Here is a 144,179-nt window from a genome sequence, read left to right on the forward strand (position 1 = left end):
ACTCAGTACTTAAATATATAATCACACTGTAACACAGACACCTTACAATAAAGTGTGACCTTTTAGTATAATTTATTATTTATTACTAATTTTGAATGATATTGTGATGATCTGTAACGTGATGCGGTGAAGACAGAGAGGAGGCTGGATCCAAACGCAGTGTACACGCTTTATTTAAACAAACTATAAACTTAAACAGAGACTCAGAACTTGGAACAGGAATCTTTACACAGGAACGACCAACACTCACGTTAATCCTGGAACAGAACATTCATTCAACAACTCACAAAGACAGGGCAAAAACACAGGGCTTTAAATAATCAGGGACAAACGAGCTAGACAGGATAACAAGGGGGCGTGGTTAACAAGAAACACCTGGGATAACTAATGGACAAGACAGGGAACCACTAAACATGACAAGACACAAACCCACATCGTGACAGATATTTTTTATATTTTCAGATTTCATCTCAATTTTAGTTTTAGTAATTATGTTTATGATCTTATGAAATGATGAGTAATTATGATGCTTTTCACATTTGTGTTAATTTTTTAAAAATATTTATTTGCTTTAATTTGTTTTTTATTAAAGTTTTAGTTATTATATATTTACTACTTAAATGTATTTATTTCAGTTAGCTGCCAAGGGAAAATTTCTCATTTTTATTTAAGATTTAAAGTCTAAGTTTGTCATCTAATATTTTTTTCCCCAGCTTTACGGTCTTTCTCAGTCGCTTTGGTACATTTCTCGAATCATCCTCGACATTTGCAAAACAGTAAGTGCGTTTCTCAAAACAATTCGTACAAATAGCAAAACACCATGGATTACTTGCAAAAGTCTCTTGCTCCAAATCCTTAGTTCATCTCTCAAAAGTAAATATCTGTGTCAATGAACATGTCAGTGCCATCAGAATGACAAGTCCTTGTGTCATTGTACGGATAAGACAGTCAAATTGCTTAGTCATGTTGTCAATATAACCGTGTACTCTGGAGGGATGTTCTGATGTAAACTATGGCTAAAGTTTTGATGACAATTATTGTAAATTGTAGGTTACACCTTAGGAGTTTGATTGCAAGAGACTGGACAAGATTCACATTTACGCTTTTACTGTTTGTACTGCAATTTGTTGACAGACCATGTCATTGCGATACAGAAAGGATAAGACAGCACTGCATAGCACAAAAAAAAAAAAAAAAAGTAGAAATGTGAACAGGACTAATGCCTAAATGTTGTGGGGGGTGAGACTATTCAACAGAGACCCATTATAATACATTTTGAGCAACATGACATAAGCAATTGATAATGTAGGAAACAGCAGATAATTGTACATAATCATTTGCACGGATGTACCAAAGCATTTGCAACTTGTTCAAAGAAATGAGAAACTGCTTTTTTGATGTGCACAAGTGACACAATGACTATGTTTACATGCAGCCAATAACCCGTTCAAAACCGGGATATTAGCAATAACCCGGTCGCGAACGGTCATGTAAACACCGGCAAAAACCCGAATATGCTCATATCCCGGATTTTAAAAACCGGGATATTATACCTGGGGACGGGTACCCCTTTTCTAACCCGAATTTTTGGTCATGTAAACGCGCATCGGCATATCCCCATAGTGATGTGTGTTCTGCGCATGTTCTATTCGCAAGGAATCTTGGTCTTTTGAGTAGAGAAACTTCTCGGCGCATACAAAAACCCGCGTGCAGTATACCGGAAGTAAACATGGCGAGACGCAGCACAGCATACTTTTGGAGCGAGGTCAGTAACGTTACCAGCACCAAAGCGCAAACAAAGGCGATCGTTATCTGCCCCGAACTATTCATTATCCGCGTGCTGCTGTTGTTGTTGTCTTTGGATACAGGAAGAAGAATCGGAAATGACGCATATTGCGTCTTAAGGTTGTCCGTACGTCCAGACGCTAACCGCGCGTCGCGTTTACATCGGGATATTGCAATTCCATACAGAAGTAACTCTCTCTGCTCACGCATGTAAACGGGTTATCCCTAATGTTTGAGAAACCCGAATAGTGACCTTAACCCGACCATAACCCGAAATTTGGCTGCATGTAAACGTAGTCTCTGATGTGAAGATTGAACAGGTAGTTTTGAGAATTTCAATTCTGATCTGAGAAATGTACCAAAGTGACTGAGAAAAAAATATTTTTTTTAGTTAACAATATCAGCACTGGTCTGAATATGCTAAAATGTTTTATTCAGAATCCACACTGTGACTCATTTAAGCGGGAGAAAAATAATTGAGTTGTGTGGGACTTTTCAGATCGTCGTGCCCAGAATAAATGTATCTAAATTTAGGTCCTCTATTGGAGGATATCATATTGTGTTTCATAAAATCCACTAGTTTTATGTAAAGATACCAAGTTTGATTAAAGACTTTGCAGTTTATATTTTCATGTTTCCTGTTAAATTGAAATTGAACAAAACAAATTCTAAGACCTGAAGCACTCTGTAACAAATGTGCACTCTTTAAAGGTAGATAGACACAGACAGCTGTCTCTTGAAGGAAATCTAGCCTTTGGAGTGTCTGAGTTCCGAGCCTCACACATATCTGACTCAGTGCTGACAGGGCCAGTGAAGGTGAAGACTCTTCTGGAGAGGTGTGAGTAATGAAGCAGCTCGAATGATGGAGACCAGAGCAGACAAAATCCACAGGAGAATCTTCCCATTTCACTCCAGATCTGCTTACAATAAGAACATTGTGGTCAGAGTTGAAAAAACAAACAAACAAAAAAACAGTATATGAATCAAATGTTAGTTTTGACCGTGGATATCAGTGAATGGTCAGGATTATTTAAGCGTACAATGTATTCGCTATATATTTTACAGTTTGGTGCAGAGAAAAAAACATAAGCATTTTAAATGCAATAATGTTGAGCCATAGTACATCAAATGAATCTATCTATCAAACCAGAATCTCAACCTCTGAATTCTGTATTCCCAGGATGAAAGACCATATGGAAATTACCTAAGAGCTGCATTGGCACAGCATCATTGGACATTGGATAAGATTGGTATACAGCCTTAAGCAGTCATATTCTTCATTGGTGTGAGATTGTATCCGTTTCCGAGTATCCGAGTAAGAGATCTTGAAATATTTAACATCCAGCAACCTTTGAGAATTTAGAATAAATAATAGATTTTTCATGGTTCTCAATCTTTAGGAAGGCGATGTTCAACCAGAATCGGATTTGTATGGGTGGAAGAAAGTGTCAAAAGCGGCCTTGTAATTTAATGGTGATTCGGTACAGACTCATAACTTGACATCCAACAAGAAAAAGCTCACGGTAAGACCTTAAGGGAGAGTCTATTGAGCTGCTAGATAAATGAGAACTGAATGCATTTATGCAGATGGTGGAAATAGTCCGTCAGTAGAAGGCAGGCACATGAATCACACCCCCCCCCCCCCCCATTATACACATTAATAAATAGTCCAATGCAACTTCTACTACTAAAGCATTAAAGTGGTTTTACACTGACTATTTTAAATATCAATTAAATTGCGTATAATGATTATATAATTGGACAGTCTATCAAACAATAACTTCAGCAATATATTCTCTAGAGACTCTTGTCACATTGGAAATCTAATTCGATCACAACCACTGGAGAAGATAGGAACTAGCATGCACGGTTGAAAAGTCCTCATATGGATATAGAGTGCATATTTCTAGCATTTTTGTGGCAGTGAGATCATGAATCTTTTTGCACTAATTAGACCACAAGCATATTTATTGCACACAATTGATGATGTACAAAGCATTCAGTATTGATCCATGTAATATGAAGTAGTGCAAATATAGAAAAAACTGTTACAGCTCATGAATAAGATCAATTCATTGCAAACTGCAAGCGTGGTCATGCATTTGTTTAAGCAAACCGCTTCATGAGCAATACGATCCATTATCTGACATATCACCATGCATGGTTTTCAGTTAATAAATAATTGATAAAGAGATATTGAAGTGCTGGCTTTGACTTCACTTCTAACCTTAATATTTCAATCTTTCGTATTTTGACCCTCGAGAATCTGAACTGAGAGGGTAAAACTTTAAATATTAATGTTATTGCCTCTTCATTCTGTCCCATGTGCAGCCTGTTTACTCTCTTATGCGATAACGTGCTTATCACTCTTTCCAGCGGGAGTCCTGACCGCAACATTAAGCCCCTGTTGCACAAACACACTTATCAAACAACTGTCCACACCAGTTTGAACCTCCATTGCAATGTCTGTCTGTCTGTCTCTATCTATCTATCTATCTATCTATCTATCTATCTATCTATCTATCTATCTATCTATCTATCTATCTATCTATCTATCTATCTATCTATCTATCTATCTATCTATCTATCTATCTATCTATCTATCTATCTATCTATCTATCTATCTAATCTATCTATCTAATCTATTTGACCGCTATATTTAGAGCAAGAATCTTTCAGATCACCTGTCATGATTTAGTTTCAGTCACTGGGTTAGATTAAGGTTGTTTAACTCATCTGCTGTTGATCTGGCCAGTGATGCAGTCAGGATAATGTGAGCAGATGAGAATAACCTCCAAATGAAGATGAAAAGGCAAACAAAAATGAGTTAATGAAGCGGTTTTTATTGAGTGTGGTTCTTGACTTTAAAAGCATCAGGTGCCAAACGAAAGCTTTTTATGTATCGTTTCATGGCATTTGAACATAATTAATTGATTTTCACACCACTTCCTGTTCATTCTTTCCATGTGAATCATTTAGTCCTCACAAAGGGAAATGGAGGAGCAGTTGTCTGAGTCAGTAGGCAGGTGTTGTCATCCCATTTAAAGCCTATGGGTGTCACCAACTGTCTAGTAAAGTAAGATGGATGAGCTCCAAAAGTGTTTACAACCACCAGCCCAAGAAAAATATAAATAAATAAATAAATAGTGCACATGACTAAATGGATAGGCTCACAGGATGGCAAACACTTTCGCACAACTTTATTCACAATTTTGAGTGGTCAGTGGCACTGATGGCCAACTTCTTTACTGTTAATTGTTAAGTCACATAGACTCTCCTTTCATGAAATTCAGGTTTGACATTCATAATCTAATGATGAGTTATTTGGCCACTACTAATACAGTTATTAGCATTAATAAATTATATTTTCACAAAAATGTCTTGATTTTTAACATTCTTGGTGCTATAATTACACAGACAACAGAGAAAGGGTGTGAAATATTCAGAACTGTATTTAAATTGTTAAAAAATATCGAGCGCATAGCCTCCGGAAGTTTTTCTCGTGCTTTATAGACCACCTGGAAAAATGTCAACTGTAAAGCAATGGAACACTAACTAGGCTGTTTGTTTGTTTGTTTGGTTGTTGATGTCAATCGGAATTCAGCCTGCTAGACAATCTAGCTTAAGCTGGTAGCTTTGTGTTGAAACATCTGGTTTCTTGCTGGTCTAAAATATTCTAAGTTAGACATTAACTGGTGCTGGTCAACCAACTAATGACCCACCAACTAAGTGGCTTGGTTATCTTAGACCAGCTAGAAACCAGCTAGCATCTTCCTAAACATCTACAGCAGGGAAAGCAGCTGCAGAGCTGTCCATGGTGCTGAAAGCGTACCGGCTCACAATTCACTGATGAAATCACTATGCCCTGATGGATATGCCACATACACTTTTCCACATCGTTCGCCTCTATTCCTCCAAAACAAATTTATACGTCATATGGGACTGACTTATGATGCATTTGGAGCTCAACCAGTGTTTGTTTTGGAAAATGAGGGACGCGTGGTAAAAGAGGGAGCGCGGTGTGTAAGTGTGTGCGCGTTAGAGGGATGACGATGACGGTGTTTGGGGAGCTGTGGGTGTCTTTAAGAGCTTCTTTCAGCTGCTCACTGGTGTCAGGATAGAGAGGCACGAGCCACTGAAATACACACGAGAACAGAGAGACGCGCAAATCGTATTGGAAATACGTTTATTTTCATACACATTTAGGATATACTGCCATCGGGAAACCTGGACAAGATGCAGTCGCCAAAGTCACAGGCTTTTGCTGTCAGTTTGACGCTGTTCTCCGTTCTCAGCTCGGCAATGTGCGCCAGTCACTGTAAGTACATGCAGTGCCGTTGAGCACTGTAGCCCATTAAAAGTTGCTTTGGTTTGTGATTTTTTTTTAATGCGTTTTTATTAGACCCAATGGTTTCATACTGATACTATACAATCGGAGATCCTTAAATGAATTCAATTATTGAAAGAATGCAGGGGATTTAAAGACTATTCCTGCAAACGTGAACTTTTACTGGATCTGGTGAACCTGTAACAATGTTGAATGACTGCATTCGCGTTTCACGATGCGACTTCTCATAAGCATCTGCCAAAAGATAGTGGAGCAGGTGTGAGACATTGTGCATTTCAAATGTTATCACGGAAAGCGAGGCGTAAAAAACAGTTATTTGCAGCTAATATCATTTCTCGATTAAGTTGGAGATGGGCAATGTTGTAACATTTTGTTTCAACGTCTGCAACTCATTGTTTATTTGTGTATTAACTTGTATATGATATTCCCATATGTGTCTGCTACCAAATAAAGTAGTTTTAAAAACCTACTACTTATTACTAAACTGTCTAAATTAATATAAAATACAGAGAACACTTAAAAACTGTATATGCCGGATGAGTTGTAACACTAATAAAGCACATTTTACATTTTATGCATTAATTGATTGAGGCAAGTTCCCCATTACCAGTAAACATTGTATATGAAGCATTTTAATTCACAGCAGCTAGGAAAAAAATAACAAATTTAAAAAGGAGGGAAAAAAGCTCTAAACACAACAGTTATGTTAATCAGAAATGTAGGAACATATACTGTACCATTTTGTTATCATTTTTGTGCTTCCAGTTGAAGTACATTGCAAAGTGTTACAACCTCTCCCATCTGCTCAAACATGATATTTCTAGTTATTCTAGTTATAACATGTATATCAGATTAAACAAGATAACCTTGTGATCCAAATGATTCCAGTCCTGTCATTTAACATCCATTATGCAATGAATGACATGATCCCAAAATTAAATTATATACCTAGCGTGAAATTATTCTTTCTTACTTCAAAATTGTTTTGAAGAGAGTGTCGGTCTTATGATGTGATTTCACTCCGTAGCTTATTTCTAATCAGTTAAATTTATGGTCTTACCTGTTTTTTGCTCTCCTCTATGCTATTTCAGTGTTGTAGCTGAGTTATGTGCGCCAAACAGGATGATTTCCAGTGTCATCCCAACACCCTTTATTATATTTTCATTACTGTGAATGATCACATGTGTGTGAAGCTCGATGTGTTTAAAGCGTTCTCACTGTGCCTTCTCAGCTATAAATGCATGAATCGGGAGAGCACATTGTTCTCCTCATAGATCCACCTTTTCCTGTATTATTAAGATGAGAAACACTATGCTACTGGAAGTATCTGTAGATTTCACTATAGGCAATGATATCTGTCATTTCTATGCATGCAGAGTCTGTTTGCATCGTTACATGATATGAAACAAAAACTTCCTTAGTCATTCATGGCTTTGCTCAGCATGAGATGTGCTCTGTGGATCTGGATCAGATGAAGTGAATCCTCACTGAGGACATGCAAAAGGATATTCTCATATTTACCACAGGGGTACCAGAATAAAGCTGGAGATCCATCATGCCCTTGTCATCTGTGTCAGGTAACAGAGATAATGGTTGGTGCTGTCTCTCTCAGGAGCCCCTGGCTCTGTTCTCAAAGAGGGATAACAAGGGGATGTCCTTTCAGATCTGGTGTCCCTGGAAGAACAACTACATCCCTTTTACTGTGACCACTGGGACAGTGGAGGGTCTCAACATGACACAAGATAAAAGCCTTGTTTCACCTGGCTAGGGCAAACTGAGACAAGACCTAGAGGCTCAGTGTTTTCTGACATTGTCTGTGGACATGATTGTATTAAAAATATCCAGCATTTTCTACCTCGAAAAATGAATAGAAGTAGACATAATGCAGAATAGTTGATCTAAGTCATTGAGAATTGTTGCAAAGCATGCTTCTGAGTGTGAGACTTCCAAACATGTTTAAATAGTATCTCTAGACCATACTGTGCTATATTCACTATTACTCCATTAAAAAATAATGGTGCCTTTTTTGTTTTGTTTTATAATAACCATTCTTGGTTCCACAAAGAAAGGTCCATCATTTTTTATTATTAGTATGGCAAACATTTTCTAATCTATGGTACGTGTTTCTGTTCCAAAGAACTTTTGTGCAATGTGATGGTTCTGTACACTCTTAAGATAACAGATCCATTTTGGGTTCCCCAAAGAACCTTCCAGTAAACATTTCTTTAAAAAAACTGCTTTTCTTTGTGTGAAGAACTTTTTAATTATCTAAGGAACTGTTTTCCACTATAAAGAACCTTTTGTGCAATGCAAAGATTCCATGGTTGTTGAAGGTTCCTTATGGACCATATAGATGCCGAACTTTTATTTTTAAGAGTAAAAGGTTCTTCATGGATCTATACACCCTCACAAAGAATTTATTTATTTTTAATGGAGCATTCTGGGTTAAATTGTATTAGACCCATACTATTTCTTTAAAGTTGCGATGAAATGGACGGAGTGACAGATGTTTTTTTGCATAATGTGATGCACATCAGAACGTCAATGAAACGCATTATCAAAATTGGAAGAAAAAAACGACAACAAAAAAAACAACAACTGGCGACCTGGTTGTATTCAGGTCTAATTGATGGAGGCAGATCTGAGAGCTTGCAGTCGATTTTATCCATGGTTGCCAGGTGTGTGCAACAAGAGTATCCCCAAAATAGCTCAATGCGATTTTCTCCATCGGGCGGACAAATTCTCCACTGAATTTGTACGTCTGGGGGGTGTTTTGGTGGTGTTGGAGCGCCGAAATAGTACTTACGGGGGGTGGAAATCAACCTGCAGATTTTTTTTGTACCCGTGGCAACAACTTAAAAGTAGCCCAATTCCACGGGAAAACCACGGACTTGGCAACACTGATTGTAAAAAAAAAAGGTTGGGATTTGAGAAGTTCGACATATGTCACCAGAGAGAAGTCGACCAGAAGAACAAGTTATGACATTTTGATCAAAAATCATGCATGAATAAATTGTTCACAATAAGATTAATGGCATACAGTACATTTAGAAAACAGTTGAATTTTCATGTAATTCCGACTTTAAGAGTGCTTGCTGTTGTTGTTAGAACAAGACTGTGAATAAATCATGCAGTGTTGTCAATCAACCCATCCATAACTGACAGAAGCTAAAAGTTGTCTAAATTCTCTCTTTGAAGTTTGTCTCCAAGTTTGAAGAGCAAAATGTGTGCATTGACCCAAACAGGACACAGGTATTTATTCAGCTTGAACGCATGTCAGAGTGCTGTTGTGGTACAGGCGGATTGATTTAACATTCTAAATACAACTCCCCTCTCAGTGGGGGAGAGCCGAGTCTTGTCGGGCATTAGCATGATAGAGTCATTTATTTCAACTTTCTTATGAGGTCAAACGCGGGAGGCTTTTTAAAGGGAGCTCTCCTGTGGAGCTGACCAGATTTCCTGTGGGCTTTGTAGGGGAGGGAATCTTTAGAGGAATCTTTAGAATCCATTTCCTGTATAATAGTTTGGCACTAGGGTTAGAGTAAACGAGAAAGGACCTGTTCAGATTTTCTTTTACATTTTGATGCACAACTAACTTGCTTCTGTTTTAACTTTTAATGTAAAAAGATAATAAATTGCACTGACTCATCTTGGAAAGTGATACAAGAGACAATGAAGAGAATGTCATTAAGATTATAGCACATAGATCACCTTGAAAGGGTAGAGGCGGCAAAGAGCATTGACAGTGTTGTCCATATTGTAAACTTGACTTCATTCTCCATGCTGATTTATGCTGTGTGAGCGTCAGAGCATGAAAATATTGATTCATCAAGGCTTTATTCAGCTTCAATCACTGCATCCCCTGCTTCACATCTGTAAAGGGAGATACACGTAACAGAATGAGACAGATTTTGCTGAATTTCTGATGCTGACATACTAGTTATGACATTTTTTTTTTGGTACTGCAGGTTAGTGGATAGTCAGCAGATATATTTTGCTCGCAATCTTATAAAGATACATTTTTAATTAACCCGTGCTTGTCCTGAAACGCTGACATTGAAACACATGTGCTCTGTCTGCAATTATTGTAGCTTAGTAGTTTCCCTATGCCTACATCATAGAGTGGATAAATGTAGACTGCCTTACTGTGGATCATGCATCTATAATCTATCTATGATCTGAGATAAAGCTATACCCAGTGGAGCTGTGACCTCTAGGAGGATTGTGGTCGACATATTTATCATTCAGCCAGTTAAATAAGAGTCGTTGTAAAGGCTGTCTGAATCACTCATTTGTTATGATTAGATGAACAACATTTTCTGGATCATGAACCTTTTCATTCATTGTGGCTTTTTGGTACAAGAATGAATTGCTCTTGCAGATATTACAGTTCATTTACAGTTACTAGCACACATATGGCTCTCCTTTTGTTCTCTGTGTGATAATCCATCACGCTATTCCTATAACTTTCTTCCCTCAGTGTAAATGCACAAAAAATATATATAACGGATAGTTTCCCAGGAGTTCGACTAGAGCCCTGTTCTCTTGTTCTTTTTAGAGTATGGCGCATGAGAGACAAAATGATTTATTTAAGAGTTTTCTCTCGAAATGTTGGCATGTGTAAAATGTCTTCTGTGAAAGTTAATCAATATATTTAAAGAAATGTAAATCCAAGCTATAAAAGAAAAAAAGGGTCAAATGTTATTTTGTATTTTTTATTCTTCTGTTTGATTCAGCAGATTTAATTACACTGAGTTAACTGGCGCAATGCAGTGCAAAATATTACTTAAATGTAAAGCTTGAAATAGCTACTTTAATACGAAAGAAACTCTATTAGAGCGATGCTTTGAAAACTGTCTGAATTGTCCGTTTGAGATGAGCACAAACAAGGAACTAGAACATGACTGTGGCCTCTCATTACTCGTTTGCTTTCATCTGATATCTTTTGATGATAGAATCTGGAAAATAATCAGTCCTAATTGAATGAGGCTTTTGCACTCAGGCTTTACGTGAGCTATTGGCAGGATAGCACTGTTGCTGGTCTAGTTTAATTTATTTGAAGATCATTTATGAGAAATGCACATTAAATGGTGGTTTGCAATGCTTTACATCTTGCATTATCTATTCTTTCATCCATTATTTGTCTGAGCTCCCAGTATTAATCTATCTCAAATCTTCATACAGTCAGCACTCCAGGAAATGTTCTTGAATTATATCAGCCATGATAACGCATGCAATCAACCTTCCTTCATGAGCATTCAGTATTCCTCTCCAATTAAAACATGATTCACATGCAGATAAGATATGTAGACATGAATATGTAACTTGTCAGAGTAACGTTAGATACTGTTTCATTTGCCTTTTGATTACAGTGCCTCGGTATGTTTGCAGTACTAAGATGTTCACAGGAATAATAGAACAGAAATGCAATATTACAACAATGGCTCCATCTGAATGTTAATCCTGAAGCTTTCCTCTGAACATTTTAAAATCCCCCCAAAATTTCTTGCTGTACCTTGAGATACCAGCTTTAAAAAGTGCTGTTTTTATCTTTAAACTTAAACGGGTTTCATTTTAGTCCATTTGAATGCACATGTGATACAGCTACATTTATGTATTTATCCAAAGCGGCTTACATTCAAGGTAGACTTTTTTCTCTCAGTTCATGCATTCTTTGGGAATCAAATCCAAGACCTGTTTTCTATTTTTTTTTTCTCTTTATTTTAAAATGCAATTTATTCCTGTGATGACAGCTGAATTTTCAGCATCATTACTTTAGTCTTCAGTGTCACATGATCCTTCAGAAATCATTCTAATATGCTAATTTGATGCTTAAGAGACATTTCTTACTACCAATGCTGAAACCAGCGATAATACAATATTTTTGGCATGATACATTGACAATACAATATTTTTTTGTAACATTATAGTGTATTTACTGTAACTTTTAATCAATTTAATGCATCCTTGTGGAATAGAAGCATTTTTTCTTTAAAACAATCTTACTGACCTCAAATGTTTAAACAGTATGTAATTATTTGTATATAACTATATTCACCTTTAAGTGATTGTACTGAAGTTTGGTATGAATAAGTGTGTTGTAACTCATTGTGGGCGTTTGAAGAGAGTCAGATATTGTTGTTTTAAACAACATGCTTATGGAATGTCAAAAGTATTTAGCATATGCCACTTCAGTGCTTCTCTCTCTCTCTCTCTCTCTCTCTCTCTCTCTCTCTCTCTCTCTCTCTCTCTCTCTCTCTCTCTCTCTCTCTCTCTCTCTCTCTCTCTCTCTCTCTCTCTCTCTCTCTCTCTCTCTCTCTCTCTCTCTCTCTCTCTCTCACTCACCAAACGCCCAGTGGAATGATTTTCAAAAGACTTGTTTCACTCCATTTGTAAAGCTGAAGAACCTGATGAGAGTTAAAAAAAAAAAAAAAAAATCACCAAGGGAAACACGACATCAAAGAACATTTTTTTTTTCAGTGTTAAGATTACCAAAACATGCTTTGAAACTTTTTTTTTATTTTTTAAAGAAGAGCGTATCGTGTCCCATTCCAAATTATGTAACCTCTCCCTTTTAAAACCTTATTTCGAATCCAAAGTATGTCACACTGAAGTATGTTAAATGTGGAAACATTGTCATGTTCTATAAAGGTTCACACCAAAACACAGAGATTGAAAGAAAGAACATTAGCAAAAGTAACCCCCCCCAATTATGAACTAAATGCTGGCCAATCTTGTGACATTTCCATGAGCCAGCTGGGGGGCAAAGCATGTGCTGATGGGATGGAAGCGGACACATGTGATATTCACCAGAAGCTCACAGGACAGTAACCTCAGGCATTCCCTCACTCTGTCCAGCATACAGGTTAACAATGACCTAGCACTGCATGACGTCAAGACTCCCGATTTCAGACTAGGAATCAATAGCAGAAGAGGATTCAAGTCACTTAGCCAATGTGTGGCACTGTCTAAATAACCATTAACTGAATTTGATATAGGTCTTTTAACTACTTTTCCCACATCCGTTCAATCTGGTATTGTGTGCCAAGGGGACATTTTTACTACCCATCATTCTTACAAGATATCATAGATATTGAATCATGATCTCTGGTCTGGTGGTTCATGTCTTTTATTCATACTCCTCTGTATCTTTATTTTCTTCCTTGTGCTAGGATGCTTGATGTTGCCTTCTAGCTGTTATTTTCATTCCTATCGGTTTTCTTGCTCAGTGTTGGCTGATCTTGCCATCAAAAGGTCTGTGCTTCATGATAGAAGACTGGATTGCATTCTGCCATGTACCCTTGAGCTACTTGATCTTCCTGTGTTGCAAGCCTCCTCAATTCATTCATTTCTCTTCAGAGCTTATAGAAGCATGTCAGTATACTTATTTAATCTCGTATACCAAAACCATCAGCTCTGTTTAAAAAAATCCATCTTTTCAACATCCAGTTCATCATGTTCTGCATTATAGCAAAGTTATAATTTCTAATCATCTTTTCTCTTTTAGATTTCAAACACAACACACCTACCTGAGGCATTTGATTTTATTCTGGCACAGACAGAGACGTGAGGCAGAAATGTTTTTGCTGGGAGACAGAAAGCAATTTGTTGGCATTAAGTCGGATCTCTTTGTAGAGCAATGTTTGTTTTGGTGAAGTGCAGAATGCCTAATTAGGGACCGAGTGATGCCAATCTCCCGTACAGCTCCATGCATGCAGAGGCCACAGAATAACAGCTGTTCAAAAGCTATTAGGAGGAAATGCTGACCAATAATGCTGAAAAATGATAGCTGGCAGAGTAGCCAAAACAAAACTCATCTCACAGGAGTGGAAAGTGGGAAAATGACAATAGACATTCATCATAATCTATTCACGTTACAAAAATATCATGCTTTAGCAATGTACTGCAGTATGTTCTGCGATAACAAAAAAAATATGGGCAGGTGAGAGTCTAATTGAAGACATTTCATTTAGTAATGAATTGTTCTGAGATTATCACATTAAGGCCAGGCATATTCAGTCGTCATGCCCATTCAAATCAAGGGAATAAAGATTTTGAATGCAACTTCCAAAAGACCAAAAATAAATATATATTTTTTTTACATTGATAATTAAGTTCCACGATTACTGACAAAATTCATAGTGGCCCAAAGTTGTCACCTTTTGGAGAATTTTGCTGTTTTGACACCAAAAATGACATTTATGTATCTTTCAGGATGAGTTTTGCATGCAGGTGGTTGGGAGAATCCATCCAAAATTTTTACAAAATATGAATTTGTCAGCACAACACAACCAAAGAGTTTTAGCATTTAATGAGATATGTATTTTATATCCATTTAATGTGTACTATATATCCATATCCAGGTGCAGCGCGTTAAGGACTAGAGAAAGACCTTTGACAATATGCATTTTCAAACGCAGATAAGGTGCAGTTTAGCCTTGCGGTGTCCAGTGCTAAGCTACACGTTGTTATACAGTATATATACACACTATGTGTTGGAGACTGAATTAACTATGGCTTTTGCCTCAATAAACACCTAATTTACTGCTTATTAATAGTTTGTAAGTTGAGTTTAGGTATTGGGTAGGATTAAGGGATATGGTCATGCAGAATAAGGCATTAATATGTGCTTTATAAGTACTAATAAACAGCCAATATGCAAGTAAAATGCAAGCTTATAAGCAACTAGTTAATAGTGAGAATTGGTCCCCAAACTAAAGTGTTACCTAAAAATGTACTTATATCAGGATTTGTACCCAACCCCCATGCACACTATAAAATTACACTACTAGATTCTGATGTATTTTAGGAAGATGTGTCAGAACTGTCACTGATGCCGCCTCAAAAAAAAAAAAAGATGAAAAAGTGCACTAAAGATGTTAAAAAAGCTTTTTTGCAATATATTGTATTGCACTTAGCGGTTCCTCTTGTGCAAAATACTGGGTCTTGTCTGGCTGCCTTTAATTATGAGCAATGGTGCACTCAGGGTGTAACATGCTGTTTTACATCCTTATCTTGAGTCTCATCAACAGCTTGGGTGATGCTAAAAATTAACTTGGCTAGGTTTCCATGCTGGGTGACCTTCTCTCGATCAATTTAGCAGTTGTCTTGGAAATAAGGTCCCTATCGTTTTCTGGCAAATATGCACAGAATTAGCATGAACCTCTTTTATTTTAAGTGAAGGCAGCAGTATGGTCACTATCAAGGTTTTTCACATAATAAGCAATGCATTTGTTTTGCAGCTGTGTATTAAAGGGTTGATTAAAGGAGATATAGAAAGAAAAATCGGAAGAGCGCAAATGGATAGTAGTTATCATTGACTTTGAAAGAAGGGTTAATGTTTCAATGGCCTGGCTACAATTTCAACTTAAAATCATTGGAGAGAATAACGTATCAAGGCATTGAGTAATGTTCCTATTAGGCTTCATGATGCATGTCTGTCACAAAAAAGTATTCCAGCTCAATCTGCATGGGAAGGTCAAGTTCTCATACGGTTTGTCTATGGAACAGTATTCTCTTGCTTACTGCTGGGCCAGCAAATCCCTGGGTCGGTGTGCATGCAGAGCTAGGACATAACTCATTTTTTCAAAGAGAGACCACACACACCACTAACGGCAATCCCCACACTACTGCTGAAAAGAAAAAGGGAAGAAAAAAACAGTTTTTAGACCTTTTTTTTTAGATGGGAGATGCTGTTCTGTTTCTGGCACAAGCTTGCACAAGCTGTTACTGGAATAAGACAATGTATGTTACTGGCACAGGCTGGTTACGCCGGCTATTGTTGCAGGTAGACCATTTCAACCTGTGTAGCCATGCCAAAACCAGCATGAATGTTGCCAAAACATGAGGCCATCTCAACGCCTTTTCACTCCCAGACAGAGAGAACCGAAAGACTGTTTTCATCCAATTAAAAACAGAACCTGACTGACCAATTGTCAGCGTTGGTTGCGGCAGAGATGAAACAGGATCTAAGTGCAGCTGTCTTTATTTAGAAACAAACTCAACTTCACAAAACAGAATCTCAGGAACAAGGACCAGGGACAGAACAACCAACATAAACCAACGTAGAACTGACAACTGAACTGAACCAAACACAGGTGACGGGAATACAGACACACACAGGGAAACATGAACTGAACACAGTGAAAACTAATCTAGAAACAGAACAGATCAAAAACAAACTGTACATTTGAACAAACAAACACAAACTGTGACACCAATGAGATATAAGCTTTTGGCCACATTTCCCAACCCACTGTGGCGCACAATTCACCTCACTGGTGACACTAAAGCTATTTTGCCGACACCAGCAATGCAGTCCCTTCCCTGGTCACTGCTAATAATAAATGCGCATATAAAATGTGCATAAAGATATTCCGGAAATGGTGCTTTTTTACTTGCATGATGCAATATACTGTATATATATATATATATATATATATATACACACACACACCTTTTGTTTAACCTGCGTTTCAATGCTGAGACTGTGGGAAAAAAACACTGAGCTCAGATAGTCTGTCAGTATAGCTTTTCCTTTCTCTAATCAGCTCTCCTGCCAGCAGTGTAAGTCTCAGTTGTACCCTAAACCTAAACAAGAATCAGTCTTTTTTTTTTTTTTTTACTGAATACTGTCTCACTTTATTTTTTTAAGCCTAACAAATTGGTATTTTAGCCTTACCATTGAGCGTTGACCTTTTGGCTACATTGAATGCTTACAAAGGTCAAAAGATTGTTACAGTTTGACGCAGTCAAGACACTTTATGACATGCTGGCGAACACAAGTGTCCTCGTTAATCTGCTGACAATTATGAAATATAATTAATGCAGCCAGCATCTGTTTGGGCTGCAGTCTGTGACAGTGGGAGTCAATGATGTTAAAGATGGATGGCTCGCTCTAGACGGATGCGGATAGAATCAGATTTAGTGGGCTTTCATTTCCCAGCAAGTGTAGGAGTGAGAAAGGATCTTATACTTATCATTGAGAGCAGGATTGATACTAAATACATATTATCACAAAGGGACTGTTTTTGACAATTCATCTTTTGCTAACACAAACACACTGATTGCAGAACAAAAACAAATGCCACTTGAGTTTAACGAAAATGGTCATCCTGTGGTGATTAGAAGAGAAATGATGAGAAATGAGAGCAGAGTTCAAGAGAGACACTGAATTACCAGCTAACATGTAAATGAAGACCAGATCTAAGCACAAGTACTAGCTGAAAGGGACTTATTTGAATTACAGAGAGTGTACAGTAATCACACATGAATTTACAATGTTTACAATGAATTTAGTGAAATTGGTGTAATATGGAAAATTCTTGGAGTGAAACATGTTCAGCACACAGATTTTTGCCCATTACACAGATTTCAGTCTGCACGTAAACACCTTTATTGTTGTGTAAACACCTTTATTGTCAGATGTTTTTTTTTTGTTTCGTTTTTTTTATGTGCGCATGTCTGTTTGCATTTAGAAGTCAAAACCTTAGAAAAAAGAAAAAAGCCATATTTCCAGCAACAACAAAAAACAAAGCTTCCAACAGGCTGCGGCGTAGTGCTACCCTCTCGGTCTTTCTATTGAACCAGTTCGTATGTGAGGTTTTTTCAAATGAACAGATACACAAAAATGATTCACTGTTGACTCACTATATATTTAAAGTTTGACTGTGTAAATTGGGGTATTATTGTTTTATTTAGAAATATGTCCCTTTTTGATATAAAAAAACACAGCAAAAATACAGCTTTGATTAATTTATAAATTACACTATTGTTCAAAATAATGCTTTATGCTTTATGTTAATGCTTTTATTCAGCAAATACACTTTAAACTGAACAAAAGTGACAGTAAAGACATTTACTGTAGAATTTTACAAAAACATCTTCAAATAAACAGTATTTGGTAGATTACTTACAAATTGTAGTCAGTTACTGATTCCAAATTGTATGACAAAAATTGTAGTTAGTAATGCAATCTAGATTACTAATTTTAGGTAGTGTATTCTGACTACTTTTTGATTCCCATAGCAAAGGTACGTCCAAAAGACGTCTTTTCGACGTCTTTGTCACATGTTGAAAAGATGTCCGTGAAGATGTCCACGTCTTTTTATGACGTCTTCTGAACCTCCGATATTAACATCCATGTGACCTTTGTACAATGTTTAAAACTAGTGTGGACTTTGTTGACATATTTTGGCTCTTCGGGGTTTTCAATATATGACAAAGATGTTGAAAATACGTCTTTTGTACTACGTACCTTTGCTCAGTGGGTTACTTTTTAGATTACTTTTGACAACTCGTTTATCACATAGATTTGAATAGGATTTTCTTGTACCATAGTGATATAAAAAACAAAACAAAGAGAAATATATATTCCACTCTTTGTTTTCAACAACAGGAAGTGCATTAAATATTATTAGGCCACATCAGCGTTTCCTATGGCGTTCGTGGGGGAACTGCAGGGGTTCGTGAGTTTAATGAGAAGCTAATAAATTAAATCATAAAATAAAATAATACTTTTAAAATAAAAACAATCAAAATAAAACATTTAATAAAAAAGATTAAAAAATTTTTTTTGTTTGTTTCTGATTCTGATTTCAAATGCTTAAAGTGTAGTGGTATAATATGAATTACATTTCTCACAGCTAATGAGAATGGTGTAGATAGAAATTAGAGGAATAGAGATCGTTGTCAGGAAGAATGAAAAGGTTAAATCATAAAGGGCTTGAATGGTGGCATTAGAGCGTGTGACAGTGTCATCGGCATAATCTCTGAGGATTTATGATGTATTACGGCTGATATGTAATATACACGGCGGGCGAATAAGACACTCAGATGTATGAAAACAGCTTGATCCTCTTCATTTGGCTGTTGAATCAGTATTACAGACATCTGTTCCACATACATGATATGAGTGCAGTCAAGCCAGGTCACACAGAGGGGTTTTGCAGCAATGAAATGATATTTTACCTCATCTGCACTCAATCCTTTTTTTTCTCCATCGAGCTGAAAACATTGTTCAGCTCCCTCTAGCCTGTCGTGGACACTATTTGAAACAGAATGGATTCGCTAAATGAACACAACTCTCGACCCACAGATGGCTGGAATGCAGTGATTATTGTAATCGCTTGGCGGCCAGTTTTCACTGTTTCACTGTTTTGCTTGCTCTACGGCAGATTAGAGTGTCTTGCTGGGCACTGGCGTGGAGACGTGGAACAATGGGGAGATAGTTGGAGTCCAGGCAGATCTGCTTCCCTGCCTTTAGTGCCTAATCCCGGATCATAGGCCTGTGAGTGCTGACACACTCAGATTGCTGCACTCATAATCTGCCACTCCACGCTGGAGGCACAGTAATCCTAAACGCTGCTCAACGAGCACACAGGGAGAGCCGGGCCGCCACAGGCTTTCTCGAAAAGGTTCTTGTCATCGCACTTGCAAGTTTGTGGATAATAGACGTGATGCCTTGTAACTTGTACGTTTTGATTCCTTTCATCAAAAGGTGCATATTCGTTCAATAATTTGCACTACATGCCATCTATCAATGGGGATCAACATGACTGTTTCTGACTTTTCAACGCATTCTCATCCCAAAGCGTAATATTTTGACTCTTTTGCCAAAGCGTCTATATCCAACGCATATGGCACCCTTTAGCGTCAATATAACACGCTTCGGTTTTGGGTAGGTTTAGGTCTGGGGTAGTGTTAGGGTTAGACCACTAGGAGGCGCCATATATCTGCGTCTCATATGACGCTAAAGGGTGCCATGTGCGTTGGATATAGACGCTTTGGCAAAAGAGTCAGTATATTACGCCTTGGGATGAGAACGGGCTCCACTTTTATGGACATTAGGCCTACGCTACTTGTCAGTTACTAGGCTATGTTTACATGCACAACTTTTGTTTCAGTTGGACTGAATTCATTACGTTTGATGAATCCAAACGTGGTGTTTACAAGAACGCTAAACAAGCTTTAGATTACAAAGAATAGATTTTTTGACATGCGCACACTGCACAAATAGGACTGAATTCATTCCGTTTGATGAATCCAAACGTGGTGTTTACAAGAACGCTAAACAAGCTTTAGATTACAAAGAATAGATTTTTTGACATGCGCACACTGCACAAATATACACTCACCGGCCACTTTATTAGGTACCCCATGCTAGTAACGGGTTGGACCCCCTTTTGCCTTCAGAACTGCCTCAATTCTTCGTGGCATAGATTCAACAAGGTGCTGGAAGCATTCCTCAGGGAGTTTGGTCCATATTGACATGATGGCATCACACAGTTGCCGCAGATTTGTCGGCTGCACATCCATGATGCGAATCTCCCGTTCCACCACATCCCAAAGATGCTCTATTGGGTTGAGATCTGGTGACTGTGGAGGCCATTTTAGTACAGTGAACTCATTGTCATGTTCAAGAAACCAATTTGAAATGATTAGAGCTTTGTGACATGGTGGAAGTAGCCATCAGAGGATGGGTACATGGTGGCCATAAAGGGATGGACATGGTCAGAAACAATGCTCAGGTAGGCCGTGGCATTTAAACGATGCCCAATTGGCACTAAGGGGCCTAAAGTGTGCCAGGAAAACATCACCCACACCATTACACCACCACCACCAGCCTGCACAGTGGTAACAAGGCATGATGGTTCCATGTTCTCATTCTGTTTACGCCAAATTCTGACTCTAACATCTGAATGTCTCAACAGAAATCGAGACTCATCAGACCAGGCAACATTTTTCCAGTCTTCAACTGTTCAATTTTGGTGAGCTCTTGCAAATTGTAGCCTCTTTTTCCTATTTGTAGTGGAGATGAGTGGTACCCGGTGGAGTCTTCTGCTGTTGTAGCCCATCCGCCTCAAGGTTGTGCGTGTTGTGGCTTCACAAATGCTTTGCTGCATACCTCGGTTGTAACGAGTGGTTATTTCAGTCACTGTTGCCCTTCTATCAGCTCGAACCAGTCTGGCCATTCTCCTCTGACCTCTGGCATCAACAAGGCATTTCCGCCCACAGAACTGCCGCTCACTGGATGTTTTTTCTTTTTCGGACCATTCTCTGTAAACCCTAGAGATGGTTGTGCGTGAAAATCCCAGTAGATTAGCAGTTTCTGAAATACTCAGACCAGCCCTTCTGGCACCAACAATCATGCCACGTTCAAAGTCACTCAAATCACCTTTCTTCCCCATACTGATGCTCGGTTTGAACTGCAGGAGATTGTCTTGACCATGTCTACATGCCTAAATGCACTGAGTTGCCGCCATGTGATTGGCTGCTTAGAAATTAAGTGTTAACGAGCAGTTGGACAGGTGTACCTAATAAAGTGGCCGGTGAGTGTAGTTTCCTGCTGTTTGCACATAATAACCATTCTCCTACATTCTTTATTTGTTTTATACAGCAGACTTAATATTTATCCATGACACTTTATTCAACAGGAAGAACAGCTCGTTCCACTCTTCATATGTCATTACACTATTTCAACGTCATTGCACATGTGCAGTCCTTTCAGTTTTGGTTTTCAATCCGATCAAGTGTTTACATGTTCTCTCAATCGGATTAGAATAGGAATAAACCACCCACTTCAATCCGATCGAAATTTCATTCGGATCGATTAAGGTGTTTACATGAAGGCTTATTTCAGTCCGATTGAGCCGTCAATCCGATTACTAATGGATTATTTGCTTGCATGTAAACGTAGCCACTGTCACGTCCGAATATTCGAGTACTTATGCACATCCCTAATATACACACTGTGGCTGCGTTCCAGTCCACTTTTAGACACGCACTTGCGAACTTCCCTAAGCACTTCCTGCCGCCATTTTGGAGTGCGTTCCACTTCGTGAAGTGGACGAGGGAAGTTTATATGGACAGACACTTGTTCCCTCGATTTTGACCGAGGGAGCGAGTCTACTTCATATGTACACTTCAGGCAGCTCCATGTACCACAATACAACACAATTGAGACGTCACCGCAGATCTGTCTAATCATCACCACCACCACAAACAACTCTGATATATTAATTATATATATTTTTAATTTAAAACAACCCAAACACACCTATATACATTTGGATGCGGCATTAAACAAATTCTTAAAGGACAAAAAAAAAATTAATAATAAATCAACTCCATGGCTGATTCCAAGTGATCAAGGGCTTAGGACGTTGCAGTTTCCGCCAGTAGTGGGCACTCGTGCAACGTAAGCAATGACGTACATCCGAGTGAACAAGACGGAGGGAAGTTAGCGAGTGAAGGGCATGACAATTTTGGACTGGAAGGCAGCCTGTGACTAACAAGAAACACCTGTGAAAGATCAAGACAATAAACCAATCACAAAAGACAACAGAGAAACACATGACCTGAACAACCAATCAGAACATGACAATGATCAGGGCCAGGGGAATCACATGGCATGATCAGGATCTAAGGGTGCTTACTTTCACACTGGCACTGGCAGTTTAGTTCAGGATGGAGCATTGTTCGCATGAAAAATTGGTAATATGAAAACTGTCATGACTCATGAGGACCGAAACCGAGACTCTTTGAAGGAGGTGGTTGCACTCAAACTGTGCCGCGATTAGCGTGAATGTGAAAGCAACACGGACTCGGGTGTTCTTTTGTTCAGGATGTAAGTAACCTGCACGTTTTAGCCGATTACTATGTATTAAATAACACACATGTAAGGGATGATAGTGTTGATGATTTACCTTGGACACGAGCGAGAGTGAGGCTTCAGTGTATCACGCACACGCATAGCGAACGTACAATCAGAGCGGCAAATGAATGGCAAACATATGTCTCCTCAAAAGATCTGTTTAAGCAGCAGAAGCCGCCTTCATGATGCCCAGTGATCACTACCATTGGTTTGTTGCTCACTGCTTATTGTTTTGCGAGCAAGTAAAGCATAAAGTTGGGAGAGAGTGATTTATTCTAATAAAAATAAGTTAATGTCGCCAAAATGTCAAAAAGACAGTCAAGCATATTTTCATTTTCCATATTCACGAAAAAAGCAGATGGTGTTTCTGATCAAAAGCGATCCTGAAGATGTAACTACTTAAAATCCGGATAGTGGGAGACACGAGCAAGGGGGCAGTCAGGATCAGAAATTGATGGAATGGAAGAAGCTATAACGTCAAAGGTGAGAGAGATTATCACTGATCAACTAGTATTTGGTCTCAACGTAGATACTGTATGTAGGAAGGGCTGTGCAGAAAACCTATGAATGATGCTCTTATAGTTGTGCCATCACCATTTAGTGACGTCAATGTATGTTCTGGGAAAATTGAAGTTGTATAGTCAGTGTCAGTCACAGCGCCTTTAAAAAAAGATCCTGCAATTATTAATTTACAAATTAAGCACTTATTATAGTGTATATTAATTACAAATTGCTGATCTTAAGAGTGCTTTTTGACTCACTTATGACACTTTTCCACTGCATGGTACGGTATAGCTACTGCATGGTAGGCTACTCTCTTAAATTGTACCACCTCAGTTGAGGTTCCAAGCGTGCTGTACCGAAACACTGCAGATCACTGATTGGTCAGAGGGAATCATCATTACCAGTGTCATTGGATTTGCGATATGCAACAGCCACCGCAGTATCATTTGTTCACAACTTTTTTTAAACGACTTGCTTTAAACGACCATCACACACAACTTAAAAAAATAAATGGCCAAAGCGAGCCGAGCGATGCTGTGCCGCGCCGCGCCGTGCCGTACCACGCAGTGGAAAAGCAATCCGAGCCATACCATGCAGTGTAAAAGCGCCATTAAGTATTAATGCCCCTTTTTACAAGATGTAATGTAAGTCTCTTATGTCCCCAGAATGTGTCTGTGAAGTTTCAGCTCAAAATACCCCACAGATATTGATTATAGCATGTCCAATTTGCCACTATTTGGGTGTTAGCAAAAACACACCGTTTTCGTGTGTGTACCTTTAAATGAAAATGAGCTGCTGCTCCCCGCCCCCTTTCCAGGAATAGTCGGAGCCTTTACAGCTTGTGCTTTGGGTACTCTGAAAACTGGAGAATCTCACACAGCCAAAATTCTAGAAATTGTCAGTAGAGGTGTTAGCCTTATATGTTCAAAGTCTTCAAACCAGAGTTGGACACTAGAGACTCAAGAATAAGTAACTTTTAGAATGCAACAGGCAGGGTGTTTCTGAATGTGTTTCAGGTATCATTTTGTTTAATTACGGTTATAAGTTACATAATCATCTTTAGCCACATTAGCATAGCTGCCAACTTTTGAGATTAGCTTGGCGTGAGACTTTTCCAACCGGGGGGGTTCCCTCTCTGCCGTGCGCGCTCTAGATTCCGGGAGATTTTAATTTGCGGTATAACTAGTCGATCACGAGTGGCTCAACAGGTAGATAATATAGACCAATTTTCAGTTGGTAAACATGGTGACGTTTTTATGTGGGCGGAGCTTAGGTGGTGGCAGAACGATCCCTCTGGCTGCTTCACTAACGTAAAGTCTGCAAGTTTTGTTAGCTTGTTTTCAACAATGACTGGAGAAAATCCGATTTTATCTTAATGTGCAAGGTCACTCACTGTCCAGGACCACGATTGTTATTTGCAAAAGTTAATTTTAACAGACGGAACCAGATTGGCCGACCCGTACACTCATTGAGGATCTGACAGGATTAACGTTAACGCTACCTCCGGTAGAGTGGCCTGACTTCTACACCTACCTGATAGAGAAACCAAGGGCATATACATCTTTAGATGCCTATAACTATGTGCTGAATGGTCATGTACAAGACTTGTGTGGTAACTTACGATCCGCAGTTCTGCCTAGCCAGCGCCATGAAGATGACAATGTAAAGAGTGACATTACGGTGCAATTTTAATGAGGTGAATATTTTCTAGAAATAAAAAATTGCAGATAAAGCATATTAATTTTTCATTGATTCTTGCACCCAACAACACAACCAGATGACATTTAATAATAAGAAGAATAATTTAAGATCCTTATTTTGTAGCCGAATCTGTGCTGGTTTGTATTTGCCGCCTCCAGTTTTCCCTTTGTTCTGCCACCAGCTAGCGCCGTGACGTCGGCTGGAAATTGGTCTATAGATAAACTCATCTTCCAGGCATTTGACCGACCAGGTTGACACTTCAGCGTGAGAAATCGGGGGTGTGGTGTGTGAGCGTGTGAAACCAATCAAATGCGTGTCTCACGGCCAATGCGTGAGAGTTGGCAGCTCTGCATTAGCCTTACGGCATGCTAACAAGCACATTCAGAAACATGATTTGGAAACATTCACACAAAAAATTAAGTGCACTACTTGTTCTGGAGATGAAGTTTGTATCGAACAGTTGGTATCGACCCATCTTTTATTAGAATCAACTTGCGCGCAGTTTTTTTTTATTAGAATCAACTTGTGCAAATCCAGCATTGAACTAACCCTCGTTTGCAAAGCAGTCCGGTGTAAAATGATTTCTACAAACACATAAGAGTTTACCTAACTTCTCCGACACATTTCCTTCAGAAATGCAATTCATCCACTATATCTTCAGTGGCTCGGATGCCAGGGAGTTTATGGAGACTCTTATGTTGATTGGTACGTCCAAAGTAGAACATTTTGTAATGTTTATGCAGCATCTTAGAAACAGGGGAGTCAATTGGTCATGGCAGGGTATGGCGACTGCCATACCTTGGCTGCCTGGTTAGGTCAATGCAAGTAATATTATTGCAGGATTAACGGAGTTATATTACTTTGTGTAAAATTTAATTTGTATTGTTTAATAAAACAGAAAAGTAAGTAAATTAGAGCGATCTGGTTGTTATATTCGTGTCATGTGAGTTTGTCAATGTGTCTATTTATGAGATTTTGCAGCATTGAGCATTGTAGCCAATCACAGGGATTTCTGTTGAAAATAATGAACAAGTTGTTTAAGTTACTGGTAGTTTGAATCCGCTCAGTATAGCTCAAAATGCTGAATTTATGTTTAGCGCAAGTTTACTAAGATCTGCAAGTGCCCAAATCCTCTTGTTATAACAAACAATGCGGAGACATTGAGAAATAAAATATTTGTTGTGCAGTTTTGACAGATTCATTGATTAAAACGGGAGTTTTCGCACTCAATGAGTTTGTGGTGAACTGACGGACAACTTCATTGATTGTAAAGGAAGCGCTCTTTACTCGCTGTCTAAATTCATTCGCAATTTTAAGAAACGTTTTTGTTTTTCATTAGACTTTGTGACTTTTCCTACGTACTTCTGTACGAAAAATTACATATAGATTTCTAGTTGTTATAATAGTGATTGCTGGTGGTCACTATGCTGCTGGCCATAGTGGTAATTTAAAGGGATACTCCACCCAAAAATGAAAATTCTGCTAGTGTTGCGGAGCGGGCGTGTTACGGATACGTGGTGTAAATTTTTTAGCAATCAAAAAGCATGTCCAATTAATTGAAATGTATTATGAATCATTAAACTTATACAACATTTAAAAAATATATATGAAATTTTTTTTCCTAATTTCACCCTAATTCTGTGTTGTGTTTTTTCTGGTAATAAAATGAAGACATAAAACACAATCATTTATCATTTATCATCAATTTAAATCATATGAAATTAAATAAACTTTTTGTCAAATAACGTGCTGCACAATGAGCTTTACTGTTAAAATTAAAACATGGATTATTCCTTAAACTGAATTTTGATGATAATTTATTTGGATCAGTGTTAGTATTATTACATTGGGACATATCTAAATTCTAATGTACAACAGTAATATATTTCTGTCAAGTTAAACCAAACTTTTATTTTGACGGGTTGCCGTGAAGACCTTTTGAGTTTCTGTGTTTATGTCATGATGATAGTTTTTCTCAAATGAAGCGGTGAAATGATCACGAAGTGACTTTCGGAGTGGATCTAGAGCCTGGAGAGGAAGTTCATGCATTTGTGTCTTCATATAGGGACGTCCCGCGTGACGTCACGCCATTTGGAGCAGCCATCTTGACGGAATAGAAAGTGCTAAACCGCTGGTGATAATACAGCTCGTCGCGAAATATTCATATCATGCCCGAGCGATGCTGTGCATTTGGATGCGATCAGATACGTGATCATACAAAAGGAATATCTTTATACCGTATCCCAAAAGAAACAAAACGGAGAAAAGTGGTTGGCGGCAATAAACAGGCAAAACGCATACATGCATTCCTAGATCAGTTAATTCGTTAGGCGGCGGCCTATTATCACATTACATTCTTTCGTTTTCAAATACCAAAAGCTGATCTTGTATTTTATTTGACACTTCTTATAAATCGTTAGAAACACAGGTTGAGACAAGTATAAAAAAGAATATATAGGCTATTATTTCGTTTTTCTTGGATCAAACTAGATTAAACAAATTCATTAAAGATACACTTAATTAGGGTGATCAACAGTCCTGTTTTACCAGGACATGGCCTGTTTTCACGTCCTGTCCTGGCCGTCCTGGCTGTTTTTTATAAAGTGATGAAAATGTCCTGCTTTTCAAAAAATTGCTTGGAAAGATCAGCTCTACAGCAAAATATAGATGGGCAAACAAGGACGAGGAAGAAAAACAGGATAAAGAGGAAGAAAACTAAAGATATAAATACATTTTGTTAGTTCGTTTTTGTAAGTTTGTGAGAGCTATTTTTGTTCAATTTGGAGGTATTTCTTTTAGTTATTTATCATTTATATATTTATTTTTCTAATACGGAAGAGACATTATTTCTATCATTATTTCATTGATTATTTTTTAAACCTGTCATAATAAAGCATGTTGAGTAACCTCTGAGAAGCCTATCTGAATTTGTGTCTTGTAATATAACAATTTTCTATCCATACAGAGGAGGCTACTTTAAATGTATTAATTAATAAGGCATCTTTGAGTAAATATCGAGTATCATTTGAGTAGCCTATCTGTTTGCCGGGAGTGTCCTGTTTTTTGGTAATCAAAATATGCACTTAATCTTGTTGGTGATTTTGTTTTGTGTTTTCCCCTGTAAACTCAGTTTAAAAATTATTACAGGTACTATAATTTGATGAAAAAAATACATTATATCAATACTGTAGCACAAAGTATTTCAATATTTAGGCTAATTATACTAATAATTATATTATTAGTATAATAATATACTAATAATTATATTATTAGTATAATATACTAATAATATATATTACCCACGGTAATGGATCTATGAGTAGCCGACGGATGTATTCCGTCAAAATGGCTGACAAGCGGCTAGGGGTCACGTGACTGGGAGATCCCTATAGGCAAAAATACAGCGCAAGCGTCACACGTGCTTCCGTGTGTGTGTGTGTTTGTGTGGTAAAATGAAACTGCGCGTCGGCGGCACCATTCATTCACACAGAACATGCAGGATTCGTATTTAAATAGTCTTTGTGTTTTAATATCCACACACACTAGTCTACATCGCGATTTGATTTCAAGTGTACTGAACTGCTATCTATTTATTCCTCAAATTTACAAATTCTGTGAAATTCCGCGTTATACAGTAAATTCCGTTTTTATGACTGGATTTCGTCAGCATGTTTGGGGGGGCGGGGTGTCGTTTTGGGGGGGCGGGCCGCCCCCCCAAAACAATGGTAGGGGAAACACTGACATCTTTTTAGAATAAATAATACTTTTAGAATTTTAAAATAAAAAAATATTTCATCGCGACACTTTTTAGTTTTTACAAATGAGGACAATCTTTGAAGGATGAAGAAACAATTTTTTTGGTCATCACATTAAAAATAAAATTTAAATTGAATAATATTCAGACTTTTGAGCTTTGAAATGCTGGAAAAAGTTGTGTGAAGTACTTGAAAGTGGGACTGTCACGTCGAGGGATTAAGATTGGATGACGTCATCAGAGTCTGCCATACCTTGGCTTTTGGTGAATTGACGCCATCACTGCTTAGGAATACATGCAGAACGAGAGATTGTAAGGTCTTAAATAATAGCTTCTCATTTCCTAACGATTAACGTTTCATGACAGCTTTCAGGAAAGAGATCTTGTTTTCTGCTGTTGTTGGTCTCACTAAGAATCTGCAAAGGTCAAGAGAGCTTGAACATAAGAATATGATACAGAGGAAAGATTCAGACACTGCGGTGACTTCACATATGTATGAAGGTCAAAAGTGGTTAGCGCTTAGCAGGAGGTTAATGGCTAAACATATGTCGTCTAAATTTAAAAGGAGGGGTTATCTGGAGTGTGCAGCATTTGTCTGTGATGCTTTTTGTGATTGAAGTACTTATTCATACTGTATAGTATCTGACCCTGCGAACTTACAACGACTGATGACTATCATTTCATTATGTTTATAGCTATCAATTTATTTAAGTGCCCTTCCAAGCCTTTGACTCTCACATGTAACTCTGGACGACAAACATAAAGTACAGCAGAATGTTTTTAAATGGAAATGTCTTTGTGGAATGCAACACCAGTAGGGAGCTGACCGAGAAATCCCATGTGTAATTATTGATATTTAATTACTTTTTAATATATCTTTCTTCCTGCCTCAAGGCCTTTGCTTGCTGGAGCTGTAATGAATGAAAACCACAGTGAAAGAAGCTGAGCATCTTTAGCAGACACCCAGGAGAAGGTTCGAGATGGGTTTGTCAATATGCTAATTAAATTTATTTTGATTTTCAGTCATTGATTAAAAACATGCAGTTGTCTTTACAGTTCAAAATGGCATTTGTGGTGTTTAAAGGTGCTATATGTAACTTTTCTTCTAAAATGAATCCTTTTTTTATTGCCTGTGTGTGAAGGGGTTGTAATCACACATTACAATGATCCACTTGTCGGGTTTTGCTATTACCTCTGAAGGCCAGTATTCCTATTTCTATGTGAAGTCTCCGGGTCGGATTTTCTGCGAAATCCATCGGATGTGACGTGCATGCGCGCTCCCGAGCCTCTTTCCTTTTTATATACTGTCCAGTTTCCGCTAGAAAAAATGGTGCCGGTCAAAGTGACCGGCAGAGTTTTCATTTTACGGACATTTTGATGACATGCCGGTCATATATCGCCTCTTAATTAGTGAAGTTGAGGAAAACTGGAGGCAGGCTATGTAACTTAAAAACTGACATAATCAGGCCGTATTGAATGCAACATGTTTATTAGCCTAACTTTCAAATAGACGGAAAAAAAATATGAACGTCCGATTTAACTATACTGTTTTTACTATGGTTTCACATTCATAGTTTAACAAACCAATCCCCCTTCCCCACATAAAATATCTGAATAGTAGCCTATTGTTTTTACTCAAGCAAACTTAATTATACACTCTCAGTAGGTCTCATTTAGCTGGTAATATTTAAATTGGCCACCGTGAAATGACTCCTTGTCAAATGAACTGGAACAAACAAATGACTAGGCCTATAACATTGTCTCGCGTCATTTTAGGCTACTTTTTACACTGTTTTGCAGTGCTGAATTGTGCAGCTGCCGACTTAAAATCAAAACTTCCCAGTGTCTCCACACCTTGCAATGCGAATAAGCCGCGTAAGGGCCTGTTCACATATCGCGTCTTTTGCGCGCTCAAGTTCGTTATTTCAAATGTAGGCGCGCGGTATGCGCGCTCATAATGGAAGCGAACCGCTAGTTTTTTCCAAGCGCGTCCGCGCCGCATCGAGATAAAAACATCTCGGTGTGGATTGAGGTAGGGCTGCTATTTTTATTTAACGAAAAATCTTAGTCTAGCGGAAAAAAATTGCCAGTTTTTTGAAAGCTTCGTTCAGTGTTTCTTTTTGTCATCTTAATTTGTTAATTATTTAAGTTAAAAAAATATATTTAGTTTTGGCCAATTTTATGTTTTTTATTTGTTTTATTTTATTCTGTTTTTCTCTGTTGTCACTGTCCGAAATGTTGCAGGTGCGTGAAAATTTGATCTGAATCCAGGTTCTGTTGTTGATCTGTTCTGTATGCTGCTGTTTGCACTTTGCACGTTAAAATAAACCCTTTGATAAATAAAAACAAATGTTTGTATTTTTAACGGGTCACAGATACGCGTCAATTTTATTTTTATGCCAATTCAATATTATAATCTCATCAGTTAACGGTTAATAATCGATTAACGAGCGGTGGTTGTCGGTCGGGAAAATTAACCGAAATGAGCATCACTACTGGATACATTTCGTTGATATCACATATGAGGACTTTGCAGGCTGTGGAGAAATGCAATCCTCCATAGCCACGGAGCGCTGTCATGACAGCGAGGGCATCACGTCGCAGGCTTACGGCATCGATAAGAGGAGCGGTGTCCGCAGACTCAATGCTTGTAAAATGGCAAATAGCCTAATCCTTCTGATCGGTCGGTGTATTTTTGCTTTATACATTTTAGGCTTATTCTCAGATTCAGATTGTGTTAGGGGGGCGGGATTATTCAGTAGCACCTCAATGCAGTACATGAGATCCACGGGGAGGAGTAGGATCAAGATCCAAGGGTTGGAGATGGGTAGGATTAGGGGTGGGTTTAGGGATTAGGGGTGGGTTTAGGGATCAGGGGGTGGAGATGGGTAGGTTTATGTAAAGTGGGAGGAGTTGGATCTGGATCCGACTCCTCCCCGTGGATTTCATGTTCTGCAGTGAGGACCATCTCGGATTATTAGGCCATTTTAATCTGACAATTTGACCAGAGAGATTTAATTTTGTCGGACATTTAATTTTTTCCCCCGCCAATGTCCGACCTGCCTCCAGCACAACACACACTCCAACACAAACTCCACAAAAATATAAAAAAACAAAAAGTTTTATCTGCTGAAGCTCGTCAGGCCAAACGTCAATCGGATCGACTCGGGACGAAAACAAGGATCAACATCGGCAGAGCGTTTGAATTATGGAGAGACCTCCGCTTTGTTTTAGATACACGAATAGTTAGTGAAATGCCTTATGCTAGATAACACCACATGTCGGCTAAATGCAGTCAATCTAACGTTATCATGGTACGAGCATGGAGCATTAGTTCAACGTCAAGCTGATAAAAGTAGCCTATTATTGTAACGTTGCAGTGGGAGTTTCCAGCATGTTGTGTGATGCTTTCTCCGTTGTGTTGAAAGTCTCAGTGTGGCCGGTAGTGAGTGCTCGCTCTTAAGTTCGAGCACGAGCGCTCTTGTTGCAATCTGAAACATCACCTCTAGAGGCCGCTAAAAACTACATATAGCACCTTAAAGGAGAACTCCGGTCAATTTTAACATTGAGGTCATTTTTTTGTACATTTGGAGTGCTGTCAGTACAGACAAAAACGACAAAAATCTGTGTTGCCTACACCGTGTTATCCTCTTTTTAAAATTCGCACCCTGTTGACTTAAATGGGGCAAGTTCTAAACCTGCTTTTAGCCTCTTAACATCCTTGATTTGTCATTACAAGTGCACAGCCATGTGAGTGGTGTTATTAAGAGTGACCACGGTCAATCTGACTGCAGTAGATGTGAAAGATATTAATAAAAATGATTTTAATTCAGCCAGCTCACATACCTATATTTACTTCCTGTTTTCGTTCGAAGTCTACAGTAGTCAATTGTCGAGTTTGCGCGCGCGATAAATTTGTAAGCTAGAAATGTTTTTTCTTTTTCTTTTCGTAGTATAGTATAAATAGGTGATTTATTGTCTTGTATATGAACTTTACACAATACATATAGCACATACTCTTTTCTATCAAACAGTAAAGTCAAGACCCCTACTGAGTTTTAACCCTAATTATGACACTTTCACTAAAGTACGGAGGTATATTTTGCTGTTACCATAGAGATAACCTTCAGCAGTTGCTTTCTTGACCCAGAAACCTGTTTTCTCTCCATCTCATTTTTAAGCTTCTGACCACTAAGCCATTTTTTTTTCATTACAACTATTATACAACATTTAAACATGCAAGACCATGTCAATGCCAAACCTTTATTTGTTTCATTTTATTCAAATAATTGCTGAACTTAATTTCATCTGAGATCTGTACATTGATTTCCATTTTTTTTTTTTCAGGTTGTGCCTCAAATCTACAAGTCTGAACTTATTAAGAAAAATGTTCACTCAGTTACACTGACTCTCAATATGTAGACTAGCCTACAACTAGGTGTGATAGCAAATCCATCTTTATATAGATCATGTGAAGTTCCACACTATCAGGATTATTTTACAGATTTATTAGTGAAGAGATCCATCTCACCTGTCTGATGAAAGATTATCTCAACAGTAAAGGATTCGTCTGGAGAAAATGTGTAGAAGGGTTTATTTTCACATTTGCTAATATTTGTCTGTTTTATTTGTTGTTATCCAGACAGCTGTGATGGATCTCTAGCATCTCTTCTGCCTGCAACCTCGTTTCAGAGCTCTTCTCATTTCTCAGACAGTCGGGCTGCGTACTTTGCCAAGCTAAACAAAAGAGATGGTAAGTTTAAGTTCTTGTTTGTTTGTTAATTCATATCTGTGTCAGTTAAGGAGACAACATAAATGACACCTAGAAAATATAATCCTTCTTAGAGTCACGATTTAGTTTTTTTTATGAACCCTTTAAACCTTTTCATTATACAAAAGTTTTCAAAAAGTCCCATTCAAAATGTGTCCCTGAAGACTGGATTAATAATCACAGAAATGAATCATTTTTTTATATTCAGTTATTTTATGTTGTAATACTATTTCACAATATGGTTGTTTTTACTTTATTTCTGATCAAATAAATACAATAAATCCTTGGTAATCTTAAGAGATTTCTTTCAAAAACATTAAAAAAAAAATATTACAGACCCCAAACTTTTAAACCCCTGTGTACATGTTCATGTATTTATGTATATTGTGTGAGAATATTCATCATATTTATACAATGTTTTATGCAATTAAAATATTTTATATTATATTTTTAAGATCATCATCATTAGTATAAACATTGTATCTAGACTTTTGTTTAAAACATGAATAAATTATAAGGCGAAGAAAATCCTTACAAGATGCAATGATGCAAAGCACTTATTAAATATTTACTGCATCCATGTGCAATTAATTCGTGCACAAAAAAGAAAGAAAAAAAGAAAACTACAACTTCAGAAAGTTGCAGGTTTGATACATTATTGAGCTTTTGCTTTCGCCCTACAGTATCTCTGCATGTCCTGAGCTATTTATAGATGTGACCAACCTCTACCACATGCATCTGTAACAAACTAAATGATTCCTCTCTAGGGGGTCTGTGTAAACGCTGCTTCTTTCAAGTCAGAGGTCCCCGGTTTAAAATTCTGCTCTGATCTGCTCCTGTGGTGTCCGCAGTGCTTGAGTAATGAACCTCTCTGCCCAAGTCAGACCGATTTCTCCATACAGTTCTGAGCTGGAGGATTGTAGAGGCAGAAATGCATCTTTATATGGAGCACATGTGCCGACAGCCTTCTCTGATCCGAAGTGAATGCTGTACATGTTAAGTGAGGTCAAGAGGTTGAGGCTCTTGGCTTGTTTTGGAGTGGAAGCCGTCTACTGATTGACACCAGCTCACCCCATGAATACAAAACCATCTGAAAAGCAGTTTTTATCATTTTTATGTAGTTTCTTAAATGAAAACCTTTACCAGTTTCCTTTCCTGTATGTCATTTGAGCAAAGGACACCATATGACACTCAAAGTTGAATAAGATTTTAATAGACATTGACAGAGGTCTTATGGGGTTCTCTAGGAGGAGGTGGTTGGAGCCCAGAGTCGACGGACAGGTCGCCCTGGCTGCAGGTTGACCTTCAGGACCGAATGGAGGTTACAGCAGTGGCCACACAAGGTCGTCATGGCAGCACGGACTGGGTCAGTGCCTACATGCTCCTGTACAGTGACACTGGACGTGTCTGGAAACAGTACATGTTGGAGGACAGTGTTGGGGTAAGTGTGTTTATTTTGGTATCAATTTACCGTATCACCCCGGAGGGCCTTATTTTGTGAAATTGACTGGCTGTCTGTGCATTAGGCTATCCCACTTATCACTTGGCCGCTTACGAAATAAATGAAGAAATGCAAATGAGATATTGATTTTGGTCTAAATTATCTATATTATGTGGAAAGAAATATTACCTCAGAGAAATATTGAACTAGCATAGGAAATCAGTTGTCTGGGGCAATGGAAGATTATACAGTTTTGTGGTCATTATACTAAATTATTACACCGCGCTCTGGAATACTAAGTTGGGATTGGTCAGTCACAGCATTCTGCAGTTGAATATTTTTTGGTAATGATCGCTGAATTGTATATTTTACCATTGTCCCTGACAAGCAATTTCCTACAATCTGGTAGTTCAGTGCTTTTCGTATCACTCCTCAGTCTCTTTCTTTGCACATAATCAAATAATTTCAACTCAACTCAATATTTCATGTCAGTTTATTTATTTATTTGGTTAGTAATAAGTGGCGTAATGTACATTCACCAAATCTTTAGTGCAAAATAAACCCCTTCAGGGTGATACAAGACTCTTTTGCTTTGTGTCTGGGTTCTGATCACCCTATCTCTTTTTGAGGCTGAATATTTACTGATTTAATTGATTATTCGTCACCTGTGCTGCTGCAGAGGGAAATGATTGTCTTGTTTTGAACATCTTCAGTGCAGCTTATTTTCATGAGCTGAATAGTTCTGATCCCATTAACTGAACTCTGAATTCAGTTACAAACATATGAATTGCTGCCAGCAATTTCTGAGATTCCTAAAATACAATGTACTAATGATGTTGAACCTGCCACAGCCTCTCAATCATCACAGGTGTTTAAAGGGTCACTCCACCCATTTCAACATTAATCTTTATTGAAAGTGGGTTATATATGTAGTCGAAATGTAAAAGAAATTTTAAATTTGGTGCCCTCTTGACCGAGAAAAGACAGAAAATAACTTTGGGGCGCATTTGTATGTAAGACAACAACTCCCACAATGCACCATGTTGCACAGCTCCGCAAGCCACTCCCACTAATCCAGAACAGCGCAAACATCAGAGAAATCGCTCTTCCGTCTACAAGAAGGCTAGCTGCCAAATGAGTTTAAAATTCATTTCACAAAAAATGTCTAGTTAGTTGTGGCGAGCAGGACGAGGGCGAGGGACGTGAGAGGACGACGCGAGTGATAATGAATGGCACCTGTGCAGCGGTCTCATATCTCTCACGGAGGAGCGGAAGCACAAAAGGAACAGGCCTGATTTTATGTTTTGTTTCTGTTGTGTGTGGCCAGCTGGCTTATACTTTTGTTTTGTATTTGTTTATTTTACTATTAAAACGTTTAAATGTTCGCCGGTTCCAGCCTCCTTCTTCCCACAACAACGAACCCCGTTACATTGGCAAACTCATTAGTGAATTACTCGTTTGTATTTCTTTCTATATGGTGAATTATTGCATGATACCTGCATGTTCAGTCAGGCGAAACTAGGATGGTTCACATCACAACACAAACGTCCGTGTGGTCGTCTGATTCAGAGATTTCGTCCAGGAGAAACTGCCTTGTTGAAATTCTCTGCAGCAGACGGACTCTATCTGTGTCCGTAGCGCACAGCGAGAGCACACGCACCAGCAGTCCGCCCAGCTCAAGCCAGCCCGGGCTCCTCGTCCGCGACAGGCAGCCGCCTCCTGTTCCACCATCAGCCTCAGCTGCTCTTCACTATATTGGGGCTCGTAAAGATAGCCACGAACAGCGGATTCGAGCAGCAGAATTTCAAAATCCTCTTCTTCCATATCATGTTTAGTTTCTTCCGTCATTGTCGTAACTTCCTATATCCACAGCGCTTGTTAGCTTAGCTTATAAACAAGATGGCTGATATTGCTTTCAGTATCTGCAAGTGAAGTCCCACCCACTGATCTGTGATAGCTCTGTTAGCGCATTAGGTCCAACCCCCTATGGGCGGGTTTGAAAGGGTGGGAATTTGTGCTTGTCTATACAGAAATCCCCCCTTTTTACACTTCCTCCTACAATGACGTCAAATGACGATTTTTGCGTCATTGTAGGAGGAAGTGAAAAAGGTAAATAGTAGATTTCTCTCGTCTCAGGGGAAAATGAAAGAATGTTGCACGACCATTCAATAGTATGACTGGTTGTCTAACAATGGACCTCTTAATGCAAATGGGTGGAGTGACCCTTTAAAGAGAGCTTGATACCACCAACGCATCTATTGTCTTTGTCCTCAGGCTTAGGCCAAGATAATGCCTGTAAATGATGAAAAATATTCAGAGTCTCATATTGCTGCTTTGTAATTCTATTCAAACGATGAGACTGCCGCTTTATTAAAGATATAATGACATTTTCAAAGTGCGTTTAATGAAAAGAGAAGATTACAGTCCAGTAAGATGTAATTAGCTTTTAATGTGGTGGAAATGTAGAATAAAGTGGATCAGAAGTCTAAAGGTAACATGCTCAGCAGTGTGAGGTGATGCAGTAATAAATTCTCTGCATTTTCCAGTTTTGATTTGCTTGGTTTAGCAGTACTACCTAGTCAGACTTGATGTTGGTTTTCTTTCTTTCTTTCTTTTTTTTTTCTAATCGGAAATGAATAATGTCAGGACTCTCTCTCAGCTTTATTAATAATCCACCAGCACTTTTATTTGATACACAATTGGCTCATTATAAAGCTCTGAATGTTTGACATGATATATAGTCAGAAATGGTCCATATTCTCAGTCACGTTGTGCTGTCATGGATAGTGGATTGATTTAATAATCTTTTGATATAAATGTTTATACAACTGGTACAGTTGATTGATTTAAATCACATTCTTCAAAAAATTGTCATTCAACAGGTTAAGAAGCATGATCATTTCCCTTTTACACATAAATACATGTCCAAGCATTATTATATTGTATTGTATTGTACTATACTTTATAATATAAATATAAAAAATAGAAATATATATTCCTACAAGTGAGGTATTGGGAATATACAGACATTTTCATCGATGGCAAACAATAGTAATCATGCAAGTTTAGACATCCATGTAGTAATAAATTGCAACACCTGCATTTATCGCAAACCAATGATTAGATTTAAATATTATGCATACAGTAAAATTTAAACATTTTCACACAAGCATGCATTAAATTAATCAAAAGTGACAAATGTCATAAAAGGTTTCTATTTTAAATAAATTTGTTCTTTTGAACTTTCTATTCATCAAAGAATATTGGAAAAATAAAAAAATGAACATTAATAGTAAGAAAAAGTGTTTCTTTAGCAGCAAATCAGCATATCTGAATGATTTCTGAGGGATCATGTGACACTGAAGACTACATGGAGTAATGATTCTGAAAATTCAGCTTTGCATTACTGGAATAAATTATAATAAATAAAATATATAAAAGTTAGGGATGATCCGATCACGCGATCGGAAATCGGGCCCGATCACGTGGGTTCAGACTCGATCGGAATCGGACGTTACCTCCCGATCAGGACTTGGATATATGTAAATTAAGTCTGTAACGGTACATGTATTCGTAATTATTGAACCGTTTCGGTACAACGCTTCCGGTTCGGTACGCATACAAACCGAACGATTCCTAGGACTATTTTTCCTGCAGACAAAAGCCGCGCTGGCGCGATCACCACAACGTTGCGCAACATCAAATGGCAAACGTAATGAAAGCGGAACGAAACTGCGCTTCTCATTATATTGTGCTGCTTAACGGACCATATCAGTTCGGACCAGCAACATCTGTGCAGCGCGAGATCAAGCGACACTCTGCTAAGAGATCCAGTGAAGAAAACATTTGAATTCGCCACTGAAGTAATAACATTGCTGCGAGATCTAGTGAGAAGCATTGAAATTTCTCCGTTATTAACCGTAGATCTCTATTAGATCAAACAGCGCTGACGTGGACACCAGGAGAAACATTGTGCCGTGAATAAACATGGATTTAATGTTGCACTTCAAAACTCAAATATTATATAAATATATATTTAAATGTTATTTTTAATGTGATTACCAAAACATTATTTGTTCATCCTTCAAAGATTACCCCCATTTATAAACCTGAAAGTTTCAAGATGTAGGAAAACTCAAACTTATTTAAAAATAGTTTTTCTTTTAATAAATAGGAAATTTCTCTGGCATTTCTTTCTTTTTGCTGTATCGTATCGAACTGCAAATTTTGTGAACTGTTACACCCCTAATGTGTGTATATATATATATTCTCATTATTTTTTTATACACTTTTAAAGTCCCTGTAAAGGCAATTTCAAAAAAAAATTCTAAACACTTTATAAATGTTAGAAATGTATTGCTAAAACATATTACAAAGACTGTGAACTGTGAAGTACTGAATTGTGGAGTTAGACCGTTAAACAGTTTTTCACCATTGCTATTTTCCGGATTTTATGGGCCGGGCTAAAACAGGGCTCGATGACGCACTGGAGCCCTTGAGCTCCTGGACACGCCCCTACTTGATGACACACTGGAGCCCCTGAGGCTGGCCGCTCCTAACAATATTATAGAGCAGATTCACATCAGTGTGCCGCTCAATCGCGAGTTACTGTCAGTACTATTATTAGTAACACAGTCTACAGATTGCTAGCTACTAGCTATGCCTTCGTCACGGAAATGCGTACTACCTGGATGCGATCACCGGATCACGTACAAAACAGATCGGTGTCCTTGTTTAAATTTCCGAAAAACGATTACATCAAGAAGAAGTGGATTAATTTTGTGAAGAGCCACCTTGATGGAGAGCTGTGGATCACCGCCAAAACCCGCCTCTGTAAGTGATCATTTTACACGGGATAGTTTTATAAACTTTCGTCGGAGATAACTGTCTGGGATTTACTGATAATCCGCTGTTACTGGTGAATGGGGCCGAACCGACTCCCGCCTGAGCCTTCATCCTCCCGTCGCGCCGACAACTGGTGCCATCATCGGCAGTGCGTGCCCACCGTGCGAGCATCCATTTCGGCTGTAGAGTTGAGTGTGGCGAGTCGACGGCAGCTTTCCCGCGAGTGGGCGTGGTTTCAGCGCAGCCAGTGGACACGCCCCCAGCGTTTGAGAGCAGAGATTACTGCTAATTTTTTCAAGATTTTGATAGCTTATTTTATGTACTTGCTGACTTTTTTTATCATTCAAATTTGGCTGGGTGACTAATAACAAATTTTTCTGTGGTGTGACAAACTCAAAACACATACTTAATTTTGACTTTACAGGGACTTTAAAACATTTTTAGTTTTTGTTTACATGCCTTCCGGGTATTTTAAGTTGAGGTGCTATTTGTTTTTATATTAGACTTTTTCTATATTTACTGTTGCACTAAAGTCGAAAAGTGAAGATTTTATGTTATTTATTACTTGATTGTTCAAGCTACCTCACAGAAGTGCTCTGTTTGTTAACAGAGTTGTTGAACGTTAAAATAAGGTGAATTAAATAAAAAAAATAAGGAACCTCCTGGATCTGTTTTTTCTCTCTTCTTTATTCTTTTTTTATGTATTATATAAGTATCGGATCGGGACTCGGTATCGGTAGATACTCAAAATCAAATGACTCGGACTCGAGGGCAAAAAAACCTGATCGGGACATCCCTAATAAAAGTAGCTATTTATTAATGCTATTTCGCAATATTATGTTTTTACTGTATTTTAATTGATCAAAGACATGCAGTATTGATGAGCATTAGACATTCTTTCAAAATAAAAAAAATAACAAACTTTTGAAAAGTAGTTTGCTTAATACTCCAGCTGCCTTGACTTATTTATTTTTTTTTCTATCACGACACCATAATATTCTCATACTTTAGGCATTATTGTGAAAACCCATTATTCAAAGATGGTACATTAGGCTGATATTTTTCCCAGCAGCAAAATTTAAAGACAGTGAACAAATGTTTCCTGTCATCAGATCCTCAGCGTTCCTGTATTAGCATTCCTAAATGCATTGATAAAAGCATCTTTGAAATGCAATGTAAGCCTCTTTTGATAAGATGTTGTTATGTAAACGTAAAACTGCATGTCTGAATTTTCTTTCTTTCTTTCTTTCTTTCTTTCTTTCTTTCTTTCTTTCTTTCTTTCTTTCTTTCTTTCTTTCTTTCTTTCTTTCTTTCTTTCTTTCTTTCTTTCTTTCTTTCTTTCTTTCTTTCTTTCTTTCTTTCTTTCTCGACTTCTTTCTTTCTTTCTCGACTTCTTTCTTTCTTTCTCGACTTCTTTCTTTCTTTCTCGACTTCTTTCTCGACTTCTTTCTCGACTTCTTTCTCGACTTCTTTCTCGACTTCTTTCTCGACTTCTTTCTCGACTTCTTTCTCGACTTCTTTCTCTCTCGACTTCTTTCTCGACTTCTTTCTCTCTCGACTTCTTTCTCGACTTCTTTCTTTCTTTCTTTCTCTCTCGACTTCTTTCTTTCTTTCTTTCTCTCTCGACTTCTTTCTTTCTTTCTTTCTCTCTCGACTTCTTTCTTTCTTTCTTTCTCTCTCGACTTCTTTCTTTCTTTCTTTCTCTCTCGACTTCTTTCTTTCTTTCTTTCTCTCTCGACTTCTTTCTTTCTTTCTTTCTTTCTCTCTCGACTTCTTTCTTTCTTTCTTTCTTTCTCTCTCGACTTCTTTCTTTCTTTCTTTCTTTCTCTCTCGACTTCTTTCTTTCTTTCTTTCTTTCTCTCTCGACTTCTTTCTTTCTTTCTTTCTTTCTCTCTCGACTTCTTTCTTTCTTTCTTTCTTTCTCTCTCGACTTCTTTCTTTCTTTCTTTCTTTCTCTCTCGACTTTTTTCTTTCTTTCTTTCTCTCTCGACTTCTTTCTTTCTTTCTTTCTTTCTCTCTCGACTAAACTTTTCTTGTTTGAGCGAGCTGTGACAAGCCAACAGGAAAGAATTAGTCAGCACCTTTCACAAGGGTTTCACGTTCACAATGTTTTGGTCAAAAGGTTTTAAAAAAAGAAAGTGTCTGATAAATGAAAAGAATGACTTGTCAAGAGAATAGGAAGAAAAACACTCTTAATTTGCTGTCAAACTAGTTCTTTGTCTTAATGAGTGCTATAACTGTATCAGAAGTGGTGAGGAAAGCTGCCAAAGGTTTTGGACTGAGAGGGCGGCACAACCGCAGAGCTTGTTTGCCTCCGCTGTATGTCAGAAAAGGTCTTGCTGTAGGAAGGTGCGAATGGGCTCCCCAAAGTGACGGATAATTGCTCTCTCCAGTCTGCACTGCTGCTGCTGAGTGTGGTGATGCGTAATAGTGTTTGCTGTGAGACCGAGGAGGATAGAGGGAAAGAAACAAGTACGTCTTGTAAAAGTATGAATTTCTCGTATCTTTAATCAATAACCATGCAGTCACTAATGGAGAATGTTCTAGCCGATCTCACAAGAAAACATCACTATTTTACGAGGTGTCGAATTGTACGAAAACATATGATTTTTTTTTTTTTAAAGTGAAGGGCCACCCCTAAACATAACGTCACTGGGCCGTAAGCAGATAGTTCCAAAACGTACGAATAATTATATGAATTCATACGAATTAGCCACCAGTTTGCCATTGCCAAGAAGTAAAATAGTTATGAATTGCCATAAGAGTGTGTGGAGAATTTTTATCCAGGTGCTGATATTTGGTTAAACATTTGAGATTCAAACAAGAGCTTATGTCATATTAAGTCTTAATATTGTGGCCCTGGTGTGCTGAAGACAGACTAGCACTGGCCTTCAAAGCAGAAATAGCTGTCGACATGTATCTTTTTGGAGTTTCCCTGACACATTTCATTCTTTGTCTTCATCTTCTCTCATCTTGTATTGCCATCATTTCCTTGCGGGGAAACAGGATTCGCCTACGTTGACGGAAAATTGCTGACTGCATAAGCTTTGTGGAGGCCTCACCATGGTCATTTCTTTCGTCTTATAGCCTGTGGGGCTTCGAGCTACTGAGCTGTGTTCATGCCGTTCTTTGTCATTTTCTTTCCGCAGACAGTCTGTGTGTGAGAGAAGTGTCTCTGTAATGTGAGAAGGTTACCCGGAGAATTTCTAGGACTAAATCTTACAGGAAGGATCTACTCTTTAGAATGACAGGAATCAAAATGGAAAACGTTAACAATATGACCGATGTTAAAACTGGCTGATATATTTGCTTCCAAGCAGCACTGTAATGACAAAGACCTTTTCTTTTTTTTTCTTTTCTTTTATATCCCCTTCCCCCTTTCTCCCCCATAGCATGTAAGCAGATGCTTATGTAAAAAAAAAATCGATCAACATTAAACCGCATATAAATCAAAACTGCCTAATGTTACATAATAAAAAATCTCGCATCTTTTGTTTGTTCTGACCCCTTGACGTCACAAGTGTCACTGGTATTGTCCAAAATTGATTATTCCACGTACCTTGCTGATCGTGTTAAGTTGCACCAGAACAATTACACAACATTTAATGTTACTAATGAAATGTTGACCCCAAGCTTTGGGGGTGTTGATGGACTCGATCTACTGCTCCATTCAAGTTTTGATCATCATTCTGAATCCGATCCAGATTTAGATGTATGTCTTTGACAAAAACGCAACTTCCTCAGCTTTTTGCTCAAAATGTTGCTTTTTTTTTTATGAAACTTACCTATATTCAAGTGTTGATAAAAAAGAATGGATATAGGCTTTTTGTTTTTTTGTTTAAAAGCAGAGGCTTTGTTCTCTTTTGATATATTGCATGTTCAGATATTCATACAACTAAATATTTGGGGGGCCATGACAATTTTGTGAAAATTGATCAAAAATGCTGGTGGTGGCTGGCAAAAAAAAAAAAAAACAATGCTGGGGAAAGTCATTTAAAAAAATCCTTTTTTTCCTCCTCTGTCCTTTTTGTCTTTCAGAAGAGATTACAAGCTTGCATTCTCACCATGAATGTATAAGCCAAGGCCTGCTTCACACCACACACGTTTTTTTAATTTTGCGGCCATATTAACAGGTTACAGTATTCACACTGCGAGCATGACTGGTGCAGTACCACTTAGCAGGAATGTAGCTGAAGTAGGTGTGAGCTGATTGTTAGTGCTGTGCCTATTTTGCCACACATAAAGTAGCTTTCTGAACTTTCTGAAATATGGTAAAAAAAAGTACAATATGGTTCTCCTCCTCATGTAAATTAAATTTTATGACAATGAAGTTTGTAATAATCGTAATAGAAAACTTCTAGTTACAATCTTTTAATTTATGTCCATTAATGAACTATATGTAATGAAACAGGCCTAACAGTCCTTAATCAGAAAGGACACAAAACCGTATTCAAACTGGTGAACCTTTAAGTTTTTGTTTTATCCGGAGTGGATGTAGCCTGCTCAAGGGGGCAGATTTTGTGAAATCCTGGCAGTTCTTTCAATCAGATCATTGGATCAATACCATAAAGGTTTTGCCTTACGTCAGCAAAACTGTTGTTGTGCTTGAATAATGTCTTGGTTGCGTATGCAACCCACTGTTCCCTGAAGGAGGGAACGGAGGACGTAGTCGACGTCGACTGAATGGGGATCACGCCAGGGAGTCAATCCTCTTCAAGTACTATTGAACGAACCAATGGAATTGGCGTGCGTGATTTGCATCACACACTCCGCCCCCGCGGCGCGGGTATAAATACGGAAGTGGATTCACGCACTAGTTGCTTTTTCGCTGAGGAGCCGAGCGTAACTCGGAGTCAGCTGTGGTCCAGCGGTAGTGGCAAGGGGACTACGTCCTCCGTTCCCTCCTTCAGGGAACGATGGGTTGCATACCCAACCAGGACATTCTCTTTCAGTCGAGAACGTCAGACGTAGTCGACGTCGACTAAATGGGGATCAACCATTGAGCACGCCACTAAAGCTGCCACCTTCCAGTGCCTAGACAAAAGCCTCCTGATCCCCCCGCAATTTTAGGCGGAGAAGGGACAGGGCTTAGGCCAGGGAAGTCACTGCTTTTCCTACAGGCCCACTGGGAAAGCGTTCCCTGTACAGGACGCTGCGGAAGCCATATCTTGCCCGAAGGGAGGTAACGTAGAGAATACACATGAACTGGGAGGATGACCGGGCAGTACAACATATGGAATGTCACTGGGGTGGCTCCAGCCTATAACAGGGGGAGACTCAGCCTGACAGTGACTCTGCCGACGGAAGACACGGGCTCGCCGCAGGGAGCCGTACTGTGGAAGAATACACATATGGGATCACTGTAGGGATCACAACATATGGGCCCAGCCTAACACAGGTTCCACACTGCTTACGAGTGGTAGGCCTAACACGGGACATTCTGCCACGTCCGATGTAGGAATGGTGCGGAGGAACTCAACAGGGTTCGGTTAAAGGGAACTCAACTGGAGCAGAAATGGCGCACATATCCAGTCCATAGGAGGGAAATGGCGCAGCAAGCCGACACTTCGAACCGGGCTCACGGTGAAACTGGCTTCATGGGAAGGGAGCCCACGGGAAGCAGCGGTTCGACTATAGGTGTCACCCAGCCCCCAACTCTACAAAATCCACCTAAGTGGATATGTGCACCTCGGGATTTTCACCGAGATGAAGGCAGCCACCATTCAGTGGGCCAACCTCGCTTGGAAACAGCCTTCCCTCTCTGCTGATTTCCTTAACAGACAAGAGCTAGTCTGAGGTCCTAAGGCTTGCGTTCTGTACACGTATAACCGCAATGAAGCGGACGGACAAAGGCAGGGCTGGGTCTGCCTCCTCTGGGGCAGCGTTTGCAGGCTCACCACCTGGTCCCAGTTTAAGGGAGAGGTAGGAACCTTCGGCACATATCGCGGGTGCCATCATGCCCCGTCCCTGAAATGTATTCAGGGGAAGTCAGGAAGGCTGTCGAGGAGAACTAGGTCTGGTTGGGCCAATAAGGGGCAACTATCAAGACCTGCTCCACTCCTGACTTAGCACAGTAGGTGCAAGCGACATGCGCGCACAAGACAGGAGCACTGCTCAACACTACATGTGAAGATCACTGAGCTTCAGGAGCATCTCTCCTCAACACCTGAGTGTGACGAAAATCACTGAACTTGAGCAGGCACACAGCGTCAATGAATCGCATAGCCGCTTTTTTAGAAGGCTCACTGGGGAACGCATTTCTGCGGAGCCCCGGGACCAGCTGGGAGCCAGTGTCTGTCCAAGGGTTGTCCCCTCAGACAAATAACACAACTGGCAGAGGGACGAATCCATAAGGGCAAACAGATGTAATTGTGCAGCCCCAAAATGGTCCCTGCCCTGCTGGACCGCCAGGGGATGGAGTCTCCACTCTCCCTGGCCACAGCTGTCATGAGGCTGGTTGGTGACACAAATGAGCAGGCCGGAAGAAATAGTGGAATGAAGCGACCTCAGAAGATTCTGACTCCAAGGAGGAGGTGACGGGTGAGTTGTGACATGCGAGGGAAGCTTGGCGCAATGGTCGTGATTGTTGTCTTTTCAGACCAGTACCAGCTTGCTGAGCAGCGGTGGCTCAAAGCGAGGTGAACTGCAACAACTTAAGGCACGAATGCCCATGCAGTCGGAGGTCGCCCAGGCCTCCGTTAAAGCAAGCCCTTTGTACATGGCCCCTCAGTCGGTGAGGGTTTGGCAGCAGGCTGGGGTGAACTGTTGTCACAGGGCGTGCTGCTCAGCCACGGTCACCTCGGGACTCGATCATGAAGCTAGAGCTGAAGTGGTCTTCATATGGAGGAAGCCAAGCAGCTGCGTCTGCCATATGCCCTAGGAGCCTCTGAAAGTTCTTTCAGTGGGACCCTTTCTCATTTCTACATAGCACCAGGCGAACACACTCTCTTCTTGAAGAGACCAGTTGGACCGAGTCCTTCTCCAAACTGAAAAAGAGATACTCAGCCCGTGAGTGAGATTGCTCTCTCCCAGTTGACCTGAGGACCCAACTGGCTATGGAGCACTAGAAGGGTAGGACTCTGTACTGATACTTCAAACCCTCACACGCAACACACAGGATGGCCTGTGGTGCGGAAGGTAGAGATCTGAAGTACTTGTCATTCAGGTCAGATGCTGCATACCAACTTGGGCTAAGATGGTCACGACCCACCACATACTAGGTACCATGAAGAAGTAGGTCTGGACAACTGGCCTTCATATCGGCTAGAGGGAGCGGCTATATCAAGTCCTTCGCCAGTAGGACTTAGATATGCACGCACAAGACAGGAGCACTGCTCAACACTAGGTGTGATGAATATCACTCAGTTTTCAGGAGCACGTCGGCTCAACACGTAGTGTGTTGACTATCACTGATTTGAGCGGAGCCGAACGATAGCCGAGTCTGATGGTCACAGTCTGGTCTGAACCGGTTGGAAGCTCTTTCTGCTTCTACGAACCAGGCACAGGCCCAGAAAACCACAGACGTACCGAGGTGGGGCAGCAAAGTGGAGAACAGTGGTGTTGGTGTGCAGTAGGGGTGGGCGATATGAGCAAAAATTCATATCACAATATTTTTCACTGTCCTGACGATATCGATATTATATTGTGATATGAGAAAAACAATTGGTTATCACATTTTACTACACCTTAGTTAAATTACAGGCAAAATATGTATTTAACCCTATAACTAGAAAAAGGTGAGGGATTTAATTGGACATAGACCTGACAAATCTTTTTTTATTGTAAAATTGTTTTTCTCAAAAAGTGCAAACGTGCAACATGAAAAAAAAAACGTGCCTGAATTCACTTATGTCTTTACACTTTTTATTTTGGTAGTTCGTAAGACGAGTAACACTGGAGTTTGGTTTATTGAATAAGTTATAATCAATAAATATGAAATGGTGTGATTTCAGAGAGGTTTGACACTTAGGCCTATTGAAGACAACATTACGGAGCCCCTAAAGGGACGTGGTGGGAAAAATTTTAGGATGGGAGATTTTTTTTTTTTCAAATCTTTTGCGTTCCCTCGCAAAACTTTTGCGTTCCCTCGCAAAGATATTTGCGTTCCCACGCAAAACCTGTTGGCAGCTCGGACAGACACTACCTGTTTAATGTCCCGCTGGCAGTGTTTCAGAGCTCCATACGTTAATGGAGCGTTTCATAGTGTTTGAACTTGGACTCAAATATAAAGAAATGCGGTCAGTGCTTAACTCTAGGAGTTCAGTGAAGTTGGCAATATTCACATAGGCTATTCGAACTTCCCGGATCAATATGCTTGAGCTAAACGTTGTTAAAACACAAACGACACCTATTTACAATCACAGTAACCTAGACAACGAGCTACAACCCAATTCTCCTCAAAACGAGCTTTATTATATAGGCTAAATGGATCTCTATGAGCAGGCGGCTGAGAGACAAGTCCGAAGGGACCATCTGCAAAGTGCAATATAACCCAAAAAACGACTACAGCATCAACTCAGTCAAAAATATAAAAAATAGTCATTAACTTCAATGTTACAAACCACCCAATTCAGTTTACACATCAATGGTAAACCCACTGGTCATACTGCACTGCTTCTGCACATTTTATATTATAAAAAAAAAAAAAAAACAGTAACTTCACTGTAACACACCAAATTTAGTTCACACATCACTGCTATAATGTTGGTTATACAACACTTAGTTTGGGAAGTAATTGCATATAAAAAAATAAGTAGGCCTATTCTTTACACAAATTATATTGGTACTGTACGCAGCTAACATAATAGTTACAACCATAGCTTTTGCATTATATTTGCTTACTTTATTTGATGGCATTACACTGTATAACCGTGTGAATTTACTGAATATTTTTTCTAAAAAGGGTAAAGTTATTGGAACTGAATTTGGTGACAGTAGCCTACAGTGTATCACAGTGAAGCCATTGAATATGTTAAATAATATAAAATGTGCAGAAGGGTTTTGGGATTTGCACTTTGCAGACGGTCCCTTATTCGGATTGTCTCTCAATCGGCCGGTTAAAGACAAATTTATATTATAAAGCTTGTTTTGAGGAGAATTGGGTTGTAGCTCATTGTGGTTTACTGTGATTGTAAATAGGTGTCGTCTGTGTTTTAACAACGTTTAGCTCAAGAATATTGATCCGGGAAGTTCGAATAGCCATATGTGTAGACGGGCTGTATTGCCAACTTCACTGAACACCTTGAGTTAAGCACTGACCGCATTTCTTTATATTTGAGTCCAAGTTCAAACACTATGAAACGCTCCATTAACGTATGGAGCTCTGAAACACTGCCAGCGGGACATTAAACAGGAAGTGTCTGTCCGAGCTGCCAACAGGTTTTGCGTGGGAACGCAAATAACTTTGCGAGGGAACGCAAACATTTTTGCGTGGGAACGCAAATATCTTTGCGAGGGAACGCAAAAGTTTTGCTAGGGAACGCAAAGTTTCTCGGGGAAACGCAAAAGTTTTGCGAGGGAACGCAAAAGATTTGAAAAAAAAAAAAATTCTCCCATCCTAATTTTTTTTACACCACCACGTCCCTTTAGGGGATCCGTAAACTTCCATGCCTCTTATAGCGTTGAGTAATTATATATGACTATGTACCAGTAATGCTCGGACACACTCGCTGTCGCTCGCGGAGTTCGCTTCGCTTTTGTCCGGTCCGGTGTGTGTGTGTGTATTTTTGAACTAGGTATGATCCATTGCACTAAACATAAAACACAGCCCATTCTTTCTTTCAGCCGCTTATTTGTAAGGAAATATTTGCTATTTTTTATCTTGAAAATATTAGTTCCCTTTCGAGGGAACTCGCGATGCGTCATCGACGCTTTGGGAATGCCCCCAGCGTGAATGCGTCTGAGCATCAATGTCAACTAGTCCAATGGAAAGAATGAGCGTCACGGGCGGGTGACGTCATGACCAGGAAGGGATAAAAGCACATCCGGTGCAAACCGGCATTAGCTTCTGTGTCTCAGCAAGCGATCTGTGTTACTCTGTCTCTGTTTATTTATTGTTGTCTGTTGCATTTATATTGGAAGAGTTATGGCGAAACAAATGTACAAGCAGTGTGCTTCTCCCTGCCCGCGTTATTTAACGGGTGGGGACACACACGAGCTTTGTGTTATTTGTTTGGGAGTGGAGCATGCGGTCTCAGCCTTCGAGGTGGCTGAGTGCCAGCATTGTGAGATGCTTCCGCTTCGCATGCTCCGCTCTCGCCTGTCACTCTTTGACGAGAGTGGTCAGGTTCGCGATCCTCAGGGTGCAGGACCCGCTGTTGCCGAGGCAGCACGGAGAATGCATTCCTGGGGATCGCAAAAGGATCTTTCGGAGGGGTTGGAGACGGGTCCGAGGGCCTTTTCTCCTTCCTTACCCGGAGGATCCAGTGCTCTCCCCCCGGTGTCGGAAGCCCGCTCTGCGGCTTCTTCCGCCCGGGGAGAGAGCCCTCCATTACTTCATTGTTCTTCCTCTGAGGAGGTTGATATGATGAGTATGGAGAGTTTAAGCACACACACTGGGGAAAGAGATTCGCCACCTGTTTCCCCAGCATATGAGGAGCTGGTGGATGTGATGTCTAGGGCTGTAGAGAAATTAAATATTGAATGGCCAGCTGAGAAAAGGGGCGCTCGTCCCAAAAGTAAATTAGATGAGCGCGCGCTTTCTTCAGCTACATCATCTCCACCACGAGGCCTTCCCTTTTTTCCTGATTTACATGAGTTATCTAGATCATGGGATAAACCGTACTCATCACGACTTTTCAGCCCTCAAGTTCATTTATATTCAGGTATAAGAGGGCTGAAAGAGTACGGTTATGAGGCGATGCCCCAGGCTGAACAGACGCTCGCGAGCTATTTATCACCTGGCCCAGCATCGTTTCTGAAGGCCTCAGCTTTGCCTACTAGACCACTTAAAGCAACATCGGGTTTAGTGAGCAAAGCCTCTACGGCAGCAGGTCAGGCTGGAGCATGTCTGCACACTATGGCGGTGCTCCAGGCTTACCAGGCTGATTTGCTGGGGGATCTGGATAAAAGTGAGGGAGTTGGTCCTGACGAAGTTCGAGAACTTCGTCGGGCCACCGATCTGTCTCTCAGAGCTACAAAGGAGACCGCTAGAGCAATTGGGCGGTCTATGGCAGCCCTTGTAGCTACTGAGACACCTTTGGTTAAATCTGGCCGAAGTAAGAGAAAAATATCTTTTTTATTGGATGCTCCGCTTGAGCCTTCTGGTCTCTTCGGCGACGAAGTTAATGCGGTCGTCGAGAGATTTCAAGAGTCAAAGCAGCAAGCAGAGGCATTTAAGAAGTTTCTCCCTTGCCGTGTCCAGCCCCCTGGGGCTGCTGGGAGTGAGCAGCCCCAGCCGTCGAGCTCCTCATATCGTGCGCAACAAAAAGAGTGTTTCGCACCTCCACATAAACACTGGAAACAGGCGCAACACTCTCAGTCGAAGTCTTCTAAGTCAAAGCCGGATCTGAGGACCGTTCTTCAGGCGAAGAAGACTTCGGCTCATAAAAAGAGGTCCTGACGTCAATGGCGTCAGACCTGTGAGGACGGCCCCGACCGAAGTGGAGCGGTGTACACCTCAGAATACGGTGCCCGTTCCACTTCGGGATCCTCACGGGACCGTTCTGCCAACCCCGTCACCCTTGGTGCTTCGAGGCGCAGCGGTCTCCAGCGAGTCGCTGATGCTATGCTGCGGCACTGCATCGGTTTCGCGCCCTCTGAGGGGGGTTTTAGAGTAGCCAGTTCAGGTAGTTCCTGCCATTATGTTTCAGGCTCCAGAACTGGCTGTCTCGTTAACACCAGAGACCAGCCTCGAGAGGCTGGTTCCCTTAGTAGATTTTCTGGCAGCGTGGAAGCTACTGCCAAATATTTCTCGTTTGGGTCCTGCAGATTGTAGAGAAAGGATACAGAATCCAGTTCGGTTCTCGTCCTCCTCGCTACAACGGGGTGTTGCTCACAGTAGTGCATCCCGAGCAGGCTCTGGTAATGGAGCAAAAGGTAAAGGTCCTGTTAGCAAAGGAAGCTATAGAACAGGTGTACTCACCCGACAGAGAGTCGGGTTTTTACAGCCGTTATTTCATTGTTCCGAAAAAGGATGGAGGGTTGCGTCCCATTTTAGATCTTCGTCTGTTGAATCGTTCAGTACAGAAACTCAAGTTCAAGATGCTGACACTCAAAGAGATCGTGACTCAAATCAGATCCGAGGACTGGTTTGTCACGATAGATCTGAAGGACGCTTACTTCTATGTCTCCATCCTCCCTCAGCACAGGAAGTTCCTAAGGTTTTCTTTCGGGGGCAAAGAATACCAGTATCGGGTACTTCCTTTCGGTCTAGCTCTATCACCCCGCACGTTCACGAAATGCGTAGATGCAGCTTTAGCCCCGCTCAGGCTTCAGGGCATACGTATTCTGAACTACATCGACGACTGGCTGATTCTAGCGGAATCAGAGCAGTTGGCGGTTCGGCACCGAGGTGTCGTTCTCGCTCATATGCAGATGTTGGGGTTGAGGCTCAATGCCAAGAAGAGTGTTCTTTCTCCAGTACTGAGAACCACTTTCCTTGGTGTGGTATGGGATTCAGTGACGATGCGGGCCACTCTATCGCCCGTTCGTGTAGCTGTTATCCTGGCAGCCACAGAAGAGCTGAGGCTAGGCCAGTCACGCACTGTAAAACAGTTCGAGAGACTGTTGGGTCTCTTGGCAGCAGCGTCCAACGTGATACCTTTTGGCCTGCTGTACATGAGACCTTTGCAGTGGTGGCTCAGGACCAGAGGGTTCTCCCCGAGGGGAAACCCACTTCGTATGATCAAGATCACGCGGCGGTGCTTTCGTGCCTTGGTTATATGGAGGAAACACTGGTTCTTAACCCAGGGTCCGGTGTTGGGAGCTCTTTGCCATCGAGTTGCGATCTCGACAGATGCTTCCCTCACCGGCTGGGGAGCGGTAATGGAAGGCCGCTCGGTTCAGGGTCGGTGGAGGGGTCATCATCTTTCTTGGCACATAAATTGCCTGGAGATGATGGCTGTCTTCAATGCGTTGAAGCAATTCCTCCCAGACCTGAGGGGCCATCATGTGCTTGTCCGTACAGACAACACATCGGTGGTCTCTTATCTGAACCGTCAGGGGGGTCTGCGGTCGCGTCCGCTTTGCAAGCTGGCGCACCAGATCCTCCTGTGGTCTCTGGGGAAGGTACTCTCCCTGAGGGCAGTGTATATTCCTGGGGACCAGAATATTGGGGCAGACATCCTGTCGAGGCAGGAGCTGAGGCCAGGGGACTGGAGAGTCCACCCTGAGGCGGTGGAGAAAATTTGGGAGTTTTACGGCCAAGCAGAGGTGGATCTGTTTGCGTCTCAGCATACGACGCACTGTCCACTTTGGTTCTCCCTTACTCACCCAGCCCCCCTGGGGCTGAATGCTATGGAGCAGACGTGGCCGAGGCTACGTCTGTACGCATTTCCCCCTGTTGCTCTGCTCCCAGGAGTTCTGGAGCGAGTCCGCCAGTACGGAATAAGCCTACTGCTAGTAGCACCACGCTGGCTGAGTCGGATCTGGTTTGCGGACCTGATCCATCTCTTAGACGGTCCTCCCTTGGAGATCCCGATCAGGAGAGACCTTCTGTCTCAGGCCGGGGGCACAATATTTCACCCCCGACCAGAGATTTGGAACCTGTGGGTTTGGCCTCTGAGGGGGCCCAACTCATAGAGAGTGGTCTCTCAACTGAGGTTGTTGAGACCATTCTAAGCTCCAGAGCTCCAGCTACTAGGAAACTACACTCACCGGCCACTTTATTAGGTACACCTGTCCAACTGCTCGTTAACACTTAATTTCTAAGCAGCCAATCACATGGCGGCAACTCAGTGCATTTAGGCATGTAGACATGGTCAAGACAATCTCCTGCAGTTCAAACCGAGCATCAGTATGGGGAAGAAAGGTGATTTGAGTGACTTTGAACGTGGCATGATTGTTGGTGCCAGAAGGGCTGGTCTGAGTATTTCAGAAACTGCTAATCTACTGGGATTTTCACGCACAACCATCTCTAGGGTTTACAGAGAATGGTCCGAAAAAGAAAAAACATCCAGTGAGCGGCAGTTCTGTGGGCGGAAATGCCTTGTTGATGCCAGAGGTCAGAGGAGAATGGCCAGACTGGTTCGAGCTGATAGAAGGGCAACAGTGACTGAAATAACCACTCGTTACAACCGAGGTATGCAGCAAAGCATTTGTGAAGCCACAACACGCACAACCTTGAGGCGGATGGGCTACAACAGCAGAAGACTCCACCGGGTACCACTCATCTCCACTACAAATAGGAAAAAGAGGCTACAATTTGCAAGAGCTCACCAAAATTGAACAGTTGAAGACTGGAAAAATGTTGCCTGGTCTGATGAGTCTCGATTTCTGTTGAGACATTCAGATGTTAGAGTCAGAATTTGGCGTAAACAGAATGAGAACATGGAACCATCATGCCTTGTTACCACTGTGCAGGCTGGTGGTGGTGGTGTAATGGTGTGGGGGATGTTTTCCTGGCACACTTTAGGCCCCTTAGTGCCAATTGGGCATCGTTTAAATGCCACGGCCTACCTGAGCATTGTTTCTGACCATGTCCATCCCTTTATGGCCACCATGTACCCATCCTCTGATGGCTACTTCCACCATGTCACAAAGCTCTAATCATTTCAAATTGGTTTCTTGAACATGACAATGAGTTCACTGTACTAAAATGGCCTCCACAGTCACCAGATCTCAACCTAATAGAGCATCTTTGGGATGTGGTGGAACGGGAGATTCGCATCATGGATGTGCAGCCGACAAATCTGCGGCAACTGTGTGATGCCATCATGTCAATATGGACCAAACTCCCTGAGGAATGCTTCCAGCACCTTGTTGAATCTATGCCACGAAGAATTGAGGCAGTTCTGAAGGCAAAAGGGGGTCCAACCCGTTCCTAGCATGGGGTACCTAATAAAGTGGCCGGTGAGTGTATATGCGCTGAAATGGAAAGTTTTTTTCTGTATGGTGTCACCGACATCAGTGGGATCCGGTTAACTGTTCTGTGAACACAGTACTCGAGTTCTTGCAGGAGCGCTTTACGTCAGGTTTAAGTCCTTCCACACTTAAGGTTTACGTGGCGGCCATTGCGGCTTACCACGCCCTGGTGGGGGGTACATCGTTGGGTCGAGACCCCCTGATTACACGTTTCCTTCGTGGCACATTGAGGCTGAGGCCTGCAACTCGCACTAGGGTGCCAGCTTGGGATTTGGCAATAGTACTAGAAGGCCTGTCTAGGGCTCCATTCGAGCCCTTAGATTCGGTTTCAGAGAAATTTCTTACCCTTATCTTTCTGCTAGCTATTTCGTCCCTTAAGAGAGTTGGAGACCTTCAGGCCCTTTCGGTTTCCCCCACTTGCCTTGAGTTTGCACCGGGGATGGTCAAGGCATTCTTATATCCGAAACAGGGATACGTCCCTAAGGTGCCGACCTTGATTCCGAGGCCTATTGTGCTGCAGGCTTTCTGTCCTCCTCCTTTTACATCTGCGGACCAGGAAAGGCTGAACCTCTTGTGTCCAGTGCGAGCACTGGATACTTATGTTCATCGGACATCGTCAATGAGGAAGTCCGACCAGTTATTTATTTGCTTTGGATCACCTAAGAAGGGTCTTCCTGCTTCTAAACAGACGGTTAGTAAGTGGATAGTTGAGGCTATTTCACTTGCATACGAGTACTCTGACCAGCCGTGTCCTTTGGTGGTCAGAGCTCACTCTACGAGGTGTATGGTGGCCTCTAAAGCCTTACGTCTTGAAGAGAAACTCCAAATAATATGTGATGCGGCAGGCTGGTCCTCACCGCTCGCATTCGTCAGGTTTTACAGTTTGGACCTGGATGCTGCCCCAGGTTCTCAGGTGCTTAGTGCTTAGTTCCAACAGACTGACACTCAGGTACTTGGAATTCTGGCGTTTTGGGTATTCTCGTTCCCAAAGCGTCGATGACGCATCGCGAGTTCCCTCGAAAGGGAACGTCTCAGGTTACAACTGTAACCATAGTTCCCTGAGAAAGGGAACGAGACGATGCGTCACCCTGCCATACTTCCTGCATCCCTGTGATCGGCTTGCTTCGACATTTTTGAAGCTAATGCCGGTTTGCACCGGATGTGCTTTTATCCCTTCCTGGTCATGACGTCACCCGCCCGTGACGCTCATTCTTTCCATTGGACTAGTTGACATTGATGCTCAGACGCATTCACACTGGGGGCGTTCCCAAAGCGTCGATGATGCATCGTCTCGTTCCCTTTCTCAGGGAACTATGGTTACAGTCGTAACCTGAGACGTTCTGTCAATATAGTGCATTTAAGTTATTTTTTTAAATGCATATTTAATCATGCCCCTTATCCATGTGTAAAAAGGGAAATTAATTAAATTTAAAAAAAAATAATTAGGGAAATTAAACACATTTGACTTTGTCACTTTTTGTAATGTGTTCAATGCATTTATATGCAACAAGAAAATAATGTCTTGTATCTTCATTTAAGACTTTTATCTGCAAAAGATTAATACTGTATGCTAATACTGTAATAGTGATTATTTGTTTAATTAATCTGCATATTGTGTAATTTTTAATTTATTGACAGCCCTAAAAACCGCATAGTTTTTGCATGTCCGTTCATCTTCATTTGGTTCCCATGTGCTAACTAACTCATTTCTTTATTATCTCTTTCTCTCCCTCCATTTCACATCCATACCTCCCAGGTCTCACATTACACGGCGGCTTGAGTAGCCCCATAAGCAATCGATAGGAAGGCCCATGGTTTCGTCAGATTAGCTTGCTTAAAGCATGAGCCTGCTTGCCCATTTGGGTCCCATAAAGTGTAATTGATGTAAAAGTCTGCAACTCATTTAGCCGTAACGGGCCAGAATCAGAATCGCAGTAGAAGTGTTCTAAAAATCACCTCAGGTGTGAGTTTCTCACTTGGCTAGCAACACACCTACAGCTCTCAGACAATGATGAAATCGTCACTTGCCAGGCCTTCGGATCCCTTTAGATATTTTGTCTGTTTTCTGCTCTGCTGAACGACTGTAAATAAAACATTTATGATGTTTTTGCAGGCACAGGAAATGCACATTGGTGACAGTGAGAGAGGAAAGCAGGAAAAGAAGAGACTCTTTGTCTATTGTCTGGGGACATTTTTGCTGTCTTAGCTCTCGTTTAAACACAGCCACAGAGGCACTGAGGTGCTGTCTATTTCTGACACTCTCGGGCCCTTGCTTCTCCGGGGACTGAGTGTAATTCTGGTTTAGACGGGGTCAGTGGAAGCCCGATCAACACTTGGGCAGCTCAGAAACCGCTTCTTGTTGATGAAAAGTGAAATTAAATCTTTTAGCATTAATTTGATAGTGTTATTTAAGGATTATTTTATACTATTATAGTTTATTTATATTTTGAAGTAGCTATTTTCTGTTTTCATTTTAATTTTACCTTAATTTTTTAGTTATTTTCGTGCTTTTTCTATTCTAGTTTTTATTTACATTGAGTCATATTATTGATTCAACTTATAACTATTAGATGAAAACTGAAATCAGTTTATTTAATTTCAGCTTTATTTTTATTTCAGTTATGTTTTAGTTAATGATAATAACCCTGGTTTGCTATTGAAATCTGTCCTTCATTAGAGACCTACACTGTACAGTAGCAAGCACCAACAAGCAGTTTCCTGCCAGATAGCAAATATAAAACCCACCTCAATTGAGCTCATCTTGTGCTGGCTTTTCTTTCTGATGTGGATTCACCACTGGGTTTAAGGAAACGATGACTGGTGAATCACATGAGAATGTAACCGTTGCAGACGTAACAGGGCTGATGAAACGGTCCGTGGAGAGTCCGTGATAACGCCAGCAGTGCATGGGGGGTTAATGAATGAGGAGGATGTCTAGCAGGAGTCGATACAGGAATAGAGTTAATGAAGTGTAGAGAGGAGCTGTTTACGTGGGCAGCCTGTAACCTGGGCATCTCCCCGGATCCGATGGGAGCTCCGCTGTGCCCTTGGGCTGAGGTGAGCTGATAGGTAATTGGATGAATGTATTGTTGTTTTCTTTTTTCTCTCAGAGGGGGAAAGAGAGAGAGGAAGAAGCAGGCAGGGACAGGATGTTGTCGTCATTGAGTGCTCAAATGAGTGTCGATGAGGAGCTGATGATGTAATGACAAAAGTTGATGTTGATGCGTTTAATAATGGAAAACAATATGTAAACTGCTTTACAAAGGAAAAAGAAATTATATCTTGAAGTCTTGAACTGTTTGATTTGAATCAGAGTATCTTTGTATAGTCAATGAAAAAAAAAAAAAAACAGAAGGCTTTTCAGAAAATGTGCCCTCTTTAATAAAAATAACTTCCCCTGCCTCTTGGCGTGAGGGTGGGACAACCTGTCACTCAAATGAGATCAGTTATAGCAAACCACAACCATCCAGTCAATTCCCAATGAACAAAATCAAGCATTTCTTCTTCCGAGTCTGTCTCCAAGCAAAACAAAACGGCACCTTTAAAGTCACTAACGTGAGATTGCTGTTTTTGCTGGCATCATAACAGCATTTGTGGGCTGCAAGTGTCTCACCAGGGGAGGTGAAGATATTGTTGATGTTATTTATCTCAAAGAGACATGGAAAAGTCTATCTTTGAAAAAAGCTGACGTCTTCTCTTGGTGATTCATCCGTAAATGTGATGTTTTGGTCATCGGTTCTTATGTTCCATAAAAGTCTCAACTGTGAAGTGAGTCAGACACAAATTACTGTCAAATTATGTGTGCTAGCAGATGAAAACTAGGTGACATAAAAAATACTGCTCTTTGGATTGAATTGGATTTTTGCATTCATAAATGGCATCAACCTGCATGTTATAAATTATTATAAGGCACTTTCCATAAATATGGTATAAAATAAGACATGGAAATGTGATGTTTCTTTTGTTTGTTTTTACTTAATTGTATATAGCTTAAACCCTTGATTTGTGTGATTTTTATTTTAAAATAAATGGACAATTTAACAATGGGTAGCATAGCATTATAAACTTTAATAATTTAATTTTGCATCACCGTTCGGTGCATACAGTCAGACGACGAATTCAGTCAGCCACAGGCAATCCACACTCCAATCCAAAAGGGGGCGCGCGCAGTAATGCAACACTGTTTGAAGTACAGACGATTTATGCATATATATATGCCTACATCTTATCTCTCAAACAGTGTTTTACATGTGGAAAGACATCAATAAAACATCTTGAGAATAATATCTCATGTAGCATTACATTTACCTCAGGCAAGTCAATTAGTGTCCACAGCTTGAACTCTGGAGGGGATCCTTTCACTATTAGCTTATATATTCATTATATTTACTTTAATGTCTTAATTATTTTAAATAAATTTGTCATGAAAACAAGTTGTGACAGTAACTGTAAATGATTATATTTCAAAAATGAATTTAGAAAAGTGAAGTTTCTGTGCAATTTTATGTGCAAGTTGTTGGTTTTTTTTTAGTGTTGATTGTTAAATCTATCTACAATTAAATAAATTATAAATTAATTATAATTGAATTTATTTAAAGAGAGATACACAATTTGTTCAATAAACCACTGTTTAATAAAAAAAGAAAAAAGAAGCAATTTGGGTTTAGTTTACTCCCCTCTGCTGTATCGAACCTGTACCAAACCGTCACTTCAATACTGAGGTTCGTACCGAACCTTCATGTTTGTGTACCGTTACACCCCATATATATATATATATATATATATATATATGTATGTATGTGTGGGTAATACTTCTCACAACAAAAATCATGAGATTTAGATTTAATGCTTCAAAAACTACTGGAACTCCAAAGTGTACCATATTCATAGAAAGTGAAAACCTTCTCCTTTTTTTCTATTTCCAGAGGATTGTGGGGAACGTGAATCCAGACAGTGTGGTCCACCATAAACTCAGCCAGTCTATCAGAACCCGGTTCCTCCGCTTCGTTCCTCTGGACTGGAGCCCCAGTGGTCGGGTGGGCATCAGAGTGGCTGTGTACGGCTGTGCTTACCGTGAGTGAGAATATTTAATGTTGAAAATATATATTACAAATGACCAGCAGGCGTTTTACTTTCTGAGACACAGCAGTTACATCTATTGCATTCGATTTTAAGGGTACGCAGTATTTCTGTGCTTAGCATTAAAGTTGGAGTTTAGATGTAGGTTTCCATATTATTCAGTTAATATTTCACATTATTTCTTAAGAGTTGAAAATGAAAGAGTAGAAAAGTGTTGCAGAATTAGTTTAAAGAAGCATCCTAGATCCGATAGCAGTTCACACTGCACATTTCCGCAGTCTTGGTAGCAGGGGTAATAAAATAGTTGTGGCACAGTATATAAGGTGATAACATTACCCATAATTCTTGCTGCAGATCTTCATATGACTTCTGTCCTTTTCCAGTCACACAGTATTTTTTACAGGTGTTAAGGTGACACAGATAATTCATTGCATGACAGCAGCAGTTTCACTTTTCTCCTTTAAATGAAGGTCGTTTGATGACTTTCTTTGATAATACTTTTCCAAAATACTTTTCCAAAACCGAACAAAGATGTCTACATATCAGACACTTTTCCAGTCAGGCTGTGTTAGGTAGATAAATAAAAGAAATGTGCCTTTTAATGATACCGAGATCCACAAAATGGATCAATTGTTGAATTAGACATTTATAAAAAGGTTCCTCATTATTCTGTGGCATGATCCGTGTATTAAACTCGGATGAATGTGTGCTTTGCAGATAAATGTTCAGCTGTCTCGGCTAATCAATCACAGACACTTAAAGATTTCACATGTGAATCCCATGACAAATCTGAACATAGAGTTTCGATATAATGAATCTATGAGCACTAGTCTGACTATGTACACTGGATTTTGATTGTTGAATATAACCTTGAAAGAAGAGCATAAATGTTCTTTTAATTATACATGATTTGACGGCTAGTGCTCACTGGAAGTGCGGTGATTGCACCTAACAGCTCAGATTAACTTGAGCCACATATCACATAATGCTAATCAGCCGACTGCTGTGACAGTTGTGAACTCAAGCTGAACCTGAGAATGGTGCTATAGTAGATAAGTGTCATTATCACGACTGCAAGATTGCTATGCCCAGATCACGTACCTCATAGCTCACAGTATCCTTATTTCACCAAATGGAGCGGTTGCTTATTATCAAAAATAGGTCATTATATTCAGTGCTGGAAAATATACAGGCTTTCTGCTTTGCTGCACTAATCCGAAAAAGGAGGGAATCATTTTCTATCTATTTTTTTAAACTCGCTCCTTTGTTCGTTTTTCCATAGGCTGCAGGGTTTTGCTTCATGATTGGCATTATACAGTAATGAACTGGAACAGATATAAAGATTTCTGCAGAGCAACTTTGCAAACAAGCATGAAAAAAAGAACATTTTTGTGTTTTGATCCTGAGAATATTTAGACTGTGTTTTGGTGCATCAAAAAGTAAACAAAAAAAAATCAGAAAATTCAAAAGTCATGTTTATAAAAGACAACAAAGAAATAAATGTTTAAACTTCTGTCTTGGAACAATGAGTCACACTGGATGCATTGCTCAAAGGGGTAATAGAGAATTGAGTCATAACAGATGCTTTCCATCAGGTCATATGCCTTTTTGACTATCTCAAGACAAACTTCATTAACTTTCTAAGCAAAGTATGTCATCTGAAAATTGAGAAACATTTCTGTTTACCAGTATGTAATATAGAATATGCAGCATTTGATCTCTTGACCTGTTACGGCATTCAGACACTAGATTTAAACATTAGTGAAACGCTTGATTCGCTGAGTTGATCGTTTGTGCTGTGAGCTGTTTAGCCCCATTAACTTGCTCGATTAAAACTTCAATGGGGAACAGTGCTCCTGTAAGAACTCTACTAATATCTGCAGAAATGTTAGTCATTTTCTTATAGCCGCCCATTTTCTAAGTAGCTCAATTAGAACTTCAGTTCTTGGCTGAAATACACTACATGACTTTTGCCCAGATTTTTGCCCCAATTCAAAGTCAGAGCCAGTCTGCAGAATTTAGGCAGTCGGAGTGGACCGATTTCACAGAAAATTTTGTTGTGTATGATGGGCACAGATTTTATTTTTTAGCTTCAGAATGATTTTATCTGAGGATATATATAATGTTTTTTTAAATATTTTGATCTGATTTTAGAACTAGGATGCACTGATATGTCGGCCACCATATCGGTATCGGCCGATATGTTCATTTTTAATGTTATTGCTATCGGCCCCATACGAAAATTTGGCCGATATATTAAAGCCGATACATTATTATAATGTTATAATGGATTATTTCCTTCAGCTGAGACACTTCAGATGCGCACTGTTCGCCATGATGGTTTTGAATTGCTTGAAATATGATCGGAATCACTTCAGAAAAGGAAAATACAGTTAAGTGCAACATATGCAGCGCAAGGCTGTCATATGAGCTACATAAAATTATAATGACAACATTAAAATTGTGTGCTTGGGACATGGCTTTTGGTTTTGTAATCAGGCTCTCAAAAATTATATAAAAATTTGGATTTAGATTTATCAGCCAATATATCGGGCTTTCAAATATAAGGAGTTATTGTATTGGCACAATTATCATATCGGTGCATACCTTATTTGTCATGTGTCTCCTAGCAACGAGGCACATGTTTCTGCATGAATTTATTGTGTTTGGAACAAGAAGTCTGGGACTGTGTGATCCTTATCCATTTAGTGTATGATGCCCAGTTTTTAAAATTAAAGATAAAAGTGTCTGCTAAATGATTAAATGTAAAATGTAAATTTACAAAGTCGGCCGAGTTATTCAGAAGTTCTGTAGTGTATTCCAGCCTTGGGTTACACAATTTAATTATTGCTTTTATTTTTTATTGTAAATTTGGATTTGAAGTTTGCAAAAATTGTTTAACTGACGCGTTTCTAGCAGCAAATTCAAGGCACATGCAAATCTCTCTTGAATACCAGAAACCTAAAAATAGAGAGTCCTCATCTTTTGTTGTTTCAGGTGGTGTCATCCCTATCACAGCGTTATTAGTTTAGCCAATATCATCTTCTAGTTTCATCATGATTTTTTTAATGTGTAATTTAATATTTAATGTGAAATTAAATGTTAATTTGTTTTTCTGTGTACTGTCATTTTATGTTATTTACATTTTAAAGGGTCATGAAACCCCCCTCTTTCAGCTCAAGTCTAGCTCACAATCTTGTTGAAAAATGCAACTTAAATGGGCGTGGATGGCTGTGAGAAAAAGGGAGGGGAATGGGTGTGGTATGGCACTGCAGGGGAGAGGGGAGGGCGGGATACTGTCATCGGCCAGTGGCCCATGCATATCAACTGTCACTAAAAATCAGTGGTAAAACGTGAGGAAATGCTAGATTTTTTATAGCTGGCAAAGTTAAAGTCTAATGAAATACACTGACATCTTATTTTTGTCCTTTCAAAAGTAACTGAATGCCCTGCTACATAGAATTACGATTACTGTAGGCTAATGTAGGCCAATTTAAAACATATTAATGTACATGTACAATTATAATGTCATTATAAAATATATATTTGTTTATATACACACTATAAATGCATATATTTGAAAATAATTCATTTTAAATTATTATAAAGATATACTGCTCTTGCCTGGGTGAATTGTACTCGCTGAGTTTTAAGTTTAGAGACGTGCTCCAGAAAAAAAGTTTACGGAGACGGAGAGGCAGAAAGCACATCCTGTTTATTTTCTTTATTTTATAAAAGCACACAGTTTTGTTTCGTAGACATTTAACAGTTTATTTTTTGTTTCGTAGACATTTAACAGTTTATTTTTTCATATTTCTTAAGTCTGTATGACCATAAATAACGGAGTATTTTATGTCTATTTTGCTGCTATGTGAAAAAAATCCAGCAATTTAACAAAACTAAGGCAAGTAAAACGGTCAGGGTTACATTTTAGACACACACACACACCTCTGAAGGGATAGAAAAGTCCTCGGGACTTGCTTGGTACCGCATCACTCGCAAGACGCAACTTGGATTGGTGAACAAGGCCGAAGTCTACCATTCTCTAGTTCTCGACGCTCTCTCGCTACAAAAATGCTTGCTACACACACACATAGTTTAGATGTGTCCGTGGTTGATGGCCAACCAACCACCCGCAGCCAGAGTCTAGCCCTGGCAGCATCGCGGGGAAAGATATGCAACGCACTGGAACTTTTCCTCATCTACTGCGCGATATCACAGTTTGACATGTCTGTCATTGGAAAGATCCACGTGGTGTCATGAATAATTAAGAGACAGTGTCTTCTCATAGGATAAGAAAACTCAGTCTCATGAATAATTATGAGACACAGATGAGTCATCAAAGCACTCACAGTGCAAGTCTGCCACGTCACAGCCTGTGACGTGGACACGATGAAGATTTTAAACCCGGAAGACCAAAATAGCGGAAAAAAACTAAAATTTAATTATTTCCCCCCTACTATTAAATCTAACAGATGCTAACATTGTCTTCAATGGTGTTTAACACACATACCTCTGTTAAAACCTCAGAAAATTGGGTTTAGGGTTAGACCCTTTAAGTGCAATGAGATTGTCTACAGTAAGTGTTTCATACAAAATCTCATGTGTCCATAGGGTCGTATGTGGCTGATTTTGATGGCAGAAGCTCTTTGCTCTACCGATTCAACCAGAAGTCTATGAGCACGGTGAAAGATGTTATATCGCTGCGATTTAAGAGTCGACAGGCAGAAGGTGTTTTACTACATGGAGAAGGCCAGCGAGGGGATTATATCACTCTGGAGCTTCATCGTGGCAGGCTGGCCTTGCATCTAAACCTGGGTGAGTTACAGTACTGGGGGAAGCTAGGGTTGAAGTATTATTCATATATTTAACCATATTTACTTTGGAGTGGAGACTATTGTAGTGTTTGTACTGTATTGTAGTTACAAAACAAAAATAATTATGATGGAATTCATGAGAATGTGTTAATAAAGAATATATTAATACATACACTACCTTTCAAAAGGTAGGGATCAGCAAGATATATATATTTTTTTTTAAAGAAATGCATTAAAACATTACGGTACACAAAGTGAAAATAATAATGTTATAAAAGATTTCTATTTCAAATAAATTGTTCTTTTGAACTTTCTAGTCATCATTGAAAAATGTGTCATGGTTTCCACAAAAATATTAAGCAGCACAACTGTTTTCAACATGGCTAATAATAGGAAATGTTACTTAAGCACCAAATCATAATATAAGAGTGATTTCTGAAGGATAATTTAAGACTATGGAGTAATTGAAGGAATAATTCAGGAGTAATGATGCTGAAAATTATTTTGCCATCATAGGAATAAATTACTTCAATAAATTATTTTAAATTCATTATGTTTCACAATATTGCAGTTTTTTCTTTTACCAACCCCAGAGTTGTGAACGGTATGCTAATGACTGGAAGTTATTCATGGCTATTAACATATATGGAAAACCTTCTCATTGGCAGATGACAGCCGGGTGAGATCCAGCAGTGCTCGTATGGTGGTCACCTTAGGAAGTCTCCTGGACGATCTGCACTGGCACTCTGTTCTGATCGAACGCTTTAACAAACAGGTCAACTTCACTTTGGATAGACACACTCAGCACTTTAGGACCAAGGGTGATGGAGACTCTCTAGAGGTCGACTATGAGGTAGGTCTCTGGGACCCCCTATTTTCCTCTTTTTGAAAATGACAAGCCTTTTGAGGTGGTAAATTCTACACCTGTGCAACTTGTCTGGTGTGGTCAAAGTTGTATGCAAGTCTAAAAAGGGGTGCAAGACATTTTGTCAGCTCTTTTTAATGGCCTGTTATACTAAATTCATTTGACCTAGATGTATGTTGATTTTTATATAGCTATAATGAGAGATAAAAGGGTCTCATTTGAAAAAAATAAATAAAATAATATATTTATAAAATACAATATAGTAAAATATAATATTTTCAGTCTTGCACGATCCTTCAGAAATGATTCTGATGTGCTGATTTAGTGCTCACACTAACGCCCGTTTCACACATACTCCGTGTGCAGTGCGTATGCGGTGCATGTTGCGGTGCGTATACGGTACAGGAGCAGCACGCGCTATAGTGCTTTCACATATGCTGCGTTTGCAGTGCGCAACTGATCTGTGGCTGTACCACAAACACATTTGTATTTCAAATCCAGAAGTTATCGACAACTTTTATTTAAGAAAAGTTTTGTCACCAGTGCGATTCTCTTCGTACACATATACACTCTTTAACACTAGAAGTGGCAGAATTCCATAACTACTAGAACTGCCACAAGCGGTCATTTTGACCGTTAGATTGCAATCTCTATATCTTTAATGATAAATAGCTACCCAATTGAGAGATTAATTCATTTATTGTATTAGGATATCTTTTAAAAACAAAACAACACCAAACTGTACATTTAAACAAGTTTAATTATACATTTATAAATAACAATATCATTAGGCTAGCCCGTAATTATCGCATATTCACAACAGATAGGCTATATTCCATATCCATTCAACATAACTCAGAACAAGATAATAACAACTAAAAGTATCTTATTTAGATATTCTTTTGACTGTGAGAGAGACAATGTCACGGTTTATGAATTCGCTGTCTCCTTTCTCGTCTTGTGTGTGTGTGTGCGTGGTCGCTGATCATTGCAGCTGATCAGCACGTCCGCTCTGATCAACGCGCCAGCTGCAACTGATCAGCATTCGACCCTTTTTAGTGTTACTGTTGTCGCCTAGTCTTTGTCAGATCGTTGTGGATTTTTCCTGCGTGTTTGTTCCCTGCCTGTATCCGTTTTCCGTGTGTTATCCCGTGTTCAGCACTCCATGGTTCTACACGCAGCGTCCCTGTGCTGCCAAGGGCTTCATACCGGACATTTACACACCAACTCTCCCAGCATCTGACCAGCTCTCAATAAACATATCTTCTTGAATCTTCTGATTATTTCCTAATAGACAAGGTCAACTGCGAGAAATGTAACAAAAGAATACCGCGAAATTCAGTGCGGTCAATATGACCGTCTATGGCCGAAATAGGTAAATATGTTCATTTGTTTTTTTGCCTTATGTGTAATTTATATTAAAAACATTTTAAATGAAAATACAGACACTTTTAGGAAAAGTCAGGTACCAGCAGGATTTTATTTATTTTTTCAACAAAGTTATTGCAGATATAAAATTCAAAACGGTCAAAATGACCGCCGTGGCCGTTCTAGTTCTAACCCACTTACAGCCACTGAGTTAGAAGCACTGAAATGAAAATTAAGTAATTGAATCATCTGTGGAACGGGCAGGACTCGAAAAACTCCAGCCAATCATTTCCAAGACCACCTAGAATCATTGGACAGTCAGTGCCTCAATCAAACGGTCGTACCATACCCCCCTCCCCCCATACCCCTCGCGCGCGTGTCCCCTTCGTGCGCAAACTCAAAGCTCGTGACCCAGTCACAGTAAGTGCAAGTCGCCCCGGTACAGAGAGAGAGAGAGAGTGCAATCTCCCGCATCTGAGTTTTGCAGATGCATGATTGCGCGTCCATGTTCTTCGAATGGGTGGAGTCAGGGCCAGCGTTGGAGGAAAGAAGGTAGGACCTTTTGAGTTGTGTATTTTCTAAATCTGCCGGCCGTTTTGCAAATCCCATACCCTACCTTTAATAGACGTTTAAACACAATTTAAACAACGTATTAGGTTATTCAATGCATTATTTCTATAAAATATATATTAAGTTGCTCAAGCAGGTAACATTTTATTTAACCATGTACTTATATTAAAATCACAAACATTTTAAATTAAAACTTAAAATTGACAAAAACAGCAGACTCATACCTTTTCTTTTGCATAATTTAAATCTTTATACAATAAATCTTGCATGTCACAAATAACTTGTTTTACCACCTCCACGAATGAGACGAGTGTCGTTCATTATGTCGCCGTGAAGTAAATTGTAGTTTTCCTTGCTTTACCCCGGTCTTAAAGTAAAAAGATGACTGTGAAAAATAGTAGTATTTAATTAAACGCATTTATGGTGAGATTACTACTACATTTTATTTAATTAAATGCATTTATGATTAAATTACTACATTTTCATGTCAATTTGTGTTCTTTTTGACCACGAACTATGCGTTGTCACTTTAATTCAGCGCGTGCAGCACAGCAAAAATAGACTAGGTGCGTAAACGATCTCTGCACTGCTGTATACGCACCGCACCTGGAACGGATCGCCGGACCGCACCCGCGTGCAGTGTGAAAGCTCTAACCTGTTAACATGGGTACGGGAAAAAATACGCACCGCATACGCACTGCAAACGGAGTATGTGTGAAACGGGCGTAACAATAATATTTCTTATCTTATTTCTCAATCTTACTGACCCCAAACATTTGAACAGTAGTGTATATAAAACGCACTGATATAATTTTGAAATTAAATAATTCCCATTGTCTAAGTATAATTATATAATTTACTGAACCAATAATTGAATACATTATTGAATTACTTTAAGTGTTTTAAAGAGGGCAATAAAAATAATATCCAACCAAGAGATGCATATCAGGTGTTTGAGGTAAATATAACTACAGTACCACAGCAAAAAAATATATATAACTACAGTACTACAGAAAAAAAAAATAGTTTTTGTATTTGTATTGTCTTCATCACACAGGTCTGGCTTTCGGGAGGCCTAGGAAAATGATTTTTTTAGTAGCCATGTGGTGCTAGGTTACCACAAGAAAATGCATTATTGATCATTGAAGGAAAAATGTAGTTCATAAATCTACTGTGATGGAGTATCTGCCTCCCCTCGTATCTCTCTTTCCCCAGGCGTCCATCGGCTGTCCTAGAGCCAGACTTACAATAGTCAAAGGCTAACTGGAGTGCAGCTGATGAGGTGCACTGAAGTTAATAGCACTATAAATGCAGCAGTTCACCTCACCTATGAGAGATGGCACTGTCTTGTGTATGAGCAGTAAAGGTGTCCTCAAGATCCAGGAATGACATGACATACTGTAGCTTGACTGCCACTGAGACCGCCTGGTCACAGACTGACCTTTATTCCCCTCAGCAGCAAGGACACTGCTGTTGTCGTTTTATGCTTCCTAATTACTTGATCGTCTTGTTCATTTATATATTTATTTTTTAAATGGAAGCCCTCTGTTTTTAAATGGAAGCTAGTGCTCTCTGCAAAGGAACATCACAGGACTGGAAAAAATGTAAAAAAAAATGTAAAAAAAAAACTGATCTAAAGCATTCAAGATAGTTTGAAACTGTCCTGCAGCAGTGCTGGACAGCGGAGTAACTGATGGAAAAATTAATTCTGGACTGTATTCATAAATTGTATATAACCATGTCAGATTGTCCATATGTGAGATGGAGCCTAACAGAATGAAGCACAAGCGGAATAACAATGAAGCTTCACAGAATGCACAATGTACTGGCTAAGTCTGAAGAAATGGCTCTTTTGGAATAACCAAGTCAGGTCCTGACCTTAAACCCACTGAAATGTTGTGGCATGGCCTGAAACAAATTATGTAAGACAGTCCAAAATACCAAAGACGTCAGGCATTTTGTTTACCACAACAATGTGCCAGTATCATGACAATGATCAGAAGCAGTGTTTAATTTTATGGGCTGAGAGGGATGTATTTTGCATGTGTAAATTTTGTAAATAAATATAAATTTGATGTAGATATAATATTTAGAATATATTGCATATATATATATATATATATATATATATATATATATATATATATATATATATATATATATATATATATATACAGGTCCTTCTCAAAAAATTAGCATATTGTGATAAAGTTCATTATTTACCATAATGTAATGATAAAAATTAAACTTTCATATATTTTAGATTCATTGCACACCAACTGAAATATTTCAGGTCTTTTATTGTTTTAATACTGATGATTTTGGCATACAGCTCATGAAAACCCAAAATTCCTGTCTCAAAAAATTAGCATATCATGAAAAGGGTCTCTAAACGAGCTATTAACCTAATCATCTGAATCAACTAATTAACTCTAAACACCTGCAAAAGATTCCTGAGGCTTTTAAAAACTCCCAGCCTGTTTCATTACTCAAAACCGCAATCATGGGTAAGACTGCCGACCTGACTGCTGTCCAGAAGGCCATCATTGACACCCTCAAGCAAGAGGGTAAGACAGAAAGAAATTTCTGAACAAATAGGCTGTTCCCAGAGTGCTGTATCAAGGCACCTCAGTGGGAAGTCTGTGGGAAGGAAAAAGTGTGGCAAAAAACGCTGCACAACGAGAAGAGTTGACCGGACCCTGAGGAAGATTGTGGAGAAGGACCGATTCCAGACCTTGGGGGACCTGCGGAAGCAGTGGACTGAGTCTGGAGTAGAAACATCCAGAGCCACCGTGCACAGGCGTGTGCAGGAAATGGGCTACAGGTGCCGCATTCCCCAGGTCAAGCCACTTTTGAACCAGAAACAGTGGCAGAAGCGCCTGACCTGGGCTACAGAGAAGCAGCACTGGACTGTTGCTCAGTTTTGCATGTCATTCGGAAATCAAGGTGCCAGAGTCTGGAGGAAGACTGGGGAGAAGGAAATGCCAAAATGCCTGAAGTCCAGTGTCAAGTACCCACAGTCAGTGATGGTCTGGGGTGCCATGTCAGCTGCTGGTGTTGGTGCACTGTGTTTTATCAAGGGCAGGGTCAATGCAGCTAGCTATCAGGAGATTTTGGAGCACTTCATGCTTCCATCTGCTGAAAAGCTTTATGGAGATGAAGATTTCATTTTTCAGCACGACCTGGCACCTGCTCACAGTGCCAAAACCACTGGTAAATGGTTTACTGACCATGGTATTACTGTGCTCAATTGGCCTGCCAACTCTCCTGACCTGAACCCCATAGAGAATCTGTGGGATATTGTGAAGAGAAAGTTGAGAGACGCAAGACCCAACACTCTGGATGAGCTTAAGGCCGCTATCGAAGCATCCTGGGCCTCCATAACACCTCAGCAGTGCCACAGGCTGATTGCCTCCATGCCACGCCGCATTGAAGCAGTCATTTCTGCAAAAGGATTCCCGACCAATATTGACTATTGAGTGCATAACTGAACATAATTATTTGAAGGTTGACTTTTTTTTTTTGTATTAAAAACACTTATTTTATTGGTCAAATGAAATATGCTAATTTTTTGAGACAGGAATTTTGGGTTTTCATGAGCTGTATGCCAAAATCATCAGTATTAAAACAATAAAAGACCTGAAATATTTCAGTTGGTGTTCAATGTGAAAGTTTAATTTTTATCATTACATTATGGAAAATAATGATCTTTATCACAATATGCTAATTTTTTGAGAAGGACCTGTGTGTGTGTGTATATATATATATATATATATATAAATAGAAAACAAACATATTTAATGTTGTTCATGTTTTGTAATTAGATAGGTTTTATTCATTCTCTATAACAGCTAAGCTTTGGTGGGATCCCACTGCCAGGGAAACCTGGAACCTTTATTCGACGTAACTTTCATGGCTGCATGGAGAACCTCTACTACAATGGAGTAAATGTCATTGACCTGGCTAAACGAAGAAAGCCTCAGATATACAGTGTGGTAAGCAGCTGGTTTATTATGAGAAATGTGTTTTGACCTAGTGATGTTGTGATCCTCTCACTTTAATTTTGCTATACGAAATATAATCATGTCCAGACATATTACTTCTGCGTCTTCAATATCAGCAAGAATCATTAAATGTGTGCACAAACTGTGCCAAGTTTCACACTTTATCAGGGCTCACGTGTCCTGGAAAACCTGGAAATCCTGGAAAATTAATGCCCAATTATCAGTCATGGAAAATGAGAGAAAACAAAATGTCCTGTAAAATCTGGATGTCCTGGAAAAAATATTCTTTTTTTTTTAAGTGTTCTTGTTCATTGAAGAACAAACAGTTTACAACTGGTCCGAAGCAACGTTAGTAGCAGAAAGTGCTATGTTCAGGGACACTGAGTTTTGTGAGTTTTGACAAATGAGAGAAGTGTTTTGAATTACTCGCTGTTTTAAACTCGCTGTGACATAGTGGCTTTCGACACTTGCCTATGCTCGCATGTCCAGGGGGGGCCCAATTACAATGAGGAGAAATAAAATATATGTTAAATTATGATTATGATTATTATTGTTATATCACCCTAATGCTAAAACCTATAAGACATTTACTTTATAAATTTACAATTAAAAACATCATCTCTGTCAGGCAGAAACCTTGTATTTCCACATTTTTTTCTTTTTCATAAACCATTGCTATTGGTCATCTTTTACATCTGTCTGTGGGTTTTGCAAATATTTAACCAACAAAAAGTATTAAACAGAGCTTGTGTTGTGACTAAACCTCATCACTCCATTGGATCCTCAAACTGTCAGTAAAACCCTCATAACTCCACCCAGCCTCTATTGTGAATCAAGTGCTGCATGCATTTTGGACTGTTTTTGCTTGTTTGCAATGCAAGGGTAAAGGTATTTTGCACTGTCACAATAAGAGGTAAATCCGACCCTGAGTGCTCAAATGTTTGCAGCGAATGTTAAATGGTAAGCAGATACCTAACTTTGTTAATATTAATTATTGCAAACTAATAATTTTTATATGGTATATGCAAGGGGTCGGCAAACTACAGTTTACATGACAGCATTGTCTATGAACTTCCGTTTTTGCGGTAGTTCTGTATATTTCTATGACAGTGCTGTCGAAGAGTAATTAGCTGGTGAATTGGATTTACTTATTGTAGAGCATTGTAATGTTTGAAGCAGATACAATACAATACAATACAATACAAATTTATAAAGCACATTTAAAAACAACCAAGGCTGACCAAAGTGCTGTACAGAACAGAAAAAAAGAAAGAAAGAAAACAACCAATAAAGAAACACAAAAAGGAGTATTAAATGCCAAATAAAATAAGTATTTAATGAAGTTTTGAAAGAGGAAACAAAGGGAGCTAGTCTAATGTAGAGAGGTAGACTGTTTTGAGGTAGAAAGTTTTGGGCCTGCAGTCGCAAAAGCGCGATCGCCTCGTTTTAGTCTAGATCTAGGCACAATGAGTAGCAGTGATCAATAGATCTCAGAGTTCTAGAAGAAGTGTACGGACAGAGTAGATCGGTCAGGTACTGAGGGGCCAATTTGTTGAGGGCTTTATAAACAAATACAATTTTAAAATCAATTCTAAATTTGACAGGTAGCCAGTGCAGTGTGGATAAAATAGGGGTGATCGACTCATACTTGCGGGTCCCAGTGAGGGGTCTAGCAGCTGCGTTTTTCACTAACTGTAGACGGGAGAGGGAAGACTGAGAGACACCAATATAAAGTGAATTACAATAGTCTAGACGAGTTGTTACAAAAGCATGAATCACTGTTTGGAAGTTACGTTAAAAACGGTTTCACTTTGGAGAGTTGGCGAAAATGAAAAAAGCATGATTTTACAACAGGACTGATCTGTTTATCAAATTTTAGGTTGTGATCAAACAGAAAGCCCAGATTTCTAGTGCATTGAGTTACATATGGGGCAAGAGAACCACGGTCAACATCAAGCTCACAGTTTTCCTTGGGCCCAAATCAAATTATTTCAGTTTTTGTTTTCCTTTAAATTCTTCGACCTCGTCTAACATACCCAGTGGTATTAGACAAAGTCTCCACCACAATACTGTCGCCGCGATTGCGGAGAGGATCTGATAAAATGGCTCACTCACACACTAGCTCCGCTTTTGATCGCACTGATTCAATGCGCTCTAACTCAAACATTTTGTATAGAAACATGACGTTTTTTTGATTCGGGGATGAAGTATGACATGTCTGCCATCCAGTGGAGGGGAGGTCGAACGAAATTTGACACCCAATTTGACAAAATCGGCCGTTTTATTCAGTGCCGCATCTTGTCGAGTAAACTCGACCGTGGCGCCTAGAGGGTTAATGAATAATTGTCGGATCAAAAACAGCAATTAAAAGGTGCTGTGACTGACACTGACTATACAACTTCAGTTTTTCCAGAACATACAATGACGTCAGTAAACGGTGATGTCACAACTAAAAGAGCATCATTCATAGGTTCCTGCACGGCTCTAACTACATTTACCCAGAGCCGTTAAATATGTTTTTCAACGGCTCTGCATTAGCTTTACTGTGTGCAAAACAATTTGCTGTAAGCACCAACCAATGAGAGTGATTTTGAACTTAAGAAAGCTGATTGGTCAAAAATATATGCTGAGGGCCAATAGCAAAACATAGCCTCCAAATACATTTACATAAACCCGTGCTTACACTGTCTCGCTCTGTCTCTCGCACACACTGTCAAAATATAATGCATTTGTTAATGCCGGATTGTTTTAAAACAAATGCCGGAAAGCAATTTCTGATATTTTCCGGAACCGGATCCGGCGGGATCCGGCTCAAATTAAGCACTGACGTTACACAGCTTAAGGCTGTCAGGTTGGGAGAAGGTCTGCCGAGGCCTCAGTTCAGTGATCTGGTTTCTGTACAGGCCTGTGGCACAGGGATCAATGAGGTGTTCACCTCACACTGCAGTAACCTTTTCACGCCTACGTGAGCTTCTGTCCTGCGGATGTGCTCTCTGTGTTTCTGTTGCTCTCTGTGGATCTGCGCTGGTGACATTTATCCAGACCGCCTGCTGCCTTTGTGGGTTTAGCATGTCTGGCTCTCAGCCTCTCCAATTCTCATGTAACCCTTCAGCTTGTTTCCTCTTTTTCTTTTATTTTCCATCTCTTGTGCTACCGGCTTTCTTAATTGCATCTCATTTAATAGACTCTTCTTTCACTTGTTCTTTCCTTTAAGTTTTTCAACTGCAGTTCATATACAAAATGTTTTGAATACACCATCTCTATGACGAGCATGTTTTAATCTCTGTATTAAAATTCTTTGCAATATGTTTTTAAGTGCATAAATTCAAAAGTAACCAAATATTTTATTACTTTTTGCTTGATGTCAATGAAACTGTTCTTGAAACTTGAATATATATTTTTTTTTAAACCGTCCTGAATAAAAATCTACTTCTCATAGAAATGTAGAATTTGCAAAGGAGTTTTCCTTTTCTTTTTTTAAGGACAGTCTTATACGGTATCTCTTTCACTATCTTGTGATTGCATGATTTTGGCCTCAGCAGTGTCATCTGAGTAGATGCAATCAGCTACAGTATGCAATTGGGTCATTTGAATGCAGGCTGCATTACCATTTGGTCATTCCCTGCTTGCATGTAAACCGTTGCTTTGGCGTTCTCCCTTCTCTCACAGGGCAACGTGACCTTTTCCTGTTCGGAACCACAGCTGGTGGCCGCCACATTCCGGAGCTCCAGCAGCAGCTTTCTGTCGCTGCCAGCACCTGCACCATTCCTGGAGGGCCTTTCGGTGCGCCTGCAGTTTCGCACCTGGAACCCTGATGGCCTGCTGCTGTCCAGTCCACTGATCTCTGGTCAGGAGCCACGTTACCTGATTTTGCAGATCAGCAGTGGGCGCCTCCACCTCACACATCAGACGTCAACTCTGAAGATGTCAGAAGTGTCAGCTGGTGAGTAGACCCGTCTCGGCTCTTCTGTAGCTTGACTTTAAATCCCAGTTCTCTCAAAAATACAGTTCAGATACTTGCATTGAGGGAACTTTGTGGGCAAACCCTGCTGGAAAATCATCTTAAACCAGCCTAAATTTGTTTGCTGGACTCAGTTGGTGTCCCAGCCTGAGGTGAATGTCCCAAAAGCGTCATTAGTCAACTATTGTCCGTCATTGGCAGCACAGTTCAACGAATCAGTGTTTCCCGAAACCATAATTCAAATGACCTTTCTCAAACAGCATCACAAAGTTGTGTGATTGGAACTACAGCTCTCAACATGTGGTTAGAAGCATAGTTTCTTGTTAGTATGACCTGCTAGAACTTAAATAGATTAAAACAAATAAGAAAGCTAACATGCAGTACATTCCTGTAAATAAAACAACAAAAATAGCAGAGTAATCCGCAGATGCCATGTCCATTATTTTCAACAATAATAATCAGACATTACTTTGATCTCAAACCAAACCTAAGTAGAAGTTATTACTCCACCACTTGCATGACGTCATAAATGACAATTATATATTGTTGAACAAATGTGGTTAAAGCGACAGATGTGCGACAATGTTAATACTGTTTTGCGAAACAGTTGTGACTAGCTAGTTAATTTAAACTGCTAAACCAGCTAAAAACCAGCTTGGCCAGGCTGGGAGACCAGTTTAAAGGGGCACTTGGCAACTATTTCAACTTAATAAAACAGTTTAGAAATCATTTGAATGGTTCAATAACCTGTTCTGGAGAGAATGGTGACTTCCCCGCTCCCCCCAGCGTTCCCAGGTGGAAAACCAAACTTGCAACATCGGGACTAACGTCCCGGGAAATTGGAAATAGGAAGTCTCGTGAGAAGCGAGAACGAGCGAGAAACACGTACTGCTTTATGGCAATTCGACATAATTCTATTATACTGTGTATGATGTATTACCCACCTCGGTAGACATAGCTCCACACGATAGTTGACGGCTCCGATAATAACAAATGCACATGAGCGGCGGTAGAAAGCAGGAGGAAGGTGCCGCAAGTGAGTTTTTTATGACAGTGTTGTGAAAATATACGCTGCACAGCTGTAGGGGGAGCTTGTTGAGAAGACATGCTACAACAAAAGTGAAAATCAGCGAAGAAATGGCTAGAGTTGCCAAGTTCCCCTTTAAATCAGCTAAAACCAGCAAGGTGTTCCCCACCCCACCCCACCAGACTTTACTTCTGCTTTTAATCGTTTATGTATATACCAGAATTTAAAGAACATAGTATAACAAACCCAGTCAATTATGTTGCTAAATCATATAATTGATATAGCGTTTATTCTTTTTCACATTCTTTCTTCAGTTTAGCAATTTAACATGCACCAGGCAAATTGTAAAAGGTATAAAGCTTCAGCAAGTGACACGGAAATGCAGCTGTGATCAAATGGTTGTGCTGTCACTTTTATCTAGGCATGACACTCTAGCCACTGAAATTACTGCTTTGAAGGAGTCTAATTGGAAATGCTGCTCAGTTTCAGCAATTATGTGTACATAACGATCAAGAGTATAAATGTCTCTGCATTGCCAGGCTGGCTGAATTGAACAACAGAGGCATCCTATTACTTTCACAGCACAGAATGACACGCTTTTTCTATGGTCCTCTTCTCTCCAATGAGATGCTTGAGCAAAACAAAACCATTTGTATGAAAGGCAACACTTATAGCTTATCTCGTCACCCAAAAAAGGCAATAACGTCTTTTTTTTTTTTGTTCAGCATTCTGGACAAAAGATTAAAGGACACACACATGCTGGTCTAAACAAGATTAGTGTCTGAGACCGACAGTTGTGTGTTTTAGTCTAGTGAGAAATCCTGATGTTCAACAACAATCGACACGCAGCAGGGGGAAGGAGGGCGCTCTCCATCTGTTGTGCAGGGCCAGTCTGTTTTAAAGCTGCTGTTTTATCCTACCTGAAACCTGTTTTTTTTTTTTTTGGTCTAACTCGCGTCATAGGAGCATTGGCAGAAATAGAGAGTGTTGTAATTACCGGAATAGAAGAAGTGAAGCGCTTGAGCTCAAACGACAAACAGATGGCTGGCACGGGGGAGACTGTAGACACACAGTGGCCGCACACAGCTTGGGCGCCCTTCACATGTAATGGCCAGAATTAATTAAATCAAACCTCAAAGAGAATTTATCTTTTGGGGATGGGGGTCGAGGGGGCAGGCTTTTTATTTTGCCAGCAGATTAGGTTTCTTGGCACTTTGTATTGTGATATTGAGTTCTCTGTTTCATCATAGTTTAGTTTTGTGTGAGAGTTGATGGTTCATACTGATTGTTGCCTTGGATGACTTTATAGTATGTGTGTGGTTTGTTTAACATCATTGTAATGTGGTAAGTTGTTTCACTAAAAGGTGTTTCATGGTCATACACACTTGGTATGTTCCTTAAAACATGGCGATTTTGATTGACAGGTCAGAGGGTGAATGATGGGTTGTGGCATTCAGTGAGTCTCAACGCTAGAGGTCTGCAGATCATCATGACCCTGGACAGTGAGCCTGCATCCACCATCCAGCTGACCAACTACCTGGAACCAAAAGACAAACACTATTTTGGAGGTAAAAGAGTATGCAAATATTTCCAGAAAGGACCAAAAAAGATCATTTCAATTACACTTACAGATTCGACATTTGTCGAAATACTCACAAAAAAACTCATAAAAACTCACAAAGTTAAAACATTTCAAATGAAACCGAATCAGATGATAAGCCAGTGTAATTTTAATATTATTTATATAATATTGTATGTATTAATATTTTGAATTATCTTTTATTTGCATTTTAATTTGAGCTAATGTGCTGTTTTGTCTTTTTTATTAGATGTTTTTATATTTCTATTCAGCTTTAAATAATTTTTATTTCAGTTTTAGTAATTGTTGTTCAAGTTAAACTTATTTTATAAGTTATTTGCCAAGGCAGCATTTCTTATAATCTAATATTTGTATTTTATTTCAGCTTTATATTAATTACCAGAAACAATTATTTTTAAATAATTTTAGTTTTAGTTAAAAATAACACTAGCCAGAGATAAAGATTAATTATGCTAGATAAATGTAATTATGTATTAAATTAAATCTTTTTTATGTATTCAATATTTTATATATATATATATATATATATATATATATATATATATGTATATATATATATATATATATATATATATATATATATATATATACACTCACCGGCCACTTTATTAGGTACACCTGTCCAACTGCTCGTTAACACTTAATTTCTAAGCAGCCAATCACATGGCGGCAACTCAGTGCATTTAGGCATGTAGACATGGTCAAGACAATCTCCTGCAGTTCAAACCGAGCATCAGTATGGGGAAGAAAGGTGATTTGAGTGACTTTGAACGTGGCATGATTGTTGGTGCCAGAAGGGCTGGTCTGAGTATTTCAGAAACTGCTAATCTACTGGGATTTTCACGCACAACCATCTCTAGGGTTTACAGAGAATGGTCCGAAAAAGAAAAAACCTCCAGTGAGCGGCAGTTCTGTGGGCGGAAATGCCTTGTTGATGCCAGAGGTCAGAGGAGAATGGCCAGACTGGTTCGAGCTGATAGAAGGGCAACAGTGACTTAAATAACCACTCGTTACAACCGAGGTATGCAGCAAAGCATTTGTGAAGCCACAACACGCACAACCTTGAGGCGGATGGGCTACAACAGCAGAAGACTCCACCGGGTACCACTCATCTCCACTACAAATAGGAAAAAGAGGCTACAATTTGCAAGAGCTCACCAAAATTGAACAGTTGAAGACTGGAAAAATGTTGCCTGGTCTGATGAGTCTCGATTTCTGTTGAGACATTCAGATGTTAGAGTCAGAATTTGGCGTAAACAGAATGAGAACATGGAACCATCATGCCTTGTTACCACTGTGCAGGCTGGTGGTGGTGGTGTAATGGTGTGGGGGATGTTTTCCTGGCACACTTTAGGCCCCTTAGTGCCAATTGGGCATCGTTTAAATGCCACGGCCTACCTGAGCATTGTTTCTGACCATGTCCATCCCTTTATGGCCACCATGTACCCATCCTCTGATGGCTACTTCCACCATGTCACAAAGCTCTAATCATTTCAAATTGGTTTCTTGAACATGACAATGAGTTCACTGTACTAAAATGGCCTCCACAGTCACCAGATCTCAACCCAATAGAGCATCTTTGGGATGTGGTGGAACGGGAGATTCGCATCATGGATGTGCAGCCGACAAATCTGCGGCAACTGTGTGATGCCATCATGTCAATATGGACCAAACTCCCTGAGGAATGCTTCCAGCACCTTGTTGAATCTATGCCACGAAGAATTGAGGCAGTTCTGAAGGCAAAAGGGGGTCCAACCGGTTACTAGCATGGGGTACCTAATAAAGTGGCCGGTGAGTGTATATATATATATATATATATATATATATATATATATATATATATATATATATATATATATCTGCAAACAGCAATTAACTGGGTTCAAGCATTTAAGGCCTTCGTGCCAACTATGCTGTTGGGCTCTAGGCCGAACCGAAATGTAGGTCTGAAACCATAAAATATCCATGATGGAGAATACGCAAATGATATATCTATAGTTCTAGTCAATATTGTTCTCCATATCTACACAGTTTTGTGAAGTTTCTACTTTGTGCACACAATATATGGACATGTTACTCACAATGTAATACAGCCAATTTACCATAGGAAATATGTGGTTCAACTTTTTTTCGATAATTATTGATCTCTAGAGAGTTCAGAGAATTGCCCTTCCTATCGGGTGGAAAACCAGGTACTAGTTCTCAAGGGTCACTGTGATTTTGCCAAGTAAGACATGGTCCTGGATCAACATATTTTGTTGATCCTGGATCAACATTCCTGTCCCAAAATGTAGTCCTTACCCAATCTCTACCCCTAAACCTAACCCTACCCATAACTTTTCCCTAAAATCAGAGGGTAATGAAAGGTGAATAACACTGAGGTTTAAGTACTTCACCCTGGTTCTAAGCCTAAACTTGAAATAAACTGTAAACTTGTCCCTCAAATCTTATTGGTTGATTGGAAAGTTGATCCAAGATCAACAAAGATGTTGATCCAGGAACATGTGGTACTTGGTGAAATCACGTTCACCAGTTCGGTCGAGTAGGTTTTGGACAAAATTTGACATTTGATTCTAAGTCAAACGGTCTAGGAGTTATGAGCAATTTAGTACTTTTGGTTGCTGTAGCGCCACCTATGGGCCAATCGGGGTCATACTCTGATAGTTTCTCCCCAAATTGAGGCCTACCATCTGGTCTCTAGCACTTATGGTTTGGTCTGCACGAGGTATGATCAGAGTTTTACGAATCCTTACAATTACAATAGGGTTTCAGCACTTTGTGCTTGAACCCCTAATGATATAGCAATACTTATAATGGCCCTAATTTTGCCTTTCTGCATTTTGTTGGGATACATGAAACCATAGAATATAATGTGTAAAATTGTGAAGATATAAATGATATATTTCACACCTAGTCAGATATATTTTCATCTATTCTTTCAGGATGTCCTTTATCCCAAAACAAATCCAGCTGCTTGAATCCCACGTTGGCCTTTCAAGGCTGCGTCCGGCTCATCCTTGTCAACAACCAACCTGTCGATCTTCTGTCAGTCCAGCAAGGCCATCTAGGAAGCTACAGTCAGCTACAGTTTGACTTATGTGGCATTCGTGACAGGTGCAGTTTTCCTCGGAGTTGAACATATGCCTCATCCATATTTCTATTGCTGTTTTACATTTGTCTACCTAAAAAATATCCATTGGATATTTTATTTTATTAATGGCACCTTGGAAACTTGAACATATCAGAGCTGTTCTTTGTTAAGGCCTCAGGTTGTGCTGTCTGAGCTATTGGCAGAGCCCTAATTAGAACTTGAGGAAGTTAATTTGTAATCAAGGTTGTGGCCCACTAACAAGCTCAGTGCTGCGTTCTGCACTTCTCATTACTGCATACTGGAATCGGAGCCCTCGTCGACCCTGAGCCGCATGACCCCTGCTGTCCCCTGGTCTACAGGTCTCCTGTTTGGAGAATGGGGGATTTCTCTAGTCTCCTTGTTAAGTTTCTTTTGAGTAAACAAGATAAATGCCAACAATGGATTGTGGGATCTTTAGTTATAGATCTGTAGAAGATGAAGGGGATATACACTTATGTACAAATGTTTGGGGTCAATAAGATTTTGTAAAAAAAAAATATTTTTTTATAAAAAGGTCTCTTGTGCTCACCAAGGCTAAATCTATTTGAAATACAAAAATACAGTAAAACAGTAGTATTGTGAAATATTATTGCAATTTAAAATAACTGTTTTCTATTTTAATATATTTAAAAGGGTATTCATAATAAAATACAGGATTCAGTAATGAATAGAATGTTCAAAGAACAGTATTTATTTGAAATCTAAAACTTTTGCAACATCATAAATATATTTACTGTCACTTTTGATCAATTTAATCTGTCCTTGCTGAATAAAAGTATTACATTCATCAACAACAAAAAAATTACTGACCTCAAATTTCCAAACTGTAGTGTCAAATGTTACTTACAACACTCATAATGATCCTTAAAGATTCCGTAGAAAACCTAAAGTTGTAAATAAAATCAGTTCTTCCACTGGACACAAAATTAATTTATTAAGTATGATGAAATATATAAACTACATACATTTATACTGATGCCATTTAAAGCTCACGCGCTAATGACGTGTGATGTCTGCGCGAACGGTGTGTGAGGGTATTTAAAAACACGTTGGTAGGAAGGACATCTCATCCCAGCCCTCGGAACGAGGTCTTTGATTGGAACATGTTATGGTCCTACGCCTTCCACAGACATTGTAAATACATATAAATACATTTAGACCACTTAACTTAGTGATTGCTATCAGGATGTGAAGAGACTTTCAACCAGCATAACACCTATACCCTGCCTTTAACCAGATCACCGTACTAGCTTTAATTCAGTCTCTCAGTATGTTTTAATTTGGCGGCAGGGACATGTCCCTCTGGCTTGTCTGTACAGTGGGATTTTATTAATAGTGAACTTGTATGAACATGACAAGACCCCTCCATCAGTGGCAAGTCTAAATCATTCATGAGCAGCTGTCATAGTCTGAGGGGCTCCGCTGTGAGCTATGTGACAGTTTTTGTGAGCCTGCCAGAGGGCGAATGCTCCCGGCTGCTAGACTGAACCGTTCCTCCGTCTCTGTCTCTGTCCCTGTCGGTATGCAGCCTCAGACTGTCTCTGATAATCATGTGCCAAAATAGCTGACCCCATGCAACGCTTTGCCCTCTTTGGGGTTTTGGATATTGTCAAAGAGAGCTTCTCCATGGAGACAAATTTGTTTAGTTTTTTTCCCTTTTGTGAAGCACTTACATTTTTCGAACTTAATGAAGCCTCAGTGGAAGACATCCATTTCTTTATTTTAATGATGTAGTCCTATTTTGTCTAAAGGTGGTGACACATGGGAAGCTGATTCAGGGTGAGATATCTGCAAATGAGCAAACTAACTAAAAGTGGCAATGTTGTAACTTAATTCTGTTTTGATTATACAGTAAATCATAATAAAGTATAGTTAATATATAATACATATTTATAAAAGAAATTTCCCCCTACCTAATACCTTGGGGTATTGATTTTGCTAGTAACGTGAAGTTTAGTTCAGGGGTTTTCAAACTGAACTCACGAGTAATTTTAATTACTTTATTCTATTGACAGCATTTTCTAAAGTTAATCTTGACTGTTAATTTAATATATTTAATAACTAAATGTGTTAAATACTATAGAAATATCCGTCCATTGTCAAAACTGCTTGTCATGTAAGGTCCTGGGGATGCTGGAGCCTATTAAAGGATTTTTTTTTTTGTTGTTGTTGTTTTAACAATTATCACGAAATATATTTTTTTCACATAGTTTAAATAGTACTCTATACTAGTACTGATTTTAGTAAGTAATTTTATGCATGAAAGTACACTAAAAATCTTACCGACCACAAACTTTGAATGGTAAAGGTTTTTGAAATGTTCAGGGTGCATTTATTTGATCAAACATACAGTAAAAACATTAATATTGTGAAATATTACTATTTAAAATAAATGTTATTTAATCCTGTAATGGCAAAGCTGAATTTTCAGCAGCCATTTCTCCAGTTTTCATTTATTATCACAGTTCATAACGGTTGTGCTGCTTTCAAAAGAACAACATTTTCATTCGATTTTATTGTAACAATGTCAAAGTTTGTTCTGTCACTTTTGAGCAATTTAATGAATCCTTGATGAATAAAAGTATTAATTTAAAAATGAAATTACCCCAAACTTTTGAATGGTAGTGTGTATATAGCTGCCTTTATATTTGAAGAGAGGGACCGTCGCAAAGGTATGATCATATTTGGGGGTTCTTGGCATCAGTTTGGAAACCTTTAAAATTCCTAAACATTGCTGTGCATGTCTCATTGATAATAAGGTCATTAATTCTCATGTCACAATTATCTTTTAATTCCCATTTTGATGTATGTGTTAGTTCTTTGATTTATGTCTCTATATTACAGTTATTGCTTTATATTGCTAATAATATTAATGCTGTTCTAAATTTTTAATGTCACTGAAGTATTAAAGTGACCGTTATGTGACTTTAATGGGACTTCTATGACCAGTTAAAATCACCAGTGGAGAATGACTGTCCATCATTCATTGAAAACGCACATAGTGTCCTGTTTTTTCCACATCACAAACCTAACAACATATTTTCAGGTCATCGACTTTTACTTTAGACAATGTCCCCTTACTAGCAACCTCTATCGCTAAAATTTCACTGGGCGGTTTATTGCTCCAGAGCAGTTCTGCACGTTGGTTGGCATAATTTTATGGTCCAGCAAATCCCTTTTCAAAGCATGACTAGAAATAGCACTGAGGTAATGAAATCATCACCTGAAACAGTATCCAGCCTGCAGTTGACTCTCCCTTTAGTGGTTAATGGCTGTTTGAATGGCGGTATTGCACGTGGAGGCCTCGTAAAGTGGGCTCTTCAGGGACCAGACGTGCAAACTGAGCTCTGTGAAATAATATATGCAGGCCTAAAAGGCTGGTAATTGTGAAAGTTAAGCAGACAAATTAATGCGCTATTAATCAACACATCTCCTGAAAGCATATCAATTTTTTTGCATGTCTCTGTGTTAGTTTATCGAAAGCCATTGCATTAAAACAACAGCCAGGAAGAAATCAAGGGCTCATGTAGCACTGTTATTGAGGAAAACAGAAGGGATGAAATGAGCTGAAATTGACCTAATCAAATCCTAACATTTTTATTTTGTAAATTACTGTTCATCTACAGTATATTTTATATAGTCTATGCTGGGTTAAGATGACATTTATTGGTATCCAATATTACACTGAATGCTTCTATTGAGTAAGCTTTTAGCTTTTGTTTAGTTTTTTGCTCTCTCATTTGTAAAAGGTTTCCTTTGTTACAGATTATAAACCTCGATATTACACTGAATGCTTCTATTGAGTAAACTTTTAGCTTTTGTTTAGTTTTTTGCTCTCTCATTTGTAAAAGGTTTCCTTTTTTACAGATTATAAACCTCGGTGCTTTTCATTGAAAAGCAAATAAATTCTTGAAAAGGAATTTAATTTTCTCCAGTCAAGCGACAATCACATCAGCCCTGTCTCTGATACTCTCCTCACACAAATCAAAATATTAATGTTACCCTCTCTAAATTAGATCCAGCTGCACTTGATATTAAATATTCTGTCAAACGCCCAACTATTCTGTTGATTTAACAGACTGTTCGATTCCGTCTGAGCGGCGAGGCCACATTAAGGTCTTTTTTAATGCCGGCGACAACTTAATTGTATACTGACATATAATTGATTTTGACTTGAGATGGACATGTAGCAGGTTGTCTGTCGACTGAGGACTTTAATTCGAAATGAGTCTGTTAAAAATAAATGCTGACTGCTTATATTCTTTTTAAATTAAATCTGCATTGTAACCTTTGGTCACACTGGGTTTGTTCTAATTCTTTTCACAGTATATTTGTATTGAACTAAATGTTTGTGTATCTCTTTATACAGTATGTTTCTTCCATTTCCCTGCCAGGTGTCTGTATAATTTCTGTGAGCATGGCAGCCAGTGTTCCCAGACGTGGTCTTCTTTCACCTGTGACTGCACTGGTACAGGATACAGTGGAGCTACATGCCATAACTGTAGGTCTGCACAATGGATTCCTACATTTCAAACACCGATACTGTCTATTTATTATGTGAGATTTAATGTGCACACAACATTTCTTGGAAGTTTTTTTTTACAACACCTTTTTAAACTAAATAGTAACAATTAGTGGGTCACACATCAAAGTTTCCTTTGGGTATTTGAATTAGAGCTTATGCTTTGAAAACATGCACACGATACAGAAACTAACATGACATATATGGACATTATCAAATACATTGTATTTGAAGATCCCTGTTTTTCCTCTAAGTCTGTTTTTAACAGGAATCATCTTTTGATAACATCTGTTAAAAGTACATACATCTAGACAGCACCGTACAGAAGATTCAAACAATGGCCTTGATCTTGTTTATGAAATGTTTCAGGTGCTTTGATGAAATCTTTTATTCTCTGTTTGCGTTCCTAGCCGTCTATGAATCTTCATGTGAACACTACAGGCTTGCAGGAAGCACTTCTGGATATTTCTCTGTAGATCCTGATGGAAGCGGCCCTCTTAATCCCATTCAGGTCTACTGCAATATTACAGGTCAGTTATTCCTGTCCTCACCCCAGCTCAAATGTTATATTTGACAAACCTGTTATATATTTCCCACGTGTTTTACAAGCACTATATACATTAAAAAGAGGGTTTGAAATTAAAGTGCCCCATTAAGGATTTTTGAAAATGACCTTTCATGTAGTGTGTAACATAGCTCTAAGTGAATGAAAACATCCAGCAAAGTTTTAAATCTGAAAGTGCACCATATATAAAGTTATTGTCTTTCAAAAGTAAGAGTCGACTCTCAATGAAATGAATCGTTTTTCAAACGAGTCATAAGCCGTTTTGTTGTGACGTCAAGATGAAACATTAGCATATTGCCCGCCCACTTATTGTGCGTGCAGACACCAGGGAAAGCTTGAACCCTCAGACACTGCAGCTGATTCCTGTGGATACTGGATAGCATCATAGCATCACATGGATAGCATCATGTCGAGAAGACGCTATGCTCTACAAAGTCTTGGGTTCACTGCCCAAGGACGAGCATGTGAAGAATCAGTGGTTAAAATTCATCTTTACCACTAAAGACTTTAGCTGTGTTCCCTTTATTTTACTGACGACTGCTTCTCAAATCTCGGAGTTCAATGCAGGATTCCTAAAACGCTTGCTCTTGAAAGATGGTGTTCAAAATACTTAGTTTTGAGTTTGATATTGTGTAGGTCTCCTGCTAACTGGTTAACTCACATTATTACTGTCTTACTGAAATACTTCTGCTAATCAGTTGTGGGCCACCATTACCTAAAACTGTCTATAATGCAGATTGTCTGTCGTTCTCACTACTTTGAGGAAGATTAAGCATGGAGCAAGATTTGTTTTACCAACGTTTGTTACATCAGTCATTCACGCTAGAGCTCGGCTTATATGCACTGCTATTGATACAGTTTCCACATGTTCAGCGCAATAAATTAGAAACATACTCGGTGAATAAATAAGTAACTTACAAGTAAAATAATCGGTTTGTTGATGGACATGCACTTGTTAATGCTGATGGTGAGGAATTAGTTGCAAAATCTCATAATGTACCTCAAACTGAGTAGTGTATCACTGAGAAACGTCCTGCTCGAGTCGTCCTTGGGATGCAGGTTTGGGTTGAATAACTCTTCCAATCTTTCATCATTTGGGATTGACTCGGATTGATATGGTAAAATCGATGTCATTGTTCGTTACTGTGTTTAGTTTACGGTGTAGGAATCCTCAGGACAACTGACGTTATGGCAATGGGCTTTTTTGTTTTCGACCAATAGAAAACAAAAACCTGTTGTGGTAGACCAATCACAACAGACTGAGCTAATCAGACTGTCTGGCCAATCAGCAGGGCAGCATGCTGAAAGGAGGGATTTAGAGAGATTGATTCATCTGACGAGTCGTTTGAGAATCATTGAAAAATGTGGTGATGTGCAAATGTATAATATTATGAGAAAATGAAACAGTTTTTTGACCTTTGATGCATGTACACCTGTTGTAGGAGACTCCAAAACAACATTAGAAAACTTTAAAATAGCATAACAGGGGCACTTTAACACCTGCCAACCCACGAAATGCAGGTGAAAATTGGGTATACCCCAATTTGGTGGCTTATGATTCATAGATTATTCCCTCGAACCAGGAGTTTCCAACATTAGCATAACAAACTGTAAAGGGTCGCACTCTGGACAAGAAGCATCATGTCTTTAAAACATTGAATTACATTATCAACCGCTTGGGACAAATATTTGTGACTAGGCTGGAAGATTGTGCATTCTTTCAGTATTCTGGCTTGAATAATGCTTCATATGAAATATGATAATATACATTTTCTACAGTTGTTTTTTCAAACACTTAAATTCAAACTCATTGTTGAAGTGAGCTTTCTGTATATTCACTGCTTTAAACTGCTGCCTTGAACTTCAGAAGACAAGTAGCCTACTGAATGACTCGTCCTGTGTGCGTATTGAATGGTTGTCAAGGGAAGAGAGGCTTTAATACACCGTGAATTCAGTTCACTGACTTTTGTGAGGAAACAGCTGCTGATCACTTTATGAATTGACAGCCTGTCAAGGCTAATCTTCAGCGTGTTTGCTATTAAAGATTAATTCTGGAGTGATCTGTATTTGGAAATTACAATAAAAATGCGGTTTTATAAGAGTCACTGAGAATTTTGTTTTTATTTCTATTTTATATTATTTTTATGGGTTCTGCAAACAATGATTGAATGTTGTAAAACTGCAAGCCATTCAAGGATTCAGAATTCCTGTATTTAAATCTAAGCAGTGATTTTGATAATCAGGTTTATTTTCTGATATTTCTGTTTTGTCTAGCTGAAGTTCTGTCTAGCAGAAGTTAGCCAAATTCCCTGCTTATGAAATAAAATAAATACAATTTTAATAACATACAACATAAAATACACCCCAAACTTGATACAGTATAGTATATGTTATCTACTGACATGCAGTTGCTGTTTTACTAAATGCTAAGGGTACGTTTACACGACAACAATGCTTAAAACACATTTAAGTTTTTTTTTTCCTTTAAGTTGTCGTACAGACGACACCATTTTCAAAACGATCCCCATTCACACAGATCCGCAAAAACGACTAAAACACTGCATTCTGCTGCCAGGCCATTAGATGGCGATCAAACGCTATAGATTAATCACATAATGTGCATGACATCAATGTTTTCAGAGATTCGCGTTTTTGGCAACCATTTTGAGACCGTTTTCAAAAACTTCCACTTTGAAACCCATTTTCAAAAGTTTGTGTTTTCAGGCACCCAAAACGCCGTTGTCGTGTAAATGAACGTCCAAAACGCATAAAAAGTTTGACGTTTTGAATTGAAAACTGTGTTTTTTAAACGCCCCTCAATTCAGGATTTGAACTTGTGTTTGACTTGTTTCACTCGTTAGCGACGTTCACGCCACTGTGCCAGCTTGCAACTTATGCCGAGTTCAGACTGCACGATTTTCAAAATAATCGGGTCACTGTTGTGTTCACACTGCACGATGGATCGGCGACAGCGAGGTTTCACACTGCATGACTTTACAAAAGAAAGAATCGCCGACAATTTCTGCCTGGTCTGCAAAGTGCAAACTACGTTTTACAACCAAACAAACGCGAGAAGTGATAAGGAAATAACGGAAGATCACGCGTGCGTGAGACCGGAGTTCTCGCGCGACACTGAATTTGTTATTAAAAATGATAGCCTACAAGAAGATTGCGATCCAAATTGTCTGTGCACTGATTAGCGAAAATGAAAAAAAAAATGAAAAAAAAACAGTTTATGCAGGAAATGGTTGGGAAGACGAGGGGAGCAAGGACTGTGTTTTGCAAAGACAGTTGGGGGTAAATAAATAATTTTGCAAATGACGTCCTGCTGTTGCTGCTGGTCACGCAAATGTTTGTGCTTTGTTTCTGTTTGATATAATTGTAAATATAGGCCTATTCTATTAAAATACTGATATTCTGGTCTATAACTCCTCCCCGAACATCCCGCTGTCCTTTATCTTGCTCTCTCATTTGCTGTCGGTCATCGCCGATGTAGTTTTCAGTCAGAACACATTCACACAGCAGGATTGTGAATCGCCGACAGGTCCAGATACAGCTGCTGGGTACAAGTGAGCTGCTGGGTACAGCAGCTCACTTGTCCCAGATAGCACAAGTCTATTTGATGTTATATTTACATCTGGAAGACGTATTTTTAAGAGTGTTTGCTCATCTGCAAGACGTCTATAGGACGTTTCCTGTCAGATGTCAAATAGACGTTTAGAAGATGTCAGTTTAACATGCATTCTAAATCATTACATCTTAAAGACATCTTCTAAACGTCTATTTGACATCTGACAGGAAACGTCCTATAGACGTCTTGCAGATGAGCAAACACTCTTTAAAAATACGTCTTCCAGATGTAAATATAACATCAAATAGACTTGTGCTATCTTAAAGCATGCCAAATATCTCACGGGCGTCGGCGACTCGTCGGCGATTCTCTCAGATCGCGTCTTTGCTCATTCACACTGCGTGATTGTCACTCGCATGAACGAGCACCGATTTGCCTGTGATTTCGGGCATTTGTCGGCGATTTCTCAAAACCTGTCGGCGAGCCAAAATCGGGGCTAAAATCGTGCAGTCTGAACTCGGCATAAGACATTAACAATAATCTTTTGAATAATTTCTCTGCATCTTTGAGTATTTTATTATTTTTTTTGTTTTATTTTAACTGATTATAATTTGTGTAGGTGTGTGTTTGTATCATGTATTTAAGTATATATGAATATATTGTTTTTATTTATAAACCGAATCATTATTCTGTGATACTTGTACATTTTATATCACTGAAATTTGTTGGAAAGACACTAGGGGCCAGATTTACTAAACGGCAAATTAGCGGGATACAGATGGGAGTGGAAAGGTCTGTGGGTGTTCTACTGACAATGCACTAATTAAAGAGCACAGACACAGCAGCTCATTTCCATTAATCGCCGCCATGTCAAGCGCAAAATGGGTTTTAATCATTTTTCAGCGTTAAATAATGGCGGATATTCCAGTAAGTTGACTACCGCAAATCTTAGTAAATCACATTGCATGATTTTTTAAATACTCTCCTCCCATACATTTTAAAAGGGAAACTCCTACAAATTCATACGGTTATACTCCAAAAATGACTGTCCACACCTTTTCATTGCAAATTTTTCACTGCATTTAAATCCTAGTTTTTTTTAACGCCAGAAGACAGTTTGTGCTGGCACAACATATTAGTAAATTTGGCTCTATATCTCCTATTTTTTTTTTATTATATATATATAAAAAAAAAACTAATTTGTTTTGTCAAATTTTGCAGGGAACAAAGTGTGGACGGTGGTTCGTCACAACAGCTCGAATGCAGTCAGAGTACGAGGCTCTACACAGCAGAAGCCACATGTCGAATGGTTCAATTATAGCGCCTCATCTGAACAGCTGAAGGCCCTGATGTCTCTGTCAGAACACTGTGAGCAGAGAGTCGCCTACCACTGCAGAAGGTCACGGCTCTTTAACCCCTGGGGTAAGTGCTGGTTTTAGTCTCTCAGGCCCTGTTTATACCTGACATTAAGATGCGTTTTGGTCGATCGGACCACAAGTAGGCCTACTGTAGATGAGGGAGACACATTCCCGTTTTAATCTGTCTCTTTTGTCCACTTTCAACCACTTCTGTCCTGATTTCTTCAAGGTGAGGGTCTATGGGCGGGTAAATATGAATAAGATCTTTCAATCTAATGGACAAAATAAGCTCGTGCAATTTACATATGAACGTGTGCGGAGTTGACGGAAAAACATACAGAGAGCATCAGCTTTCGTTTCTGCTCTGACAGCCGCAAGACAACACCGAACGCGGTAAATGTGAGTTAGAAATCAGTAATAGTGAGAGAACGTTGTGCTTGGTACATTTTCGTCTTTAAACCAAACTTTGATCTTCAACCAACAAAGTTTAAATACCGCCTGGCTAGCGCGCTTCCCATAATGTTCATGCGTTAGGTCAGTAGGCGGAGAGTAGGCGTTCTTTTGTGGCTGTTCAAACACATTCGATCACATGTGCCTCTACACTATGAAAGCAATCCGGTCGAATGCGGTTTCGACTACCTCTGGAAGTGGTCGAAAGCTCAAAGTTTTAGACCCCGTTTACGCATGTATTTAGCGTCGTCCACTTGTGATCCGATCGGCCAAAACGCATCTTAATACGAGGTGTAAACAGGGCCTCAGTGTTTCAGAATGCATCAATGTTGTTGAAAGAACAATCAGTGCTAGATTTAATAGATTGATTTTGTCAGTTACTTTAGCTGGAGCTAATAGTAAAAAGGTTTCTTTCCTCTCTTTATTCTTTCTGAATTATGATGTAACATGAATCAAAAGTAGACATGCCACTCTTGAAGAGAATTTTCATGAATACATTTTGGTCTGTCAAAGCATCATGAGAAAATAAGTGCATGACTAGATAATATTGGCATGCAAAAATATTATGCTTCATTAGCATCTCACCAAACGTATGTGAGAAAGGTCATAATGGTAATCCAGTGTCTGCAGGAAGGAAGAGAGAGATTTTGAAAAGCTGTTATTTCAGTTTGTGCAGCTCTTGAATGGAGTCATGTGCAGTTTTCTCTCTGTCCCTCTCTTGCTATTAAAAGTGTGATATCTTAGTTGCAAGTCAGCTAAATAGGCAAATGCCCTGTTCACGTATTTACTGTGTCGGGGGTAATGCATTACTAAATATAAAGTAACACAAGTTACGTAATCATATTTCTTTTTTCAAGTAACTAGTAAAGTAACACATTACTTTTAGATTTACAACAAAATAACTGAGTTAATTTTTCAAATAAGTAACGCAAGTTACTTTGTTTTCCCATTTATTGACTGACAGCTCTCCAGTCCCCATGAGAGAAATCGGGAGTAAGTGCAGAGGCATTTGGTTCGCTGTGTAAACATTGGCTATTGTAGTTCTAGACTAGACTAAACTTTTACTTTTAAAATTAACTTTCCCCAGCACTTCTTATTTATATATGTGAAGAATAAAAAAACACTTTAAATTAAACTGAAATGGATAATTAAATGAGTTGAACATTGTGTAAATATTTCTTAACGGATACAAAAAAGATTGAATTTTTAAGATGTTAATAGAGTTATGTTGGAAGAATTATTATTATTATTAGTAGGCCTATATTTCATGATGAAAATGCTCTGTTTGATTGATATCTAAATTACATATAGCAGTAAAAGACTAATATTAATGTTAAAGGCTTAAAAATACAATACTTGTTTTCTATCATATTTGTTTAAAAGAATTTCAAATATTTATTTTGAGGGTTGTTGTCTTGACAAAGTTTTTCATTTAATTTTATTGGAGTGGGTTAATTATCATGGTGTAACGTAATTATCGTGGCATAATATCGTGGGAGTGTTTCTCACTCACATTCAGGAGGCAGGTCTCAATAGATTTGATCAAATGCTGAAATGTACAAGAGAAATTCCAAATGTAGTTTTATTTAAGTTACAGATGTCTTGTAGTTCATAAGCTAGCAGAGAATGAAATAATATCCATATATTTATTTTCAGTCTGGCAGTCATCCCAGTCTGAAACCATAATTATTGCCCAGATTAAATTCCACTTGGCGTTAATATGCAGTGCAGACCAAAGATTTATTGAAAGTCATTATTATAGTACCACACCTTATCACAAGTGTTCTGATTTAGTGTGCTAAATTAAAATGTCAGTTTAAAGATCTGTCAGTTCTTCCAAGTCTATACTTGAGAGTGCAAATTCTTCTTTTTGACACAAATCAAGGGTATCATATTCCCCAGTCACTGTTATCAAGTAATTATTGTCACTTTTACTGCCACCTTTCCTTTCAGTTTTAACAAATTTGTTTCCATTTTAATTTCTGCACGTGTTCAAAATGGACCACAGTAGGAAAGATCATACATAATTGTTTTGGGGGGGGTTTTGGCTTATTTTTTTTATTTGCTTATTGAAATTTTACCTTAACATATTTGATACATCACTACCTATGTCAATAAAATGTATAACACAATTAAGTCATGTGATGTTACATTTATAATGCCTAGGCTGCATAGGCTAGTTTGTTGTAAGTGGAGTAACAGTAAGTAAAAAGCATTATAATGTCAATGTGTGAATTGGTCAATTGAATATGAAATTATGTCTCTATACCCCACATTATTATTTAACACGCTAAAAAAAAGTTTTGTTTTGTCCTTGTGTTTTAATATTTGTGCCTATTACCGAAAATATGCATGAAACAGTCTATTATTTACTAACAGAGGACTGAATTGTACAGGTCTTAAATGAAAACAATAATTTCGTTGTGCATTAATTCAATATCGAGGTTACTTTTTTTTTAGCCTTACATTTATACAGGTTCTCCATTACTTGAATAAGTCTGGTGTTGTTGCAGATGGCACCCCTCTGTCCTGGTGGGTGGACCGCAGAGGAGAGAAGAGGACCTACTGGGGTGGATACCAGCCAGGGGTGCAGCAGTGCTCCTGCGGTCTGGAAGAGAACTGTGTCGACATGAACTACTTTTGCAACTGTGATGCAGACAGAGTGTCATGGTAACAAGGCAAATGCAACTCATTATGTCTGTTAGATTACAGAGATGATGGACCTTACTTTTACTAACACTGGGTCTCATTCACTGATAATTGCGCACAAGTTGCGTAATTATCTGCACAGACAAAGCTCAAAACCTGATGAAAAACAGTAAACACCTTTTATATAAGCCTAGACTACTTTTATTTCGAATTTATGCCAGATCCGTTTTTTGTTGTTGTTTTTTTACTCTGAAATAAGACTTATTTTAGGGTCACTAATTTATTAAATGTATTATTTATTATATAAATATACTATATTTTGTTTAAACTATAGTAAAACAGTAATATTGGGAATTTTTTATTTTAAAATCTTATTTATGTGATGCAAAGCTGAATTTTCAGCATCATTACTCCAGTCTTCAGTGCCACATGATCCTTCAGAAATCATTCTAATGTACTGATTTGATTCTCAATAAACATTTTTCTTTTATTATCTCATTTGAAAACAGTTGTACTGATAAATATTTTTGACACTGTTACATTTTTTTCAGGATTCTCTGATGACTAGAAGATTCAAAAGAACAGCATTTATTTAAAATATATTTTTGTATACATTCTTTACTGACACATTTGATCAATTTAATGCATCCTTAATTTCTCTCAAAAAATAAAATCTTACCTACCCCAAAATTTGAACAGTAGTGTATATCTAATATATCCATGATTCAGTTTAGTTTATTCTAAAATGCATCATAAATATAGAGTAAATTGATGATTTTTGCATGATTTCTGCATTAAAAGTTTTACACACAAGTATGTTCATAGGCTACCGTATGAAGGATAAGTGAATGCAAACCATTGTCTATTTGTGTGCAGTCTTTTTTTTTCTTTTCTTTTTTCTAAATGCTGTCTTTTTTGACTTGTTGCCTTATACATCTATTGATAGGACTGTTTTGAATGTGTGCTTTTGTTTACAGGGAGAATGACACTGGTGTCCTCTCATATAAGGAGCACTTGCCAGTGAAGGAGATTGTGATTGGCGATACTTACAGACTAGGCTCTGAAGCCATGTATGTCGTAGGACCCCTGCAGTGCTCTGGTGACAGTACGTGAACTGAAGTGATCTGTTGTTGTCAAACATGACAGGGTTTGATGTTTGAAAAAGAATAAGAGGACAAGCAAAAGAAAGAAAAGAAAATGAAAAAATACGACAGATAGCAGATAATTATATGTATAAAAGTAAAAGGTAAAGGTCCAGACTATCAAATACTGTATATGACACATATCTTTCTTCCTTCCTGTTAGAGTCCCTGTGGAATGCTGTATCTTTTTATCAAGCGGCTTCAAGTCTGCAGTTCCCAGCTCTTCAGGCAGAGCTTTCCCTCGATGTCTCCTTCTACTTCAAGACTGCTTCCCCCTCCGGGGTCTTCCTGGAAAACATGGGCATTCAAGACTTTATCAGGGTTGAGCTGAGCTGTGAGTCCGATTATCATACATCTTTAAGACTGTAGAAATGTCATATTAAGGTTTCTGTTTTAGAAATCTAATTGCACAAATAATTTAAAGGGGTCATGAACCGCATTATTTGATTATTTTATAATGTTTCCTTGGGTGCACTTATAATGTTAGTATGATTTTTAAATAAAAAAAGTCATAATTTAGAAATAAAAGGCATTTTTCCTACCCTGATTTTAGCCTTTGATTTGAACGCTCTGTTTGGCGTGTCTGTCACTGAGACTTCAGTGTAAACGCCCACTGCTGTGATTGGCTAACATCTGTGTTAGTACATGTGGAACTTTCAAACTTTAGGCACATTTGTACTATTACAGCTCTCAAGGAACTAATCAAGAAAAGTGTTGATTTATAGCATTATATTTAGATCTATAGCATTATATTTAGTTCATGGCATGAAAGGTTTGCAGTGATGAGCATGTAGCTGATCACAGATATGTTGAGCGCATGAATGCAGTGATCTCGTCTTTGCAAGTCGATTTCTGCACACTAACGAATGCTTTTATCATAACTAAGTGCAAACACGATGTAAATAAAAGATTTGTTGAATGTAACGGGAGTTTTGGCGAGAGTCCAGAACTCAGTCACTGATAAACTCGCGCTGTTTGATAGAACGCTCCCGTTACAATCGCTGGAGCTGTCATTGATCTTTTTCAATATATTATTTAATCAGTTTAAATAACATATTATTTTCATCCTACTAAGAGAAACAATGTGAAGTTGATCGTTTAGTCACTGGTTTTACTGACACAAACAGCAAGAAGCGATTTTGAGACAAAGAACATCTGACTGTACTGTACATGTATCAGAAATCACTGATCAGGCATTAGAATTAACTCGGTTACTTACATGTTGTGGCATTACTTTCGAGTCCATATCATAAATGTCTGTTTGAAAAGCCTATGCCACAATTGCGAGTGATTTACCAAAGAATACACAGTGAAATGTACCGAATAAAAATAAATAATGCTCAACTGAGACATTCACATTATTGAAAGTAAATTACCTCCTAAAGGATCCTAATGCTAGGAATGTGGTTTTTATTTTTAGTCCAGTGATCCCCTGATCGCGCTTCCCTCCTCGTCATCTCACTAACACGAAAGTTGATCTTCTGCAAAGGCGGTCTTTCACCCACCTGTGACGTCATAAATAGGCACATTTCAAAACTAGTCGTTCTCTTGGCTTGGTTTCAATAAAAGCTGTTGTTTTTGGACTAACAAGGAAGTTTTCAGTTCTGAAACTTACAGGATTTTCTTATAGTATGATGACCTCATACATGTCAAAAGAAAATCAATTCAATTCGCCTTTGGCTAAGCCACACCCTAGAATGTAGATTGACCAATCAGCGCAGCCAAGAACGAGCTCCCACAGTGGTCCGACACTTTTTCACAGCGCTCCATTGCCTTTAACACAGGCGTCTCATATTTTTGGTCTCGGCAGGCTATTACCGTCGTAGTTTTATCAAAAATATGGTTAAACGTTGTGCCTGGGGCATTTGTAACACAGATACGCGTTTCTCAGAGAGGTTGGAGGGGGGTGTCCGTTTTTTTTTCCCTTCCCAAAACCGAAGTCAAATCCTGACAAGTGTCGTCTAGCACACGCTGCTAATAAATACAACGTTATACTCGCGTAGTCCGTTTGCGTTGTAATAACGATTATAGAAGTGAATAGAGACCTACCCAGCTTTGCATGAACAGTGTTGCTCCTTGATATTGTTAGTCCCAGCCTCCGTCTCGATTAGTAGGATATGCGGTGGTTCATTTTTTGACTGTGACCGGTATGCTTTTGCCTCTATTTGGATGCCTTGTTGTTCCTTGCATTTCACCTGTATACATGAATATAGCCTTCGAACGTATATTGCAGCCGCTTTTGCCTACTTCTATCGGACACTTTATTTGCTGCTTTATAAAAGTTTGATAAAATTTCAGCAGGAAGAGCTGTCACAGCATAAGCCATGTTGATACCAGAGCCCAGATGAAGTTTGTTTGTCAGACGTAGCAACAGTAACTAAGGGGGGCGGGGCTTAGCCAAAGGCGAATTCATGAGAAATTTATCCCCTTTAATATAACACATAAATATAAAATAGAAGAAATTTAGATTAAAGGGTTAGTTCACCACAAAAATAAAATTCTGTCATCATTTACTCACCCTTGTGTTGTTCCACACCCGTTAGACTTGCATTCATCTTTGGAACACAAATGAAAATATTTTGAAAAAGATCTGAGCAGTTCTGTATACTCTCCATTGACAGCTACACTAACACAACTGACACTTTGACGCTTCAAAAAGTTCATAAAGAGATTGTAAAAGTAATCCATATGAATTGAGTGGTTTAGGACAGCAGCAGGGCCTTGAACTATGATTGGCTGATTGTTAATGGAATGGGTAAAACTTTGAAATAAGTTTACATTTCTTAACATTAGGTATAATGACTATAACAATATAAAAATGTAAATTAAAATTAACACTAATATTTTTATTTAACTTTTTAATTTGAATAAATTAACATTATTTTATGCATTATGGACAAACATGAATGAACAGTTAACAGTAATATCTTTGTAAATTAAAATTAACATGTTAAATGTATTAATATACTGTTATTCAAAGGTTTGAGATTGGTACAATTTTTCAATAAATATTTATACTTATTATTATTTCAAAAGAACAGAATTTGAAATAGAAATCCTGTGTAATATAAAAAATCCTTTCACTTGACACTTTTGATAAATTTAATGCATTTTTGCTTTAAGTGTTAATTAAAATCAAGCTATCCAAGGTCTTCATGATTACTAGAAAGTTATAGGCAGGTCATTGTGATCAAGGTTGGTGCAAAACTCTGCAGGAAAGCGGATCTCCAGGGGCCAGGGTTGAGAATCCCGGCAGATTTTGCTTTATTGTTAGTGGTTTTAGAAGTGTTATTTTTTTTCTACTTGTTCAGACTGCTTTCAAATCCTCATGTTCCTGTGCACCCAGCTCCCTCAGCTGTGACCTTCTCCTTTAATACGGGCGATGGGCCAGTAGTCCTGACCGTCAAATCTCCTGTCCCGCTGAACGACAGGCAGTGGCATTGGGTTCGAGCCGAACGCAATGTGAAAGAGTCCTGCCTGCAGGTCGACCAGCTGCCCCTGCGGATCACAGAAACACCACCTGACGGACACCTTCGCCTTCAGCTTGGAAACCAGCTGTTTGTTGGTAAAACTGACCTTTTGAAAGTGCATTACAGAAAGAAAAGAGTTGTATTCGTTTGTTACTCTTCATTCAGTCCAGTAGTAGTCATTTCATGCATCTGCATCTGAAAAAAATGTCTGATTAAAATTTTTTTTGTATATATAATTTCCTCTCTCATCTCTCAGGGGGCACAGCCACAAGACAAAGAGGCTTTCTCGGATGTATTCGGGCATTAAACATGAATGGAGTGAATTTTGACATGGAGGAACGGGCCAAAGTGACACCAGGAGTGAGTTCAGGGTGTGCGGGTCACTGCAGCAGCTCAGCTCGGCTCTGCCACAATCGGGGGAAATGCATTGAGAAGAGCAGTGGTTACATGTGCGACTGCACTCACTCCGCTTACGGGGGACCCTCTTGCACAGAAGGTAATATTCCAAATTGAACTAGTGATGTCAATAAATGAAACCTTTCATAACCGTTAAATCAAAACATAGAAAATTACCATTAGCTAGAAGAAAAAAGGAAAGCACTTAAAAAGACTATTCATAATAACTAATAACATGCTTCATTTGATAGAATCTACTTTTTGTTATGACTTGGTGAGTACCAAATAAACAAATCAAATAAATGAAATATGAAATGCATTTCCTTTTTAATAATCAGATGCAATCTAACAATTAAAACCCTGAATTGTTTTTGCAGACAGTCATTATGCAATAATGAATACTTCCAACAGCATAATCTATCTCAGGCATGATGAAACTGCCATGTAATATGAAACATGAATTCATGGATGACTTAGTGACGTCTATGTATTTGCATAATATACTGTAAAAAGTATTGCTCCATATGTCAGTGGGCAAGCGCTGCCAGTCGTTGAATAACTGGGGTCTATCAAAGGTTCTGTGATACTGGATTGAAGAGCTTTGATGTTGCCTGTGTGAGCAATGAAGCACAGAAGTCTTGGAGGCGTATGTGTTGAGTGGGATTTTTGAACATCTTGATGTACAGGATTTGAAACAAAGCTATTTTTTACATAAGTATCCAACAGTTAACAAAAAAAGCTGGCCTTCCATTATAGTACAGAACAACATAGCAATATTGGTTTTATCTTAATCTTGCTAGGTTTGAATTGGCCATTGTTCTTGTGTGGGTGGAATGTTCTAGCTTCTTGTTAATGAAAGTTATGACATACTGGCAGACGTACTTGAAAACATACCTTTTCAGAAATGTAGTTATACAAGGTTATATAATGTAATCTAGGTTGTATAATCTCTGTCAGTAAATAAGAGGGGAAAATACACACATTTGTATTCATGAAGACATCAGAAAGTCAGATGTGCGTTCTTTAGTTGGATCTGATCAAAGGCGCTGAGGACGAGATGAGAAAGTCTGACTGTTCTGTTCTCTTGTCTGATCGCCTGTGTCTAATAGTGCTCGTCACTGATGATGCACATTGTTCAAATACAGACAGAGAAGAAAACATGATTATTAATGCCAAAGTATTTCTTCTGATTCTTGCTGCAATTGTCATTGATTTATGATATATGGAATATTTAATTTTGGAATGTTAAATATGCCTACTTTCTTTCTTTGTTCTTTTTTTCTTTTCCTTCTCTCTCTTTCTTTCTTTTTCTTGTCTGTCTTTTTCTTCTGTCTTTCTTTGTTTTCTTTCTTTCTCTCTCTGTTTGTCTCTGTCAGTCTGTCATCATATTATGGGGGGAAAAAAGAGAGATGTAAATGGCCTTTCATGTTGCGTTTAAAGCTGTACAGCCTCTTTTTTTTACTTTTCAGACAAGGAATTATCAAGCCAACATTCAGAGTTTGTCTTCACATATGTTCTATAGTAACACACCCCCTGTATAATGTGTTTAAACAAAACTTGAAGGAAATCGGGTGTAGTCTGCAGCCAGTGACAATATCCATCTGGTGTTTTTGTGTCCACAGAGGTGTCAATGTCCTTTGAAAGAGGAGCGTCGGTCACCTACATATTTCAGGAGCCATTCTCTGTCATACAGAACAGGTCGACCACAGTGCTGACTGTCCCTTCTCAGTACAGCAAGACCAGAGACAACATGGCACTGAGTTTCCAGACCACTCAGAGTCCTGCCCTGCTGCTCACAGTCAACACTCTCAGCCAACAGTATGTAGCCATCATCTTAGCACGGAACGGTGAGACGGCTGTGCAATCGGTTATCATACATCATATTAGTTTATGAAAGGTTTATATGTCTATAATAGGGATATTGTCGTATTAAATTAATTACTCGCGTCCCCTATTATCTGGGATACTGTACTACGAGATTAAATTTAAAGAAACATAAAAAGTTATAGTTCTCTGATTGTGTTCTTCTCTAATTAGATTAAGGCCACAAGGCTGTTGATTAATCCTGCTGAATTGGTTCTTTAACTGTCAGTTTTACAGCCTTGTAGATCACTGGAAGGTGTACGAATCGTATTAACAGTAAATCACAATTAACTAGCAAAACATTAACAGCCTAACTAGATCAGGCTTTTTCACATAACCAAAGCTTCTAATTTCATGCTGTTCTTCAAGGTCACATTAAAACTCCTAAAAAGATAGTTCACTCAACTATCACAATGAAAGGTCCGTCATCATTTATTTGTTCTCACGTCGTTCCAAACCCATATGGCATTCTTTCGTCAAGCTCCAGCAATGACAAAAGCACCATAACTATGTTTTTATTGTTAACTAAATATAAAACTATACAAAATATTAGATGAATCACTTAAATGGAAACAGTTGAAGTACTGAAATTACTAAACCTGAAATAAAATAAATTAAAGCTAATCATAAAATAAAATGACAAACTAAACTAAAACTTTTGAAACCATCATTTTAATAAATGAAAACTGAAAATGTAAATATAAAAGCTTGTTCAAAACATTAATAAACACTATAAAATAAAACTCAAATATATCATAACAATAGTCCAAATTACTTATTTTATATTCCAAGTCTTCCTAAGTCATAAAATAGAGATTCATTTTAGAGATAAATTATGAGAACATTTGACGTCAATGACACCTTGATGCTCCATATTTGAATATATAAAAACATGAAACGTAACTAACATGAAACTAAATATTTAAATTTCCCAAAACTGTATGATATGAGACTAATTATGATTTACGATGCTTTTATGATACTTGTTTGTCCTTTTGGTCACCATTCATTTTCATTGTGTGGAAAAGAGCAGAATCCCACTAAACTAAGTTGTGTATTCCTGTTCCATGGAAGAGGCGTAAAATGCCGAAAGAGCTATTATTTTAAGATCAGTCATGCCTTCACCCAGCTTACCAAAATATGGATTTTTATTGTGCAACACTCATTCCTACATAATAGTACCACCCACATTCTTTTTGGGTTAAATCCAATCACAATGCTTTTTAGAAATATTGACATAAAAGTGTTAAGTGCAGTAATCTTTGGCATATAAAGAAAGTCAAGAGATGTCTCAGATATAATTCTACCAACTTTGTGAGGGAATCTCAGCACCGACTTGCACCTTGACCCTTTATCTGCACTATATGTGTGTAGGAGGGACAAATAAATGTGTATTGACAAATTCAATACAGAGTAAAAGGGGCTAGAGGCTGCCAGGGAATTAATATTTATAAATCTTTAAGAGCAGCTGCTAAGGTCCTGCATAGTCTATATATACATACACTGTCTTATAGACTTATGCAAGACTCTTTGGGAGCTGGAGCTGTAAAGTCCATATGCTGCTGAGCTTTGTAAGAACGCTACCGGATGACTCACTATTATATCGGAACATACATAATTCACCATGACTGGAGTTACATGGTTTAGATTTTTGCTTGACTAATCCAAGTACCAAATGGATAATAAAATGGATTTTTACAATGATTTACAACATGCTCACAACAAAATAATTCTGTCCTGGCTAGATAAGTAACTTTTGCCAAATATGCTAATGCGTCTGTTCCTCTTAGGGAGTTTACAAATCTGGTACCAACTGCATAAGGAGAAGAGACCGGAGGTGTTCAGCCCCATCCTGAGCAGCCTGGCAGACGGACGACTGCATAGAGTTCACATCCAGCGGGAGGGAAAGGATGTGTTTGTTCAGGTGTTATATTTCACTGCATACGTGAAACATGCCCTGGTTCGCAAATGTAGGAACACAAAAGACTTTGCATAACTGGAATATGGTTGATTGAATTGCTTTTTTACATTGAATTTGTTTTTGTTGGAAATGTGAGATCAATACACAAAGCAGAACAGGTGAAATGCAGTCAATATGCAATAGTACTTTTTGGTTCATCTATACTGTAGCTCTTAGAAAATGATTTTCATGTATTCACTCAACTGCCCTTGTTTTGTTTTTTTAAAGGTTGACCATGAAAATAAGAAGTACACACTTTCATATGATGCAGCGTTTAACACTATGAAGTCACTGACTTTGGGAAAAGTCACAGGTAATGAATCTAATTGATCCTATTTAAAAAGACACTTATAAAATCCTTTACATTATCTGTAATATGGAAGAAAAAAAATGTCTCCCGCTACATAGTGCCATGACTATTCAGAACCTGTCATGATGCTTGATGGGTTTGAATTTTCCCCTTTCCTGACATTAAACAAGGGTGATTCAACAATTAAAAAAATATGATAAAAGTCAGCCTTCAGTCACTCTTCAGTTTCTAACAATCATGAAACACATGAGCAGAAGTGTGCTTGTGTCTGGAATAAACAGGGATTTGAAAACAGGAAAACTTGATATGTTCGTGGCTGTCTGTAATTTTAACTTTTAAAATAAATGCTCACAATAGCTGTAAGCAGCGTTTTTAATGAATAATTACTGTAAATGTGTGACAGAAACAATCTCTGACGTTTATACATTTTTTTTCTTTTTCCAAACAGGAAGTGATGTAATGGATGAGGTAGCTCATGCTGGGTCCAAAGGATTCATCGGCTGCTTCTCATCTGTCCAGTATAACCACGTTGCTCCACTGAAAGCAGCGTTATTGAACAGAGGTAGCTCTCTGGTCAGCATACGAGGCCATTTAATGGAATCAAATTGCGGAGCATTAGCTGACCTTTCAACCTCTGTATCTCGTTTAGGTAAGTTCTTAGACATCAATACGAAATGATCAAGCTGTTTGAGAATGGATTGTTTTTGGCATTTGAATGCATCATATGTGTAGCATTTCGTTGCAATGCAATTGAAGGAATTTTTTTGGTATTGAATGTTGTCTGACATCATATCCATCACTTAAATCAGGGGTTCTCAAACATTTTGGAGCCAGGGACCCCTTACAGGGGAAAAATATTTCCAAGGACCCCCTCATATTTATAACAGTGATTGAGTACAAAGTTAATGTGGGAGCGGCTAATAAAATATTTTTTGCACAAATGGTCTCCACCCAGGGTCCTATGCAGGAATTTCAAAATAGCATACTGAGGATCTTGCTAGGGGGGTTGGGGGGCATGTCACCCCTCTCAGGCCAGTTATCATCGCGATGTACAATATCCTTGCTGCACCAAATTAAGTTAATATTAGGCAATTATTTCACAACTTTCATTATATACACAACACACATAGAAAAATGACAGAGGTCCGGACATCGGGGACCTCAATTGTGGGTACGGCCCTGTCCCTATGCACTTTTTAATATTACATTAAATAAGTTGCATCTGAATGTGTAATAGGCCTACTTTGTTCCGTTGTTGAGGCGTTAGCCTTCCCCTCACTCCACAGCAAATCCTTAAATTAATGGTAGCTATTCAGAACAAAACGAGAATGAAAAATAAGTAGGCTACCCTATAAGATAATAAAACAAATAATAATAGTATAAAGACAACATTTATTTTAAACATCAAGTCTAAACGAATTAATTTTAATCAAAACTGAAACTGCACAGACGTTGGGCTCGTGCATCTCTCATTCGGTCCAAAGTTTCCACATTGGTGATGTATGTAGCCTAACATTTGGATGCTTAACTATTTATGTAAAGAAAGCTGCATGCTTCAGTCACAGTATGGGACTACACACAGCATCTTCACATGCAGAGAAATGAAATTGGAATAACAGCAAGTCGACAGTAGCTAGGCTATGAATGATTGACTGCCTTCATAGTGTACAACAGATAAATTAAATTAAGCCGAACTTTATATAAGTTCGGTTGATTGTATTTTATTTTGATAATGATCAGGCTTCTAATGTCAAATCTAGCAGTGCTAGAACTGACATATTGTGCGCGCACGCGAGACGCCGGCGCGATTACTTGGGATTTTTTCCTCAGCAGTGGAAAGTGGAAACAAAGGAATACTAATTATTTATGATCATACAGATAAGAAAAGAGTTCATCATTCAAAACGGTAAAGTGTCCATTGTGTATACATTAAAAATGACAACAAAATGTCATGCCTTTTAAAAATAAAGAAAACAACAGGATGCGGGTGCCGTCTCTGTCTCCTTTCTGGCGCACGCGCCCCAAAATCAACCAAAACACAGCGAATAGTCTCTAGGCAACTTGACGCACAGACATACGAAATACAGATATAGGCCTATAATCTATCTAGAAACCTAAGTGTCTACTTTGTATTATTTGACGTTAAAAACATTATATAAGTCACTTTGGAATAAATAGCATGTTTTTAGATGATAAAGAAAACAAGAATTATAGTCCGGAAAAAAACGGTAGGCTGTTAAAAATTATTTCGCGGACCCCCTGGCTATAGTTCGCGGACCACTAGGGGTCCGCGGAACCCACTTTGAGAACCACTGACTTAAATAACAAATAAAAAGGATGTGTTTGGTGGGAAACATCTCCTAATTCACCATGGTAATTGTGATGACAGTGGGTCACCTGGCTTTATAGTTGCAATTGGCATGATAAAAACTTCCTGTGGCTGGGTTAGTTAGGAGAAAATAGATGCGATTTAAAAAGCGAACACTTAAAAACCATTGCAAGAAGCAATTAGCATGGTCCCATTTCATATAAAAACGAATGTGATGTTAGATGAGAACAAGAAAGTTCCATATATATATGTGTTATGCAAATCAGTTTATAATAATAAAAAACCCCACCAAATTCACAGGATATCATTAAAACATTTGAATGGGGAGAACTGTGCAGAATTTTAAAAACATTTTTAAATAGAGTTGCCAAGCAACAAAATCACTAATCTGTCATAACTGAGATAAATGGATTCAGACACAAAAATAACTTTTCACCATTGAATGTTAGATATTTTTAAAAGAAGAAATAATATAATGAAAGGGAGGTCTAATTGGGCATTATGAAAAACAAAAGGGTTGAATCAGAGAAAACAGATCTCTTTAGAGTTCAATCTGTGCTGTATTTCTGTGTGATGTGTCCTGTAGATCATGGAGAGGAGGTGGGAAAAGATAACGGGCTTCGTGAAGACGACAGCCAGCCTGATTCAGCTGTAATCGGAGGTTTGTTTTACCACCTCAGTCTGCTTCATTGTTTCATTTGTAACAGCCAGTGAAGTATGAAATGAGCTTTCACTATCACGCGTATTGTTTATGTTCATCTTTTCTTTATTTCAGAAACGGGTAATGACTTTGTATTGGTAATTTTTTGTGCGCAGTAACTTGTGGTGATAAAATCTCCATTAAAATTGTCACAAGGGATTGTTGACTGTTAGATATTTTTTGGCAGCATAAATGTTCCATTAAAGGAGAAAGAGAATTTGTACAATGAGTATTCATTCACTTGCACATTTACTGTCATTATAATTTATTTTATTTTATTTTATATTATATTATTTTAGATATTTCTGCTGTAATGGACAATATGCTGCCTATTAAGTTTAAGTTAAACATGGCATGCTCTTTTAACGGGTAAAGGCCCCATATACTCATGGCGAAGTTCTTTGTCATTCTTCGTTTAGGGGTAAAACGTGGTTTTTACCAGCCAAAGGTGTTTACCAGCCGAAGCGAACTTTTCCGGAAAGTTCACTTTGGCAACCTGTTTCGAACTCACAAAATGAACTTCATTTTGGCCTGATTTTGTTCAAAATTACGTTCGTTCTTCGATTTCGCTTGAAGTATATCGGCGCCTTTCACAAAGGATCCAACCCTTTTAATATTTATTTTTTGAATTGAAAATTTTGCCTTGAAAAACCTGCCTTTTCTTCGGTTCCATTGGTCTCCATTTATCTTTTTATGAAATTCAAGAACGAGTCCTATGTGAACAGCCCCGTTTCCAATTCAAAACACAAATAAGTTGAGTGTCCGTTCTGATTCGCAGGTGTGGTGACAGCTGCAGTCTTTAGTACACTCTGTGTGCTGGCAGTGATGACCCGTTTCCTTTACCAACATCGACAAGCTCAAAGAACTGCAAGACTCCAAGAAAAGGAGCACCAACGTAGCCTTGAAGCTGCTTACAGGGCAGAGTTTCACCTCCACAACTCCATGAGAGACAGCATGCAAGAGTACTACATCTGATGGACAATCCGACCCTGTAGTTTTCAGTTCAGCTATCAGTTCCTCCAGTGTCTCCTTCAGCAAACGTGTCGTGAGGCGCTTTCTATCCGGTAAGGATCGTTAGTTGGAGATTTCCTTGCTTTGGAAACAATGGAATCTTCTGATCTGTGTAAGTAGTAGCTTGTAGTTTTCACAGTGCTTGCCCCAAGTGTTGGATCAATCAACATTAGGTCATTTATGGGATGTGAGTGGTGTGTTAGGAGGTGTTTGTATTAATTTAATAATATGCCCTCTGGATAGCAACTGTAATGGAGAATGACACTGTCATCTTTAGTGCATGAATGCAGATTCTGAAGTGTTAATTATACTCTAAACAAAATGACAAACTAAACACACATATAAGTCTGTGAATTTTTTTAGGTTGCCAGAAATATCTTTGAAATGGCAACATTGTGAGAGGAAGTCCTGGTTCACTGTTTGAATAGTACAGTGCTTCAGGTCAAGGACAGTAGCTTGTCCAAACCTGGCTTATAATTTTACGTTATTTTGCCTTAGCATTGTTAAGAAGGAAAGGAGTTTGTAAATTAAAGTTTGCAATTAAAAATTGTCCTTAGGAATTTTTTTTTTTTTTTTTTTCACAAAGAACCTGCTAACAGAGACTCGTTCAGTAAAGTGACTTAATTTAGAAATTGAAAAGATGCGCAGAAATATTGTAGGTTTAAACATGATGCTGTTTAATGTAACATTACCCATCTGTGTTATGATGTGAAATATCTGCCATATTGATAATGGATAAATCCTAATGGGTCAGTAAGATTTTTTTAATTAATGTTTTTATTCAGCAAGAATGCATTAAATTATCCAAAAGCTTAAATTATTAAAGACAGTAAAAAAAAATTTATTTCAATGAATGTTCTATTTGTCAAAGAATCCTTGCTGCTGAAAATTCAGCTTTGCCATTACAGAAATAAATATATTAAAATAGAAACAGTTATTTTAGTTTCTAATAATATTTCACAATATTACTGTTTTGATTGTCTTTTTTTGATAAAATAAATGCAGCCTTGTGAGCGTCCTTCAAAAACTTTTTTTTTTTTTTTAAATCGTACCAACCCCAAGCTTTTGAACAGTAGTGTGATTCTGGATTGGCTGAGTTGTTCTAGGTTATCTGGACATGTTTCTCTCTTGACATTATGAATATGTGAACTGATGATGGAAATTCCCCAGCATTTAACCTCATTGCACACAGTAACGTTACAGGACATGTGAATTTCTGTGTTACACTAACGATGTTAATCACGATCACAGATGTGAATTGGGGCAAAACCGGTTTCACAGGCCATCCACCCCTCCCTGAGACAATCTGACCCCATTTACATGTTTCTGAAGGTCCAACATTAGCATGCAGTGACACAAGTACATCTGAAGTTTGACTAAAATAACTTTGAGCACTACTATAAAAATCTACGGAGCCCGGGAAGTCACCTGTGGGGGAAAAAAAAAACAATCCGAGGCGACGGTTTTGCAATCCGTCCCCTCAGTTTATAAACTGTACTCACGAATTCTTAAACTGTTCCCTCGGTTTAACAATTCGTGCCCACGGATTAATAAACCGTACCCACGAGTTCCTAATCCGTGCTCTCAGATTTGTAAACCGTGCCCTCAGTTTTTGCAATCTGTACCCACAAATTCATAAACCGTGCCCACGCTTTCGCAATCCGTACTCACGGGTTTGTAATCCATATTTACGGGTTTGTGGCTCGTCCCCCAGAGTGTGCCGCGTGATTCAACCAGGCCTCCTGTTTAGATGCGGGATGCATTGTTTTTAAAAGGACTTCACATACAAAACATATATATATATATATATATATATATATATATATATATATATATATATAACACAAACACAAAGTTATAGGCCTATAAAAATAAAACATTCATAAATGGTTTTATGATTAACATTTTCCTGTCTTAAGTGAACTCATTTAAAGTTATAAACGCAAATAATAGGCCTAATAATAATAATTAGGTTATTATTATTACATTTAGGCTACATATTTAGATATAAGACGCTTTTATCAAAAAAAGAAACAAAGCAATTCGTCAAATGTCAGTCATAATAGGGGTTAGACAATAATACAGGGCTGAGATTATCATAAATAAACACAAGATTTTGACGCATATCCAAGTGTTTGTGCACAAAAAATAAATACCATTGACTTTTTGCCTTTGTTAAACATTTAAAATTTTTGTAAATTAATATGGAAAAAAAATAGATTTTACTTTCTAAAAACTATATTTTGCCCGCAGTGCTAAATGAGAAGAGCATGTCTCTGGAACCATAAAGAGAGATGATTTATAGGTGATTTATAAGCTAATAATCATAATAAATGTTTCTGAAAAATAACGATGGATTTTTATTGTTTAAATGAACAGTTTTCTAGTGACGGGCTAAACATATCTCAATCTCCGCTGTAAAGGATGCACCTTTAGAGAAATGCAGCTTTCGGATTGTATAATCAGACGGTATTTGCTTTCGATTCGAATTTGTTCGTTTAAAAGTGGACATTTCAAGCTTTATATAGGCTTTTGTTTCAGTTCATTTATGAGACGCGCTCCGGAGATCATGAAAGCGCGCCTGATTGTTTTATTTTATTTTACAAATACACAACGTTTTCTTGTTATTGTGAGTTTACACAAATAAAAGTAGTTGCAAATAATGTATTTTATATAATGTATTTTTTCTGTATGACCAGAAATGCTAGATTATTTTAAGTTGTTCCACTGTTGATAGGAACATGCAAGCGTTTGCAGCCGCGGATCAGTGACATGCAGTGCGCGCTCCACACAAACACTTGGATATACGTTAAAAACCTGTGTTTGTTTGTTATAATCTTAGCCCATTATTATTGTCTAAGACTGACATTTGACGAATTGCTTTGTTCTTTTTTTTTTCTTTTTTCTTTTTTGTGGATAAAAGCGTCTTCTAAATAGGCCTATGTAGCCTAAATGGATTTGATAGCTAATTATTATTTGCGTTTATTACTATGAATGAGTTCACCGAAGACAGTAATATGTTTAGCCTAACATAAAATAATTTATAACTTATAACCAAATCTTTTACAGTTTTTGAACTGTGTGTTATTATTATTTTATTAATTTTTTTTCGCTTATTATACTGAGCTTTTTCCTCTAAAAAATGGACTTTAAAGATAAAAGTAGCCTATAGGCTAAACTCATTTATAAATGCAGTTTTCTTTAGAAAATGCAAGACATTATCCATTTAAAAAAAAGGGTTTTAAAAACAATGCAATGCATCCCGCATCTAAACAGGAGGCCTGGTTGAATCACGCGGCACACTTTGGGGGAAGAGCCACAAACCCGTGAGTACGGATTACAAACCCGTGAATACGGATTACAAACCCGTGAGTACGGATTGCGAAAGCGTGGGCACGGTTTATGAATTTGTGGGTACAGATTGCAAAAACTGAGGGCACGGTTTACAAATCTGAGAGCACGGATTAGGAACTCGTGGGTACGGTTTATTAATCCGTGGGCACGAATTGTTAAACCGAAGGAACAGTTTAAGAATTCGTGAGTACAGTTTATAAACTGAGGGGACGGATTGCAAAACCGTCGCCTCGGATTGTTTTTTTTTCCCCACAGGTGACTTCCCGGGCTCCGTAAAAATCAGAGAACATTCCTTTGAAATTTAATGTTGTGACATCAGATCACCTTAGACGGAGAATAATATCAGGTGTCTGTCGTATCACTGAATTTCATGATCAGTTCACAGTGTCTAAATGACAAGAATAACTTTAGTCATCCTTCAATGATCTGGATAACTGAGAATCTTCACAGACAATTCTGAGTAGGTCGTAACTGTAGCAGTTAGTCCTTTAATATTTGCCTGTGATACAAAATCAGTATTGACTCTGAAGAAAAGATTTTGTCATGCTTATACATTTTTACCTGTGGTTAACCACTTCCTTAAAAGTCTATTAAATTAACACAACAGATATTATCTGTTCTTTACTCCAATACACAAGATAATCATTGTAAAGGAAGTGGCATTGTTTTTTTTTTTTTTTTAGATAATATTTCTTTCTTCCCAGCTAACACAAAAAGTGGTTGTATTATGTTGGACTGGACTGACAGATCTTTATCTTTCTCTTTTGAAACTGAAGTGTCCTTTGAAATATTTCTCTCTTAAACTCTTTTGTACTTCTATTGATATTAATTATTTTAGGGGCTGTTTTGTATGAATGTAAATGTACAGCTATATTGTAAATACATGTTTAATAAAAAAATACTTTTTTTCATCATTGAGACACATTTTTGTTCAAGTACTCATTACTAAAATTGTACTTAATTTAAAGAAAATAGATTTAGATTTTTATTCAACAGATATAAGTACTTTACAATTACAGTATTAGTTGTGGAATTTAAGAAGAGGATAAGTCCAAGAGCATTAAGTGGAACACTTGATGTGAAAATAATGGTTTGCACTTTATCTTAGCACAATAATATATCTTGAAAACCTCTAATGTAGTTTAGTCTCATTTCACATTACAGTGGCTGTCACTGTATTATTTTAATTATAATTATTTCGATTGCTTTATTTATTCACTATTCCTTTCCTTCATTCACACGAGGAGAGATAATGTTTTCCCCCCTTTTTAATATCACAGAATAAACTAAATACTTTATCAAAAGAATTGCCAGATTAGACAATGGTTTAGCATTTGTTCCATGTATAACTTCAGTGGGCCTTTGTGCCAATATAGACCTTTTATTAGTCATTATTGTCTTTCACATAGCATGCAACATCCTAACTAATGCAAATATCACATAAAGCTTTGCATAATCTTGTCATGGTTAATTAAACGCTTTAATACAGGAGCCTGGCTGCATCATGCATATGCAAAAGTGAACAATGAGTTACAATAATGAACATTTACTTAAGGTTTTACAGTGGTGGACATTGTTATGCTTACCTGAGCAAAACTTACCACTACTATAAGCTGCTTGCTATGTGGTTGCTTGTGTGTTCTGAGTGGTTACTAATTGGCCAGAGCCAACCCACAAGATGCTGTAGTCCATCTAAGGTCTATGGCTTGGGTCCCTTTTTCATTGTAAAATCTGTTTTTTGTTTTTATTTTGTCCACCAGGCAGAAATCATATGTATATTGACCTAGTATTTTATTTTAGAGACTTGTTCAAATCCCTATACCTGTTGTAACTACAGTTATTAGTATTATTATAAACACCACTAATTAAATGCAAACTCAACATCTGGTTATCATAATATCACAGAATGCGATTTTTCTTAATAGACATCAGATGACATTTTGGAGATAAAATCGGTCATTCTTCGGTAACTATGGGACAAGATTTTAAGACAGGAGAGAGAATACAAATATAAAACTCGTAAGTCTTCAATCTCCAGTATACAATATTTATAAACAGTTTTAGGTAACATTTTATTTTGATGGTCCCTTTTGAACATTCTGTTGACTAAGTACACTGTAAAAAAAGATATTGTTACTTAAAGTAAACTTGGTTACCTTAAAATGTTGTTCATTGAAATTTTAAAAAAAAAATTGTTAATACAATGGAGATCAACAGAAACTCAAAATATTGTTCTCTGAACCACATAAATTATCTAAGTTGATTTGACACTATATATATATATATATTTATTTTTTTGCAGTGTAACTTTGCAACTACATGTCAACTAACTCTCATTAGAGTAGAATCTGCTTAATATCTGCTAACTCTTTATTGTGTTGGTCCTCCAACAGACATTCTACTGACTATAAGTAACTTTGCAACTACATGTCAACTTATTCTAACCATAACCGTCTACTAATAACACTCTAATGAGAGTTAGTAGACATGTAGGAGCAACAGAATGTCAACAGATCAGTCAATAGTCAACAGAATGTGTTCAAGGGACCATCAAAATAAAGTGAAACCCAGTTTTATATATAAAGTATTAAGAGTTAAAACAATCATTTTTGCAGCTGCGCTGATTACGTAACACTTCAAGAAGAGCTTGTGGGTAGTTCTGTTTTAATCCATGTAAGAATGAGTGTGATTTGCTTATGGCTGGCCGTTGAGCCACATTAAATTTACCAACCTATTTTACTTTCACCTTATTTATTGGCGATGTGATGTCGTAATAAAAGCCTAGGTGTATCAGGAAGAGCAGGACATTTGCTGCACACAACTGATTGGAGGCAACACTGAAGATGGAGCCATGGCTATTTGTTTTGATCTCCAGTCCCCTTTGCCTCATAGCCACCGTTTTCAACATCATCTTCTTTTTTTGCCTAATGCGACCAGTCTCTGGAGTGACGCTTCGCAATCCACTGCGCTTCTTGTTAATTGTTGTGGTAATCAATTCAACATTTCAACAACTGGTCACTGCAATTACCATTATTATGCTTTTTTTCGAATCACCTTTCTGGCTTCAAACGCTATGCAGAGCTTTTATTTATCAATTTTTCTGCGGCAACTTCTCATGCAATGCCTGGATCAGCATTTTCTACCACATGTCAATAGTTCCTCAACATCGTGCCATCTTTATCTGGATTAAGAGGAATATTAGAGCCATATTATATGTCGGCTTCGTTCTGAATCAGATAGTGCTTCTATTTTCTTTGTCTTTGGGAACAGTAACATATTTTTTGCTTGAGCCCGTCCCAGAGAATTTGACCTCACATGAACTGAACACAACATCACCAGCAGAAAGCTTAGAGGCAGACCTGTTTTTATTTCATTTGGCAAACTTTTTGTATTTGCTATATTGCACCTGTCCGATGATCACGTTATTAATCTCTTGGGGCAAAACCTTTGTTTATCTGCGTGAACATATGAAGAAGATGGGACAGAGCAGTGAATCTTTTTCACAGCCCCAGCAGAAGAGCCAGATGCGGGTCACAGTAACAGGCATGGTACAGGCCGCCCTGTTCCTGCCCAGCAGCCTGTGGACTGTTGCAGTTTCTGTCTTATACTTAACAGACCTCTTCGAAATGGTGGATCCTCATAGATTTATCACAATGTCATTTTGCTCAGCATCCAGTTTAGGAAATATACTTTGTTTTGGATTCTCCCAGTCTGTGTTTCGCCATGGAATTGTAAGTGTGTTTAACAAACTCAAGAGAATAAAGATGAATGCCTTGTGTTAGGATTCTTGCCGTTTATTATCATTATATTATATCTGATGTAAACAAATATATGCTTCAAGCATGCAGACTATCTTATATTCATATGCTAGTAAGGTAAAAATAAGAGATGTGTGAAAATATTGTTGTAACAGATTTCATTTAAATGTCTGTAACTGTTTTTTTGTGTGCTATATAGCCTATCTAAGTTTTTATATAATATTCCCATATCTGTCTGCTTCAAATTAAAGTAGCTTAAAAATCTACAGTTTATCCGTTAATTAATGTCAAGATTAAGAGCTGTTGTTATAACCTACAGTGGTAACCATTAGCACTATTAATTGTAACACTAGAAAAATGTTGTTTTAAATTTTGTGCATAAATATATTGTGATAAGTAACCTTCTATTTAATTTTAATTAAATTACATAACATTTTCATTGAACAACCACTGAAAGCAAGCATAGAATTCAAAAATAATGTATGTGGCATGTCCCACAATTGCAGCATATGTTTACCTATCTTGGAAAATACTGCTGTGCTTCTCTCTGATTGGTCAGGATTGCCAGGAAAGGGCTGACGCCCCTTTTATTTGCATCTGCAAAATGTCCTTTATGGAACATTTACTGTGTATCAGATCCTGTACATGGTAACCTCTGAATTCAATCTAACCATTCAATTTGATTGAAATGTATAGTGAAATCCATGACTGCCCCTTCAAAGGGAGAAGAATTTGCATTCACTACACCTGCTTTATGCCTCATTAACTGTGAGGGGGGTGTGTGTAGCACATGTTTTGCTGAACAGCCTGTGATATAGCCTGTATAGCTTTATTTAAATCGAGGAAGAGAGTTTAGGGTTAAATTAACCATTAAAGCTCCATAATAATGTATGTGTCTAAAGATGTTCAGTGTACTATAGCATGACGAAATGTGGAAGTGTCTTGTTTTTCATGCATGTTTGATTTGAGCTATTCCAGACAACTCATCACTCACATTGATTCACATTGTTATTTTACAATGGAATATTGTATGTTTTCTAAACCACTACTGTACACATGACTTTGAGGATAATCTAAGATCAAAATTTTCACCAATTTCCTCAGGAGTTTGTTACAATAGTGTGCACCCATGATTGAATTTATAGCGAACTATAAAATTCATTGCACTTGGCTGGGCAAATTGTTTTCTGTTTTTATGGCTGACGGCTTCAGATTCTCAAATCCTTTTTAATTTAACATTTAAAATGGCGAAGGCATTTATTGCAGATATTGATAAATCTCAGTTTTTATTTTTGCTTTATATGTCTGTATATCAAACAGAGGAACATACAGTAACTGGTCCCATTTTTGCGAATTCCGAAAATGTAATTGTCTAAAAAAAAAAAAAAAAACATTTAAACTTATCTGTTAAATAAGTGCCGGGGTGACCAACATTTCTCTCTGTATTTGAAGCTAATTATGCAGGGATGGCTGATGAAGACGTCTTTATCTTATAAACCCCTGGTTAAATACTGTAGCTTGAAGGACAGTTTTGGCATTTTATCTAATTATCTGCCTTATCTCTTCCCAGTGACGATCCATTAAAACTCTATAATCATTCCCTCTGGGTCCTAACACTCAGTAAATCATTTAAACTCCAAATATAACTTGGGAAACAGGAAATACTGCAGTCTCTCATTCAGTCTGCTTTAGAAAGCTTGAAGAATTAAAGAAGTATGATGGGCTCTAGCTGCTTTTCATGATTGGTTAATAAAAAATAAATAAAAATAAAATAAATGGTTTTATGAAGAGAAAATATTTTCACACCTGATATGAAACAGCTGAAGAGCACATTTGGCTTTATCATGATCTGTCCTTTGAGACCAATAATGCAGTGCAGCCAAGCACTCCACAATAAAACTGTCAGTGATCACAATGATTACTGTTCTCTCTCCTGAACAATATCTTTATCTAATTTCACATGAGTCAGTGGCCACTAAGGAGTGCACAAACACAGCAGGTAATTAACTCTGAATGTAGATCAAGGGGAGATGCGGAAAGTTTTTTTTAGTAATCTGCTTTTTAATGAATTAGGCTCAACCCATGTTAGATCAGCAGTGTTTGGATTTGTAAGTGGTAAGCATGAGGATAATCACCTTATTTTTCACGCAAGAGCGGCGCTGCCTTTTTTTAAATATAATGTGTTCGATTTCCGGTAAGCCACTTCCGCTAATCGTAGTTGTATTGTGAACCCGTAGTTTTGCGGCGACTGTGTAGTTTTGACTGGCTAGCTACTTTTTAATATGGGCTACAGACTGATTGGCGTCCTTTGCACAGTTAGGGTGTGCCATAATAGCTGGTTCGAGCGTAAAAAATACGTGCAAGATATTTGTTTTGACCATAATCCACACACCAGAACTGAATGTGGATGTGGGGCACCCGATCTGCACGCTGCAAGAAGCTCATCGGCTTTGGTTAAAATCAATATTGTAATGTGTGAACACGCTGGCAATGCGAGTTGCTTGTTATTTTTATGTTTTAGTCAAATAGTTAACAGTGTATCTGTTGCATTACCAATTTACCATTTTGAGTTCTTTGCACGCACATGCTTAATGTGTGACACGATGCAGTACAACAAACGGTGCATGTTAAATTACGTTAAGGTTCTAAACGCAACAGTAGTTTATGTATTTCTCTAGTGTGTATTTGAGCGACTCATTTGTGAGAAACCGCCAAAATTTCCGTACATTTGATTTTTCCACTTTGTTAATGGCAGACCCATGGAAGATCATCCCTTTAATATTTGGCCACTTCTTTACGATAGAAATGTTACAGCCACAGTCATTTTTTGAACAATAACATGTGGACATCAAAACACGCAAACTCATGAGGGTTTAACTTTTATTTTGAAGTCACCATGAATTAACAATTTGCTTATATAGAAACATATTGATGTATTCTCCTGTGTTGGCGTAGGTTTATAGATTATTTACGTTACAAATCTGGTGAAATGGCCACATTGCGTTCCCATATGAACATCATAAGCAACCCAAACTCACAGCAGAGATGGCATGTGTTAAACGAGCTGCTGAGACGCACATCCAAGACCCGTCTACTCCGAGTCACAACACAAAATAATTTAAAATATTCTCATATGATGTCAGGCCACTTCTTCATTTCATCCCCCCACCGCGGGTGTGATCAATATGAACCATCACGGTGTTTAATAGTGTTTTGTGCGTGCCACCATAACATGGCGTCTTACCTACCAGCTAGCGAAACGGAAGTCTAACACATTAGAAGGAAGTACGTCATCGTATTTACTTCCGCGTTGCAAAATAAGGTGGATAAAGAAATTAAGAAATAAGGTGGATAAAGTCCCAATGAAACGAAAGTAGAAATAGATATTTTCGTCCATATTGTGACGTACATCCGAGTGTAGGACGGGGACTTGGTTCAAAGCATTATTTGTTGATTGGATTTTGAGATTGAAGATGAGAGAGTTGCACTCAAATGTGGTGCCAGATGAACATGAGCTTGCAGGGGTGGAGTTTACTGGGGTAGTCAATACTAAATGATTGGAAAAGTCTTGCATATGTCTATTTCACCGGAAGGTCCAGTTTACAATTTCATTAAACATTATGAGGTCAGAATATATATATATATATATATATATATATGCCCCCAGTAAGTCTAGGAGGGTGATCACAGTAAATTTCCACTGTGAACTGAAATGAGGTCTGGCTATATAATGAAATGCAACTAGAGATCAGGCGCCTTTTCTGTACTTCAAATGAGCCCGTGAGGCTGGGAGTCCGCAAGACTTTCAGCTTCACGTAGCCTGTTTCCTAATGTCGGGTTCATCTTCTCTTTATTCCAGAACATTTGATGTTTTGTATTGATTATCTTTGAACTGATGGATAAATTTATCTGACATAATAAATTGTTACATTTGATGATTCTAACTGACTTTGGAGCCCGTTCTCATCCCAAGGCGTCATATACTGACGCTTTTGCCAAAGCTACATCCAACGCACATGGCACCCTTTAGCGTCAATATGAGACGCAGATATATATGGGCCAGAAGGCGCCTCCTAGTGGTCTAACCCTAACACTACCCCAGACCTAAACCTACCCATAACCGAAGCGTGCTATATTTACGCTAAAGGGTGCCATGTGCGTTGGATGTAGACGCTTTGGTAAAAGCGTCAGTATATGACGCCTTGGGATGAGAATGCGTTGGACTTTGATATTATTTCATTAGAGTTAAAAGGAATTAGTCAAACTTTCGCTTATATTTAATGATGCACAGATATCATTAAAAACCTTTTCATTTATGCAGTCAGATGAAATAACGAGAGAATATATGAAAAATGTATTGCATTTAATCAAAATACTTTTCCACGAGAAAAGACCCGCTGATCGGATGCCGGATTTTGGGCCGATCGAGCCGGGCTTTACACTAGTTTCATGTTTCTCATATCACTTAGATATCCATTAATATGTCGAATGATGAAAGCTCAATAGATGTGAGACTTCAGCTTGTTATAAATCACTAAAAATAAATATATACTCAAAACAAGCACCACACATTAGGGATTGTGCTTCAGGTTGAAACCACCCATACATTTAGGTGTGCAATGATCAGAACATCCACAGGGCTTAATAAATGGATTATTCAACAGAGTGACTGGCAGAAAATGGCTCAGTGGTATGATTCATATGCTATCATTTTTTCCGCTACCTGGAGAGAAAAATGGTGTGGATAAATTGATTTCCCCCACATTAGAAAATTGTTATTGCCAAAGCTGGTGAATGAAGAAGTGGCAGGCATTTTTCATATATAGCAGAAGCAAAATGACAGTTTGATATGAAGCAGATACCCAGTTATTTTATACATTCTCCATATGTAATTTAAACTACAAGACTCTAAAGACTAGGGGCTCTATCTTGCACTCGGCGCAAATGACTTTGTACACTGACGCATGTATCATTCCTATTTTGCACCCACGCAAAGCGGACTTTTCCCTCCACAGACACACGTCGGTTAACTAAGAAATACACTTGCGCTCCCCGGGGCGGTTCAGCGCAAAGAGGAGGCGTGTTCCGGCGCAAACTTTCCCTCATGATATTTTGCTGATCTATAAAACAATTGCGCCACTGACCAGAAAAAAAACTAGTCTAAAGTCAGTGGCGCGTTGCGCGTTGTTCATTATGCTATTTTAAGCGCGCATGCTTGGCCATAATGTAGCGGGTGCACAACGCGCATACACTTTGATTCTCTCATCAACACAGATGCAGCAGTTTTTATTTTTGCAAATCATACATTATAACAAGGAAAAATATTAACACATGAGGGAAATCATTGTGGTGTCCATGAAAATTTAGTTTTTTTCCTCCCACGCCTGTTTAACCGACGCTGATTTGAATGGGGATGGGAGAAACCCACCCACGATAGATAGATAGATAGATAGATAGATAGATAGATAGATAGATAGATAGATAGATAGATAGATAGATAGATAGACAGATAGATAGATAGAGAGATAGATAGATAGATAGATAGATAGATAGATAGAGAGATAGAGAGATAGAGAGATAGATAGATAGATAAGTCTGATTTGAACGTTGAATTTCTTGTTATTTCTGCATGCATTCTACTTCAGACAGTCAATAAACAGTGCCGTCTGAGGGTGTTACTGCATGAGGGTTTATGCCATAGTTTACAGGTGCACGCAAAACACGCAATACAACGTCACTTCTCTGTCTTTGACGGTCCTGACAAGAACGTCGGTCTCCTCGGCTGTGAACCGCTCCTGGCGCGCGCCTGGTAAATCCGCCGTTATAATAGCAATCCGCCATGCAACATGCGCACCTGCTCTTAAAGGGAATGTGAGATGACGCTCTGATTGGTTTATTCCACGTTACGCCCAAACCACACTTATGAATAATGAAGCTACTTCAGACCAACCTCTTTTAGATTTGCGCCAGGCGCAAGAGGCATTTATCCCGCCGGGAAAATAGCAACAGCGCCGGGATCCGCCCACAAAGTTACTTGCGCTTTGCGCTTTGACACTTGCGTTTCAGATCGTTAAAATAGGGCCCTAGATCTGAAAATTGATGGCAGAATTGTAAGAATAATTATAAAAAGGAACTTGTGTCATTAAACTTTGATTTGCCTCATGTGGTGCAATTTCCAGCTGGCTTGCTCTAAAGTGATTCTGCTGAAGACAAATTACAAGAGTTTAAAATGAAAGAAGACTTTGCAGAAAAACCTTGAAAACTTATCTGCATGCAACAAATCTTTCTTTGATTTTTTTTAGACTATAATGGCATTGCCTCATAGAAGTCTGCAGCTGTGTGGTCTCTTACGCTCACCAAGACTGTATTTATATGATAAAAAATACAGAAAAACAGTAATATTAACATAATTATTACAATTTAAAATAACCATTACTGCAGTCTTCAGTCTCACATGATCCAGTTTAGAAAACATGTTGATTTGGTGCTCAAGAAACATTTCTTATTATTATCACAATTGAAAATGTTTAAAATTGTGAAAGTTTTTTTGGTAATAATAATATCACATTATATTTTAGCTACTAGAAATAATCCTCATCATCAGTGTGTCAGTCAAATGGAGGTCAGCTTCACAAGCAAAACGTATTCTTTTCTCGAGTTGATGTATCTGCATCTTTCTGTTGCATCAGCTTTTCTCAAAATGAGGCACATAATCACTCAATCAAAAGAGTTTTCATTGTTACTGTGCATGAAGCATTGACATTATTGCATTAAATAAAACCGCACTGTCAAGTCAGAGGGATTTTGGAATTTTAATACAGGAATTCACACGAGGTCTCCGTGCAAGCATGTGATGAGCCTGTGAGTGACAATCAATCACTCTTTAATCAGTGATGGCCGACCGAGTGTCAGGGATTTAATATGACCACCTCTTACCGGGGTTTATCAAGCGTGACTCTCGCACCGTAGCCCTAATGCCACTCAAGTTTCATGTAGAGAGATGTCCTCATTTGTCACTAAAGCAGAGAGTGGCGGTTGCTCCACATGTAGAATCCAAATGATGTGCCACAATTTTAACACACAGAGCATGCTGGATGTGACAGATTGACAGGGAGCACACTCAATTTTACAACCCAGGCTCATTGGAAATACGTTACTCTGCCTACATTTTTGCAAAACCTGAAATACGTACCTCCAGGTACGTTTCCCTGCACTTTTCGGGTGTAACGTCCACTAGAGGCGCTAAGTGGTATACATTTTTATCCGTTCAAGATGCGTGTTTATTAAAGGTTATAAAAGCGACAATATCAGTAAATGATGTTCAGACTTCTCAGTATACACTCATTTTAATATCAATTAGGTATTTGTCCCACGCTTTTGAGGTGCCAAGGATGCGTGACTGCAGACGTCCGATGAGCATACTTCTGGATCGCACTTCTCCGAGGTAACTTACGTGTTTACCGAAAGAGTATGGTATTGCCTCGCAAACGGAACAATGAATTATAAAAAATGCATTTGTATGTTTTAGTTTTCTGTGTTTTATTGAAATTAAACGGCAGGGAATCGTGAGAAAATGACCGTGTTGATTAACGTTACGTACCAAACTGCACAAAACTAGTTGGCACTATTTTTGAACGGCGTCGGCGAGCAATTATTAATTTGTATAGCTATGTGTCTCTGGTGTCTCACTACCGAGTATGAGTTAACTGTAAGCAGAATATATAATAAGATATCGAAGGCATAAAGAATTAGTTTAGCCAGAACGTTACGAATTTACGTTTCAGTCAGGTGATTGTTATGTACTCCGTGAAACGTACAGGAAGTTTAGTAGCTATAGTGGGCAGTGGACACCCAACTTCAATTAACCCTGGTACATAACATATTATATAACCACATAATCTCAGTTGATCTGTTCTTTTGTTTTTAGTAAGCTTGCTTCTCTGCAGATTTTGGAAATTTCTCTCGTGTTACAAATATGCCTAGCATAGGCATAATAAATTAAATGCTTATTTTTTAAATGATAAATTATATTTAAATAATTCATTGTTGTTGTTTTTTCAGTGCACATGCCAACTTAAATGACAACTTTTATCATTTGGAAACGTATATCTCTTTATTCTGGGTTTACTTTAAAAAAAAGTGATTTTAACTTGATATTGCATTATTCTGTCGTCGTTTGATCGCTTTTTATTTATTTTATTGTATTGTAATGTTATTATGTCGGTCTTATAGCCAGGGAAGCTGGATTGCTTTGCTGTTTATTGATATTTCTTAAATTATATTTTATCAGTAGGAAATCGCGCTGAAGAAGTCTCGTTCCGAACACATCGCGATATTTGGCATCAGTCACGTGTGCCAGGTGTTGGTAAGTATAGTCGTAAATACCAAATACTCTGTTGGATATAATGTCTTTTCTGTTTGTCGATATTAATCAGATTAGCTCACGTTCAGTCACTGCATTATATCTGTCATCTCCACGGAGGCTTTGCGTTTCATTGCGTTCTAATTCAAAACAGGGTGATTAAACACCGTCTGTCACGTGACGTGCTATAGGCCTAGACCTGGCTTAATCATATTCATATCATATCAGGTTTTAAAGTAGTACAATTAGTTCCAAAGTTGTATTTGTAGTAGACGCACAGTAAAAACAACACTTGCTTTTACCACAGTGACATTAGTTTTAATGTGATAGGCTAAGTGTAGTAAAAAGACAGTAATCACAAAACTTACCATGCTTTTACCACACTATTGGTAGTTTTAATGTGATACTTATTGTAAATGCACAGTAACCACAACACTTACCATGCTTTTAATGCTTAATAATGTAACATACAATATTTGTAAGGTAAATCAATACTTTTTCCTTTAAATAATCCTATATTTTATACATAATGATATTTTCTTATCTCTTTTTTCAGCTGAAAAGACCAAAGAGGCCTTTCGGACTCAGTCAGCCCATTACTGTTTGAGGACAAGTTAACGGAGGAGACGGAAAGCTGCAAAGGCAAATATTCGCAATGGTATGTATGTATGTGTTGGTTTTAACCCTAAATCAAACATTTTATCAAGCATTTGTTGTTTCTTAAACCTTTTCTCACAAAACCCATTGCCCAATCAGTACAAACATAGTTTCAAAGTCTTAATAATTGACAAGATTTAACAAGTTATACGATACTCGTACATATTTGTATATTTGTACACAATCCTGCAGCTTTTACTCCTAGTGATGTCATTGGCTACGGCCTCAATTCCTGTACATATTTATCACAATATTTGTAAATCAGTTGCCCCTCTTTTTGGAAAGTAGCCGGATGTACCACACACTGTCAGAAAGTTTATATTAATTGCATTGTATTCATTAAAATTGTTACAAATTGGTCCCTGTCTGCAGGGCCGGCCCGTGGCATAGGCGGCATAGGCAAATGCTAGGGGCGCCACCTCTCAATAGGGGCGCCAAAATGAGTGAACGAGTGATTTAAAAAAAAAAAACTTTTATTTATTTTTTACTAATACTATTTTAAAACCATTCATTCGAAATAGTCCCCCGACTCCGGTCCGGCGCATCAATCTTCCCCCGCCCAGCGAGTGCTTGAAGTGCGTCAGAAACAGAGCTTGCGCCGCGCGATCAGTTTACTGTTGGTAATTTGTTGTGTAGTGTCGCCACTCGCCGCATCCAATATGTAGACAGCATTGCTTTCGTTTGAGGGCGCTTAACACACTCAAGCACCCCCCGTAGAAACGGGCCTGGCAGCTCGCGCCAGGTCTAGACACGGTGAAAGTTTTCGGTGAATTTTCATGACACATTTAAATGAGCATTATAGTCTGCGATAGATACAGTGCCAAAAAAGAAGAGAAGAGGATAAAAGGGGATAAAGACAGAGGTAAAGTGATGTAATGAATGAACGTTTATCTAATTGCATTGCAGTAAGATACTATAATTTAATGGCAGTTATTTTTACCTTAAAACTTTATGCTAACATTTGTTCTGAGTTCTCCAGAGCCCCCAGACAATGCGATTTGTAACAATCATGTTAGTTTTTTTAGACGCATTAACTATCACTTTTATTATTTAATGTTTTACTATACAGTTGTGCAGTTTTGAGGGGGATAGGCTATAAGGCTTTTTTTTTGCCAAAATTATTAACGATATTTATAGGCTACAGGTTTATTAAAAGTTTATTAAAAACGTTGTATGTAAAATTCACATTAAAGAAGACATTTCGCAGTTTCATTCATGTTGAAAACATGAAACGTGCCATAATTTAGTGGAAGATTGCTGCCATCAACTCCCTAACAAACACTTTTGCTAGTGCTCAATGAATAGTTTGTGCATGAATGACATTTGGACGATGACATCACTGTTTTATCCAGAGCGGCTATATAAATTAAATACATTTTTAAAAAAATGTACAGCAAAATAAACCATCACTGAACATACTTAAGCTGGATTAACACTATTTTCTTCTAGATCTGCTGTACAGGAGAAGCAAACTTTGTTGCATTATTTTCCTGTTATCACTGTAAAGCTGCCTTGAAATAGTATTGTAGGCTAAAAAGCGCTATATAAAAATAAAGGGGACTTGACTTGAATGCTAGATGTAATGCTCTTGCTATATATATATATACACTCACCGGCCACTTTATTAGGTACCCCATGCTAGTAACGGGTTGGACCCCCTTTTGCCTTCAGAACTGCCTCAATTCTTCGTGGCATAGATTCAACAAGGTGCTGGAAGCATTCCTCAGGGAGTTTGGTCCATATTGACATGATGGCATCACACAGTTGCCGCAGATTTGTCGGCTGCACATCCATGATGCGAATCTCCCGTTCCACCACATCCCAAAGATGCTCTATTGGGTTGAGATCTGGTGACTGTGGAGGCCATTTTAGTACAGTGAACTCATTGTCATGTTCAAGAAACCAATTTGAAATGATTAGAGCTTTGTGACATGGTGGAAGTAGCCATCAGAGGATGGGTACATGGTGGCCATAAAGGGATGGACATGGTCAGAAACAATGCTCAGGTAGGCCGTGGCATTTAAACGATGCCCAATTGGCACTAAGGGGCCTAAAGTGTGCCAGGAAAACATCCCCCACACCATTACACCACCACCACCAGCCTGCACAGTGGTAACAAGGCATGATGGTTCCATGTTCTCATTCTGTTTACGCCAAATTCTGACTCTAACATCTGAATGTCTCAACAGAAATCGAGACTCATCAGACCAGGCAACATTTTTCCAGTCTTCAACTGTTCAATTTTGGTGAGCTCTTGCAAATTGTAGCCTCTTTTTCCTATTTGTAGTGGAGATGAGTGGTACCCGGTGGAGTCTTCTGCTGTTGTAGCCCATCCGCCTCAAGGTTGTGCGTGTTGTGGCTTCACAAATGCTTTGCTGCATACCTCGGTTGTAACGAGTGGTTATTTCAGTCACTGTTGCCCTTCTATCAGCTCGAACCAGTCTGGCCATTCTCCTCTGACCTCTGGCATCAACAAGGCATTTCCGCCCACAGAACTGCCGCTCACTGGATGTTTTTTCTTTTTCGGACCATTCTCTGTAAACCCTAGAGATGGTTGTGCGTGAAAATCCCAGTAGATTAGCAGTTTCTGAAATACTCAGACCAGCCCTTCTGGCACCAACAATCATGCCACGTTCAAAGTCACTCAAATCACCTTTCTTCCCCATACTGATGCTCGGTTTGAACTGCAGGAGATTGTATTGACCATGTCTACATGCCTAAATGCACTGAGTTGCCACCATGTGATTGGCTGCTTAGAAATTAAGTGTTAACGAGCAGTTGGACAGGTGTACCTAATAAAGTGGCCGGTGAGTGTATATATATATATATATATATATATATATATATATATATATGTATAGGCCTATAGACCAAATAATCACAAACACAATGATGGGGTGAAATGGGCTGTAATGCATGGGGCACCAGGTAAAATCTTGCCTAGGGCAGCAAATTGGTCAGGGCCGCCCCTTCCTGTCTGTTCACGTTCCAATGATACATGATGTCTCTCCACACCTCATAACACACACCTCTGTTTGCAAGAGTGGAAAAGCTGATCTGACTTTTCACATGACATCAGATACTCGATTATTTTGTCATAATCAGATCTGTCACACTGTTGATAACTGTCCCGTTTGCAACTTTGCATGTAATCATGTTATTTTTAAACGAGTTCATATGATTATTGCTTGCTATTAAATACATACTTTTATTCATAGAAATGCCCACATATCAGTGAACCTATTATATAAAAAAAATGCTTTTAACATTTGTTTTTGCGACACTCTTTACAGAAATAAATCCTACAGTTATATATAAACTGACTACTTGCAAGTAATGTATTAAAATTTCCTTCCCTTCTGTTTTGCAGGATTACTTAGTCTTTTTTTGAAGCTCTACAATATCAAAGTCAACAGCTCTTTTAAGAGCTTTACCCTCACAAGATCTACGAGTGAGTCGCAGCGAATCATGCCGTGATCAGCCCTTCCCAGGTACAGTTTCTACAATATTTCAATCAGTCATTACTTATCAAATGCTCTCTCCTGAATTGTATGGTAAGTTTACTTATTTATAACTGTCTTAATTTATGTTTCAAGAACAATAGTAATAGAGTAAGTAGAGACTTTCTTGTTTTACAGCAGAGAAGAAAGTCCTTTTATTTTAACATTAGTATGTCTTTTATTGAAACAATGCTTTAATATGTAGTACATAATTTGATGTTGACAATTTTACATTGTACAGGTTAGCACTTGGTTTTTGACCAAGTGAAGCTCTTGAAACAAGTTGACAGAAGAGTATGTTTTCTTGAAAGAAATCAAGCATCACTTGCAAAGTCTCAAAAATATTTTTTAAAATAGGTTGCTGTTGATATGTGACCCTGGACCACAAAACCAGTCATATGTGTCAATTTTCTGAAATTGAGATTTATACATCTGAAAGCTGAAAAAATAAGCTTTCCATTGATGTATGGTTTGTTATGATAGGAAAATATTTGGCCGAGATACAACTATTTGGAAATCTGGAATCTGAGGGTACAAAAAACTCGAAACATTGAGAAAATCTACTTTAAAGTTGCGCATTTATGTTGCCAATTGTGCTGCATTTACTCAAAAAAAAAAAAAAAAAAAAAGTTGTATATATTTACGGTAGGATATTTACAAAATATCTTCATGGGACATGATCTTTACTTAATATCCTAATGATTTTTGGCATAAAAGAAAAATCGATAATTCTGACCCATACAATATATTGTTGGCTATTGCCACAAATATACCCGTGCGACTCGTGACTGGTTTTGTTATCCAGGGTCACATGGGTAAAACTGTTTTTGTTCAGTACTTAACTTGTATTATGTGCTGCAATTATATATTTATATAATACTTCAATGTGTATATTATATAATGTACTGACTGCTGCTATGTAAATTTAAAAAAGGAACAGGCAACTCTGGCCCTTTTGCGTTCTCCTTTTTGAGGTGGAGAGTTTACCTCCAACCCTAACAGAGCACATCTGAAAATTTTAACCAAAGTCTTCAGGTTTACTTCTAGACAGTAGGCAGGAGGGTTTGATGTTAGAGCTAAATCTGCAGGACAGTGGACGCTGAGGGCCAGAGTAACCCATCACTGCTGTAAATAACACAGAATATAAGCTGACCTGACTGTCCATTAAACAACTTAATCTGAATTGTTTGTGTTTTTTGTTTTACTTTCAGACCAGGACTGGAGAACGCCTGACAATGGGATGTTGAGACTTCCTCCTCTGGTTGAGAAAAATCTACACCACATCAGTGATCACATCTTCTGTTCATCATTTGTACTGTAGGGCACAACTGAACAAACTGTTTAGACGAGGATGAAGAACATGAACACGATAGAGACATGTACAGGGAAGAGCAAGAAACCAGTTTAGCTGTGATAATGAATTATTATTTTCCAACACAATATCAAATCTGTTTTCTGTATCATAGGTGACTGAATATGATTCTCTGGCACTCATTTTGTGGCTTCAGCAGCTGTGAATGGATTAATATGATGTTAATGTATTTTTGAAGACACATTTTTATTTATCTTGAATCTCATTTGTCTTTTTGCTACTTTATCAACTTTATGCTGAGACCTGCAATAAATTCTGTAATAAAGTATGGTGAATATTGTGTAATGAAGCAGGGGCGTAGAATTTAGTAGGGACGCTAGGGACGTGTCCCTACCAATATCCAGTGACACTGATATATCCCTAGCAATAATTTCGATCAAAACTTAAAATATAATTATATCGACGTCGCCGTCCCCACCAATTTCAAAATCAAACCTACGCCACTGTAATGAAGTGGTGTTTGGTGCAGTAAATAAATTTATTTGAGAAATTTTAATTTCTTATTTCTTTAGTTTAGTTCATAATTTAAAACCAACTGCATGTATTTAATAATTATAATTATTTTACGTATGACATACAAATTTAGATCTGGTAAATGATATTTGGGACAACAATGCAACAAAAGGTCAAGTCAAGAATATTTGTATAGCGCTTTTCACAATACAGCTTGTATCAAAGCAGCTTCACAGTATTAATTAAAATAATAACAAAACGTCCACGTTTGGTAATGCTGATCAATAGTATTATTGATTGATTAAATTAAATTGAATATCCCCAACTGAGCAAGCCAAAGGCAACAGTGGCAAAGAACCGAAAAACTCCATCAAGTGACCTAAAAGGTGCACATGCATGTATGCCAGTTATCAGTGAAATAAAGGGAAGTGAATAACAAGAGGCTGCAGTGGGCTATCTTGCTATAAACAGTTCAAGCATAATTGAAGATGATCCATGTTGATCATTCTAGTACATCTATTGCATTTAAAATGAAAGAATAGACATTACTGTTGTCAGGCATAAGCAGCAATCAGAGGGGGTGAAAAGGAAATGTTGGCACTGTTTTTTGTTGTTTTACTGAATAGTGCATTATCCCTGTGTAATAGTGTGTGTATATCTGTGTAGAATGAACTGCCCTTTCACCCCAGGGGCCCAGCAATGGCCCCCAGAAGAGCAAAAAAGATGCACATTTCAAATGGCTGTAACTCACAGTCCGGTTAGTGTATCAAAGAGAAAATAGGCAGGATAACTGCTTATGCTATGTTTAATAAATAATGTTGGGCACAGTTTTCAGACATATATGGAAAGCTGGCAGAAAGGTTATTTTTAAAGTGCTCACAGTAAAATATCAAATTTCAGCCTGTCCCTCATATATGTCATAAAGGTTTGCACAATGAACACATTTAGATATCCAGTTTTCCATTAAAGATATTATTTATTTAACATTTATTGTTTCATTACTAAACGTTTTAAACTACATTACCCACATATCTCTGTCATTCTATCAATGGAACAGGAAACGTGGTGCTGTAGTTCATTGAAATGTGCTTAGGGTTAGGGTTAGGATTTCGGTAAAGGAGTAATTTCTCACAACATAGAGACACTTTATAGTTAACTTAATGTATAACTAACTTAACAATAACACCAAAACATACTTTGTAACATGAAACGCCGTTTTATATGGGTTAAAAGGATGGTCCAATCACAGCGAGTTCTGCGAAAAAGTCACAGCCAATAACAACACCAGCTGAACAGATGCGTCACACTTACTTGCCCATTTATGGTAAATGATGACAGATCTCTTCTGGTTCCGGTTGCTGGATAGATACTTTGAATTTAATATTTCGGCTGTTAAACATGTATTCCTTCTAATTAAATGATAAAAATCACATTTAAAAACAAAACACTCCTTTGTGTGGTTACCATCCAACAACGAGTTCACATGATCAATGACACAAATTTTCCTATTTGATTAGACTGATGCATAAATACATTTGAATAAATAAAATACTTTTTTCTAAGCAATGGCCTACAGCAGGGGTAGTTTTGCAGTATGTTAATTAAAGATGATTACATGTACCAAAGTGCTTCTAACATTTACAGTGTATGTATAGTATATCAATTATATTCAAATAAATGTAACAAAAGCACAATGAATGCACACAATTTTGAAAGCATATTCCAATATTTAATGTCAAACTGTTTAAAGACCAATGTAGCGCCAAAACTACTGCACAACAGTGTAAAAATCAGTTAATTATATATAATAAAATATCCAGATACAGGGGCAATCTATTATAGTGACACATACAGTAACGTTAAAAAACATTGCTATGATGACGTTATATTTGTACAAACCAAGAGATGAGATTCAACTTTGTTTTGTGAAAATATATTTGTTTCTCTTTCTATGAACAAATAGGCAAAACCGTAAGCACAACATTTTACATTCTCAACTTTAATTCTATATCCTTGTGATTATTGGTCACTTTTATTGTAACTATAACTAAATGAAAGGCAACTTAAAATAGTGGATTATTATAAATGTCAGCAATATAATAATCCAGTATGTCAAGTGTGTAATTTCTGAAATATTCTTTTAGCACCAAAAAGAATTCCAAAAATATTGATAGTTTTCAAAAGGTTTTCCTGAACACTCTCACTATCTTCAATTGTTCGGACAAACACCTGCTATGGATGGCAATGAAAATGTCCTTTACCAAAACTCCTGATGAGCCCTGACGCTTATTTGATAAAGGCATTAGGCAGACATCAAGTACAGTTTATGAAGCTAAAACATAATGCTTTATGGGAAATAATGACTATAATGACAGATAAATTACTGTTTTCAATATTGATTCTGCATAATATCAAAGAGATCCTGAGGAGGAGTGGGACTTCACATGAAGACTTTCAGAAACTGTGACAGAGCAAAGGGTGCACCTCGCTGGACACATCCTACACACGCCCAAACAACAACACCCGAAGACACTTATGAAGAGGACACCACCAGGAGGACATAGGAGACAGGGAAGACCAAGGAAGACACGGAGACAGATGTTTCACGAAGATCTGAAGAATGTCAGTGTCCCATGGGAAGATGTGGAGAACTTGGCCACGGATCGAATACGTTGGAGGACACTTGTTGCCCAATGTGCCTAGCAAAGGACTTGATGATGATGATGATGATGATGTGAGTTTATCCATAACTGTAGGATTTATTTCTGTAAAGAGTGTCGCAAAAACAAATGTTAAAAGCATTTCTATATAATAGGTTCACTGATATGTGGGCATTTCTATGAATAAAAGTATGTATTTAATAGCAAGCAATAATCATATGAACTCGTTTAAAAATAACATGATTACATGCAAAGTTGCAAACGGGACAGTTATCAACAGTGTGACAGATCTGATTATGACAAAATAATCGAGTATCTGATGTCATGTGAAAAGTCAGATCAGCTTTTCCACTCTTGCAAACAGAGGTGTGTGTTATGAGGTGTGGAGAGACATCATGTATCATTGGAACGTGAACAGACAGGAAGGGGCGGCCCTGACCAATTTGCTGCCCTAGGCAAGATTTTACCTGGTGCCCCATGCATTACAGCCCATTTCACCCCATCATTGTGTTTGTGATTATTTGGTCTATAGGCCTATACATATATATATATATATATATAGCAAGAGCATTACATCTAGCATTCAAGTCAAGTCCCCTTTATTTTTATATAGCGCTTTTTAGCCTACAATACTATTTCAAGGCAGCTTTACAGTGATAACAGGAAAATAATGCAACAAAGTTTGCTTCTCCTGTACAGCAGATCTAGAAGAAAATAGTGTTAATCCAGCTTAAGTATGTTCAGTGATGGTTTATTTTGCTGTACATTTTTAAAAAAATGTATTTAATTTATATAGCCGCTCTGGATAAAACAGTGATGTCATCGTCCAAATGTCATTCATGCACAAACTATTCATTGAGCACTAGCAAAAGTGTTTGTTAGGGAGTTGATGGCAGCAATCTTCCACTAAATTATGGCACGTTTCATGTTTTCAACATGAATGAAACTGCGAAATGTCTTCTTTAATGTGAATTTTACATACAACGTTTTTAATAAACTTTTAATAAACCTGTAGCCTATAAATATCGTTAATAATTTTGGCAAAAAAAAAGCCTTATAGCCTATCCCCCTCAAAACTGCACAACTGTATAGTAAAACATTAAATAATAAAAGTGATAGTTAATGCGTCTAAAAAAACTAACATGATTGTTACAAATCGCATTGTCTGGGGGCTCTGGAGAACTCAGAACAAATGTTAGCATAAAGTTTTAAGGTAAAAATAACTGCCATTAAATTATAGTATCTTACTGCAATGCAATTAGATAAACGTTCATTCATTACATCACTTTACCTCTGTCTTTATCCCCTTTTATCCTCTTCTCTTCTTTTTTGGCACTGTATCTATCGCAGACTATAATGCTCATTTAAATGTGTCATGAAAATTCACCGAAAACTTTCACCGTGTCTAGACCTGGCGCGAGCTGCCAGGCCCGTTTCTACGGGGGGTGCTTGAGTGTGTTAAGCGCCCTCAAACGAAAGCAATGCTGTCTACATATTGGATGCGGCGAGTGGCGACACTACACAACAAATTACCAACAGTAAACTGATCGCGCGGCGCAAGCTCTGTTTCTGACGCACTTCAAGCACTCGCTGGGCGGGGGAAGATTGATGCGCCGGACCGGAGTCGGGGGACTATTTCGAATGAATGGTTTTAAAATAGTATTAGTAAAAAATAAATAAAAGTTTTTTTTTTTTAAATCACTCGTTCACTCATTTTGGCGCCCCTATTGAGAGGTGGCGCCCCTAGCATTTGCCTATGCCGCCTATGCCACGGGCCGGCCCTGCAGACAGGGACCAATTTGTAACAATTTTAATGAATACAATGCAATTAATATAAACTTTCTGACAGTGTGTGGTACATCCGGCTACTTTCCAAAAAGAGGGGCAACTGATTTACAAATATTGTGATAAATATGTACAGGAATTGAGGCAGTAGCCAATGACATCACTAGGAGTAAAAGCTGCAGGATTGTGTACAAATATACAAATATGTACGAGTATCGTATAACTTGTTAAATCTTGTCAATTATTAAGACTTTGAGACTATGTTTGTACTGATTGGGCAATGGGTTTTGTGAGAAAAGGTTTAAGAAACAACAAATGCTTGATAAAATGTTTGATTTAGGGTTAAAACCAACACATACATATACCATTGCGAATATTTGCCTTTGCAGCTTTCCGTCTCCTCCGTTAACTTGTCCTCAAACAGTAATGGGCTGACTGAGTCCGAAAGGCCTCTTTGGTCTTTTCAGCTGAAAAAAGAGATAAGAAAATATCATTATGTATAAAATATAGGATTATTTAAAGGAAAAAGTATTGATTTACCTTACAAATATTGTATGTTACATTATTAAGCATTAAAAGCATGGTAAGTGTTGTGGTTACTGCATACCTGTCAACACTCCCGTTTTTCCCGGGTTTCTCCCGTTTTTTAGCCCTATCTCCCGGACCCCTCCCGGTTTGTTATTTCTCCCGGGAAACTCCCGTAATTTGCATGGCCCAAACTCCTTTATGAATAATCGGACCAATATGTTTGTCTAATGTTGACCAGTTGCCAGATTGTATTAAATGCATTATATTCACACAATCCACAGACCATTTACAATTTCAACCCGTTTGTCACCTCAACCTGGCAACCTATAACCCAGTTGCGCAGTCGCGGAAAGTTTAACCCGAAAGCGAGCCGATAGACATGATGGCAGGTGAAGGTGGTGTCCCCGCAATGAAACTGAAGTACAGTTTGTAACGCGTTGCTTCAGGAAGATTAGGGATAGCTCACAACTGAAGTTATTGCATGCAGAGGCCAGACAGACACACGGAGGCGATTGGCATCTCACAACTCGCACTTTATTCCCAAATCTAACTCGTGTAGCCTAACTGTCTGTCACACGTTCTACTGTCCACATCGTTACTTAGTAAACAAAATAAGATAAAAATTAGCATCAAACAGAAATTACCCGCATACATGGGGTGTTCGCATTGACAGTAAAAGGGGTGTTCGAGGCCCAAGGCACATACAATACAATACTGCCGACAGTTCAACAGGGAGCGCATAGCTCTTAAAGGGGCCACACCTTATTTCCAGTCGTTACAAGTTGTACATACCCCCCCGGAGAAATCTCCCGGATTTTGAAAACCAAATGTTGACAGGTATGGGTTACTGTGCATTTACAATAAGTATCACATTAAAACTACCAATAGTGTGGTAAAAGCATGGTAAGTTTTGTGATTACTGTCTTTTTACTACACTTAGCCTATCACATTAAAACTAATGTCACTGTGGTAAAAGCAAGTGTTGTTTTTACTGTGCTTCTACTACAAATACAACTTTGGAACTAATTGTACTACTTTAAAACCTGATATGATATGAATATGATTAAGCCAGGTCTAGGCCTATAGCACGTCACGTGACAGACGGTGTTTAATCACCCTGTTTTGAATTAGAACGCAATGAAACGCAAAGCCTCCGTGGAGATGACAGATATAATGCAGTGACTGAACGTGAGCTAATCTGATTAATATCGACAAACAGAAAAGACATTATATCCAACAGAGTATTTGGTATTTACGACTATACTTACCAACACCTGGCACACGTGACTGATGCCAAATATCGCGATGTGTTCGGAACGAGACTTCTTCAGCGCGATTTCCTACTGATAAAATATAATTTAAGAAATATCAATAAACAGCAAAGCAATCCAGCTTCCCTGGCTATAAGACCGACATAATAACATTACAATAAAATAAAATAAATAAAAAGCGATCAAACGACGACAGAATAATGCAATATCAAGTTAAAATCACTTTTTTTTTAAAGTAAACCCAGAATAAAGAGATATACGTTTCCAAATGATAAAAGTTGTCATTTAAGTTGGCATGTGCACTGAAAAAACAACAACAATGAATTATTTAAATATAATTTATCATTTAAAAAATAAGCATTTAATTTATTATGCCTATGCTAGGCATATTTGTAACACGAGAGAAATTTCCAAAATCTGCAGAGAAGCAAGCTTACTAAAAACAAAAGAACAGATCAACTGAGATTATGTGGTTATATAATATGTTATGTACCAGCCAGGGTTAATTGAAGTTGGGTGTCCACTGCCCACTATAGCTACTAAACTTCCTGTACGTTTCACGGAGTACATAACAATCACCTGACTGAAACGTAAATTCGTAACGTTCTGGCTAAACTATTCTTTATGCCTTCGATATCTTATTATATATTCTGCTTACAGTTAACTCATACTCGGTAGTGAGACACCAGAGACACATAGCTATACAAATTAATAATTGCTCGCCGACGCCGTTCAAGAATAGTGCCAACTAGTTTTGTGCAGTTTGGTACGTAACGTTAATCAACACGGTCATTTTCTCACGATTCCCTGCCGTTTAATTTCAATAAAACACAGAAAACTAAAACATACAAATGCATTTTTTATAATTCATTGTTCCGTTTGCGAGGCAATACCATACTCTTTCGGTAAACACGTAAGTTACCTCGGAGAAGTGCGATCCAGAAGTATGCTCATCGGACGTCTGCAGTCACGCATCCTTGGCACCTCAAAAGCGTGGGACAAATACCTAATTGATATTAAAATGAGTGTATACTGAGAAGTCTGAACACCATTTACTGATATTGTCGCTTTTATAACCTTTAATAAACACGCATCTTGAACGGATAAAAATGTATACCACTTAGCGCCTCTAGTGGACGTTACACCCGAAAAGTGCAGGGAAACGTACCTGGAGGTACGTATTTCAGGTTTTGCAAAAATGTAGGCAGAGTAACGTATTTCCAATGAGCCTGGGTTGCAATTTTAAACCTCCAGGGAATCACCCGTTTTAACCAAACACCAAACAGAGGAGAGTCTGCTGGCAAAAGAGAATGTGACAGAGCTCATATTAATAAAACGAGAATCAACATGACTTGACTTTTCGGAGATGGCGAGACCTAAGGGATTTGAAATGTTGTAAAAGTGACGCGAAGATGCCGTTTGTATTACTCAACAGGTGAGTTAGGTATTTTAATGACCAGTGAATGTTACAGGATATCCATAAATCAACAGTCACTCAGAGCCGAAAAACAACCAAAACAATGTTCCAAAGCAGTTTTGTGTTTTAACCGCTAAAGGGCCAAAATTGACCAAGTGTGCCTTTAAAATAACATCATAATTTTAATAATAATAATTTTTCTCAATTTTCTAATTTTTCCAACAATCATCCTTCACCAACACCATGCCTTTTCCTCCATGTATGGTTATGTAGATGTGTATTCCCTTTCCACTGCAAACCATTTCAGACAGACCACCTGGGAATCTCTAATGGTAGATTTCCTATTATCAAGTGGTATGTTTGTATGGAAATTTGCTGACTCATTTAATCAGACAACACACTCCAAGCAAAGTACATCCCAATGGTCAGCACTTATAGCTTTAAAGAGCTTTCTGTCAGCAAAAACAAATGAATGGAAAAAAAGGTGAACAGATAAAGGTCAACTTCCACCTGGCAGCCCATATAGAATGCAAGAAAAGCCCCTTTGTCAAGTCAAGTCACCTTTATTTATATATATATATATATATATATATATATATATATATATATATATATATATATATATATATATATATATATATATATATATATAGCGCTTTTTACGATACAGGTTGTTTAAAAGCAGCTTTACAGAGATAACAGGAAAATGCAACAAAGTTTGTTTCTAGAAGAAAATAGCATCCTAGTCCAGCTTAAGTAAGTTCAGTGATGGTTCATTTTTGTAAAAAAGTTATTTATTTAGTTCATTTATTTATATATATAGCCGCTCTGGAGAAAACCGGGATGTCATCGTCCAGCTCAGTTCAGTTCTCATATAATGGTGTCAATGCAGGCAGATCAATAATATTGTTGAATATTAAATGACCCCAACTAAGCAAGCCAAAAGCCAAAGGCGACAGTGGCAAGGAACCAAAACTCCATTAGGTGACAGAATGGAGAAAAAAACCTTGGGAGAAAGCAGGCTCAGCCTTTGTGTGCTTAAGTGTTATGATGAGGAGCACCTTAATGGACATTATTGAGAATAAAAAGAAGGATATTGTTCCTTTTGCTATGGCCATCAGCCTCGCATTGTGTTTTATGAGGAATTGTCACAGTTTCAGGTATTTTTAAGACATTTCAATGTAGTCAGATATTAACTGTTCAGAATGACATAAAAAAAATCAAAGCAAACTACTATTTTGAAATGAACCGAACATTTCAGAATCAGCAGTCTGTTTGTCTGGGTCGATAGGCACAATTATGCAATGAAACAGCAGCTCGACTGAAATTACAAGTCTCCCAAAACTCAAGGCATCATACTGAGAGATAATTTAGAGAGTATTTGGATGTAGTTCTGAAGTGAAAACCTACCCAGTCCCTTTTCAGACTCAAGAGCTTAAGTGTAGAGACAGTGATCTGCAGACATCCCTGCAGTACCAGTGAAAGGTAAATATGGTTGAGAAGTTGAAACAACATGAGAGTTGGAGTTCCAAAAGTTACCAAAGGGAGAGATGTTCTGAAAAACACAGAGTTCTGTTAAGGTGTAAATTGTGAGCGATAATAACAGGAGGACATTTGCACAGGGATTTTATAAGCCTCATTGATGTTCGCCTGAGTTTCACATCAGGGCAGCCAGAGGGACTGAGAGAATTCATCCCTATGATGTGCTGCAGTTACAGATTTCAGAGAAGAGCAAGGGAACTGCTTGCTTACATTAAGTCTTTTTAAAATGATTTAGATGAGGACAGATTTGTTGCTTGAATTTGTGGGGCTTGGAACAACATTTTTATGTATGTGGCTTGGCCTGTGTCCGTTACACTCACCCCCCTAAACCCCACTCCCATCTGGGTCACGGCACCAAATCTAAACACTCGACCCGTTCCGACGTAGGCCAGGAAGAGCTGTGCGTGTGTAGCGGTTGTTCCTCTGCGTTGTGTTATTTTGGATGTTTTGAATAAAAAGATTTTCCACACAAAGCTGGTCGTGCTAAAGATGAATTTAATTACAATGCCTGTGTGATAAAACACATAAACAGACAGGCACTGTTAACCACTGCTCTTTTGCCTCTCCTCAAGTGACATTCCTGGAAAGAGCAGACACACACTTCGCCACACACATACACAATATATGTAATAATAGCAATAGTATAAATACTGTAAGATACTGGAGACAATAAACACAACGAGTGTGACTGCACAATAACTGCTTTTACTGAAGAACACGGAACTTCTCCGTTGCTGGTGTTTACGCGAAAAGCACTGGCCCAGCCAACGTAACAGCGCGCTCTAGCGGCAACACAATACATTACATCTCCCCTTCTTCTGCCTATTTGTGGGGATACAATATATAGTAAACTAATATAACTGAAGGTTTCTTAAGCAAATTTAAAGGCAAAAATAAACAATCCTCAAGGTACCTTCAAACTTATTAATGACATTTTACAGAGGCACCACACTTGACATATTTCTTTAACTATTCAGGAGCAACTTGAGATCATTACCAACTATTGAAAGCTATCAACAAACAGTAGGCCTACTGGATTGTTTCACTACTGGACTCATCTGACTCCTGACAGGTAGCAACTACAAATTCAGTCTTTCAGGGGGCTTAACCACTCTGCCAATCTTAGTGGTGTAGGGCAGAGTAGGCTGTGGTTGACCCACATTCAGGGGTTCCTTGGCAGGTGATGCTGTAGTCCCAACTAGGGGAGGAATCAGTTCCTCTTGTTCTGGACGGACATCAGGAAACTCCTCCCAAGGCTCATCTTGCATGAGGTGACGGGACTGATTCGCTCTTGCAGTGCTTTTGCGAAGGTGCTGACAGTTCCGGCGGAACTCCATGCCACCAGAGTTTACGATGTAAGACCTGGGTGTGCGGCTATGTTGCTTGATGACAACAGCTGGAGACCACTTGGAGTGGCCGGGGTAGGGCTGCATTCTGACTTCTTCACCTGGCACCAGTGCAGGGCGAGAGTGCATCGTCCTGCCTTTGTCGTAGTAGTACTTCTGGGAAGCTTTGGACCTATTGAGCAGGTGCCTGACTTTCAAAGAGTTGTAAACCTTTGGGACAAGCAGTTGTTGAGCTGCAGGGAGTTTGTTTCTGGGTCTTCTGCCCATGAGCAGCTGCACTGGGGACAACTCAACTGCCTCCAGCGGGGTTGTTCTGTAGTCCAGCAATGCCAAATGTCTGTCTGGAGCTTTGTTCCAAAGTCTTTTCACTGTTTGTACTGCACGCTCGGCCTCTCCATTTGAGTGAGGTGTGTGAGGTGATGATGTAAGATGTGATATGCCATAGCTCTCACAAAAGTCTCTTAACTCCTCGAATGCATACTGGGGCCCATTGTCTGTTCGTAGGACAGTAGGAATCCCATGACGACTGAACTGTGATTTCAGTATTTCAATGGCAGTACGGCTTCGGTGATCTTAAGCTCATCCACTTCGATGTATTTTGAAAAGTAATCCACGAGAAGAATAAAGTGCTTGCCATCAAATTCAAAGATATCCGAGGCCACTAGCTCAAATGGCAGTTCTGGGGTTTCAGTTGGCTTTAGAGGCAATTTTGGTAGTTTGTTTTGGAACTCGGCACATTTGCTGCAATTCTTCACTACCTCCTCTATCTCTGCACTCATGCCCGGCCAGTAGAGCACTTCACATGCTCTCTGCTTGCTTTTTACAATCCCTAAATGAGACTGGTGTATTAGTTTTAACATCTGCTGTCTCATAGTGGGTGGTATAACTATACTCAGCCCTTTGTACACTACTCCATCACATATGGTCAGTTGACTTTTTGAGTCCCAATATGGCTGAACAGTAGTTGGGGCATCTCTCCTGTGCTCCGGCCAACCTTGCTGGATGATGTGTTTTAAGGAGCTCAGTTCTTTTCTTGTGCATTCCTGTAGCTCAGCGTACTTCTCTTCACTTACAGCCACATAGTTCAGCATGGATACACATTCCAAATGTTCCAATTCTGGAGTCTTGTGTGACAGTTGCGCCCTGGATAGTGTATCAGGCAGCTCCATATCCTTTCCTTTCCTGTACCTGACAGTCAAATCATACCATTGGATGCGCAGGCGCATCCTCTATATGCGCAGGGGGGTTGAAAGAAGTGATTTCTTAAAAATTCCCTCCAGCCGTTTGTGGTCATTATACACAGTGACTGACTTTCCAAAGATATAGTGATGAAATTTAGTGCATGCATGGACGATAGAAAGCATCTCCTTTTCTATCTGTGCATAGCGGGTCTCAGCATCGGTCAGAGACTTGGAGGAGAACGCAACAGGGTGATTGTCCTGCAAAAGCACAGCACCTAATCCACTGCTGCTTGCATCACAGAAAATTTCAACTGGCTCTGATGGGTCATAGTACTTCAGTACAGGGGGATGTGAACAAAGTTCTTTGAGCCTTACAAAGGCTCTTTTCTGAGCCGGTTGCCATGCAAACTCAACATTGCTTTTCAGGAGCTGAAGCAGTGGTGCATCTTTCTCACTGAGATTCGGTATGAATTTTGACAAAGAAGTCACAAACCCCAAAAAACGGCGAACCCCTTCCTTGTCAACAGGTTCCGGCATGCACCTTACTGCTTGGACCTTGGCTGGGTCAGGCTTCAGACCATCTGCAGTCAGTAAATGGCCAATATATGGGACTTTGCTCTGCCGAATGTGACACTTATTGAAGTTAAGCTTTAAGTTGTAGCTTGTTGCTCTCTCGATGACTTTGTGTAGGATTTCATCGTGCATCTTCACAGTGGGGGCTGCAATCAGGATGTCATCCATAATGGCCACTGCTCCCATAATGCCCTCTAGCATGCCATCCATGATCCGCTGATAGATTTCGGGGGCACATTTTATTCCAAACGGTAGCCTCAACCACCTAAACCTACCAATGGGTGTGTTGAAGGTTGTAAGGAATGATGATTCTTCATCTAACTCAATCTGGAGGAATCCTGACTTGGCATCAAGGACTGAGAATATTCGTGCTCCAGGCATGCTCCAGTGCGCATGGGGTAATGTTCTCTTTTGATTACCTTATTTAAGTCGCTGGGGTCTATGCAAATTCTTAACTTGTCCCCCCGAGAGACCGCCACCATTGAACTGACCCACTCAGTGGGCTGCTCGACTTTTTTTATATAGCCATTTTCCTCCATTTCATGCAGTTTCTGGACAATCTGTCCCTTGAGTGCAGCTGGCTGTCTGCGCACAGGGTGGACAACACCTTTAGCATTGGTGTCTATTTTGATTGTGTACTTCCCTGGCAGAGTCCCTGTGGTGCGTATTAGCTCAGGAAAGTCACGAAGGCCTTGAGGAACAATGTCTTGTTCGAGAATGCCCTCCACAGGCGAGTCAGCCTCAGCTTCAGCAGCATTTTGTACGGAGTTCAGTCTTGTTATCAAACCTAAAGCTTCAGCCGTGGCTCCGCTGAGCACACTTTCTTGTGCAATTTCCACAATTTCAAACTCTGCATCGGTGGCACACTGTTTGTAGTACACTGATAAATCTACGGCGGCGACTGGTTTGAGCATATGATTAGAGTAGGAGCGCAACAGCTTGTTAGAACGCTTCAATTCACCAGTGTGCCCGAGTTGCTGGTAGCTATCAAGAGTCAAAGTGTTACACTTGGCACCAGTATCTATCTTGAACTAGACTCTCTGTGAAAGTATTATCAAATGCACAGTCCATTTGTCCACAGTTAATGCAGCTGCTGGAAGCACAACGTCTGTTAGGCTAATTTTCAGTATTTCATCATCTGTCGCCTCCAGCGCCTCTACATTCAGTGTGTGGACAGCACGTTTACGACACACCACCATCCAGTGGTTGGGTCTGTGACAGTAAGAGCACGTTGAGCCCTTGGCTGGGCACTTTCCCTCGTTCCATTTGTGATCGGGATGTTTACCGCAGCTAGAACAGAAAGCTGAGGGCTTTGACTGAGTGAACTTGCGATCTGGATAGCGAGTTTTTCTGCTTTGGCCAGAAAATTTAGGTTGAACACTTTCTGCTACAGTGGACACCTGAGAGCATGTAACATCATCTCGGACTATTTTCAAATGTTTCTGAGACATCTCATATTGCTGAGCGATTTCAATGGCTTTGGCTAGCGTTAATTCCTCTCCTTTGTCTAACAGTCTCTCTTGCACTCGTTTTTCATGCACGCCCGCGATAATCGCGTCAACCAACATGTCGTCAGGGTCGGGATATGCGCAATCCATTAACAGTAGTCGTAAATCTTTAACGAAATGGTCGAAGCTCTCACTTACGTCTTGTTTCCTCTGCTTGAAACGATGGCGAGCTATCCTCTTGTTCTTTCTTGGTCTGATATACTTCTCAAACATTTCTAGCACTTTCTCAGGATCCTCTTTCTCACCTTCAGCCCAGGTGAGCGTTTTGTAAATTTCTCTGCCTTGTCCACCTATCCATGTACCCAGCCAGCCGGCTTGCTGCTTTGCAGTTAGTTCTGATAGTGGTCCATCAAAAACAAACGTAACGTGGCTCCGAAAACGGTCAAATTCCTGATATAAATCCGCAGCCTCCCAGTCAATCTTCGGGTGCTCAAACTGTGGGGTAGCCATGCTACACTTCTGACACCATGTAAGATACTGGAGACAATAAACACAACGAGTGTGACTGCACAATAACTGCTTTTACTGAAGAACACGGAACTTCTCCGTTGCTGGTGTTTACACGAAAAGCACTGGCCCAGCCAACGTAACAGCGCGCTCTAGCGTCAACACAATACATAACAAATACTAATAATTATTGTTATTATAATAATCAATTCACAAAAATGTCATTGTATACAAATAATTCAAAACAGCATTACAGTCTCTCTTAGATCCCAATTAACATACCTGTGTGATAAAACACAGATAGGCACTGTTAACCGCAGCTCTTTTGCCTGTCAACCACGAAATACATGTTTAAATACACCAGTTAACTACAGAACACACAGTAATTGCAATGTAAAATATATCTTTAGTATGCGTACAAAATTATATATAATTTAATCAAGACGTTAGCCGCTTATCCTCTAACATATCTCTAACTCGTGACGCACACACCGCGCCGCCATTTCACGCAATGCACTATTCACTCATTAACAGCACACAAATAAACTTAATTTAACAAGTTAATGACTCGAACTAATAGTCAAATATAACATCAATGAATACTCTTTCACAATTGATTATTTAAACCTGACATGAACACTTCTCAATTTAACATCAAGTGCACGGAGCTCATGAAATCGTACCTCTCCTCAAGTGACATTGCAGGAAAGAGGATGAACCTCCGATTGCACTGCTGTTTGAACCTCCGATTGCACTCAGAGCCCGTCTACGGAGAGCCTTGGCACTTCCTATTAGACCCATTGTATCATCTTGGTTGCAGTTAGATTAGAATTCCACTGGAGGTGATCGCGGGCGAGTGCAGACTGAATGGGAGTCTATGTAGCTAGACGGCTAAAAATGTATCTCTTTCTCCTGCTTGTCGTT

General features: G+C 38.7%; 2 protein-coding genes across 2 annotated transcripts; both read left to right on the forward strand.

Moving 5' to 3' along the window:
* Nucleotides 1–5,790: 5,790 nt before the first annotated feature.
* Nucleotides 5,791–108,062, forward strand: cntnap5a (contactin associated protein family member 5a). Its single transcript, XM_056251918.1, has 24 exons — nucleotides 5,791–6,103; nucleotides 33,389–33,499; nucleotides 34,765–34,958; nucleotides 59,750–59,897; nucleotides 64,518–64,721; nucleotides 65,389–65,573; nucleotides 71,375–71,518; nucleotides 75,197–75,470; nucleotides 77,940–78,083; nucleotides 81,058–81,229; nucleotides 85,640–85,746; nucleotides 86,178–86,297; nucleotides 91,125–91,325; nucleotides 94,225–94,381; nucleotides 95,338–95,465; nucleotides 95,666–95,836; nucleotides 98,849–99,067; nucleotides 99,229–99,468; nucleotides 100,991–101,215; nucleotides 103,022–103,155; nucleotides 103,420–103,504; nucleotides 103,950–104,150; nucleotides 106,417–106,491; nucleotides 107,309–108,062. The coding sequence occupies exons 1-24, from the start codon at nucleotides 6,022–6,024 to the stop codon at nucleotides 107,503–107,505; spliced, it is 3,918 nt and encodes a 1,305-aa protein (XP_056107893.1). The 5' UTR covers nucleotides 5,791–6,021; the 3' UTR covers nucleotides 107,506–108,062.
* Nucleotides 108,063–113,738: 5,676 nt separating this feature from the next.
* Nucleotides 113,739–114,677, forward strand: LOC130085809 (uncharacterized). The gene has a single exon (XM_056251764.1). It carries the CDS (start codon nucleotides 113,739–113,741, stop codon nucleotides 114,675–114,677), a length of 939 nt encoding a protein of 312 aa, XP_056107739.1.
* Nucleotides 114,678–144,179: the final 29,502 nt, after the last annotated feature.

Source organism: Rhinichthys klamathensis, unplaced genomic scaffold (genome assembly GCF_029890125.1).
Source record: "Rhinichthys klamathensis goyatoka isolate OS25496 unplaced genomic scaffold, OSU_Roscu_1.1 h1tg000090l_1, whole genome shotgun sequence".
In the NCBI taxonomy this organism is placed as follows: domain Eukaryota; kingdom Metazoa; phylum Chordata; class Actinopteri; order Cypriniformes; family Leuciscidae; genus Rhinichthys; species Rhinichthys klamathensis.

Excerpts from the sequence above, each read along its gene's own strand:
- LOC130085809 (XM_056251764.1), top strand. The coding sequence starts at position 113,739 with ATGGAGCCATGGCTATTTGTTTTGATCTCCAGTCCCCTTTGCCTCATA.
- cntnap5a (XM_056251918.1), top strand. The coding sequence starts at position 6,022 with ATGCAGTCGCCAAAGTCACAGGCTTTTGCTGTCAGTTTGACGCTGTTC. Across the intron at positions 33,500-34,764 it reads CAAGCTAAACAAAAGAGATG|GAGGAGGTGGTTGGAGCCCA; the intron begins GTAAGTTTAAGT and ends GGGGTTCTCTAG. Across the intron at positions 34,959-59,749 it reads TGTTGGAGGACAGTGTTGGG|AGGATTGTGGGGAACGTGAA; the intron begins GTAAGTGTGTTT and ends TTCTATTTCCAG.